General features: G+C 40.8%; 8 protein-coding genes across 8 annotated transcripts in view; 1 reads left to right on the top strand and 7 right to left on the bottom strand.

The window, feature by feature from the left end:
• The window catches only part of LOC308371126 (testis-expressed protein 264 homolog), a gene marked incomplete at its 5' end in the record, with an annotated part of 41715 nt that extends 27041 nt beyond the window's left edge, over nt 1-14674 (bottom strand). The window contains 2 exons of the mRNA XM_080845916.1: nt 3561-3782; nt 14417-14674. Coding sequence (XP_080702042.1) covers nt 3561-3782; nt 14417-14674 — 480 coding nt within the window. The remainder of the gene's footprint in view (nt 1-3560; nt 3783-14416) is intronic.
• Nucleotides 14675-18713: 4039 nt separating this feature from the next.
• bin2b (bridging integrator 2b) lies at nt 18714-27865 on the bottom strand. The gene is made up of 12 exons (XM_080846514.1): nt 27717-27865; nt 26653-26733; nt 25829-25883; nt 24371-24465; nt 23850-23945; nt 23161-23268; nt 22910-22995; nt 21873-21948; nt 21611-21693; nt 20447-21161; nt 19931-20026; nt 18714-19312 (listed from the first exon to the last, which is right to left on the bottom strand). The coding sequence occupies exons 1-12, from the start codon at nt 27819-27821 to the stop codon at nt 19199-19201; spliced, it is 1710 nt and encodes a 569-aa protein (XP_080702640.1). The 5' UTR covers nt 27822-27865; the 3' UTR covers nt 18714-19198.
• Nucleotides 27866-41087: 13222 nt separating this feature from the next.
• On the bottom strand, nt 41088-51036 carry LOC308370770 (serine/threonine-protein kinase PDIK1L-like; the record flags this gene model as incomplete). Its single annotated transcript, XM_080845478.1, has 3 exons — nt 41088-43416; nt 47650-48451; nt 50379-51036. 2 exons carry the CDS (start codon nt 51034-51036, stop codon nt 47688-47690), a joined length of 1422 nt encoding a protein of 473 aa, XP_080701604.1. The 3' UTR covers nt 41088-43416; nt 47650-47687.
• A 15306-nt stretch (nt 51037-66342) lies between these two features.
• LOC308370732 (3'-5' exoribonuclease HELZ2-like) lies at nt 66343-108690 on the top strand (the record flags this gene model as incomplete). Its single annotated transcript, XM_080845438.1, is given in 22 exon segments — nt 66343-66358; nt 66361-66438; nt 68974-69865; nt 69965-70058; nt 86688-86795; nt 94247-94746; nt 94963-95595; nt 95721-96525; nt 96707-96782; nt 96885-99364; nt 99482-100221; nt 100933-101018; nt 101214-101348; nt 101545-101691; nt 101811-101952; nt 102150-102287; nt 102460-102652; nt 104468-104620; nt 104925-105146; nt 107507-107663; nt 108113-108280; nt 108575-108690. Coding segments are annotated over 22 exon segments (8079 nt in total).
• Nucleotides 108691-111592: 2902 nt separating this feature from the next.
• helz2a (helicase with zinc finger 2a) lies at nt 111593-125858 on the bottom strand (the record flags this gene model as incomplete). Its single annotated transcript, XM_080846827.1, has 19 exons — nt 111593-111744; nt 112263-112430; nt 112599-112752; nt 114108-114326; nt 114496-114630; nt 115455-115644; nt 115955-116071; nt 116525-116669; nt 116892-117053; nt 117146-117289; nt 117446-117531; nt 117621-121197; nt 121287-121362; nt 121458-122253; nt 122410-123042; nt 123194-123729; nt 123892-123999; nt 124317-124500; nt 124813-125858. The coding sequence occupies 19 exons, from the start codon at nt 125856-125858 to the stop codon at nt 111593-111595; spliced, it is 8628 nt and encodes a 2875-aa protein (XP_080702953.1).
• Nucleotides 125859-130882: 5024 nt separating this feature from the next.
• Nucleotides 130883-132311, bottom strand: stmn3 (stathmin-like 3; the record flags this gene model as incomplete). Its single annotated transcript, XM_080846511.1, has 3 exons — nt 130883-130942; nt 131560-131751; nt 132135-132311. The coding sequence occupies 3 exons, from the start codon at nt 132309-132311 to the stop codon at nt 130883-130885; spliced, it is 429 nt and encodes a 142-aa protein (XP_080702637.1).
• A 5698-nt stretch (nt 132312-138009) lies between these two features.
• Nucleotides 138010-141721, bottom strand: arfrp1 (ADP-ribosylation factor related protein 1). The gene is made up of 7 exons (XM_080846499.1): nt 141346-141721; nt 140915-141002; nt 140714-140796; nt 139538-139619; nt 139146-139216; nt 138782-138882; nt 138010-138117 (listed from the first exon to the last, which is right to left on the bottom strand). The coding sequence occupies exons 1-7, from the start codon at nt 141436-141438 to the stop codon at nt 138030-138032; spliced, it is 606 nt and encodes a 201-aa protein (XP_080702625.1). The 5' UTR covers nt 141439-141721; the 3' UTR covers nt 138010-138029.
• Nucleotides 141722-143872: 2151 nt separating this feature from the next.
• LOC308371197 (neuronal acetylcholine receptor subunit alpha-4) overlaps nt 143873-144179 on the bottom strand; it is a gene marked incomplete at its 3' end in the record, with an annotated part of 5044 nt that continues 4737 nt past the window's right edge. The window contains exon 5 of the mRNA XM_080846043.1: nt 143873-143998. Within this exon, the coding sequence (XP_080702169.1) occupies nt 143873-143998 (126 nt within the window). The remainder of the gene's footprint in view (nt 143999-144179) is intronic.

The following is a 144179-nucleotide window of genomic DNA, read 5'->3' as shown; positions in this document are numbered from 1 at the left end:
CTTGATCAGCACTCAGCATTTGTTTATTTTTGTCGTTCATTTAAACCGCTATGCGCAGAGAGCGCGACGATGCGGGAGAGAGAGAGAAAGAAAGAAAGAGACCGAGAAAATGGAATATTCGAACGTCAATTTTGAACAATTTTGACAGCCCTACTGTACACCAAATCCTTCATAGAAATCGCGAGAGCTCCTCCATGCCGACCTTCTCCCAACCTTTCGCGCCATCCCCATGTGACCTTTGTGTGACCTTTCCGCCTCGTCCTGCTTGGTCTGCACTGCCACCAATGTAAATGAGCCCACGAGGACTGCCAGCTGTGCCTCTTTTTCCTATGGGTGCTGACTTGGCACTGCTGTCATGGCTTCTACATTAGTGGCCCCTAAAGTGGGGCTGGTAGCCAACTCAACAACCTGACTGAGTTGGCCACCCCGGTGGCATACAGTCTCCCTATTCCACAGTCACTCAGAGTGGCATACAGTCTAGGGCTGAACGATTTGGGAAAATAATCGAATTGCGATTTTTCCCCAAAATATTGCGATTGCGATTCGATATGCAATATTTTTAAATGTTATCCTCTTTTTTTCTCCAACAAAACGTACTGAATGATTTAAATATGACACAATATTAGATACATTTAGTGTGAAATATTCTTTCCCACATTTTACATTTGTATTTAACTGCTCATTACAGAAACAAATAGGTGGCTTTGCCACTGTGCATTTAAGCTATTTAAACAAAGTCAAGTATAAACACAAGGCATGCACTTTTTAAATTGGCCTTATGCAGTAATTGTACTTCAGGGTTAGGGTTAGCAGTTTTACCTTAAAGGCACCCAGTGCAACTTTCGAGGCTTAAAAATAAACATTCAATTTCTAGTCTTTTTTACACATAGTAAGTTTCAATAACTCCATACCATAACATATCGACATTCAAGGAGCAAAGATGAGACGTCGTTGTGTGGTGAGAACTGATAGAAAATCGATAACAACAACAATCGCCGCCATTTTCTTAATTTTTTGTTACCTACAATAAATAAAGCAGGATTCCAGTCAATGGAAAAATGGCCTCTCCCCACCGGCGATTGTTGTTGTTTACGATTTTCTATCAGTTCTCACCACACAACGACGTCTCAACTTTGCTGCTTGAATGTAGATATGTAATGGTATGGAGTTATTGAAACTTACTACGTGTAAAAAAGACTAGAAATTGAATGTTTATTTTTCATTGAATGTTTCTATAAAGTTGCACTTGGTGCCTTTAAAATAACAGCTTTGAAAATTGGGGCGCTACAATGACTTTTAATATGGAGAATCGCCTCTGTGCCATTGCCATACCAGGGTCCGTAGGCAAATGACTGCGTTATGTAGGTGTGCCTGAAGCCGCGTGGTTTTTACTGTCTGCCGAACTAGTAAGTAGCTTATTTGCCGTCTTGTGTTGCACTTGCTTGATGTTTGACTGTGTTAGGACAGTTGTTGACTAACTAGTTGGTCATAGTGTCAAATTAAGCACATTTCAAGAGATTTCGCTAGTTTGAACCATTAGCATATCGTTAGTGATTAGCAAGTGATCCATTATGCTGCTTTAATCACTGTGTGCAAAATTTTACATCTAAAAAAATTAATAAATCGCGTCTCATCATATCGCGATTAAACCGCAAATGCAATTAATCGTTCAGCCCTAATACAGTCTCACTATTCTGCAGTCACTCAGGGTGGCATACAGTCTCACTATTCCTCAGTCACTCAGGGTGGCATACAGTCTCACTATTCCTCAGTCACTCAGGGTGGCATACAGTCTCACTATTCCTCAGTCACTCAGGGTGGCATACAGTCTCACTATTCCGCAGTCACTCAGGGTGGCATACAGTCTCACTATTACACAGTCACTCAGGGTGGCATACAATCTTACTATTCCAGTCCCTCAGGGTGGCATATAGTAGCACACTAGCCCGCTCTCTGTAATGGGCTAGCAACCCACTGCTAGCCCACTACAGAGAGCCTCAGTGCCCAGGCAGTCAGTGACATTAGTATTCCTCAGAAAAGACCGGTCGAGTGTCTGAGATCGGTGAGATCCCAGGCGCTTTTCTCCACAGAAGCCAAAGCTGACTGTGCCAATTTAATTGTTCCACCCCAGCAGTCCAGGGGGCAAAGACGGGGAAAAAATCTGTATGTGAAACATAAATTACAGAAATGCTTCCGGACAACATCAAACATCAACACAAGAGCACAAGCACTCAGTCTTGCATCAACTCACCTCTACAGCTTGACATGTCTGTAGGGGATGCCTGTTATTCTCACTGTTTGTTTGTTCATTTGTTGCTTGGGCTGCATCAATCCTATAGAGCTAAATGTCTCGGTAAAGGTCACACTACAGGCCACAGAGCCTCTGATCGATAACGACACCTCAAATATATGCCGCGCAGCCATACATATTCAAAGGCAGATGATAGTTTGGAACCATTTTTTTACACAGAAAGAGGGGGATAATAAGAAAGATAGATAGATAGATAGACAGACAGAGAGAGAGAGAGAGAGAGAGAGAGAGAGAGGAAGAGAGGGGGGGAGAGAGAGAGAGAGAGTGATTTAAAAAGAAGACGGTAAGAAGAGTAAGAAACTTATGGGCAGAAGGAGCCTGAGAAGCCCAGGGAGAGGACAGGTGTTTCAGATCCAAGAGTGTCAGGTCACTGGAGCTGCAACAGGGCAGATGGCAGAGCAAGCCCCAGGGGACAGGGACGGCAAACAAACAAACAAACAAACACACACACACACACACTTATAGGGATGCGTTGGCACACATACAAGGACATGCCAACACACTTTCAACAGGCCCACGTGTTCCCACACCTACACAAACAAACAACTCTCCCCCCCGTGATGCGGCCACTTGCACCCGTTGGTCCACAAAATTAATTCTGAATCCTGGTCAGCAGCCTACCCACGCATCATCCCGAGGGACACGATACACCAGGGGCAGTTGGATGGCGGGACTGTCCAAGATCACCCCAACCATCGGACTCCAGTCCACCTTTCAGGCCTTGGTCTCTTCTTTCTCTCTCTAGCCTCTGTCCTGCCTCCCTCCCTCCCTCTCTCTCTCTCTCTCTCTCTCTCATTCTTCCAGCACTGTGGAGCTCTGCTGTTTCAAAAAAGCGTTTCATCACTTTCTACATCCAGACGTTGCATGCATGTATGTATGTAAGTCAGAAATAAGGTACATATTACATCATGCAAAACACCAGTTAGCAAATTCTTCATGACTGACTGCTTGATCTCGACGACATGGCTTGTGAGAAGGTGAATATTGAGCTTTCTAAACACTAAGTGCGATCCTAACTCAGATTCCCCCGTGTTGGATATGGTGACGGAGTCAGATGTGAGAACATGGTCTAGCTGATCTGTTGCCATCGGATGCTTGTCTGAATGTAATAGAGAGAGTGAATGCTGATGCACACAGCAAAGGAAAACATGACCTCGAGTTCTTTCAAAGATCCAGTGAGGTCACAGGTAAGGTCGAGACAAGTCTCATGAACAACACAAAGCCTCCGGGAAAAGCGAGAGTAACATACCTTAATGTAGGTGTCCAGCTGAGGGTAGACCCGCTGCACCCCCAGGAAGACTGAGAGTGGGGTGCGGTGAGGGAAGCTGGCACACACAGCGTGTGTGACCTCTGGGAAGGAGAAGAGACGGAAGCCTGCCTCCTGGTAGCGAAGCTGCGTCTCCGCACAGGGGGCGCTTCCCTCCTCAGTCAAGATGCTGCCCACCGCATAGCGGCACAATGGACCAGGCACCTACCACACACACACCACACACACACACACACACACACACACACACAAATAATGAAAGAACCACATGTTTCAGTTTTACATGTACTTTAGGATATACAGTATATACACAAAGTGTACATGAGTGTGTTTCTGCTGATTTGGCCTGGTTCCACCAATCCATTTTAGTCTTTACTGTTTCTTTGTGCAAATGAGAAGAAAAGGGACCACCAACCTCTTGTGTAAGCACCAACAGTAGTCTAATCAAAGTTTAAGGGCTAAAAAACGCTGAGTCGTAAAAGAGGAGAATGGTACCTTAAGGCCCATAACAAACACACTTTTACAGTCAAGATTAATAATCAAACTCCATCATTTGAATAGCTCTTGAATTATCAGTGGTAGTAGGGCAAAAAAAAAAAAAAACTCCATTTTACTGGATTGAGGCAGACAGGCCTTCCCTATTTATTATGGCTCAGCAGATCCCCACTTTCTATAGCTTTTCTTGGAGCGACTACAGTGCACATCACAGTCCAAATGTACTCATGGGAAATCTGAGAACCCTCCCAGTCAGCACGGTGCGAGTCCCTCGTGCCTTGCAAGAGGAGATCAGCCAGTCACTGAAGCGATTGTGATAAATGAAGCACTGAGTGGTGAGACGACTGGCCTTACCCTCACCATACCCAGCTATTCACACAGCCATGAGAAAGGAGCAGATTTATTCTTTTTATCTTTCTCTCTCTCCCTCTCTATCCGTCTTCCTCTCTCTCTCAGGCCTAGCGGAATTCCCTATTGTCTTCCCCAGCATATTTCAATTCTTTTGCTCATTTTCATGAAAAGTGTGGAAGAGTGAAAGCTCTGCCCTTTACACAAAGACGACACTACCTTGGTCAAGAGATTCAGCGTGGGAAACACAACTGTTTATGAGGTGAAATTATTACAATCTGGACTTCACCATTCCTTCCCCCATCAGGCTCGTATCACTAAACCCAAACCAGGCCCGTGGCCCTAAAGCCATGTCAACCTGCGAGTCTGAGTCTACGCTCTGTCTCACTTTTCTCCTCTCAGAATGTCAGTCGACATAAATTAACCGAAAGATGACTATTCATCACTAACACAGAAACTATACGGGAGCTCTGACACCGACATGGAGATACAACACTGCTTCTGGTCCAAGCGCTGAGCACATTCACACGTATTCCAGGCAAGGCAGGCAGACATGACAGCAGGCACTTTTGCTGTTTGATCAACAGTGTCAACACGCCTCAGTGTCTCACACTGCCTGATCATTATAAATGCAACTGCATCAGGATCAGATGAAACAGATGAAGCCCTGGGCCTGGGCCACTTCCCCAACAATGACCTCTCTCTCTCTCTCGCTCACTCACTCATTCTCTCTCTTACTCAGGCGCTCTCTCTCTCACTCACTCACACTCATTCTCTCTCACTCATTCTCACACTCTCACTCACTCACACACTCACTCACTCACTCACTCACTCATTCTCTCTCACTCATTCTCACACTCTCACTCACTCACACTCTCACTCACTCGCTCACTCACTCATTCTCTCTCTCTCTCTCTCTCACTCACTCATTCTCTCGCTCGCTCACTCATTCTCTCACTTACTCACGTGCTATCTCTCACGTGCTATCTCTCACTCGCTTGCTCACTCTCTCGCGCACTCTCTCGCTCATTTATTCTCTCCCTCACTGTCTTGCTAACTCTCTCTTATTCTATTTATCACACACACACAGTTCACAGAGAGCTTCTGTCCTTGCCTGGCTGTAAGATATTAGGAGTCAGTGAAGACCGCTTGATGGACTGGCAAAAATAAAAAACAGAAGCAAGGGGCACATCTGCATGCACCCCACCATGCGTGTCATTTCCTGCTGGTCTCCTGCTGCTTCCTTCTGTGAGGTCTGAACTCCCCTCTGGAGGGGACTGTAGGGAGCCTCTCTGTAGGTCACGGCGGACCAAAAAGCCATGACAGCACAGCTGCAATAAGACCTTCCGGGAACAGTTCCGAGGTAGCTCTGGGCAAAGCCTCCAGAGTTCTTCCAATGAGGAGCCTGCTCTCCTGCACTCGCCTTCCTTTCTTAGCTGCGTCTCTGACCTGCTCTGAGACCTTACTATCTAGAGCTATTACGGAGTAGGCTAATGAATCAGACCCCTATTAGGAGGCCTCCCTGGATTTACTACCTGGGATCTGATTCTCTGATTAGATGTGGGAGGTGGACAGCCCTGTGCTCATCTATTTTTCTCAAGGCAGAGTCTTCATGACTGATGCAATGGCCCACTTCAGCTGCAAACTGGATTCAACTCATATTCAACCATATGCGTCACCCCCCCAAACACTGAGACTACACAACATTAACAATACAATATTACAATATTTTCTGGAGTGAGTGGGGACTGAAATTAAGAGTTTCCAGACTTTCCTTCACCATCTGGTCCACACACCAGGACAATCACAAAAGATCTCAATCAAACTTTTGCAACATATCGCACCTACGACCTATACCATGCCAGGTTTTACCACCCTGCAAAGAGAAAAATCAAATCTCTAGTCACTGATCAATACAGACAATCAAACCACCTGTCAGGCCTCACCTGTGCCACACTTCAGCTCATTGTTTTGCTAGAGAAGGCAATTACATATCAAAAACCCAATACATGAATGCTGTGGCCTGAGATGTTGCTGAAGGGATATCTTCTCATGCCTAGTGCTTTTGTATTCCTGAGCGGATGAGAAAAACAGCCTCTGAAAACGACTGACCTTGGGCCTGGTAGTGACACCGTGGGCTCCTAATGAACTGAGATCATTATGCCAGTTACTTGCGTTGGGCGGCTGAACTTGGCCAGGGTTGTATGCTAAGCGGGGCTTGAGCCAGCTACTAATTGGAGGCCTGGGAATAAGAGGAGGGAAAAGATGAAGGAGGGGGGACACCAATGACAAAGACAGCTATGAACAACAGATACCGGACACGTTCGTCAAGTCAGCCATCATTTCAGCTGGTTGCCATGGAGAAATGGGCACAAATTGTGAAAATGACAGGAGACCACAATCAACCTGAGCCGAAGAATACACACACAGGCTCTGGATACTACAATCATGGAAATGGATCTACTGAAGATGAACAACTGTAGACAGACAGGTTAAAGTACAAACTACTACTGCATGATGCTGTGTGTCTTCCCATACAATGGTGTTATATAGTGAAGGCAATTAGACGGGTTAAACCAGCAATGATGAAGAATGTAAGATCACAAAAATAACAATTAGTTATTAGTTAACAATTAGCATCTGTGGTTGTTCAACCAGGCTTAAAGACGCTCCACTACCCTTCGGTGGCCCTTGCGGGTTTTCCTGGCATTTCTCCAGAAGACTGTACCGCCTCGGGAAGACAAGGTACTTGATTTGTCCCAAGGGTTTATAATCCCTATTACCCTACTGTAGTGTTCGGCTTAAATGTGCAGTCTGTGACTCCAATTCAATATCCATTTAGTCAATTTCAGATAATGGCTCCTCACGGTCCACCAGCTGTCCGTTATGTGCATGCACTCAAAACACTCCGGTGTTGGTACAGTCCTGGCTCTGTAAATGAAAACATTATGGCACAGACCGAGCTATTAACAATTCCAGCCAATTAGCACATTGCTGCAAGAGCATGGAAGGGGTGGGGTGTATTTGATTGGCTGTTGAGCTCAAATATCAACAACATTTTGCCCGTCACAGACTCCACCTTTAAATGCAGTCCCTGAGAAGTGTTTTGATATCTTTTCTCCTGTTCATAAACTATGGAAGATCCTAAGCGCTCTGGGTGTTGGTGAGTGACTTGTTGTGTACATCCTGGCCTGGACAGATGATTTCCTGACAGCATGAACCAGAGTCTGTTCTGGTCATACCCTGTGATCCTACCCATGTCAAAGACTTGATGAGGACCAAGGCTCCAATTATAGACCTCTTTATATTTCTTTTAAAACATCCAGTCTCAGAGGTCACCACATTCAATCACAAAATGTTTTCACACCTTCCATCTGAGGCAAGAAGCTAAATACGACCATCACTGCAGAAAATTCCTGAAAAGAACCCACAACTCACAGCATAAGCATTGCTCTATCACACTTTCTTTCCCACACACAGGTGCCTCTTTCTTGCTGGGTCAATAGCTTCATTTTACTCCTAGTCTCATTTGAAGGATGAAAAACTTTCCTTTAACTTGGCACTAACAGCACAGTTGTGTCTCCTTTCTTGTCGGATTGAATTCTTGTTTCCCCACAGGGCACAGGAGGATCCCTGTGACTCAGAGAAGATCAAGTATCTGCGTGATGGATGAAACCGGCAGGGAGGCTTGTCCTGCTGGTCACACCACAGCGCCTGGGGTCTGAGATCACAACCAAAGAGCAAAGTGCGCTGAGGAACAGACAACCACCATCTTTATTCAAGTTTGGATAAGTGAGTGGGCACCAATCAAATCAAATCACATCAAATATCAGTGCCTCGTGGTCTAGTCAGTCATGATCTCTTCTCAATACACAGCGCCACACCTCTCCTGTCAATTTCTTTCTTTTCTGTGACGGGAAAAAGTCTTAGCATCCCTTTTCAGTGTGGCGTATAGAGTTTAGTAAAACAGTCAGTGAGGAACTTCATCAAACACATACAGAATATAAACTCAACCGTAGACGGGGAACAGTTTATCCAAGATGCACCAAATAGACAATTAGAAGGCTAGTCATTAACGCCCGTTAACTAACATATTGTTAATTTACAAAACCAGTACCAACACTCTACCAATATCAACAGTCAAAAAAACGTTAGCCTTATAACAATAACGTGATCTTACAGCAATCAATAAGAACATTCAATTCATCATTTCATGTCAGCTTGCTCATGCAATGGTGTGAATGTTATTGACTACCCTTATCAATCCAAAATACAACCTCTTAAACACAACCCAAGTTTAGGCCTATGGCTTTCAGTGGTTCAGCACTGTATGGTAGAGAGAGAGGAGGAAATGGCAACATTCATTCAATGCCCCAGGACCAGCTTCCCAAGCAGCAAATTGTTTATTATGGATGACCTCTGAACTTTGCCCTCAAGTGTGAGTTGAATCCAGTGCCTTAGAAGAGTACAGCTGAGCTAACACTCCAAGGCTGACTAGTGTGGCTCCCAACAGAGTGCAGCCAGATACTAAGAGACAAGCCAAGACAGAAGCATACTATCAGGCTGAACAAGGGAAAACACCTTAAAGGGAATCCTGTTTTAACCTGGGCCCTATTTTCCCTTCTTTTTTGGTCCAACTTTTTTTTCCCAAAGTGTCTGATAACATGGAGAGGATCCCTACAGATATACAGTCCCGCTCAGCAGTATTGGCACCCCTAGTGAATATGAGCAAACAGGGTATGAAACAATTTGTTTGTGCTGTTTATCCTCTTGGTGTTTCACTCAAAATATTCACAAAAATCTTACCTTTACATTGAAGTTAAATTATTGTAAAAGAAAACAACGGTTGAGATTAAATAAATATTTTTTACAAAAACATGCGTACCAGTATTATTGGCACCCCTAGAAAAATCTTATAATTAAAATCTAACTGAAATATATTTCCAGTCATGTTTTACATTTTTAAGTTCACCTGTTTAATTATGAACTCTTAAGAGGTTAACCATGACTTCCTGTTCCACTGATGTACAAATATGAGATGACACAGGCCAAATTCCATTAGTCATTCATCACAATGGGAAAGACCCAAGAACACAGTGACGATGTGCAATAAAAAGTTGTTGAGCTGCACAAATCAAGAAATGGACACAAGAAAATCTTGTACCAGTTGAAAATACCCATTTCCACTATCATGGAAATAATAAAGAAGTTTAAAGCGTCAGGTGATGTTAAGAATCAGCCTGAAAGACGACGTGTGTGTACATTGACCCCACGCACCGTGAGGAGGATGGTTCAACTGGCAAAATAATCTCCAAGGATCACAGCTGGAGAATTGCAGACATTAGTTGAGTCTTGGGGTTAGAAAGTCTCCAAAACTACCATCAGATGCCACCTACATCACCACAGGTTGTTTTGAAGGGTTGCCAGAAAAAAGCCTCTGCTGTCAATCAACAACAAACTAGAGTGCCTACAGTTTGCCAAATGGAAGTCAGACTTTCAATGGGACTGAGTTAAATGGTCAGATGAGACCAAAATCAAGCTTTTTGGCAAAAACAACAAAGGTGGGTTTGGCGTAGACAGAAAGATAGCCATACAGAAAAGCACCCCATACCTACTGTGAAGTATGGTGGCCGATCTTTGATGTTGTGGGGCTGTTTTTCTTCCAAAGGCCCTGGACATCTTGTAAGGATACATGGTATTATGGATCAAATACCAGCAGATATTAAATGAAAACTTAACAGCCCCCTCTAGTAAGCTTAAAATGGGCCATGGTTGGACCATCCAGCAGGACAATGATCCGAAGCATACCTCAAAATCAACACAAAAATGGTTCACCGGCCGCAGAATAAAGGTTTTGCCATGGCCATCACAGTCCCCCGACCTAAACCCCAAAGAAAATCTGTGGGATGAGCTGAAGCCGAGTCTACAAGCGTTGACCTCAGAATCTGAAGGATCTGGAGAGATACTGTATATAAGAATGGTGTCAGATCCCGTGCCATGTGTTCACCAACCTTATCAGGCATTATAGGAGAAGACTCAGAGCTGTTATCTTGGCAAAGGGAGGCTGCAAAAAACATTTAATTAAGGGGTGCCAATACCTGTGCACGAATGTTTTGAAGAATAATATTCATTTAATGTAAAAAAAAAAAAAACCTTTTTCTCTCAATTATTTTACCTCAATGAAAAGGTAAGATTTTTATGAATATTTTGAGTGGAAGACCAAGAGGATAAACAGCAAAGACATATTTTTTCATAGCCTGTTTGCTCATATTCACTAGGGGTGCCAATTAGGGATGGGTATCGTTTGGGTTTTTTCCGATACCGGTACATAACCGATACTTTTAAAACGATACCGGTGCCTAAACGGTGCCAGAACCGATACTTTTTTTTTTTTTTAATTAAAGACATTAGGCTTATTTATTGCCAAGGCAAATAGTTTTCTTCAAATTTAACAATATATTAACTGTTTAAGGTATACTATAAATACAAATAAATACAAAACACTTGGCTTCAAACCTTTTAACTTCAAACTATGAACAATATATTAACTTATAACAACTGTTTACAGTATACTTAAATAAATATAAATAAATACATAACAAACTCTGTACACACACTTCACACTTCAGTAATACTTTTGCAGAAATATGAGCATGTTTGCCTTCAGAGTAAAACAAATATTAATTAGTTTGCATTTATTTAAACCCACTGGTTTCGTGAATGTGTACTGCCACTTTAAAAGTTTAGCTTCAGGGCCTCTTGAGTTCTCTCCTCCATTTACACGCAATTTTGTTGTATATGCTGCACGTCGCATTGTTTGAATCTTTTTGTGCGAAATACAGCCACACTTTTGATCGTTTACCTTTCGACATTTTCTCCGTTATATTGATGGCTTGCAATGTTATTGTAGCGTCCAAGTTAGTGCTCTCTTAAGAACTCACATTGAGAAGGAATATCTTTGGATGAGACGGTAGCTCTCCGTTTAATAAAGCGTATCCAACTTCTGCTTAGAACAACCACACTTATCTTGAAACCGAAACCACACGCAAGTCAACCCATTACCATGGCAACTCCTCAACACAAATCCCGTTTCCACTAGTCCCATACGGAATGCAGCGTGAGCGACACAGGCGAGAGTCTATATTGGGAGATGGAGCAGTTTTATATGTGCCCCACGAAATCTGTTATCAACACAAAAAAGTATACAGATCGTACTCAGAAAGATCTACGCCACTAACGTTACTTCTCGTTAGCTATCGCTAGTTTTGTTAAATTATAAAAATTTTAATAAAAAAAAAAAATAAAAAATTATCTGCTCAGGCACCGTAAGGAAGCACCGAAATCTGCGTTGCATTTCGGTCCGGGTAGGTATCGGTTGTATGGAACCGGTGCCGTATTGGTACCGGTTCTCGGTACCCAACCCTAGTGCCAATACTGCTGAGCGGGACTGTACACCTCTGTCTGCCTCTAGTCATTTTCTACAGGAACAGAAGCTTGAACTACAGGAACTGTAGAAACAGTAATTTATTTACAGTCATTGAGGTTAACAGACACAGGTATATCTCTGTAGGGATCCTTTCCATGTTGTCAAACACCTATAGTAACATTATGAGCCCGTCAGTGGCGAAAACAAGCAGTGTACTTTGACGCAGATGTTTGCCCCATGGGATTACATTGCATAGCTGCTTTGCGGTTGCTGGTTATAGCATTCTAACTCAATACTGGACTGATTTTGATTGTTAATTGTCCTAAGTATAGGTTTGGACCCAGAAATACCTCAAAATAGGGTTGAAAGGTTGAAATATCCAGAAGTTTCCCTTTAAAGCCATGTTATCCTACAAACAAGGTAGCCTACATTCCTGATTTGGCACTAAGCAGTAGATTTAAATGTGTCTGGCTTGCATTCCTTCTCTGCTTTGTGGGCGGGGTTCTTAGTTAGTGCAACTGTAACACTGAACTACAGACAAGAAAGAACAATTTCAATATTTTACAATAAAGCTCAATGATGGAAAATTTTGATTGGATCCTAGTAGATTTGCCAGGGAGAACACCACAAAAATATCAAGAAATAAAGGTCTAATTGAAACAACAGCAGGGATGACATCTATCATGATAACAAGGAACACTTTGCAAAAACGTGAAATGTAATTATATTTTTCACCTCTGTTAATAGGGGGAAATGTGCAACATAGTCCCCTCACATCATAACATATCATCAACACAATGATACACACATCAACACTGCCACTTAGTGGTAGAAAACAGAACTGCCCATCCAGCTTTCAGAACAGTTTCAACTGTCGAAAAAATGTATTTGGCATCAAATTAAAAGATCAATTACTGGAAAAAAGAAATGTTCTTACCCTGTTTCTTTCTGACAATAAGTGAATATTGATCTGAGGACTCAAACCTGGCAGTAATCTGCAGTAACCCACAACCGTAAGAACAACAAGGAAAGCCTCAACCTCTTCACCTCCCTAAAACATCACTGGCTTGTCTGACTGTTTCATAACCTTTTTTGTCTTCACCTTAGTACGACCACAACAGCACACATCTGATTCTCCCAAAACAAAGGACTAGATCCTTTACATCAGTGATCTCTAATCTAGTGCCTTACTGTAGAGCTCTGCTGGATATCCTCCTGCATCCAGGCACTACTGTATAGATTACCCTCAATTAACAAAATGTTCACCAAACAGCCGTTTCAACATGTCGCTATGATGTTTAGCTGTCAAATAGACACTATTTGCAAAAGGAATTATACTAAATTAAAAAACCTGGACTTGAATACAGGAATTGGTCAGTAGAAAAGGGCATAAAGATGTCATGCATGGATAAATCATAAATATGATAATTACTGGCTCTGCTCCTATACCTACTTAAATACTCTTGTGTAAATGTTACACCCAGGATAATGCGCTCTTCTAGTGAGCATCGTTTGGCACTGCCGTCTGTGCAAGTACGGCAGCCCAGACTATTTTCATTGGTAGTTCCACGTTGGTGGAATGAACTGCCTGTCACTACCAGAGCAGGGGCATCCCTCTCTACCTTTAAGCAGCTTTTGAAGACCCATCTCTTCAGAGAGCACCTCCTGTCCTAAAGGGCACTTCGACTAGTCCTTAACTTGCAATTACAGCAGTTACATTCCTGCACTTCTTTTTTCTTGTTTTATATATCTTATGTAAAGTAGTATTTATTGTTACACCAGGTTCTATTGCTCGTAGCTTGACTGTTCTCTCCCTTGTACGTTGCTTTGTACAAAAGTGTCTGCTAAAGGACTAAATGTAAATACTATTCACAGAGTTGTATGTTCTACAGAAGAAATTAAACACACTGTGAACTCCATCTACACCCTGCTATATGCCATTAATCATGGAGGACAAATAGCACACATGCACATTGGGATGTAAGATAAACGGATGTAATGCTTTTGGTCTTGACTAAAAGCATTATGAGTGGTCACACACATTCGATGTGTCTTAACAGTCGAAGCTGAACCACAGCCTACCAGACAGGATTTGACTCGCATTGTGCTCAACCGAGGACAGCTGTCCATGGTTTGTGTTGTGCCGGTAATACACACAATTAAAATTAATACAGCTTCCTGTGCTGCTGTTTTCCAATACCTCCCCATCTACTTCTGCTCTGTTTCACTGCAGAGCCTATACCTTCTGAGGTAACTGAGGAACCGCAGCTATGAGAAAACATTTGAACGAGTCAAATAGTGCAACATCCGGCCTGGAATAACCTAATTTAAATTCCTGTGTTCACACCTAATATTGTTTACAAATAATAACAACAACAACAACAACAAAAACAAATAACTTAAGGTGCATGGACTTTCCACAAATACGTTGACTCTGAAATTAAGACTACATGTTATAGTTGAACGTACAATTTTAATTTATGCCACAGCTATATGATTATGTTTTGGCAATGAATCAGTTTATAATTCAACCACCGAGGACATTTCATTCATCCTGAGTGACCCTCACCTTTTTTGGATCATCGTAGAAAACCCCAATGGTGGAGAGCTTCGGACCAAGTTTACTACTCTCTGTAAAGAGCGCTCCACAGTCTTTGTATGGTCCTTGCTTAAACTTGTAGGCAAATGTGATATTTCTCATTGGAGGCGACCCAGTCAGGATGATAATTTTGGCGAAGAGGCCCGAGTACACTACGTACCCAACGACCATCAACAGCACACTTAATACTAACACGGTGACAACTCCAAGGATCTGCCAACCAGACATGTCTAACAGTGGCAACTGCCTCTGGGGATAACATTAAGGAACAACTTCGGCCTGGTCTACACACCTCAAATCTGAGTAAGACCAGACGAATTAGCTAACGTTAACGTCAAATGTCGGTTAACGATAGCTAATTAAAATACCTATCTGCTAACTGCTAGGTGCTCGCAAAGTTGATGGCAAGCTAGTGTTTTTTAGCCACATGACTGACTTAATAACCTATAAGTTTCGTATAAAAACGTGATGACTTGAACTTGGAAGAGGGTGCAAAAACGTCAGCGATGTGTTTTTCTGTGGTCTGGTAGAAACATCTGCCCTCTTTAATATACCAAGTCGCTGCAGTTTAACTAAATGCATTCAAACAATACTTTTCTTCCAGCTGTAAGGAGCGTTCTTGAGTTCAGTGATTTTCACTTCCGGGTGATTACTTTCCATAATAAGAGCAATGGCAAAGATGGTCAATGTACTGATTCCCAGTAGTCTTATTTACTGTTAATAATTTGTATCTCACTGATCGAACACACAACCAACATAAAGTAAAGACCCAAGACCAAAAACAAATCTGAATGCCCTAGTTTATATATATTGTCCCAGTTAACATAATGACAACAGTTAGATCATCTGATTAACTTTTTACCTGTATTATCTTGTTCATTCTATGTGTAAATTATTATTAATTTTACTCATGTATCATGTTTAAGTATTTATTTAGTGTGTTTCAGTTATGAGTATGACATCGTCAGGCTAGTGTTTCAGTATTTCTTTAGTGTGTCCTAGAATGTATTTTGTCCTTCATTCTTTTTACTTCTATTCCTGTTATTTGTTTGTATGTTTTAACATTTATTTCCTTCAATTCATGTTTATTCTCATCGTCAATCTATTTACCACAACTAGAAAGCTCTTTGGTACAACTCCTGTTGTTTTTTAAATGGGCTATAGAAATAAACTAACCTGACTTAATGTGTTGGATTACTTGTACATTTTATACAGTAGTCACAATTTGCTGCTTTCGTTATGTTCCCAGTAGCTAATTAGTCAAGTAGGATAGCTACAGCTGGCTAGCTCATGTCCTGCATGCTTCAGAATGATATGGGCTGCATAACGTGAATGTTTTACATTTGGTTGACATGTTTTTTTTACCCCAATCATTTTCACACTTGTCTCAATACCATGTACACTTTTTCACATCAGCATACCAGTATATGAACTGAACTGTGAATTCTTTCCCATTGCTAAGATACAAAATGCATTCAGTAAACACTTCCTCCGGACTGCCTGGATACCTGTCTCAGTCAATGTTCACCACCAGCAATGTATTTTGACAGACACATTAAGGCAGATTCAGTTTTCTGTTTTGTTTGTTTTCAGCCTTGTTACTAACTATACTACACAACTTTACAAAAGTAGTGCACAGCATTTGCATTAGAAAATATAGATTGTCGCTGAAGACATTTTTCCATTATTACAATTACAGAGTCCTGAATTTCATGTACCCTCACCCAACTAATGTTGTTAGCCCTCTTATAGCCCTGTACGAACACACAATAGTAGTACAAAGTGGTAAAAAAAAAAAACAGAAATCATGGAATCAAGCTTGTAACTAAATGTTGTGTGCAATGTTGTATGTTTTGTCAAGCCCTGAACATCTATTCTTCTTATATAGACTGAGGTACACCTCTGCAATGCATAATAGTAAAGGTAAAGCTGCCTTAAGGGATGACAGCAAGAGCTGTTAACTTTTATGAACATACAAGTTTTTCATAGAGCATCAATTTTCATGACCGCTGTCAGTGCATAAAGAATATGCATTGACAAAAGCATTACTTTACAGCTCACAGCACCTGTACGTCTATGAAAAGAAGGCCCAAAACAAGGTAAGGCCGGAGTGGTACGAGTTACCCAGCGTGGCTTTTGGTGTATCTGGCCTTGGTCCTCCTGCCTCTGCTGGACTGAACTCTGCTGTGAGAGCTGGCCATGTTCAGGGCCTGGCAGGGGTTGGGTCAAGTGATGCCCTGTTGCAGCATTCTGTTGGCTGCCTTTATAGTGCCCACCAGATTATTCTTGCAATCAAAGAAGCTGCACTACAGCAATACAGAGTGATTTTCCAAACCTAGTAAGCTAACTAACCGAAAGGCATGCAAATACCTTGCAAACACCACCTAATAGTCCAGATGACACTGATAGAAGCTTGCCAACACTTGCTTACTTGTGTCTTTTGGTAGTTTAGCTGGCAATGTCATGTGTGAGAAAGCATTTCTTCCATTTTTGCAGGGTGTACCAGCCCATTACGCAGAACTACATATCCTGGAAGGCTAGTGGGGAAGACACAGGTGTTTATCTGTCCTTCACATGACCATATGCTATCAAAATGAATTTGAGGATGATACCCAAACAACTTGCCTATAAAACCTCAAAATCTCAAAAGTGTCAAATTGTTGTTTCCATATCTACTTATACTGCGATGTTGTGAAAAGTGTTGACAGACACAATAAGAATTGAGACAACAGGGCACACTGTGAGAGAAGTGACACAGATGGTCACAAGAGCGTGGTTAAGTGGGTGAGCATGTTCTGAGGCATTTTCTGCCAAGACGTCAGCTCTCTCCAGACTAGTCATGCTGACCTGAGCCTCTCGGAGCACAGTGCATTGTTGATGGCATTAGTTACCTCAGAACACGTACCATTAGGTCACTCTAGGTTGTTCTGAACGTCCACCATCAGGAGCAACATTGTGAGATGACAATAGAACTGAAACACCTACATCATGTCATCCAGGCAGCTGGAGATGTACTGAGAAGACTCCATGGACTGGGTACTGATCTCAGCCTCACATTCTATCTCTGAGTAAAGAAAGAAGAGTTGTGTGTGTGATTTCAGGGGATAGATACAGGCGTGAAGCACAAATAGAACACAGCATATCACAACTATAGGCAGGAACATGCTGCACATGCCTTAAGTCTCCAGAGAGGATAGCTAGAGCCAGGCCTTCTGTTGAAGAAGCGCCAATTGTGTACTCGTACTCAGCAGCTTCTTCCCCGGAAAGCCACGAGTCTGGGACAGGTAGCGAATCTGGGTCAAATCACTTTGTCCAGTGAAGGCTCAGACAACAAATATGATGAACTTGAAGAGAAGAAAACATATGGAAAACGCCACAAGGCCAGGGATGTACCAGTGTGGAAGCAACAACTAAAAATGTATTTTACTCAATATGATCCATCCACAGTATTGAGCTGCTCATATTCAGTAGCTCCAGCTCAGCAATAACACATCTCACAGAGGGGGGAAGCCGAAGAAAAATACACAAGGGCTGCAACCACAACTTATCAGGATGATGACAAAGGACCTGGAATTCCATATAGCCATATTCTTCCTCTCTTCCTTCCACGTTTTACTTCGAAGTTAGGGTTCTAAATGGGGGTATGTATACAGTCAGAATACAGATTGAGCTTGGTATGTTTACTTTGCACTCCGTGTCCTTTTGGACTCACCGATGGGAGTTTGAGATTGCAGGTAAATCGACATCATTTTGTGACTGTTATTTTGTGGCTATGAGATTGTCTCCAAATTGGAGAGCAGTGAACCTTGGGAGTAATTCAGTGCGCCTCACAGTAGACTATCCCATACTACAGTATGTCTACATTTGTCCAGCAGAGGGCGACAACCAAATATTAATGGATCACTTGGTGATAGTTTGTATTCTGTGCCATTTCTATGCTTGCGAAATCAGCTAAGAGTATCTTACAGTGCATAATAATAAATATACATCTCTTTTGGGTTATTCATAAACATCTTAGGAAGTAAACTATTCAGAGATCAATCTAAAGCAAAAAAGCCTGATAAAGGTTAGAGTCACTTTATTGTAAAGAAAACATTACAAAAGAGCATTAACATAACAGAAGTATACAATTACATTGTTTTATTTTTTTGTACATCACATTCAAACAAAACATACATACATACATACATACATTTTATTATTTTCACAGTTTAAAAAAAAAAGCAACCCACTTTAAAAATTGAAGGAATTGTCAATTTCACCTCATTTCGTAGCAGATTCTCTTCACTGAGCAAGAACTGTGATGAAACCATTATCTGGAGAGCAGTCATAAGCTGGGATGGACATGATCTTGTGGAGAATGTAGAGCCTACCATGAACTGACTCATTGTTTCATTGATAACAAGTTATTTGCAAAACACTGGCACTGGTCTTCTTTTTTTGCAACAGGAGTGACCTCTTTTGGTTATGGACATAAAAATTATAAAAACAAGGCAACAACATTGTACAAATTTCTAGGCGGGGGTCTGGAGAGTGGTAACGGCAGTGAATTCTAGGCAAAGTGTTTTATTTGTGTGAAGCAGAGAAAGAGCAGAATCTGACCAGAGCTCTGTCTTGTGACTGCTTGCAGCACTGCGTGTCATCAGGAGGGCCTCTGGTTGTTAGGGTGGGGCCGTGTTCCCACTGAGTCAGAGAGAACATGGGTGACAGCACGTTGGGACACGGAGGTGAGTATGGAGGGCGAGGCAGGTTTCAGTGAGCATCGAGGCGCTGGATCAGGTTCTCCATGACGGTCCCTGAGAGCAGCACCAGATCCCGGTGCTTGATCCAGTCCTCTTCCCTCACGCCCCACACCGAGCCCTCCGGCTGGGAGAGTCGACACAACGAGAGGAAAATATTATGTGGAGAAACAGCAACACTGCCAACAGTACACAAACTTCACAAGTTGATGAGAAGCTAAAGATATACATACAGGTAATTGGAAATACAAGCAAACATGATCAGTCTTCTACTTTATCATGTGATGGATACATTTTAATGAGGACTTTGTTATTGTATTTTAATCTGCTTGCTTATCCTATGTGCTGAGGCCTACAGGATGCATTTTCTCTTGCTGAGGCAAGCCACCTGTTTTTGTACTGATAGTCATGCACACTGCTCTCCTCTCAAGGACATATTCTGAGATCACTGCTGTAACTTCTGAAGCGATGGGACGGGAGAATACCGCCCTTTGTCTGTGATGAAACCTGTTTTTTCTACCCACATAAGGCTGGCTGCGCCCAGCTCATCTTTGAGTTTGTTCATGAAATTTGGTTGTGACACATCTCCCTCTTTTGCAAAAGATAAAGCGCTGAAATTCTGATTGCTGGTCTCTGTCTCATTAATATTAACGTCTTGATATTAATTTATCTAACATCATGCTTCAGGAACAGCACAATGTAAACATCTCATCCCAATAATATCAAAACAAACTAACAAACAAACCTTTTCCTCGAAGTCGGAAAACACAAGGATAATGTCATCTTTCCCAAACACCAGCAGAAGGTCATCTTCAGACTCCTGAGTCTCTAGGGCTCTGGCCTGGAATCAAGATCCAAAACTCATCATTCATACTGGGGCATTAGGACCACTGCGGCATTCATACTGGGGCATTAGAACCACTGCTGCATTCATACTGGGGCATTAGGACTACTGCTGCATTCATACTGGGGTATTAGGACTACTGCTGCATTCATACTGGGGCATTAGGACTACTGCTGCATTCATACTGGGGCATTAGGACTACTGCTGCATTCATACTGGGGCATTAGGACTACTGCTGCATTCATACTGGGGCATTAGGACTACTGCTGCATACTGGGGTATTAGGACTACTGCTGCATCATACTGGGGCATTAGGACTACTGCTGCATTCATGGGGCATTAGGACCACTGCATAACTTAATCTAGACTACAAACGAGACTCAACAGGGCGGTACCAGAATGATTTGAGGAGCTTACCCTATAGAGAAAGCCAGGGGGGTTTGTGTCGTCTGAGTCCCTGGCTGAGAGTGGAGTTGAGACCTCAGCTGTTTCACCTGTCCTCTCCTTTGCTCCACTGTCTTCAGCGGCTACTGCCGTTTCTGCCGCTTCTGCTGTAGGCTCCGTTACATCCAGGCCTGGCTCCTGCTGCTGCTGCTGCTCCTGCTGCTGCTGCTCCCCTCCCTCCTCCTCCTCCTCGTTTCCACTGTTGGCTGCTGGAGTCTCTGAGGGGGTCAAGGAGAGGCGTGGCGTGGGGAGAGGTGGTCGCTTGGGCTTCTCTGTTCCTGGGGACTTTGGCGCTTTGCTTTCTTCCTGATCTGCCTGCGTGTCAGACACATCCATTGACCATTGCACATCCTCTTGCTTCATGCTTGAACCAGCTTCCGATTGGGCCTCTGTGGTCTGATGTCCATTCTCATTTGCTGACGTCGGCATCCTGGGAACCTCCCCCTCCGATGACATGGACAGTCTGTGGGTTGACGGTGTGTCGCTGTCGGTCAAGCTGACGGACTCCAAATCTGAGGCGCTGTCCCTGTGGCCCGCCGTGTCGTCGGAAGCCACATCCATGGTAACATTAGGTTCAGGTGAAGAGCTCGACTTGTGCGGGGTGGACGGGGCAGAGCTGGAGGGGAAGGAGGTGTTGCAGGGGATGGGAGCAGAAATGACCACGGATTTCCTCTTCTTAGACTTGGTGCTGCGCAGGAAAAGAACCCATACCAAGAGGATGGTAGTTATATGCGCCATTGTGTATAGTGAAAAGAACAAAAACAAGAAATGGCCAGTAAAAAGAAGAAGGACATAAACAAAGAGAAACACGCAAACACATTTCTGGTATGTCAGACTGTCACCATTTGAGTGCCTGGACATATTTTGGTACTGTTTTTACAGGATATTAACTGGTGTCATTTAACTTGGTCTTGACATTACAGAGAAATACTAAGCCTTCAAAACATTGCAAAATGACATGCGGTCATCAACCAGATTATGTCATAACACAACCTTGACGGCAGAACATTGGTTGACATCAAGGTTAACAAATTCTGCCTGTATTGATTCTCATTTCAATCAGCTTTCATAAACTTTTCTGTATGTTTGTTATGTATGTAACTGAAACATTGCCAGACAGCAAGTTGTTTGACTTACCTGTTGAGTCCCTTAATAATGAAGGTACTGCCTGAGTGCTGAGTGTCCAGTTTCTTCATCACATTGTAGAGGTCATGATTCAGCTTAAACACGAACACACACACACACGTGCGCACACACACACACACACACACACACACACACACCATATTATTCTACCTCTATTAGAAGTTTTGAGAATTAGTTTTTCAAGTTTGTTTGTGTTTCAGCACTTCCATCAGATATAAGGATTTCCTAAAGGTACTACTAAACTGAGACCTACTGCACTCTGCTCCTTATAGAACACATCCCTGAGGTTGGAGAGGTTCTGAAAGACGGTCACATAGCATCCAATTCGGCTGCAGACAAAGAAGAGCACAAAGGAAACACATCAGTGGACACAGGGACATCAGTGGCTGAAACAGCACATGAAAAGTGGGTACAATGGGTATTAGGTATTTAATTTGAGTTTTTTTTTTATGTAAAGTCTTCAAGCTTTCCTTATTTCTGAATTATAAATGCCTAATAATCCAGTAAACAGTAAAAGGAGTCCGATTTGGACAGCAAATAGGATCTAGCTATTGGACAGCACTTTAGAAGTTTTGCAAAAGCCTGTCTAAATTTGATATTTTGCCACACAGCTGATTTAGATGACTTTATACAGCGCTTTGTCTGAATTTCTTGCAACACTCAATGCCCATACAAACATTTTTATGGTTCATTCAGGTTTAAAGGTTTGTAATTGGATTTCTAAAACAGACTTGTAATTTGAAATTCATCCTGTAGGAGTTGAAGTGTGTAGGACTGGTCTATGTCGTTGCAATTATGCTGCGTTCAACGGTCAAAGTGAACAAACACAGTGAACAAACTAACAATAAAGAGTGAGAATGGCATCAAATGTCTTTTTTTTGTACTACTGTACTTATACCTTATACTTCATTTTACTTCATTTCACTTATTACCACCACTATACACCTGCACTTTATATACTTATCATATCTGCTTCTACCTCAATTGCTGCTAGTCCCAATTCTGTTTATATTACAATCCTGTGTCGTATTCTACTTCTTACTGTACATATCATATTTATTCACTTATTCCACTTTACATATGCACATACTCTGCACTCCTGTTGCTATTTTGCACTTCTGGTTGATGCTAAACTGCATTTCGTTGTCTCAGTACTTGTACTCTGTGCAATGACAATACAGTTGAATCTAATCTAATCTAATCTTTTAATCAAAGCAGCAAGGATTCGCTATGAACTCCAAACGATCAAAACAGCCCCGCTTCACTGTGTTTTTGGAATGCTTAGTCTACCTTTGATGAAGCTGCGGTAGCTCTTCCCTCAACTCCTTGTTTATATCCTCAAAGATGGTCTGTGCGGAATTAAAGTCTTCCTCTGCCTGTTGAGAGAGGGAGGGATGACGAGAGGCAGGTCAAAGAAGAAAGAGGGAAAGGAACATGAGCGAGGAGTGATGAGTCACACAAATACGCACGTGCACACAGGCACACCCACACACAGACACACAGTGTAAACCTTAAGGGTTTGATAGCTTCTACTACCTCACCTTGGCTATCTTTGCGTCATCTCTCTTCTTGGCACTCTGAAGCGTCTCCAGCTGGTGACGGGCTGAATCGTAGTCCACCAGCTTTCTGCCTCGCTTGGCTACACGCTCCTGGGGAAAGGAAAGCACATTGCTCTCAACCAATGTGACAACCTAAAGAATTATGCTGAGTTGAATGTGAATGGATAAGTCCTTCTAATGTAAAAGTGTAATAGATTGTAACAAGAGTGAAGACTTTGGCTCTGACAATAAAATTACTATCAAGTGTGTTGTCTAGCCTATGCACGGAACCCACTAGTTCTATTCAATGTTTTACTTCCTAGCAGAGGCCTGAGGAGGCTGGCATGACACGCAGGGGAAAACCACTACTACGACAGTCCATTGAATATATAAAATTAGGCTTTGTGTGTAGTAAACCATGACCGACTTGATTACATTGGACTGGATAGAGGGAGTAAAAAAAAATGGGCTTCATTAGAAAGAACACTTGTGCAGTATTTACGCAATAGTCTGTTGAGTCTGTGCGCCAAGGAATGCAGTGTTTATGCATCGACTCCTACGGCTTAAACCCACAAGCCACAACTGAACCAAACTGAAGGTGCCCGTCTTCACGAAAGTGCCGAGTTTGTGCTTTTGTTTTTCTACTAGTGTGACAGGATGTGATACGGCAGAAGGGAGAGTGTTACACCCACTCTGACATCAGGGAACTGACTGGTGTAGTTCTCCATGGTACGCATGATCTGGTCGTTCAGCTTCTCCCCGTAGTCATTCCACAGCAGATCCTCACTCTAAAACAGAAAGACGGACGGAGTGACCAGAAGACAAAAAAAGAGAAAGAGATTGAATGAGCAGATTTACATGGAGACTTCAAATAATGACGGCAGTGGCAATATTTATTCAGTATTCTAGATTGATGTACACAAGAAATGACAAGCCATGTGTACAGAATCTGAACACAAACACATCACTTCCCACCAGCTATTGATAAAGCTGTGGATGGAACCAACAACAAAACACCCAAACACATTTTGGGACTGTACTAAATGACTAATCAAGAAAGGACAGATTGGGCTCTCCAAATCGAGACCGCACTGACCATTTGGAGGTACACCACCAGCTGTAATCACACACACACACACACACACACACACACACACACACACACACACACACACACACACACACACACACACACACACACACACAGTCTTACCTCCATAATGACAGGTATATCATCCTGTCCATGCCAGTCAGACTCATAGATACTCTGGAGTGTCTGGGAGAGCTTTTTAGATGTCTCATGCATTACTGAGGGAATTAACAAAGAGAGACATCACACATGGCTTACTGGCAATACTTCTACCTACATTATGTATGTAGTCAAAACAATGACAGAAAATGTGGGAGAATATTACAGTAAACACAACTCCTACTAAACCCTTGAACTATAGGGCTGTGGCATTTATGCAATAGCACTTACAAGACAGATAGATTGAAATATATAATACAATAGGAAATATACATGGGCTCAAAGAAATGGGGATCGGAAACTGCCAGGCCTTGGGTTGCCATACCCGTGGTCACGCACCTGATAAGTGCGGCTAAAACTGTGCACACCTGTGAAAGCTAAATTTGTCTTGCAATTGCGTACACTGAAACAGAAAGGGGGCAGGAGACAAATATAAACACTGAGGCTGCTTTTCCATGTTATGATAATAGCTTAACATTTACTGGAAAATTCCCACCCCAGAGCAAAATTGCTTAAGTGTGGTTAATCTGATTTCAGTTTGTGTGACATATTTCTACAGAAACTCTTCTCTGGTTCTCCAGTAAGTGTACAGTAAGCATTTGTATGGTCTGAAAAGCTGGCACTGCAAAGCCAAAGAGCATTTGTACTGCATTCTGTGCCTGAGTGTGGTATTTGGTCAGAGTCAGGCTACACTTCCGCCTAGAACAACAGCCTTGTGGTTTCCTACTAGGCTGCAAACATGCCGTGACAATGAATAGTTAAGTGAATGCAATAATTTCTCCTCTTAATCTTCCTATTCTACTGTACACTATGAGTAGAGTTGCCACACTGCTGACCAGTGCATAACATGGGTGGGCATCTTATAGCAGTGCAGACAGTATTGCCCAACTCACACACACACACACAGTCCTGTGCTCTAATTATAGATGACATTCACTTCTTGATTTGTTTTTCCACCAAACGAGATCAGAAAGTGGGCGCTTCCTGACAGTCATTACTTTGCCCTTTCTGATTCTAATCTTCACAATCATTGCGAGGCTCTTGGTGGACTGAACACAAATCTGTTACACACTGCAAGGACTGGGTAGAAACTGTATCATCACAAGACACCCAACTCAGACCTTCAAACCTGCTGAATGCATGCATCACTGGAACAAAGGCACTGCTGTAGTGTAACAATTTAGTAGCCCAGTAAAAGCAACTGTACTTTGAAATGAGTTGTTAGACAAACATCCAAGATATACAACACAGCACCAAAGCCCTGTACAAGTTGATTACAAGGAGACCAAACGGTTTTGAATGAGGAGTGTGCAAGTGTACATTCTAGTACTTTTAATTTGATTGTGAAAACTAAATCAGCAGCCATGCTCATACACTTGTGGGCTGCTTACGGATTTGCCGGAATTGAGAAACAGTGAGTACCTTTGACAGCGCTGTAGTAGGCCTTGACATCTTTGAAAAGCCTTGCTCCGTCGGTCTAACAACAGATTGGGGAGATGCAAACAACACTTGAGAGAGAGTCCTACAGTTCACTAATGAAGGCCGCCATAGACGGTCCTCTACCTACATACTAAGAAACCTACTGTCCACTTAAACCAGGAGGTCACTGGTATTAAGAATAACATAGGAATAAACTGTCACCCCATTGGCAACCAGCTACTGCAATGACTGATACCATCAACAAACACAGAGTGGTATATAGACGTACTGCAGCATGAGGCTTTGTCACAATGTTTGACCAAGCAGCTATTCATCCATTACACATACACGCTCAATGGGTGAAAAATGAGTCACTCCTTGTAACTTATTAGACTAATTGAATTGCAATTTTTCCTGTATTACTTCTGTATGACCATTTCTTTATAAAATATAATTTAAAAAGACTGCCATTATATTGTTCAGACAGTGTTAGAGTTTGAATATGTAATTTGGTTCAGAGATAGAACTTCAGAGAACAACTTGGCCTACTATTGAAAAACACACTTAGTATCTGTGTGGGGGGGAAACAAGTGAGGGTGGAGTAACTTCCTATCATAGAGCAAAGATACATGTGCACGTGTACACAGACAACCCGTACATCTAATATGCTGAAATATAAAACGAATAGAGCCAGAACAGTGTACAAAGGTCTGTCTACCTGAGCACTACAAATTTGCAGCGAATTTGCCTTTTGCCTTACATACACTACAAAGCCACGGTTCAGGTTCAGGGACTATGTGGGTGTTTTGCTGAGGCAAGTGTCGTACCTGCTGTTTGATAAGATTCTGAGAGCACTGTTCAAACTGTTCGTCTCTGGTCTCATTACTCTTCCCCAGCTTCTGCATAACCTGTCACAGACACAAGACAAGCATCAGGCAACAAATACATAATCCATACATCACAACAAGACCGGTCCTTATACACGTACACATACTTCAATCAACACAATCTTTCCCACTTCATCAGTGTGTTACAGTGAACATTTTATACAGGGACAAACTTTCAACAACCTTAAAGTTAGGCATAAACTGTTTAGCATAGCAAAGGCTGAAATGCACTTCTCCATTGGGCAGCTGTCATTGGCCGGTGCACTAGTTCAGTTCTCGTAGGTGTGCTGGAGAAAGACCACAGACTGCATTTGTGTGTCAGATCCCAAACCAGGCCAAAAACAGAAAGCCACCAAGTAACAGTAGCTCAGGGTGAGGGGAAGTGAGCTGAGAGGCAGGAAGTGACTGGCTTTGTGTCCACACAGCTGCGATATGAATATGCTAAGCATTCACACCACTGACTGATGAAAATCAACAAAGAATTCTTTATTCCTAACCAAAAAAAAGGTCTGAGAGCAAGAGTCCATTATCAAATTTAAACAAAGCCGTTAAACTTTTAACTATGTTTATGTGAGCCTCTCAATGTGATGGCATCGCGTGGGTGTTGTCCCTCTGACATTAAGAGTGATATGCTCATGTTAATCTTGTCTCAAGAATCATGGTTTCTCAGACCGCCTAGCTCAGACCTTGAAGTGCATTAAACCAACAATAACTTTGCTGTCAAAATTAAACTCAGGTAAATTGATGCATCAAAACTTACTGTTCAGGATCATAACAAGATTACTAATTGTCAGTCATGTTACATGTGGTTCCCAACTGGTTAATCAACTTTCTGTTCATGTTTAACACTCCTAGATCTTTGAATGCAGCCTAATACATAATTCAAGAACAGACAATCTTATCAAGGCTACCACAAACTGTTCTGATTCACGAATAAGCAAAAGTGTTTCGTCTAGAAGGCAGTATGTTAAACATGCGATAAACCAAAAATCCAGATACGTTACCTTCTCCTGCGCTCTGCTGAATGATCTCTGAACACGTTTGGCAAATATGCCAGCTCCAGCTCCTAAATTGCCACCAAGATTGCCAGCCGTCTTATTCTCTGCCATCTTGTCTTCTCTAATATCACTTTCAACTTTCTTTCCGAGTTTCCTGCTGCAGATAGTTGTCTTCAATCTTATGGCTTCCTTGAAATAAAAAAAAAGAGGGGCGGAGAAGAATCGGAGAAGGGTGTCTCTTAGCGGACTTGTAGGCTACTCCGTTTCATACACTCTATTGTAGGCTATTGTATATTGCTGTAACAAATCATTGGTCTGTTTAAAGTGCTTTTCCTCTACACACCATATCGCTGAGAGTGGTAATCAGAAGGCTACACCGCAAGTTGACTTGGTTCAGTTCCGTCCCCCTCTCGTTTCTTGTCTGAGCGTGCACAAGCTTACTCACATTAGGGATGTAAAGAGCGTGCACAAGCTTACTCACGTAGGGATGTGTTAGGACAGGTAAAAAAAACACTACTGCTTTTGCGTAAGTGAAAAGTCTAGCTGACGTGGTGATGGCTACATACAAATAGGCCTACTTTACTCGGCTAAAGTAGTTTGCTTACGAGAACATCCTAAATTAGACATATCGTGTCAAAGTAAGTTAGGTATCGATATCTATATTGGTAATATTGGTTAAGGTTGATAGCAAATGTTAGCTGGGTTGTGTAGCTTACGTTTCACACCTCAACCCTGCCTGAGGTTCATTTATCGTTTGAGGTCAGCACAGCTGATACCTGTTCAGTTAAGAGAAGTTGTGCAGGTTTTTTTTTTTTTAAGCTAAGTCTCGCAAATAGCTAATGTTAACTATCGCACGATAACATTTTTACGAACAATTTGATATTTACATTTTAATGCATTAAATTGAGACCAGCCACACATATTTTTGTCATTTCTGGGCATGTTGCGAGTTCATGATGAACACGTTGCTGCTTTCTGAGCAATGTTAGGCGTTCAGTGATAGCATGCTATATGACAGGGCTAGGTCACTAGCGATAGATTCCGTCAATTGTATAGCTATCGCAGCTTGGTTACAACTACTCTGCTGTAGTTCCAGTAAGACCCAAAGGATAACTGGACAGGTGTGAACAGCTGTTTTTGGTCAAGCATATGTCAAGAATCACTTTGGTAATTGCTCCCACCTAGCGGTAGTGAAGTAGGCTAGTACGTTTGAGTACTACACTAAAACGTGACATAGGGCTCGAGCTCAGGCAGATGTATAAAATTCTATTCTAATTTATGGTTGGACCACGGCTGACTAATGGTAAGTTAAGCGTAACAATCATGTATTTTATGATAGAAGCATAAACTTTGGAAAGGGAGATGCTTCAAATAAGCGCCATGTGAAATTGTATCCCATAACAGGATAGGCTAGTAACATAGAAACACATTCTAAATCAAAATTAAACAAATTATCGTGGCATACATTGATAATAAGTATCATCAACTCTGACCCGGAGTCTGTTGGTCCGATGGGCTTTCCCAAGACACCTACCACCACTTTCCAAAGCTCTGGAGAGGGGGAGGGGGCTTCTAAGGCCCAAGGTCATGTTCTGAGGCGTTCTGAAGGCCTTACAATGGCAGTCGCCTCCGAAAGCCTCAGGTCATGCCCAGTTTAATTTTGATGGCATATCGTCATGCGAAGGATAGATAAACGTCATTCCCACTAGTTGCCCAGGTTGTTAACTAGGCTATATAGCTTTGTCATCTTGCATCAGTAAGCAAGCTAGCTAGCTTTTATGAGTACTAACTGCGCTGTCATCTGTTGGCTTTTCTTAAGCTGGCTAGTTTTCTGCAAAACCTTCTTACTGCTGCTTTAGGAACCTTCTGTTAGGACATCACACATCCAAAACATTTGCAATGGATCAAAGAGGAGTGAATACCATTACCAGTTGTTGCAATAAAAGAAAGAGTCACCTGTAGTTCACATTAAATACCAGGGTAAGAAGTCGATATTTTTCAACTCTGAAATTATCATTGCGCCCTTTTGTATGCTATATAAAACAGTTTTTCCTTTATTTATGTGTTTCATTTTTACCTCTTCAGGGTCTTCTTTGACTCCCATTCCTTTTAAAGATCTTAATAGACAGATTTCAATTAAATAAAGGGTGGGTGCAATTTATCCTCACTGTGAGCCCAGATAACTTGTTTCTTTTGATTTAGAAAGTTTTTAAATATTTACTTATATTACTGTGTATTCTTATGAAGCCTAAACATATAACATGGGATGAAATCACATCTGGCAGCCATTTTGAAAAATGTGGCCCCTGGGGCCCTACAGTGCCCTCCAGAATTATTGGCATCCTTAGTGAATATGAGCAAAACAGGCTATGGAAAAAAAATGTCTTTGCTGTTTATCCTCTTGGTCTTTCACTCAAAATATTTACAAAAATCTTACCTTTTCATTGCAGTAAAATTATTGAAAGAATTTTTTCACAATTATTGGCATCCTTAGAAAATCTAACTGAAGAATATTTCCAGTCATGTTTTACATTTTTATTTTCACCTGTTTGATTAGGAACTCTTAAGTGGTCAACCATGACTTCCTGTTTCACTGGAGTATAAATATGAGGTGACACGCCAAATTCCCTTAGTCTTGCATCTCTATGGGAAAGACTCAAGAACACAGTGACGATGTGCAACGAAAAGTTGTTGAGCTGCACAAATCAGGAAAATATCCATTTCCACTATTATGGCAATAATTAAGAAGTGTAAAGTGACAGGAGAGGTTAAGAATCAGCCTGGCAGAGGATGTGTGTGTACATTGACCCTACGCAGGAGGAGGATGGTTCAACTGGCAAAAGAATCTCCAAGGATCACAGCTGGAGAATTGCAGAGGTTAGTTGAGTCTTGGGGTCAGAAAGTCTACAAAACTACCATCAGACGCCACCTACATCACCACAAGTTATTTGGGAGGGTTGCCAGAAAAAAGCCTCTGCTGTCCATTAACAACAAACTAAAGCGCCAACAGTTTGCCAAATATTACTGGTACTTTCAATGGGACCGGGTTATATGGTCAGATGAGACCTAATTAGAGCTTTTCGGCAACAAACTTCAAAGGTGGGTTTGGCATAGACAGAAAGATAGCCATTCGGCAACAAACTTCAAAGGTGGGTTTGATAGCCATAAAGAAAGGCACCTCATACCCACTGTGAAGTATGGTGGCGGCTCTTTGATGTTGTGGGGCTGTTTTCCTTCCAAAGGCCCTGGACATTTTGTCAGGATACATGGTATCATGGACTCCATCAAATACCTGCAGATATTAAATGAAAACCAGCCTCTGCAAGGAAGCTTAAATAGGCCGTGGTCTGAACTTCCAGCAGGGCAATGATCCAAAGCACACCTCAAAATCTACACAAAAACGGTTCACTGACCGCCGAATAAAGGTTTTACCATGGCCATCACAGTCCCCTGACCTTAACTCCATTGAAAATCTGTCGGATGAGATGAAGAGGAGAGTCCACAAGCGCTGAAGGATCTGGAGAGATACTGTATGAAGAAATGGACTCAGATCCCATGCCATGTGTTCACCAACCTCATCACGCATGGTAGGAGAAGACTCAGAGCTGTTATCTTGACAAAAGGAGGCTGCACAAAATATTAAATGAAGGGGTACCGATTATTGTGGCACACATACAGTACTGTGCAAAAGTTTTAGGCAGGTGTGAAAAAATGCTGTAAACTAAGAATGCTTTCAAAAATGGAAGTGTCAACAGTTTATTTTCATCAATTCTTCATAAATTAACAAAATGCAGTGAAGGAACAGAAGAAAATTCTAAATTAAATCAAAATTTGGTGTGACCACCCTTTGCCTTCAAAATAGCATCAATTTTCCAGATACACTTGCGCACAGTTATTGAAGGAACTCGGCTGGTAAATTGTTCCAAACATCTTGGAGAACTAAACACAGATCTTCTGTGGATGTAGACTTCTTAAAATTCTTCTGTCTCTTCATGTAAACCCAGACAGACTCGATGATGTAGAGATCAGGGCTCTGTGGGGGTCATACCATCACTTGCAGGACTTTCTGTTCTTCTTAAAGCTGAAGATAGTTGTTAATGGCATTGGCTGTATGTTTGGGGTTATGTTCCTGCTGCAGAATACATTTGGTGCCAATCATACGCCTCCCTGATGGTATTGCATGATGGATTAGTATCTGCCTGTATTTCTCAGCATTGAAGACTCCAATCATCCTGACCAAATTTCCAACTCCACTTGCAGAAATGCAGCCCCAAACTGGAAAGGAACCTCTACCATGCTTCACTGTTGCCTGCAGACTCTCATTATTGTACCTCTCTCCAGCCCTTCGGCGAACAAACTGTCTTCTTCTACAGCCAAATATTTCTAATTTTGACTCATCAGTCCAGAGCACCTTCTGCCATGTTTCTGCACCCCAGTTTCTATGTTTTCGTGCTTAGTTCAGTCACTTGGCCTTGTTTCCTTGTCGGGGTAGAGCTTTTTGGCTGCAACTCTTCCATGAAGACCACTTCTGGCCAGACTTCGCCGGACAGTAAATGTCTGTACCTGGGTACCACTGGTTTCTGCCAGTTCTGAGCTGATGCCACTGCTTGAAATCTTCCGATTTCGAAGGTAAGTAAGCTTGATGTGTTTTTCATCAGCTGCATTAAGTTTCCTTGGCTGACCACTGCGTCTACGATCCTCAACGTCTTCTTCAAAAGAGCTTGAACTGCACATTTTGAAACCCCTGTCTGCTTTGAAATCTTTGTCTGGGAGAGACCCTGCTGATGCAGTATAACTACGTTGTGTCTTGTTGCTGTGCTCAGTCTTACCATGTAAATGGATTCAAAATAAACATTTATCGTTTACATTTTTCAAAGCATTCTTAGTTCATAGCATTTTTTCACACCTGCCTAAAACTTTTGCACAGTACTGTATTTTTGAGAAAAATATTTGTTTTATGATAAGAATGTAATGTTTCTTTCAATTATGTTACTTCAACTAAGGGTTCGATTTTTGTGAATATTTTGAATGAAAGATCATGAGGATAACCAATAAAGATATTTTTTTGCATGTCGTTTTGCTCATTTTTACTTGAGGTGTGAAGTGCCTCCATTTGAAAATCTAATTAGAACCTTTTCTGCCAAATTTGATGCTTTCATCTTAAAATGCACAATGGTTATAAACTTTTAAATTGAACTATCCCACTTGAAGTCTGATATAGAAGAAGTAGGCCTTTACAGTAACACAAGTCGTTGAAATATTCCGACCCATTATACATTTATATCTATCTATTTAGCAAGCTGATTATTTTGATGTGAAATGTCGTAACTAGAAAGATCCAATTGTGTGTATTATGTTGCTTAGCCATTTCGTATTACACAGGCATACACAGGCATACTTCTGAAACACACACACACACACACACACACACACAAACACACCACACACACACACACAAACACACACACATACACACACACACACACACACACACACACACACACACACACACACACACACACACACACACACTCTCACACACAAAGGGCAGCAGAGGATGAAACATTCATATTTTGTTCAGGTAGTCAAGCCACCTGCTTTTATGTATAAAATAATAAATGCATTCATTTGAAAGTCAGTGTGGTTATAGCCCATTACATAAGTCGTATGTTAAACTTAAGCTCTAAGATGAAATAATGTGAGCGAACCCCTCCCTCTGTAGTATGTGCACACACTCACATACAGTACACACTAAATGTGTGTGCATTACACATTTAAATAATCTTATTTTCAATTTGTTTTCTGTTTGAACTGCTAAAGCAGTCAACTGTAATGCATAATATAAAAAATTATGTTAATTAAATGTAAACATGGTCTGCCATAATCGTATTTCTTTCTACAAGGACACTGCAACAATGATTCAAAGAGTAAAATATATCATTTAATAAACAATAATGACAAATCATTTGGGGGAAAAAAATCACTATATGTAACTATCTTTTATTTTATTATTTATTTATTTGGAAATGGTGCATTCTCAGCAGCAGGGATACATTTGGACTTGTGTTATATAAGAGCTGTATTATATAATGATCTTGTCATGCTCCTGTCCTGGTGATTTCATGTTGACAGGGACACATGTTGACTGATCCTTCAATTTAAGATGAGCCTATGACATATTATACATACATAGAAGTTTTAACCCCTATCATGCAGTTTTTACAAAATATTACACACAAGAACATCAATATATTATTTTCGTTAGTTTCCCTTCACTGGCCACTAGATGGAAGCATTTAAGTTATGTTTTCAGCTGATTGTAGTCTTCATATGGTTGTGATGGTTGATGTTACTTTATATTATTACTTTTGAAGTTTCCATCAGACTTACAACATATTCACCTTATCATCTGCTGTTTATCATGGTCTAAATTAATTTAGAATTTGTCTGTAGCATGCACATCTTATCATTGTACATTCATTCTGGTGGACCAAATTAGAAAGGCCTCAACTTAGTTACATGCTGCCCAGCTATACTTGTAAACAGAGAGAATGAGAGAGAGAGAGAGAGAGAGAGAGAGAGAGAGAGAGAGAGAGAGAGAGAGAGAGAGATGGTCATAACCCGTGATGTGTCACTCGTTAACCCTGTGTATCTGTGATAAAAGATAATTGACTGTGATCATTTCAGATTAAAACAGAAGTAACTACCTACTCAAAGATAATCATGGAAATGTATCCATTCTAATCATCAGGCGTTTGCAACAAAATGTTGACATCAATGAGTTTAAGCTCAGAATGAATCATGAATTATGACATGAAACAAACTAACTAGATTAAGAATTAATTTTGACTTGAATGTATAACCTAGATCTATGTCAGTAAGTATGGCTTTTATCTTTTTTTTTAATACGGTATATGACATTTTTTTGAAAGTGCATCTGATGTGTAATGCAACTCGTAGCAGAACACAACAGATTTGACCTAATAGATTGTCATCCTTAGGAGGTGTCCATGACATTAGCTAGTTTGTTAAAGCCCTTTAAGTCAGCCTTGACAAAGACCTAACCTTTCCTTTTTTTCTGTACTGACGCAGTGGCCATCCATTTAAAGTGACCTAATTCCACTCAGGAAACATTTGTGACGCAGCAAGACCAAGGTCATTTCAGAGTGTTCCTCAGCAGTGACCAACGTTAAGAGCAGCACTTCAAGCGAAGCAGAAGAGCACAAACATCCATATCTGGTAACTGACCCAGTCTATATGTTACTTTGGCAAAGCACTGTTAACAATATGTGTACTATGTATGCCAAATGAGGTAACTCAACCAAACCCCATATGGAGCTTATATCCCTTTGCTGGTTTTAAAGTTTAATGATGTCATGGTAATTATTTGACATAACTAAATTAAGTTACACCTTAAAGCTGTGAGATACTGTGAGATAAATGAGATACTGTCATGTATGTAGGAGTAGGAAAGTGTAACAATAAAGCATAACATTTCAGATGAGGCTAATTTCTGGCAAGCTCTTTCTTTGGTCTATTTTTAACTGCAGTAGAAAGTACATTTGCCAATTAACCCTCTGGTTAATCCACCCCAGGCCAAACGCTGCACTCCTAATGGAGATTAAACATGGATAGCCACAGCCTATAGGGGCAGTTAAATCGAGAGCAGGAGTCTGTAATGGGGCATTCCTGGTAAGACAATGGCGTGTGGTCATTGGGTCCATACACGGCAAGTTGTTTTCATTCACTGAAAGAGACAATAGCTGGTATGACATGATCCTAATGAGATACATAATACTGTCTCTTCATGGCATGTCATGGAGAGTGCTGCAGAGCTCAAGGCCATTTCAGCCTGGTTGAAATCCAGGTTAAACATCAGGAAGTAGTTTTATCTGTACGCTTCCTTATTCTGATTCCAGTTCAAATTTAACAACAGAGCCACCTAGGTTAACACACAGTTTATCTCCTGGGCTAATAGTCACACCATTATTCTAGTTTGAAGTGGAACTATGACTGAAGTCTCTTAATTCGTATTTTTGTCAAGATAACTAGACACTTTACATTTGTAATATGTCACATGTCAAAAGTGGTACAATTTTCTCCAAACAAATCAGGGAGGATAATGAGCAAGTTATGTCATCCATTTCTTTTGGAACAGCTGCTAACAAAACTACCTGACAAAACTACCTGACTGTCCTTGGCAGTCGTTGTGCCAAAGGTGACTGCTTTTGCTGTGGGTATTTTCAAATATTGCAATTTTGATAATAACATTTTGATAGTAAAAAGCATCTGCAAATAATGCAGAAATATTGTGGCAATAATAGATAATTGCAGTTGCAACTGTGGTAAACCCTTGTGTGAATAAGCAAAATCACAAGATCACAAAATCCTGGAGGGACAGCCTTGGTGTCCATTTCACATTGATTTCATTCTCTGCATGGCAGATCCTCTATCCAGCACTGCTAAAAATGAGCATAACGCACATCGGAACACTCTCATGTTGGGTTTTGGAATCAGATTGGTTGACTTAAGCAAGCACATACTAATATGGAGCAGAGTCAAGATTCTTTGAAACAGATCATTGTAATGTATACATTGTCCATTCTCCTCTCAAACCAGTCTGAGCCAAAAACCATTCCTCTCCATAACTGTTTGATGCGAGCTATATATCTGTAGCACCATTACAGGAAGTAGATCCCACATGAACACCCCAGCAAACCTGATTAGTTTGGTGAGATTAGGATCAAACTGGTTGTAGTGACCCTGACAGAACAGAGAAGCGGAAACAGTAGTTAAGCCAAACAATAGAACAAGGAGTAGGACGTAAATATCCCAGACTCAACATACAATAGCAGGCTTGTCAGGCATCTGTCAAAACATGACCTCAGACAAAGGAGTGTTATTGCCCCTAGTGGGGTCAGGCTTAATGGTCCCCTGTGTGGGGTCTCTGCACCAGAATGAGGTATTATGCCAACCGGGCCAACACACGTAAATATTTTTTGTTCTGGTATGTTTTTCTTTACTTGTGCTGATATTCATCCAGTTTACAGAATGAGTTTAGGTAAAGTTAGCTGATTCTGTCAATGATCTGCCTAAATGTGTCTGTCACATCAATAGGAAGCAAGAGTTAAAGTAACGGAGGAAGAGTCATCCACATTCACTCCCTGTTTAAACCCAGAACAAAATCTTAATGTCTCTACTGGGAGACACGAAAAGACTGCAGTACATGCAATTTAGCAAAGAAACTTATAATTATGTGTCAAACTAGGATTGTTAGGATGAACTAGCATTCATTTGTTCAGGTGTCTCAAATTAATTTTCTACAGGAACACTGGCTAAAATTTGGCTCTCAGTACTGTAACTGTGTGTTGAGGGGAAAAAACCTACTAAGTGAGTTTGCAGTCATATCCTGAGAGCAGAAAAAATGGTGCATTGACATAGATGCCTAATCTACCCGACTCATACATGTTTGCCTATGTGTGTGTCCTTTACCAGATGTTTACACGTGGCAAAACTCACTCCTTATCGGTGCCTTATTTTCACTAATTGTATAAGTGGGTCTCTATTCACAAAGGGACGTGTTTGCCCGGGCATGTAGAGCAAGAGGCCGTCATTTGGGAGTAGTTAACTGCAAAGCTCCTGGACGTATGCTGAAACCCAGGGGATAGGACGACGCTCTATTCTTCTCCAGAACCTTCTATTTTTTAAGATAAAATATTCTCCCCAACCACATAACTGCAGCTCAATACTCTTCAATCAATTACAAAACACCATGCTTGGTCATGTTTATGTTTTAATGTATGTAAGACATTAGCAGAGGCAATGTTACAAAAGCATTAAGAAAAAGGATAAAAACCTTGCATGCACACAAATCTAAAATCCTAGATTGTAAATCCATCTGTTTTTGAGCTACATATAGGTCTATACATTCATAATGAGTGGGGTCAACGGGTCCACACTTCCTCCCTTCCCCACACTACCGCTGATGACGTAACCAACCAGATGACTGACCTCCATTGCAGATCTGCGTTTTACATCGTTCCTCGGGGTCAGGGAGTACAAGGCTGACCCATCCCCCATCCTCACACTCACACTCACACACATGTATCGTATGCACACATCCCCTCCCCCTGCACCAAAACACATACCATTGCCATGCATTCAACTCAGTCTGGCCCTCAAGTCCCAGCGGGTTTCTACGAACGTTTGGTTGGCGTTTACTTTGCCTTGTTCCTTCCCCCAAGAAGGCCTCTATTAGTCACCCTGGAAGCAGAGCATTTGTTTGCATTGTAGGAGGACATTACAGTGTGTTTGGAGAGGAGAAGCCCATGCTAACAAAACAAATCTTGTTTGGTAACTGAAGGGTATGATCTTCATTTGCTATATAAGATTCGCAGGCAATCCAAGTGCTCTAATAAAGCTCAAAGTAAATACCTTGTTCCCAGGGATACACAAAGTGTCACATGCACATGACACCAGGGCTTTTCAAAGCCCTACCCAGCCCCAGGTTTTCACAGCTCAGTGTTGTGTCCACCTCCCTGCAAACACACAAACATACACACATACATTACACAAACCCGTCTGAAGAAGCTGTTACGTGACAACAGTACAGCATGGCTGAGGTGTTAAACTTTATATATGCAACACCGAACTGAACATTACATTAACTGAGGACACATACACTGACAGTGTAGTGCCAGAAGGGACACATTTCACAGGATTACACAGGAAGTGGTTGCCATTGTTTGTTAAGGAGGACTCCTGAGGGTAACAAGTGTGTAGGACACTGAAGTGGTTTCACTGGTGACCATTACTATGGTGACCTCTCCATGGCTGAGTGGGGTGGGGAACACTTGACCCTGAATTAACTACTTGCAAATCACAAGTATTTGTTTCCTGGTATTCTTGTATTTGAAACGTCATCAACTGCCACTCCCGCAAACCCTGACATGCAGGCTTTTGTTTTGTAACTTTTTTTAAAAACTTTTCTCATGAGTGAGGAACATATTGTTCCATTCTGGTATAGCTGGCTTTTGATTAAGCAAAACACAGGTTCCCTGCGGCTAGCTGTCTTGTTTTGAAAAGGGATGATCCTGTCCAAGCCAATTACTGTGACGTGCCAACTTACACTGGCGCAGTACCGGGCCAAACACAACAACCACAGACAGTCGCCAACGCCAACCCACACTGAGAAAAATGAAATTGGTCCCAGCAGGCTTATTCCAGTCCACAGAAACATCTTCCAACGGTATTGTTTGCCATTTCTCCCCCATTCTCATCACATTAGCTCACGTGAGAGATTCATTCATCTTTGCGGGTGCAGTACAAACACAGACGAGACAAGAGATAAAGATTTCGCAGGAGTTTATTGAAAGAAAAACAAAACAAAAAAAGTTATCCACTGCTTACAATAACAGCAACATAATTCACTGAAGGGTCTAGCAGCTCTGTGAGCTCTATGACAGAGAACTGTACATGTAGTTGAGGACAGGATATATTCACATTATACAGAGTCAGACCCTCCCTCCCTCTCTCTCCATGCCCTACCAGACACAATAAAGAAGAACAAGAAGACATGTTCTTAACAGTGAAATGCAAAACTTGAACATGGCTGCTTCGCCTGACATGCAGATTAGGTAGGGTTGCATAGAGAACAGGTTGGTTACAAGCGTTCAAGTGGAGTGCTAATTTGTAACAACCCAATGCCAAAATGGTGGAACTCTGCCCAGAATGAATGAATTCACAGATCAAATAAAATGACAATGGTTGTAATAAACTGATGACAGCATTAAGAGTATGACGGTATGAACACTGTCTACTTTTTAGTTATTGATAACTGAACTGCAGTAGCACATCCCCAAAATGATACCAAAAAACATTGACAATATACAACCTTGTCTCATACTTTATTAAAGTGTTTTGGCCAGATCCTGTTAGTGTTTCTTAACTCGTGAAAGATGGGGTACAATTCGTTATTTTGTGATGCATCATTATGGGGTAGTGAACCTATTGTGTTGTTAAGTGTGAAGGACTGATTACCAAAATATTCATAGGACTTTGGGTCAAAACTAAACCATATCAGAACTAAAAAAAGTCTTAAAATGTCACTAAGCCACTTCGACAGCAGTGTTTCTTAACAGGTAAGTCACAGAATCATTCTGAATGGGTCGCAGAATGTGTTCCTTCAGAACTTCCATGACTTTCATAGATAATATATTTAATGGATATTTTATTTATTTATTTTGAAATGGATAAAGCTCAGCCTTCATGGTTCTCATGCCCCAGTAACAGGGTAAAGGGAGCTCTCAGAAAGAGACAAAGTTGTGGTGAACCTACTACTGTACTGTATGAGTCTGAAGGCTCAGTAGTGCAGAGTAGTGCTGTAAACGTGAGTAGAGGATGCCACTGGTAGGGTAGCTGAATCTCTGTGTTAGAATTCTTAATTTAGGCAGATAGTAAAAACGTATTTTTCTTGTAATTTGAAGTTATCATGTGACTGAGATTAGCTATGTTAAATGCAACTGTGTGTATGGGAAAGAAATCAACATGTAGACTGTGTTTGTATAATGGGCTTATTTGATGAACACAAGAATATAAAGGAAGTTTGAATCATAAGGTCGGGCAACAGATCAATCAAATAGTCCCCAGATTTTTGCTGTAAAAAAAAAAATCAAAATCTTTCTAATCTTGCATTCCTTATGTTCATTTTATGGTTTGAAGTCTATAAAATTGTATTGCAGACCAGTTGAGATCCACTGCCTTACAGGATGACGCCTAATTTGGCTTTATAAGTTAATAGCAAAGATGAATTGGCTTTCACCTGGCAAGAACACAAAAAAGGGATATAAAAAATATTTCATACAAAACAAATGTTCCACATACATCATCCATGAAAAACCACAATCCATGAAACCACCATAGAGCAAATGTTTTTATGTCCATTCTTCACATTTCAAAAAGCTTAATCCCTAAATTACAAAAAAAGAGAAATAAAATGAAGCATATCATTTTCACACACAAGAACTAAAGTAATAGTCCCTTTAGTTCCCAGAAAAAAAATGGAATTGCAAGTTAAGGGAAACATGTTGCTTTTCAAAGGTTCACTGCAAACAACATGAAAACAGGTAGTGAAACATGAGGTACTTTAAGTGTATTTGCAGCTTACTCAATATTAACATGATCCAGGAAAAAAAGAAGAAACCATCACACGAATGTGAGCACTACATAATTATATTACATTTAAATAAAACACTTGAAGTGTGCTTCCACTGAAGAGTTATGGTTATATGTTCAACTAAACAGAATGCCACTTCTCTGTTTCTGTCTCTCTTGAGCTCAACCGAATCTTTAAAGTGGTGGTCATGAACAAAAACTCTGTTTTGAAAACACCAAGTTTTATTGTAAAACAAAAAACAAACGTTCAGCATTGGTCAACCTGGTTCACCGGTAAACATAACCCTAAATACAAATTTTAACCAAAGAAAATAACTGATTTAAAGCATAACAACATAGCCTGTTCCCAAAAAAGACAAATAAAAACGCTAAAAACTTGTGAAATTCCTTATGGAAACAGGTCATAGGAAGTATCACACACACACACACACGGAATACTGAAAAGGGAAATTAGCTTATTTCCTTTCCAAAGAAGTTGTTCTGCTCCGTCAAAAACCCAATTGCCACAAGTCCAAGCCAAACATCTACCCATACTCACGGAGCACTTGATCATCACCAGTTCACACATATTCACGCGCAAGCAGAACTTCAGTTTCTAGAGACAGCCAACAAAACCATTGAGGTAGAACTACACAGACAACTAAAAGTAACTCCAGACACTGGTTATGTTTCTTAATGACTTAAACTGATAAGAGACTGTACTGTGAAATTATGACAACTGCAAACACTTCACATTGATGTAACATGTACACATGTACACACATTTCTGTAGATTAAGTCAGTCTTTGTAGTTGTGACAGTTGTAAGATCAATATTAATTTGCATTGAGGTATCTATAAAGGAAGCTTGATGTTCTGGTGTAAGCCAAAGCCAAGACAGCAGTGAAGAGAAATACTACTGTTCTAAAGGGAAATTTGTCCACTCGTCAAGGGGAAATTAGGTGACAAATATGTGTTCAGTATCTTTGCAAGACATATGATCTGTGATGATGAGTGACGATCAGATCTGTGTTCACACTAAAAGAGTAGTATCTTTGCAACAGACATTTGATCTGTGATGATCGGTGACGATCAGATCTAGGATCTGAATTGAAATATTCCTATAACTATTTCTTAAAACAAAACAAAATCTGAATATGCCAGAATAGTTTATACATTAACATTGTGAGATAAAATTAAGAGGGTATTATTTTGAGACTAAGATCAGGTAGAGATCAATATCAATATTTTGGGCTGCTCTTTGGCACTATTGACTACTGGCAACTCCTATAAAAGACATGACAACTTGTCTGGGCATCTGCACAAAAAATTAAACACAAAGAGTTGAGTCACATGAAAATGACTTAACATTGATTTGTGTGCAGCTAATTGATTTGACTTCGCCCTAAAACCTTGAATACCAGAGCAATCTGATAAGATTAGATATTGGATTTCAATCTGAGACCATTGTACAGTATATCACTTGGGGTTGACCATCGATACTTTCAATCTCTTTCACAACCAAGCACAATGATTCAATCAGCGGGACTTAGAACGGGTGGTGGCCATACTTTCCAAAAACCATTAAAAAAATCCACTCACACACACTCCTTAAAAAAATCTCTTTGACATTTAAAAATAAGGTCAACTGGCATTATTCAAAAGGATATTTCTTTGGGTGATGAGGTCAACCATGAGGGTCTCTCATTTTAGGATAATCTCGTGATATTCGCAGCGGCAACCTTAGACTTGAACTGCACTCTAACAAGAGGATTTCCAGGAGTACCAAAAAAACGGGGATTTTACTGCAAAAATCGTCTGATTGGAGAAATGAATCAAAACATTAAATTCACTTCCAAAATAAATCAGAATTCAAGGCACAGAGGTTGTATGTTATACGTGATAATAGTGTTGGGCGCTGATTAGCAAACATTCTTACACAGCAATTTGTGCCTTTACTGAATTTATGGGCAGAAGTGAGAAGATTACAAACAAGTAATTATGCCAGTGTTGAAGGAACAGTTATCATGTATATATGCGCATGTGTGTATTGGGTGGAGGGAAGATGAGATTTGTGGGGCTGTTTTAAGCGTGCAGACTTCATTGGGCAACACCGGGCTTGAGTTCCAAGCAAGCAAAAAGGCTTGTCTGAACACACAACGCCCCCTTGCTTAGAAGCCCAACCTGGCATGCAGCTGGCACCTTCTTCTGTTCTCCATCACCAAGCACAGCAGCAGGTGACAAACAATCCAAATGAAATGGAGATGATCTACACAAACAGCCTCCGTGATCCATTCACTGACTGTCACCTCCTGGCATCACGAGAAAACAAAGTGTAACAAAAAGTCTAACATTCCTCAAGTCAACAAAAGTCAAAGTCCATCTGATGGCGTAATTAAGAAAAAAAAACGAAAAAGAAGATCTGTGGAATCTCTCGTTGCGGAGGATGCTGAGCCTCTTTTCTTCACATTATATAGATCGGGGGCGATTGGGCTTCACAGTTTCAAAACAAAAATGGCAGTCCCTTTGAAGAACAGGGCTCAGACAGGGAGAATCTGTGGAGAGAGAGATGGAGACAGACATGAGCATACAAGTCACTTCAAGCAAACAGTAAATGTACACAACTCAGAATATTGGGTTACACTAACTTACTCCAGAACAGAGACATTGAGAACAAAACGTGAGTGAGTTCGACAGAACAACTGTTGACATCTTTACTTATGGATATTGCTTATGTTCTGCAACGCTGCTTCACACACCATTATACCTATAATGCTGTGCATCTCAACTGTAATCCCACATTACTTTCTCAAAGATGTCTGCAATAGATCACGACGAAATGATTCATATATGTGAAGAAGCATGCCTCACTTTGCTCAACAACACTGATCAGTCTCTTAGACTTAAGCGGCTCATTCTGGGGCAAACTAGCAAACCCTTCTGTGAGCTGTGTGTGTTTGTGAGGGACAGTGAGAGAGAGAGAGAGAGAGAGAGCGAGCGAGCGCAGACTTAGAGAGCGAGAGAGAGAGAGAGCCTCTGCCACCTCCATTTTGTGTGCCTGGCCATGTGAGTTCCTCCTCATTTTCAGTGGCTGTGTTTTGGGAGGCGGGTGGGGCTAAGTAGAGTGCACTGATGCAGGCATGGCGTGCGAATCCTGCTCCCTGTTGCATAACCCGACCCGTGGCTTAGGCTCAAATGGGTCACTTTCTGATACGATGATGATGACCACAACACAGCAACAGAGGAGCTTGGGTAATGTAAACAGTGACCTGAGTGTGAGGACAAGGCAGGCAAGTAAACAAACAAATAAGCCTCCGCTGCAGAGCTGCATGACGTGATGCTCAGGCTGCAGCACTAAGTGGGAGGGCACCACCTCATCCTGATGCCTGCATCAGCCACAGGCATCTGCTGAACGCACAGGCCGGGAGGGCAACAAGGAAAAACACAGCGGACTGAACTCAGCCACATGATTTGTAAGAGACATACATGGCATGAGGGAGAGTGAAAGAGAGAGAGAGAAAATATTTCAAGTATGTGCTGAGTAAGATGCAGTTAAAAACACCACTGCAGTCCATTTAGAGTGAGCAGCTGCCTGCTCCACCCCTGACAGGGACACACACACACACATGCACACACACACACACACACACACACAACAGCACAAACTCCCTGCAGCGAAGGCAGTAACCCAGAGAGAATCCAAATACACACTAAAAACGCCTATTCTGTGAACCTTTCCCCTAATGACAGGCTCTCTCTTCGGACAGCATGATGAAGTTGAAGTCCTGCACAACTGGCGCTGATTCCTGCACAGCTACCCCAGCTGTTAAAGCACTGATCTGCTTGTGTTGAGGGGCACATAATACTGCGCCATAACGCAAACCCTGGAGGGGTCAGTGAGTTCAGACTGTTCCTACTGTGGTATTACCATAAAACGTATCCCCTTGACACACACACACACACACACACACACACACACATTTCAAGAATCCACACACATAGGTACCCACATAACAAACTTCACCCTAACCCTTTTCTGGGGAACGTCGATGGGAAGGCTCCTTTTTGCACATATTGACGAAGGCAATGCTTTTGGATTAAAAAAACACAAGCAGGTCAATGAGTTCAGCCGTCCACTAATCTGCTAGAGATCCTACATAGATTTTCCTTCCTCTTCCACACGCAATGGAGACATCACCCACACCTCGATCTGTGTTCCCTCAGGCCAACGACAAGAGCAAGCGCCCCAATGCGTATGCCATCCCGACACACGGCTCCTGCAGGACACGCCGTGCTGAACATTCCCACATTAACCTCGCTCATATGCTGACACTGTTCTGGGAACCTCCTTGTTGTGGTCCCCTGAGGTGGTGTTGGGTCTGTATCATTCGGCAGCCTACTTTCTCGCCTTGCTTCCTTTGTATCCGCTATAGGGAGCTGCACCTTCTCTGCCCTATATCTTCTTACAATCACCAAATCACAATTTGCCTTTTCAGGACTTAGGACATAGGTGCTAGAAACTAGTTTTATGTTGTGTTGCATGTTTGATCAGTGTGCAGGTCCCAGGTCCTGTTACCAATTGTTTACTTAATCAGATAAAGCAACTTATTCTTTGAGATGTTCACTGAACCTCACCAAGGTCTATGAAGAGAGTGTGGAGAAGACCTATATAGCTCTTTTTAAAGTGTACAAATATCAATCTGTATAAAAAATACATCAAATGATTGATCACATTTTCACTCAGACAGGCCTGTAACCCAATGATCCACAGGAACTTAAGGCACTTTGTCCTGCCGAAAGAACCTAAAATGCAACAGAGTCTTTGTGTGTGTCAGACAGTCAGACTATGCCAGACAAGTAGAGAGAAGTGTGGGGGGAAACAGACAGAAAGAGAGCGAGTGAGAGAGCTGGAGAAGGAAGGGGGGATGGTTGTGGAGTACAACGAAGGGGGATGGTAGTGAAGCACATGAATAGCGATTCTGAGGAGCAGGCTTCGGGACAGCTGTAATGTCCTCATTAGAAGAGAACTGCCCCCCCCCTCACCCCCAATCAGACAAAAGCATTCTTAAGAAAGGTGCCTTTGCCCCCCCTCTCTTCAGTTTTAGCCATGTGACACATGACTGGGACCTCACTGTGTAAACATATATGTGAACACACTGCATTGGGGCAACAGCATTTAAGGTCTCACCAAAATCTGGAAGTTCAACAAATATCCAGGCCAGTAAGGTCTGGAAATTTGAAGAAGAATTCAGCACACTGCTTTAAACACAAGCACGGCCTCTTGACCTCAAACGAATGCTGATTCATGGATTCCCGCTTAATCTCTACTCAACCACTCTGTCCAGGTGAATGACCAAACAATGAAGAATTCCGTCTCAGCCAGACACGCTTCATTGTGAAGGTTGGCTGCTGCCTGTGAATCACCTTGTCTTGATGCTGGTGTGTGGCAGATAATGGATTCTCCCTGAAGTTGGAGGGAACCAAGCGAGGGAAGAGGGTGGGGGGGGGGGGGGGGAGCGGGCGAGGGGGCAATGAGTGCAGTTGTGTAACAGCTATCCCAGCATGCCCCGGGGCAAACAAAAGGATCTCAGGCAGCCATGCAAGTAGACAAGAATCGAGGAACCCCACATTTCTGTGAAACTTTTATTATTTCTAAATATTGGTTTTATTGTCCAAATTGAAATAATAACCCCTCCAGCAAGTATATAATGACTGAAAAATAACAACACAATTTGTAGAGTATACCGTTTCTGTGTCTTAATAACCATGACAATAAACTGCTGCATCCTGATTCATCAATCTGAAGGTGACTTTCAATTTTGGTGTACTGTACTTGATAACAAAACCATTCCACTAGGTTTGAATTGTTAGGTTAAAGTGAAGTTCTCGTTTGGTGTAACAACCTCTCATTCTATTACATTAAGATCTCGCATCTGCTCCAGGAACAGATCCACTCAACAACATGCAGTTTTGTTGTAGTGTTTGTAGTTAGTATTAATATCTTGTCATTCATTTTGATGATGTATAGTCATGTAAATGAGACATAAACACACAAGCAGCCCAGGCTCTTCAAAATGGAGTTTTGTGCTTTGGGACAAAACACGGCACCCAAATGTAAAAAAAAAAAAAAAAGATTTTTGGATCAACAAATATATCGCTGGAATACATAAGCTAGCTATGTTAACTAGTTTTACCAAAGTCAGCGTTGCTGCTGTTGGTGTTTGCAAAACATCTACAGGATGTCATCTATCGGTTGTCAGCTAGTTAGCCCCCTAGACAAATAAACGTAACATAAACACAATGCCCCTTTGACAGAACAGTGCATGACAGATATCATCCCATGTGTTGTCAATGCAAGCGTGAGCTAGTCAACTCCTTTGGGTCCATTCAACCATGGAAAACCTTTGCAGGAATCCCTGCTACCATCTTGTAAGGCATTCCGATTGGTAAGCACAGCTCCTAAAACCCAATGTTTGACTGAAGGTGACAGTACAAGAAAGTGCCCTGCACACATCTGTCCCCTAGTGAGCTCTTGTGTAACGCATGTCTGAAGTCCACAAATATAGAGGGTGATGGAAGGGAAGTCAGGAAGAAAAGGTACAGTTTGTAGAAGGAAACCTAGCTCAAGTATATATACATATACGGCATTTCCCCAAGTCATGTGGTCATGAGTGAAGCACCACTGACATCTCTACCTGCAAACCGCGTAACAGCTAACGACGTCTAACAGCCAGGCAGTGTTGCAGCACAATTGGCTTATGGACACATCAACAAGGTAGAGTGATTACCTGAAAGTGTCTTCTGCACAGGCCGATTAGGTGTGGGGTCAGGCAGCACAGGTGACCTGTCCCACCCTGCTGTGCAGCTCAAGTGCGTCAGGCCGGTCCTGCGGGTTGACGGCGAGCATGTCGCGCAGCAACTGCCTCACGCCGTCAGACATGTGTGAGCGCCGGCGCTGAGGGATGCTCAGCACCATCTTTGGGTTCTCCAGCAGCGCCTCGCCCACCGGCATGATCTCGGTGCCCTGCCGCACGTACGTGCCCAGCAGCTCGCGCTTGGACTCGGCGTCGATGAAGGTGATGCGCTCGATCATGGCCCAGATGATGATGCCCAGAGCAAAGATGTCTGCCTTGGCCGTGTAGTGGCCCTCCCACACCTCGGGTGCCATGAAGAAGTCGGACCCGCAGGCTGACGACAGCCAGCACTTGTTGACGTTCACATTGTTCTTGTTGATGTACGCGGACGTACCGTCCTTGCGGTCGGCGCCAGTGTCCCTCTCGCGGCTGGCGGCCGAGCCCTTGCCTGTGCCCAGCCCTGCACACACCTTACTGAGGCCGAAGTCGGCCACCTTGAGCACGGGCGTTCCCGAGCGCTCGGAGATGAGGATGTTGTCTGGCTTGAGGTCACGGTGCACTATGCTGTTCTGGTGCAGGAAGGCCACGGCGCAGCTCAGCTGCCGCATGAAACTGGAGTTGGTGTGTGGGTCGGGCTGCCGTGACAGGATGAACTGGTTCAGGTCGCCACCCTCGCAGAACTCCATCACAAACCACAAGTAGCAAGGCTCCTCTGGGTAGCCCAAGACTCGCTCCCCTGTGGAAAAAAGAGGATATTTTTTAGACACTGATTCTCTATTTAACTATATTTTTTTGGTCACATTTAACATACATTTCCTTAGATAATCAACAGACAACCCCTTAGAACATATTTTACTGAAGTGATTCTACAAAGATGGCGGTCATAAGGCCAAATGCACATAGAGACCTTCACTCAGATAAGCAGTAGTCAATCAGCAATAATGAAGAACTAAATCCAAGGGCCTAACGGTCCAATGGTTGGTAACTGTAACAGAAGGTGAGTCTAGAGAACTACTTCATAGAAAACTCTCAGCATTCTTAGAATGAAAGTAAATGTCCACTCCTTGGCCATCAAGCAATCACCCCCCACCCCCATGATGAAAGGCATGCCCCCCACCCCCATGATGATAGGCATGCCTTCCTCAGAACAGCCCTGAGGGAGGTTTGGTGCAGAACCTGTTTGAGGCTGAGATCAACATGTTTTCAGTTGGTTCTCTCATTCCAAACAATAGTCCATGATGAATACCAACCCTGCAGGAACATACTTCCAACTCTGTTAACCATTCCAAATTCCTGTACTTACAGACATGAACACTGGCACGACACTCCCACAATGATTGTGCCTGGTTTGACCACTGGTAAAAAAGCTAGACTACCTACAACATGATACACAATACAATAACTAAGTTCACAGCACTAATAAAACCTGGGCACGTCAAAATAAACTTTTACCCCTTTGTAAACCCTTTCTTCACTTGTTTAACAATCATAAAAAGTGGAAGTCCATACATCAAGGTCAATGAGGCAAACATTGATCCAGGAATGCATCAAGGATGATCAGATTATCTTGACTGCTTATCAAACAATGGTATTTTAGCTCGCAGTAAATAATTACAGCAATCCAAGTGAGCCATACTGGGCAAGTCTGAAGATTGCACATTTGAGACTGATTAGTTACATGTTGCAATTTAACTTCATTACGGTGCATGTTCATTATGTCAAGTTTTCAACTGATTAGTGGTGTCTGGAAAACAGAACAGAGACAATACATATTCATCATACTTCAAGCTCTAGCATGAATAAAACATTATCATATATTTGAAGACATTTTTTCATGTTAACACATAGCCTTCCGTCACGTGAAAAGTGCTGAGTTCAGCACATTATCACTGAATGCTTACACCCCTTGGGTCAAATGCAACAATTCAGCAACTCTAACTCTGGGTTGTTTTGACAAATTTGAGATAACGGAGTCTAAAAACTAAATACAACTAGAAGGTCCTCAATGGCTGAGTGTTTAAACGACTTGAACAACAACTCTTACGTAAAGACGCGTAAAAGAGTGCCAGCCAGCCATTTTAGGCGGAGAAACACCGCACATTTCACATACCGCTGGCTATGCGTCCATGTTAATGCGTTCAAATTACACCTACAGAAAACGGACCGACAAACCCCCACCCCCAACTTCTATAGTTGTATAACATGCAGACCAAGGGGAGGGTGGAGTTCCGAACATTTGACCGATTTGTTGACGATACGCATGATTACATTATAGCATACTCAGTGTCTAACTATCAATGAAAACGAAATAACCGCTTCAACAAAGACGTCTTCAGACAACAAAGTAGCCATTCGACCATAACAGTATGCGCACTGATATTAACTTGACTGTGTATCCGAGCCAGACATACAGATATCTCCTCATGCGTGGCATACAATAAGTAATCGATTGAGAAAAAACAGAAGCCTAGTTATCACATATATTTAGACGAAATCCTGACGAATGTTGTAATAAGGACACTGTTCCCTTAGCCTGACGTCAGATATAGCTAGGAGAGGCCATTCTCTGATTCTGAATCGGGTATTAACCTGCAGAACTCTGACAATACGTAGTAAATAACACAGATTTTATGCACTATAAAATAGGTAAAATAGGCCCTTGCCTTTCAATGATGTCTCCACAAGCCGCAAATACTGCTTGGAATGTGTATTCCCATGACTCATCTTTTGGGCCATGCCATTCCTCTGAAGTACACATTCTTCCAACTGGACCACATTCTCATGTCGTTTTTCCAAACTTGTCAGCGCCCAAAACTCGGCCAAGGCAAGCTCAACATTTTCGGGGGCATCGCAGCGAAGTTTCTTGATGGCCACTCTTGTACCAGACCTTCTGGCTACGGCCTCATACACAACGCCATAACTTCCTCGTCCAACCTCACGGAGTAAGCTATAGCGCGGGGACATAACTCTTCCCTCCAACTTTCCATTTTTCAGATGTTCAAAATCTTCACCCATGACATCGTTGGCATTTACATTCCCAACGCTCAACGAGCGAAGTACGCTAGTGCTATCCCTTTTTGTCGTTGCATCTTGGGAACCAGTTCTTTTACAGGCTCTCCGTGTTCGCCGAGGCGCGTTGTCAAACGTATCCATGACTGTCTTTACGTTATGAAAGACGGCTTTGAAAAACCGTCTCGCTCTGCTTTCATAACTCTTCGGTGGTGTGCAGCTTTGCAAACTTGTGCCTTTCCCACACTCAAGATATTTCTTTGAGTTCAATGAATAAACGTACGCCCTGTTCGTCTTGGGCCTGAAGCGCATGAGGACTGTTCTGAATAAACACTGACTGGAGAAGAGCCAGGTTAGGACGAATCCATTTTTTTAAATACAGGGGGGTGTACTTGTAGCATTACACGGTTTATGGCAAGGCCATAAACAAAACACCGAGCTCTCTTCATACAACAACCAACTCACGAATCACCTTTACATAACAAAACTACTGTATTACATCTTAAATTCGTATCTTAAGCAGGACACAAACCTATTTAAAAGAACACCAGCACTCAGAATATCAGGGTACTGCCTAGGGCTTACATTGCCATTCTGTTATACTGCGCTCTCACAAATTAGGAATAGTGCCAGTAGTGCACATATGTCATTTTTTTTTGTTCATGCAATATGTGAAAAGACCGATATTTATGTTGTCCTTAAATAAACCAAAACAAGGGTAGCAACAAAACTTAAGATGAGATAAAAAAAAAATCTGAGCTAAAACTGAGATAAAAGAGACCCCTTCGAAATAACTTCGAATGGGTTGTCCAGTCCTGTTAAGCATGGGTATTCACGTGCATGCGTTTCGCGTCGGGGGCACGTGGAAAAGCACGCATGAACACAGTGTACATTCAGTTGAGAGGAGAACGTACGATGCTGTCGGCCTACAGCCAGAGAAACGAATTAAAATAGTGATTGGCCACTATTACAAGATAGGCCAATTGCTTTCATCATTGTTGTCCTGAAGAAAATTGCAAACCCATTGTCAGGCAATTATATATAGGAAATAATAATATAAAACTAGAAAAATGCATTTCCTGAAGGAAATACCAGTGCATGAAATGCAAAAGTTAGGAAAGGAAGAAGAAAAGAAAGAAGAGTGAAAGAAGGAAAGAAGAAAGGAAAGAAGAGTGGAAGAAGGAAAGAAGAAAGGATAGAAGAGTGAAGAGAGGATGAAGGAAAGAAGAGTGAAAGAAGGAAAGAAGAAAAGAAAGAAGAGTGAAGAAAGGTAAGAAGAATGGAAGAAGAAAAGAAAGAAGAGTGAAGAAAGGAAAGAAGAGTGACAGAAGGAAATAATAGTTGAAGAAGGAAAGAAGAGTGAAAGAAAGAAAGAAGAAAGGAGAGTGAAGAAAGGAAAGAAAAGTGAAAGAAGGAAAGAAGAGTGGAAGAAGGAAAGATGAGTGGAAGAAGGAAAGAAGAGTGAAAGAGAAAAAGAGAGTGCAAATATTGAAAAAAGGAGATAAAAATGGAGTGAAGAAGAGAGATTGAGTGTGAGAGAAAGTAGACTGAGAGGGATAGAGAGAAAGATGGAGAGATGGAGAGAAAAAAAGTAGAGAATGGAAGGTGTCTTAATGTTCCTAGTTACAGTTAAATTGAGAGGGACAGAGGAGAGGTTCCTTTGATTTGGCGCAGCTGTCAGTGAAGCACAGGTGCAAGCCAGTTTAAAGACCCTATTATGATGTCATAATGGCCCAATGTAAGTCAATGGGAAAATTTCGATTCGTTTTTATTTAATATCTTAAAAAGTATAACGTTTAGAAAAGTGAAAAATACATAGCATAAGTGTCCTTTACAAGACCTACGCGACAAAGTTTGAATGAAGTTTCTACGTTAAGCGGTTCGGGCTGAATTAATCGCAGAAAAAGGTAACAAGAATAAGAACTAGAAAATGCATTTCCTGAAGGAAATACCAGTGCATGAAATGCAAAGGTTAAGAAAGGAAGAAGAAAAGAAAGAAGAGTGAAAGAAGGAAAGAAGAAAGGAAAGAAGAGTGTAAGAAGGAAAGAAGAGTGAAGAAAGGAAAGAAAAGTGGAAGAAGGAAAGAAGAGTGGATGAAGGAAAAAAGAAAGGCAAGAAGAGTGGAAGAAGGAAAGACAAAAGGAAAGAAGAGTGAAGAAAGGAGAGAAGAGTGGAAGAGGGAAAGAAGAAAGGAAAGAAGAGTGAAAGAAGGAAAGAAGAAAAGAAAGAAGAGTGAAGAAAGGAAAGAAGAGTGGAAGAAGGAAAGAAGAAAAGAAAGAAGAGTGAAATAATGAAAGAAGAAAGGAAAGAAGAGTGAAGGAAGGAAAGAAGAGTGGAAGAAGGAAATAAGGAAAGAAAGAAGAGTGAAAGCAGGAAAGAAGAGTGTAAGAAGGAAAGAAGAGTGAAGAAAGGAAAGAAAAGTGGAAGAAGGAAAGAAGAGTGGATGAAGGAAAAAAGAAAGGCAAGAAGAGTGGAAGAAGGAAAGAAAAATGGAAGAAGAAAATAAGAAAGGAAAGAAGAGTGGAAGAAGGAAAGAAGAGTGAACAAGAGTGGCTCTGGATGAAGAGATAAAGAGAGAGTGAAAATATTGAAAAAAGGAGATAAAAATGGAGTGAAGAAGAGAGATTGAGTGTGAGAGAAAGTTGACAGAGAGAAAGATGGAGAGATGGAGAGAAAAAAATAGAGAATGGATGGTGTCTTAATGTTCCTAGTTACAGTTAAATTGAGAGGGACAGAGAGAGAAGAGGTTCTTTGGATTTGGCACAGGTGTCAGTGAAGCATACTAAGGCAGAAGGCAGTAACTTCTATGTTAAAGCTCAGTGGTATGATAACAATGGAATAATGACCCTATTAATTAATCAGTAGTAATACTATTTAATTTATCACAATTACCAATACAATGATTATCTCACACACACACACACACACACACACACACACACACACACACACACACCATTGAATTATCACATTAAGCACATAAAACAATGAACTTGAATTGTCACATGAAACACATAAAACATCTATGCCAGTCCATTGGGGTGTGTGTGTGTGTGTGTGTGTGTGTGTGTGTGTGTGTGTGTGTGTGTGTGTGTGTGTGTGTGTGTGTGTGTGTGAGAGAGAGAGAGAGAGAGAGAGAGAACGATAGAGAATGAGGCCCATTTTCCCCCTCCACATCCCCCCGCTCGCCAAGCGAAGTTACCCGATTTAGATGCACCTTTTTCGGACTAGCCACAGGCACTGGGTGGGGGAATAGCCCGATAGCTTAGCATATCTGCCATGCAATTCTAATGGTAATGCTACCTAGCTTGGTATGCTAACTGTCGGTAGCCTATACATCGTGAAATCAACCAAAATACTGATGTCACTGGCTTTAATTTGATAATGGCATGTTAGTAGTACATTTAATATCAGTACAATTGTTTAATTACTGCTGATATTTTACAAATACGTCAAAAACTCATTTTTGACCAAACTTGAAGTTACGGTCTTTTGCCTTAGCACGGCAGAGTAAAGCACAGGTGCAAGCAGTTAAAGACCCTATTATGATGTCATAATGGCCCAATGTAAGTCAATGGGAGAAATTTATATTCGTTTTTCTTTAATATTTTAAAAAGTATAAAGTTTAGAAAAGTGAAAAATACATAGCATAAGTGTCGTTTACAAGACCTACGCGACAAAGTTTGAATGAAGTTTCTACGTTAAGTGGTTCGGGCTGAATTAATCGCAGAAAAAGGTAACAAGAATAAGAAGAAGAAGAAGCCTAGGAATAACAATACAGGGCATTTCATGCACTGTAATTATAGCTACAGATCCAGCAACAGTCTCAAGACTGGAATCACAATTCTGATTTCAGCAGAACTGCCATTGTTCTAGGAACAGTCTCAACAGCCTCAAGGCTGGAATCACAATCCTAATTTCAGCAGGACTGCCACTGTTCTAGGAACAGTCTCAACAGTCTCAAGGCTGGAATGACAATCAACAACTAGAAAATGCATTTCCTGAAGGAAATACCAGTGCATGAAATGCAAAGGTTAAGAAAGGAAGAAGAAAAGAAAGAAGAGTGAAAGAAGGAAAGAAGAAAGGAAAGAAGAGTGGAAGAAGGAAAGACAAAAGGAAAGAAGAGTGAAGAAAGGAGAGAAGAGTGGAAGAAGGAAAGAAGAGTGAAAGAAGGAAAGAAGAAAAGAAAGAAGAGTGAAGAAAGGAAAGAAGAGTGGAAGAAGGAAAGAAGAAAAGAAAGAAGAGGGAAATAATGAAAGAAGAAAGGAAAGAAGAGTGAAGGAAGGAAAGAAGAGTGGAAGAAGGAAATAAGAAAAGAAAGAAGAGTGAAAGAAGGAAAGAAGAAAGGAAAGAAGAGTGTAAGAAGGAAAGAAGAGTGAAGAAAGGAAAGAAAAGTGGAAGAAGGAAAGAAGAGTGGATGAAGGAAAAAAGAAAGGCAAGAAGAGTGGAAGAAGGAAAGAAAAATGGAAGAAGAAAATAAGAAAGGAAAGAAGAGTAGAAGAAGGAAAGAAGAGTGAACAAGAGTGGCTCTGGATGAAGAGATAAAGAGAGAGTGAAAATATTGAAAAAAGGAGATAAAAATGGAGTGAAGAAGAGAGACTGAGTGTGAGAGAAAGTTGACTGAGAGAGAAAGATGGAGAGTTGTAGAGAAAAAAAAATAGAGAATGGATGGTGTCTTAATGTTCCTAGTTACAGTTAACTTGAGAGGGACAGAGAGAGAAGACGTTCTTTGGATTTGGCACAGGTGTCAGTAAAGCACAGGTGCGTGCCAGTTTAAAGACCCTATTATGATGTCATAATGGCCCAATGTAAGTCAATGGGAGAAATTTATATTCGTTTTTCTTTAATATCTTAAAAAGTATAAAGTTTAGAAAAGTGAAAAATACATAGCATAAGTGTCGTTTACAAGACCTACGCGACAAAGTTTGAATGAAGTTTCTACGTTAAGCGGTTCGGGCTGAATTAATCGCAGAAAAAGGTAACAAGAATAAGAAGAAGAAGAAGAAGCCTAGGAATAACAATACAGGGCATTTCATGCACTGTAACTAGAAAATGCATTTCCTGAAGGAAATACCAGTGCATGAAATGCAAAGGTTAAGAAAGGAAGAAGAAAAGAAAGAAGAGTGAAAGAAGGAAAGAAGAAAGGAAAGAAGAGTGGAAGAAGGAAAGACAAAAGGAAAGAAGAGTGAAGAAAGGAGAGAAGAGCGGAAGAAGGAAAGAAGAAAGGAAAGAAGAGTGAAAGAAGGAAAGAAGAAAAGAAAGAAGAGTGAAGAAAGGAAAGAAGAGTGGAAGGAGGAAAGAAGAAAAGAAAGAAGAGTGAAATAATGAAAGAAGAAAGGAAAGAAGAGTGAAGGAAGGAAAGAAGAGTGGAAGAAGGAAATAAGAAAAGAAAGAAGAGTGAAAGAAGGAAAGAACAAAGGAAAGAAGAGTGAAAGAAGAAAATAAGAAAGGAAAGAAGAGTGGAAGAAGGAAAGAATAGTGAACAAGAGTGGCTCTGGATGAAGAGATAAAGAGAGAGTGAAAATATTGAAAAAAGGAGATAAAAATGGATTGAAGAAGAGAGATTGAGTGTGAGAGAAAGTTGACTGAGAGAGAAAGATGGAGAGATGGAGAGAAAAAAAATAGAGAATGGATGGTGTTTTAATGTTCCTAGTTACAGTTAAATTGAGAGGGACAGAGAGAGTAGAGGTTCCTTTGATTTGGTGCAGCTGTCAGTGAAGCACAGGTGCAAGCCAGTTTAAAGACCCTATTATGATGTCATAATGGCCCAATGTAAGTCAATGGGAGAAATTTATATTCGTTTTTCTTTAATATCTTAAAAAGTATAAAGTTTAGAAAAGTGAAAAATACATAGCATAAGTGTCGTTTACAAGACCTACGCGACAAAGTTTGAATGAAGTTTCTACGTTAAGCGGTTCGGGCTGAATTAATCGCAGAAAAAGGTAACAAGAATAAGAAGAAGAAGAAGAAGAAGAAGAAGAAGAAGAAGAAGAAGAAGAAGCCTAGGAATAACAATACAGGGCATTTCATGCACTGTAATAATAATAAGAAGAAGAAGAAGAAGAAGAAGAAGAAGAAGAAGAAGAAGAAGAAGAAGAAGAAGAAGAAGAAGAAGAAGAAGCCTAGGAATAACAATACAGGGCATTTCATGCACTGTAATAATACAGCCTACTGACATTATTTTAATTAGTTATATTTCTGGAGACTACATCTACAACATACACCCAGAATATCACCCAGGCACAGCTTTATTCTTTTGAAAAGGACGTTTTTATACCAACTCAAATTTAGTATGGGTGACATCTATCCCAGCATTACGCTCGTTCTTGGTCAAATACATTTTTAAGATCAGCAATATAATTCAGTGATGTATAGACTAATGAAAAAGAGCTGTCCGTTAACAACATCAGTATGTCTAATACTCATAACAACTGTTATTTATAGCAAAGATTGAAATGTATTAGAATGGTAAACATCTGCTGTAATTATTATAGATTTTAAACAAAATCTATAGCCAAATGCTGCACCTTAAGTGAAGACAGAGTATTTATCATTCACAGGAACTTACCACCTCAAAACCACAGTTAAACACATTTCAACATTTCCCCTCTTCCACTCTTTCAACCAATAAGATCCAGGAACATTCACACCCTATAACAGAGTTTAGAGTCAAAACAATACTGACACTTGGTTGGATGTAAACATTTGAACCATGTCTTGTTCTTTACCATGCCTTCCTTGAATGCTAATGTTATAGTATTATCAAGGGACATCAACACATTTCACCCAAAAATGGAGAATAAATAAAAAATCCACTATATCCACAAGAACCTTATGCTGACAGACAGAACAATAAACAGGGTCAAACCTTTATTTTCATTTTATTTTCTTACAAAATGTAGATGGCCCAGGCCACAGAAACTGTTTTCAGTTTCATCACACAGAGAGAGGAGAAGAGAGAGAGAGAGAAATAGTGAATATGAGCTGAGCTTACAGTGGCCAATACATTAATGTACTATTTGTATTTAGAAGCATATAACACACAAAGGCAGTAGCACACAGACCTCTATATAACATGTGTAAGATGCCAGCCTTTCTACATACCTTTAGCTTGGCATGCTTAAAACTCTGCTGATTTCACTGGCACAACCTCTGGACTCTCATAGTCACCCATCCCTGAGTCTCAGCTAAATAATCAGTATCAAACTCATCTTATCAGTCACACCAAAATACATTTTCACTCAACTTTCAGGACAGTTGCATGAAGTAAAACATGGGCAAAATCTGCTCCTGCTCCCTCTGGTGGTAATTTTACAGAATACATTTTTCCACACTCTGAGTTGCGTGCTGGTAGTGATGTTTGTGTGTTTGTGTAACATGGGTCGGTTCTTCTAAGAAGACAACCGTGAGTGTTGTGTCTTCTGGCTGCATGCCTTTTACTTTGAAGCAAACATTCAGACATTGGAAAATGAGAGACAGGTCTAAATTTGACATAATGGAGACACAGACGTTGACCGATCATGCTAAACAAACAAAGTGGAACTAAAAATGCATCAAACAGCATTAAAGACAGACAAAATAGTAACAGCCATACATGCTGACATTAGACACAGAAATAACCATGAAAAACATCCTACAACAGAAAATGTGCACAATAATCAGAACACTACAAACCATCTCTCACTCATGGCATGCTGGGAACACTTGGGTCCTGTCCACACTTAAGCCCAATTTATGGCTGTTCGTTTACGCAGACACGCAGAGCCCTTTCCGTTCTTGCGAACCCTCTCCGAGCACCTCTCTGTTGCCTGACGGGCACCCAACTATCTGTCATAATGACGGAGACCCCAGGGCTGTGATTGGTCCAACCCAAATCCAAATCCAGAAGAAGGAAGGCGTTTCTCTGGCGCAAGTGGTATTTTGCAGTTTCAAAACAACGCCGTGCGCCGTGCGCCGTGCGCCATTGACCACAAAAAAGCTGGTCTAATGTCAGAGGCGCAATGTCTAAAGTCTGTAACACGTATTCAGAGCGCTATTTTAAGGGCGCATGTGCTTGCCCGCACAGTATAGGACCTATAGGCTACACTTTACTTCTGTCGTCTTCACGAGAGATTTACACCAACTTTTTGGCAAGCCATATATAATTACAAGGAAAATAAAGTATTTACCACAAGAGGAAATCATATTGATATCCATATCCAAGATATTTTAAAAAGAGGCATACATCTAGCGTACACATTGACCCAAATGATTCAGGTTAATTGTAATGGCAGTGTTGTACCCGATTCAGCAACCTCCGCGGCAGATGCACCCCCTCGATATTTAGTCTTGTGAAACGCCGTGTCAAATACATTCAACTTGCTCAAAGGAAAATTAAGTTAATTCATTTTGTAGTCATGGCTGGGGTAGGCTATATATTTCCACAGAACAAAAAGGTGTTCTTTTGCGTTTGCTATTATCCGAGGTTTGGAAGAAAAACATCGGTTGTTTGTACTCTTTAGAACAGTTCTAAAGACTGTAATCACTTGTGTTCTTCTCTTCCATCTCTTTCACAAATAATGAAATCGTAGTATAGTATTTTTCCCTGCGTTTGTTTAGGCGAACTGCTTTCCTTTCCGATCAAGCGAGTGGTGCGCGCCCTCGAGGGTGCTGAATCGGGTACAGAAGTATGGGTTCCCTGGCGTCCTTGGCGCTATAGACTGCACCCATATTCACATACGTGCCCCCAGTGTTTTACACAACATTGCCATGAATCATGGATGTGTCAATGACATAAATGAGGATAGATTAGAGGACTTTAGAAGACGTGAGGTTGAACTGCATGTGCCGAAGGGGGCAATATTATTACCATGCATACATAACCTAGTGATTCAGTGAGGGTGAACCCAAAACATCGGAAAGTATGTTTTTGTGACTTTTATTTCAAATATGTTGCAACCAAAAAACGAATGCTAGTAACTGAAAAAATACAAACGAGAAATGAAAAGAAGAACCATTTCTCCAAACAAGCATGGGAAAATATTGCCGTGATTGTTTCTGGTAACACACGTTCTGGTGGCCTCACGGTCTTCCTCCCGGTAATTCCGCAATTACGATAACAAGCCGCTTTGCAATATGAGCTCCTCGCTCTTAAAGGGAATGTGAGATGACGCTCTGATTGGTTTATTGCATATTATCCAAACCACACCTATGGCTGAGTAACCTCCTTTGGACCAACCCTTTTGACACTTGCGCTGGACGCAAGTGTGTTTTTTCCGCCGTTAAAATAGCAACTGCGCCATAGAGCCGCCCACACAGCTACTTGCGTTTGGCGCCGTCCTACTTGCGTTTCTGATCGCAAGATAGGGCCCTAAATGTTCACGAGTCCGTTAAAACAACTGCATGACCAGACAGTAACGCAGTCGTAGAAGCTTAACGTTACCTTAAAGCAGCTGATATGCTTGACGGATTGGTCATTGCGTGCCAACGATGACGTCAACATAGCACCAAAACCTTTAATGATCGCGCTTGGTGAGCATGTGAATCAGTCTTCTTCTAATCTAAATGATAGGTGTCACTGTCTAGAAAAATACCATCTACACCACCGGAAAGTAAAATATGACCAGTTACTGGAATATACAGTACATGAAGGTTAACTATATCACCATGTGAAAAGGTGAATTCCCTCCTTTTCACTCTTGCTATGATTGGGTCTGAATTGCATTGCACAGCGAGACCACAAGAGAGAGACTTTGAACACTCAAGCACACACACACATGTACATCAATAGACACCGGGTTATTCAAGTCCACATATTAAGTTAGCCTCCATACTGCTATCTATGTGGCATAAGTGAGGGTTGTCACGAGGCGCTAACGCCAATACAGTAGATGGTTGTAACTGTGGTATCACAGAAAATACTAAAAACTAAATTGTCACTTGCTCACCATCCATGGCATGTAGTGCTTTACCCACTACATCATGTCCCATTTGCTCCCTGTTCCTAAAAACCTCTGGCTTCTTCATACATACTGTTACTCACACTTCCTCAGTCATCAGTCCTGTCCTGCTGCTCCCATGCAGAGGCATGCACCACCAAGGAGGAAAAGACAACAAATGTTCTTCATAAGTGCTCAAGTTTTTCCTTTAATTTCGATAAGGTGCATTGCACACAATGAATGGAGACCATCAACTAATTTTGAAAAATGACTGATTCATATTTTAATAGCTGTGTGTTTTAATAATGTATATAGAGTGTGTGTTGTCTGCCTGACAATGTGGTTCAATGTCAGCGAGTCATTGCTGTTAGTGATTCGCCGCCCTGTGCCTGCCTTGTTAGGTGATTTTTTAATGCTCACCCAACAGGTGGTAGGAGAGTCAAACCTTTATTTTGTAAGGCGAAGTGTTTGCATTCACCTAATTACCTCCGCCAAGGAGGTTATGTTTTCACCCCTGTATGTTTGTTTGTTTGTTTGTCTGTTTGTTTGTTTGTTTGTCAGCAGGATTACGCAGAAACGCATGGACTGTCAAGGTCAAAGTCAAGGTCACAAGGCGGAGGTTTGCATTCTCTGAATGCTCCCTTTCTTGTTGCTTCTGCAGCACAACCGCATTTGCGTTTCCTTGCGGAAATGCATCTGTAGGACAATAAGATAAACAGCAATTGTTACTTTGTTGATAAGGCTCTTGTAATATAATACAGACCACTCAGTAATGTTCTGAAAAGGCTTAATCATATTTATGTTCTTAATGTTCTTTTTACCGTTTGTTCAGCTTCCTCAATGTTTGTGATTTCATTTTTTATTGCTTTCTGTTGACACCACCAGACCCACTTCCTTCCCTTCAACATGTCCAAATAAGATAGGGGTTGGATGCTCTGAGGCGGTCATGAGTACACTTGGCCTTGCATGAGGGCGTGGACCAGTCTTTAGGTGGCCATTGTAGAACTGCTGTGAAGGGTCTCACAGATGTCTTCATGCTGAAACAAAATACAAAGATGCTATTAATGTAGAGTCAAATACAAAGAATTAAGAATCTAACATTAATCTGATACCTCCTTTGCTGGCAAGTGTCATATGAATAGCCAATCATGTTCATATCAATTAGGCTTGTTTAGACTAGAAGAACTAATATCCATTATTGTAAATGCCTTTGAAAGAACTGTACAGCTGGCCACTTCAGTAATACACTAAGAATGCAAACATATAATATACAATAGTAAATCACTTATTCAAAGTAATTAAAAAAGCATTTGCAATATTAGGTCATAACGGAGGATGCCATGATTGTACTCTTTGTGATGTTGTCGTGGAAAATTATAAGAGTTCTTAAGAAACTCAAGGCAAACAGGTATGAATATACTGAATGTTTTAATTCAGAGAAAATCAACTGATGAGCTGGACTGGTCCATGGAGCACCTCAAAAGACTCTAAGCAAACAGCAAGAGCGAGAAAAAGGTAACGATGACCAAGTCCCTGTGCCCTTTTATATATTTCTAAAGCCCGTTCGTATTTCCCTATTCTTTGCCTCGCCCTGTGTACCCCTTCATCAGACTTGATCACATCTCTTATTTTACATATTGCAGTTCCCTGTGCTGTCAGGTGTCTCAGTGATTTTATGTATGGTGTCTGGAAAACTACCTGTCTTGTGATATTTGCAGAAGTGTCTACTTTCCACGACCTATTAGAGCCGCTCATCCAAAGGCCATGAATTTGGCATGGCCCTTCAGAAGCGCTGTCTGAAAGCCCGCAATGAGTCTATCCTGTGTTTTTTAAGGAAATGGCATGTCTACCATGTGATTTATCAGAAAAGGTGTCTTTACAACTGGGCTCACAAGAAATTACATGCCTACCATGTGATTTATCAGAAAAAGGCCTCTACAACTGGGCTTACAAGAAATGGCATGTCTACGACGTATGTATGTATGGCAGCCTTCCCGTCTAACTACTACCTCTATCTGTTGAGATGTCCATGTTCCAGTACCAGCAATACACATTATTCAACAATACAGTCATAAGTAGATACAAAACACAACAATGTCAAGTCCGGTATCTCTGGGCTTTGAATTTCGAGCTTACATTTTCCCAATTTCCAACAGGTCATGAACGCAGCACAAATCCAATGATCAAAAGGCAGGTTGATGTCTTGTATATCTCATACAGTATGCACTGACATTTAAACACACATTCACCAGCCCCATTGATGTTTTCCTTGTTTGTCATTCATCAGTGTGTTTTGGCTGTAACAAACTGTATTACAGCATGTTCGCTGATCAGTCCCTTGTTGTCATCCAGCACTACCTGCTCAGGGGGTTGAAAACCCAAGGCCCTGTTGCCATGGCGCACTTGTCTGTGAGGATCTGCTGGGGGTTGAGTTTGGGATTGATGCAGCGGTGCAAGTGCACAGAATGACTTCATGCCTCAACAGCTTGTGCTTGCAGGCTTTCTGCAGGAGACGTTTGTACCTGTAATAAAGAAATTGAGGAAAGTGATGTCACCAAATAGATAAAACAAATGGTGTAAGAAGTGTCAAATCAAGTTGAAGAGTGAAGTCACACTGATGGTGGAGCAGTATTCCAGCACAAAACATAAAGGCACTAAAACGTCAACTGGCCCCAGACTTTCAAAATACAACAACTGGAGGCTAAACCACGAGAAAAGCAATCGAGAGGAAAAAAGAGCCAAAGACAAATACCAAAGTCTGACAGAATAAGACAGTACAAAAGAGACTGCACACATTAATCTGGGAGACAACTGAACAGGGCCCTGGCAGTGTACATACCAAGTTCAAGTTCAAGTATTTTATTTGTAAGATGAACAGAACTACACAGAGTCAGACTTGGCACTGAAATTCTTAATAATAATTATAATAATAGTTAAGACCTTTGTCAGGTTTTTAATGGCACACAGGACACCCTGGAACACACACGTGCATATATGGAGGCGACACAGGACACACACACACACCGGCAGGCCTGAGGTCGTGGTACATTTATTTTCTGCTTTTTCCCATCCTGGGCCGTCCTTCCTCAAGGACCCCCCAGGAGCAGTGGGCAGCTTGTAGCAACCGGGGACCAGGTGAAGTGAACTGTCCATCTTTGGTCAGGGATGGACATGCGTTCTGTTATTTTGCATTATTTGCTTTCTGTTATTTTTCTGTTGGGGTTCTTAATGGAGGAAACCCCTTTGTGAACACGGGGCGAACATGCAAACTCCACACAGAAAGGCCCTGGAGATAGCCCACCTGAGCACTGAAGGTCTGGGGATCAAACCTATGCCCTTCTTGTTGTTGCAAGCACCTGAGCCAATGTGCCACTGACAGCGCACAACAACCTACGATAGCATAACATAAAATAGCATAACATAACATATAAGTACACATATAATAATCATAAAATAAATCTACTAAATATACAAAATAAATATACAATACAATCTGCTAAACATATAATACACATATAATAACCTAAACTAACCTTATATACCTATACTAACCTATAGACCAATCAAGTGTGCCTGGTCAGGTTTATTACTGATAGTGCAAACAGTAGAAAACTGTTACATGTAAAGTGGCCTTTTCCACTAGGGATCTGTTGATGGGTAGGGGTGCATGCTGTTGGGTTTTTCTTATAACTGCGTGTTGGTTCAAGAGAGGAGTCACCGGATGAAGCTTTTTTGTAGCAAGATAAGTTTAAATCTTGGTAAATGATGACACAATACAACCATCAATGCAATGCAGTCAAGAATGCAACATCAACATCAATAGTCGGAGAAGGCCTTCTGATGAAATGTTCAAGCTTTTAACGCCTAGTTCTGTGCTGTCACTCTGGGCCTCACAGGAGCCCCCTCCCATCATCATGCGATGGTTTCATATCATAGTCTGGTCCACTCTAGACACAGTAAATCACAAGATGTTTTTGGTACTTTTACATATCAGCACTTCTGTCTTTTATCTGATGATCTGCACATTGCATATCGACAAGTGCTTTCTCCGGTCTGTCTTAGTTTTGACATTCAGACAGAGTTATGGCCTGCTGTATCTCTGGTCTTACATTTTTCCCATGTGAACCACTCACCTTAACATTTTACCTTATCATTGAAATGCTTCATCCTCCCTGTCACAGAGTTTTTTAAGGATTTTACAGAGGCGGGTATATCAGAAATAATATGTCACTTTATTATACATTATACAAAAGACATGATTAAAATATTGAGGGCCAGCCAGTCATAAATGACCCCAAGGGCACACTAGTAAAGCCAATAGCTAGTGCAACAACCCTACAAATATCTTACTGGTGGCACAGCATACCCATTAAGGAAGACAGCTACAGCAACTTACAAGTGAGGAACACTGGTAAAAACCACAGCAAATTAGAGCTAGGGGCTCATTGAGCTTAAGATGAGGTGCAAAAGACTAGCAACTGGCCCTTCAATAAACCAATACACAAAAACAAAGGGAAAAAGAAACAAACGTAATGTTACAGTACTACTTGGAGGTGAAGTAGGCTACAAATATTTACTAATACCGGATGAAAGCGGCAATTATAGGCAGCATTCACTGTCTGTATCAACCAAAGAAAACAATTAAAAACACAACACATATCACCACACATTAAGGTAGCCATCATCCACAGGCCTTTGTACACATTGCATTTCTTTCATTGCATTAACCAATACATGAGTGCTTAAAACAGGTTGTGCTTGACAGGTTGAACATAACTCTGCAATGTCTGGCTGAATTTAAGTCTTAAATCGTGTTCCAGACACAGTCTGCCAGTATTTAGTTTTCATGCTCGTCAGAGTTAAGAACCCACTCTCACATTAGTACGTTGTGGCAAAGGGCATCAACGTCTTGTAACTGAGGTGTGTTGTTATGACGCATTTGACAATGCCTGTCAGGCTAGCAACAACTTTACTGCCGCTACCATCCTGCTCCGAGGTAGACTAGGAAGAGCAACCTGGGTTGCTGTCGTCGGCAGGTGCATTCTCGATAGTAGGGCTTCTACTAGAAGTAGTGGTCTTTTTAACCATTTACCCATTTTCGTGAAGCAACCGGAATGAGCTCCCGCTTCTCTAGACAGGGTATCAGCAATGGAGCTCACCGTTGTGCCTATGTTTTTGACTAACCTGCTATTTTTGGCAGTGTAGGCCTACTTATTTTTGCTAAAAGCTACAGTGTATGGGTGTATTTTTGGCATTGCGACTTGGCTATTCAGACTATTTAAGATGTCATGAGTATTTAAAGGGCAGTTTAAGAATGTAATGGGCTGTTTCACTTTGAAAATGCCAAGTTCCCCCCGTGTACCCCCTACACCCCTTTGCGTACCCCAGTTGGGAAACACATGACTAGACAAATTATAGACTGCGTTTTAACGAATAATTTTAATACAGAACACATTTCACATTACATTTCTTACTTGGATTACTTTTTGCGTTTGGCATTCACACTCTGCAAACTAACTAGTATAATGTGACATCTCCGTCTTCCCCCATAGGACTTTTTGTTGTATCAATTCTATATTTATCTATAAACTGGTGATTGAGCACATTGGGTCAAAAGTGGTCGGGACGCAATTTGATGATAGCAAAAAGAGGTGTCTACATGTCCCCAGCGTAAATTATGCCCATGGGCGGGGCACATAGTATGTTTATGTGGCGTTACCGTGTGCCAGGGTAGTCGTTCATCTAGTGAAGAGGAAGCGATGCGAGGTGCATGAGATATATCGCTTCTTTATTGAAGGTAAGAAGAAGTATCGATACATTACTAAACTTGCTACCTTATGTCACAGTTAACAGTTGTAAACCATGTGTATATTTGTGGCCATTCATTGTGTCTATAAACGAATGACAGTATTTTTAAGCCAGTTGTTTCTGCTTATTATGACAAGACCTCACGATTTTGAGAAATTCAAATATGAGATTCAAATCTCCAAAATTCCGTTATTTTCTTATGTTTCGCGGTTCACCATGGTCTGAAGACCCTATTGTTACTGTTTCATAGACACAATAATGAGTATGGAAGGAGTATCATACGACTGTTAACTAAATATCTGTTGAATTAAAAAAATATTTTGAAATGAGGCTAACTTTTGGGTAAATATATTGATAGTAAACAAAAGTTTCAACTTAGTTGATGCAAACCTCAGGCAGGTAGCCCTGGGTAACAAGTAATCCTGACAACACATACAGTATATCAACCTTATAGTAAAACAGGAAAAACAGGGGGAAGCCAGGCAGGTCTGTGACTATGCAAATTGCCCCTTCCAAAAATGTCATCTCCTTATCTTGATTGCATCTATGCCGGAACAAGTCTCTTCATAAACAAGATATAAAGACTGTCGATAAGCACTGACTACTCAACAAAAGCGGCAATGTAATGTGAATATAGCCTATTTTAATATTAAAACGAGAAAACCATGAGGACACTACATTTCTTGTAATGAACAGGGGCGTTTTTTTATTATTCAACATCATTTATATATTGTTTAACATGCATATTCTTGAAAAAGCTGTAGAAAAATATAATGTGTATGATGTCGTGGTGTGGTGAACATGGAGCAACTTTGCAGAAACGAGTGTAAAGTAAGGTCAGGCAGAGAGGGCCTATGTGCAGATCCTATCTGCAGGTGCAGGCTGACAAAGACAGTCGAGTACACATTGAAGGGTCTTAGGGGATGCGGATAGTCAAGGTCAGGTGAAATCTTCCGAAGAGTCGTAAACAGGGTCAGTCGCACACACACACGGACTCACACACAGCCACCATTGTCTTGAAATGTTTTCCGGCAACAAGTGAGCAGACTATTCTGATTGGCTTAACTTTGTGTTTGGTTTTTCAATTGGAAAGCATTATGTTAATACAACAGGAGTCATACAACATAAAAAAGTCAGTGCACTGACAGTTCATCAGAGATGCTTAGTGGGCAAACCTCTTCGGACGACTGGAAGTCTGGAAGACCGAAATAAACTTCAGCTCATCGCACTCGGTCGACTGCCTCTCATTGAAAATAGCAGCTTTAAGATTTGAAGAAATGAATTTGCTGCAAAATAGCAGACAAGGCTAGATTATTTTTTTTTTGTATCAGGATGTGTTCGTCTACCATGTGAGCACTGTGTAGCACTTGATTACTCCCCCCCCCTCATAAAAAAATCTAAAGTCCAAATGTCCAAGGTCCAAGCTGTTACATAGTCTGTTGTTTGATATAAACACACCTCCATTGCCAGGGAGAAAATACTCGGTGATAGGTGTCGTGGAAAATTCTAAGAGTTCTCAAGAAACTTCTCAAAGCAAACAAGTGTGAATATACTGAACGGTTTAATTGAGAGGAGATAACTACACTGCTGAGCTGGTCCATGGAGCATCTCAAAGACTCTAAGCATATGGCAAGAGTGATCAACTAGAAAACCTTACCATCAAGTCCCCGTGCCCCATTTTATAGATCTAACCCCCCTTTGTTCTGCCCTGTTCTTGGTTTCTATTTACGTCATTAGGCTTAACCACATCGAGATGGGGAACAATATAATAATTGGTACATCTATCTTAACAGTGTGCATATTGCACAGTTTGTTTTGTTGACTTAACCATATCGAGATGCATGGTGCACAGTTTCCTGTGATAACAGGTGCCTTGTTTTTTTCAAATATGGTGTCTGGACATTGTCTGCCTTGGGGCTTTTGAAGAGGCATCTAGAGGAGTCCGTCACCTCGCCACGACCCCCCAGAGACACCCACCTGGAGGTCATGTCTAAGCATGTTCCTCCAGAAGCGCCGTGACGCAGTCAAAAACCCAGAGACGGCCCAATGCGCCTAGGTGTGCATGCTATGTGTTTTTTTAGGGAAGGCATGTTTGCCACGTGATTTATCATAAAAGGTACCTTTGCAATGGGGTTTATAAGAAAAGGCATGTCTGCCTCATGATTTCTCTGAAAAGTTATCTGTGCACCGGGGTTCATAAGAAAAGGCCTGTCCGCCATATGATTTCTCCGAAAAGGGCCCTTCTGCCTTACGGCAGCCTTCTCATCTAACTGCTACCTCTATTTGTTGAGATGTCCATGTTCCAGTACCAGAAAATACACACACTATTCAATAATACAGTCATTAGTAGATACAAATACGACATCGGTTTAATCCTGAGTGATCGGATCCAACGAGTAAACTTAATTTCTTGAATCAACCTGAAAAACTCACTCCTGAACTGTTGGTTGTGCTGTTTCTATTCATGAATAATTGAACCAAATGAGTTCTTTAACCCAACTTATTTCCTCCTTCCATATTTCAGGGACTAAGGCATGTGTTGTGACCAGAGCATGTCTTATAATGGCAGACAAAGGGTGTCACATATCCATTCTTAATGAGGTATTCCAAGCATCTGAACTTCACGTAGGCTGTTGTATTTGTACTACCAAGGAAGAGCAAATCACTTATTCAATAAAGACCTTACCGCACAAGTGTCAAGGAAATTTGCTCTTAGCTAAACTCAAGAATGAAGGAACATGCTGGAGGCCAATTTCAAGTCGACCAAAATATCCACACCCGCAACGGTATGACGTGTGTTGTTTCTTTGTGGAGGGAATTGGATGCACAGTACATGGGAGGAGATGTACCTTTGCAAGCAGTTCTGAAGAAGCTTTCATTTGGAATTTCCAGAAGAAACATGTTATAGATCACAAGTCTTTTATCAATCTGATTAAAGAGTCAAAACAAAATGTCCCCAGCCTGGAAGGGTTATCAGAAAAGATACTTGCAGACTGGGGTGGAGAATTTCAGGAGCTGTGCAAAGAATGCTTTCACGTTACTCCACGTAGGATAACACAGAGAGAGTCCAGCCATGTTTGTGACATGGTTTTGGGGCATCACTGGAGACCAATGATGGTACACTGTTCGGCCCAAAGTCAGGGCAACTGTGTGTTCAGTGAGATTAGGTCACTTCCACCCAAAGCCTTACTGGAACTGTGCTGCTATCCCAAAGATAAATTAAAAACGCACAGCCCACTTGAGTGCCAGTGTGCCCACAGCATGGTGGAGTTAGCTGTTTGGAAGCAGGAAGTCTACAGTGAGTGGAATCGTAGAGAGCTTCTGTGGCTATCTCAAAAGAGAAGGCAACAACGCTTGGATGAAGTCCAGTCACTACGTCACAGCAGCACTACTAAACAGATGACATCAAATGACAGGTAATACAATACGTTCTGTAGTGCTTTTAATGTCATCTTCATGGCCTTAGAATTTACATGATTTTTTTTGCATCCCAAATCCTAAAATGCTGTCTCAAGCCATGACACAGGAGTCCAAGAAGACGTGGAGGAGTCTTCCTACAAGGTTCATCTTCTCAAGGAGTATAGAGACAGTGACCCAGCAGTTGTGATTGTGAGTGAGACTCTAACTTGCTTACATTAGTGTATTTGTGAGAATGAGTAAACAACACACACACACACACACACACACACACACACAAGGCCAGTTATGGTTCATAATCTGAAAGATGAGCTAAAAAACAAAGCATATTTGGCAAGGTTTCTAAAAGGTGACCTGAAATGCTTCGCAGGGTATCATGTTAAAAAGCTTAACAGCTAAACACCCCCATGAAGCCACTACTGGGATAGAAAACAAGAGCTGATAAAAGAGTGTGTGTGTTCGAGGTGGAATGAGCATGAGTGCCGTAGGGCAAATGCCATTGTGGAATCCCATTGTGGAATTCATAGTACATAAGATTAATTAAAGATCATGTGCAGTCAAGCCAGTTTCTCTCCTCTCTGAAACATTCCTATTTCAATCTCATTAATAGTAGAGTTAAGACTCACAGAACTGAAGAGAAAAGAGCATTCAAAGACACACTCCTTAATAATTCAATTCAAATTCAATTGTATTCATTTATGTAAAGGCATTAACAATATACATGATCTTAAAGCACTTTACAGTGACCAAGGCCTGAACCCTAGAGCACAAACAAAACTCCCTTTCAACAGGAGGAAACCTTGAGTAGAACACAGTTCAGAGGCAGGACCCATCTCCTTGAGGTCGACCTGGTAGAGTGTCCGGGAGTGAGAAAGACCATTAACAAATTAAATGGTCTTTAAACTGATGGAGATTTTTTCCAAACACTGCTAATGACTTAAGAATATAATAATCAAGTGCCTTGTATTATTAATTACCTTATATGACTCATGTGCTTATGTTAGCAGGAACATGGCTTTTATGTATTTCTGTCTTATGTGTAGCTTCGAATATTAGGTGCCACTTAGTCTGCATATGAACAAGAGCATGCTTAGACCAGTGGTGATAAGAAGGGAACTGTGCTTCTTCCGACCTTGTGCAAAACTGCCATCCTTACAAGACAGAAAGCCACGGACATTAGAAATCCACCACGTGGTTTAAGGCTAAACTTCTGACTTTATAAACCTTGTGCGATAGGTTTATCATTGCTTCACTTTCAGCCGTGTGTTGGGAGGGGAGCCCGATTGCAATTGTTGTTGTTGTTTGTCTAATAAATATACTTACATGCAGCTCAGGAGTCCTGAGGTAACTAGGGTGAATTTTCACCTATCAAAAACATATTGGGGAACTTAATATACTCTATGCACTGGAATGTACCTCAATAATGGAACAACAGCTGTGTTGTAACGTACGTAACTATGATGTAAGAAAAAGGAAGTTCCTTTTATGGTTGATGCTGCAATCTGTCTCTGGCTAGGCTTGTAATGCAAACGGGTCTTGCAACCTTTTGCTGTTCTGTATGATAATTAGGTTTCTCTGACCTGCTGACTGAGATGGTTCTCAATTGCCTAACCCATTCCCATCATCATCATCATCATCGCCTACTACCCCTTCTGGGGCTTAGGCCGCAAACAAGAGTTCTTCGTGCATCTCGGTCCTGAACCAACATCTCAAGCTGTCCCCAAGTGTAGCCCATTTTCCTGGTGTCTGTTTCCAATCTCTACACCAGGTGTTTCGCAGCCGACCTCTCTTTTCCCTTGGGGATTCCACTTGAGGGACTGTCTTGTGGTGTTTCTGGCTGGTTAACGGAGAGTATGGCCTATCCATCTCCAATGTCGTTGGAGGATCTCTTGGTCCGCTGGCTTTTGGTTGGTACGTTCCACAGTTCTTTGTTACTGATGGTGTTATGCCAGTGGATCTGGAGGATTCGTCGCAGACAGGTATTGATGAATGACTGGATTTTGTTTGTTTGTCAACCCATTCCCATACTATGATTAATTGCAGTCACACCTCAAGGGTGAAATATGCTTCTACAACTGGGTTACTGCATGGTCAAGCAGTAACATCGTAAGACTCGTTTTCATTTATGGTTCTCAGACGGTTGTGGGTGTATTTAAAAACATCTGAGGGGATTTGCAAGGTGTCTGAGCCAGCTATCCAATGTTAGCATGCAACAACCCACATGGTAAACAACGAAGAAAACTTTTTAACCTTTTAACCTTTTTTTCTTTGATTTTTTAAAAAGTTACCGAGAAATAGACACAGATTGTTACCGAGAAATACGTCTGAGTGGATTTGCGAGGTGTCTGAGCCAGCTTTGTAATGTTAGCATGCTACTGCCCACAAGGTAAACAGTGATGGGTTTATACCAATCTCAGCCTTGCAGCTTGTGTAGCTTTGTCGGCTAGTTACAAAAACTGGGAGACACATGCGATACGGGGTGCATAACTACGCAAGGGGCTCTTGCGTGCCTAGGTAGAATCCAATCATAGATTATGCTTTAGTTTGCTTCCTGACCGCAGGTGTCTGAGCAAATGCAGTGTGGGGACCTTTCCATTGTTACCATTATTGGAGAGAATTAAACTATACTTGTTACTTAATCTTCGAATCAGGAATCAAGAGTCAAGGCTTGAAGAACACTGGAAGCTGGGTTTATTATTGCCAAGGCAACAAGAGAAGGATTCCGGTCATCGTTCTAACAAATACAGACTACAAGTTGTTCTTATACCCATCAGAAATCCCAGAATAGTATGTGACTTTGCCTACTCCTCATATGACATTTCCCCAAGTTACCTCCAAATAAGAGAGAGATTCTTCAAATAGGTGCAGCCGGTTTGTCTAAAGGGATGTCACAGCTGGCGTCCTGCTGAGTTTACTTTTAAATTACAGTAAGTAAAAAACTCTCTGTCTAGCCGGTAGGCCTAAAATACAGTGAACTCTGAACTCTGCTTTACCATTTAAGGTACACTGGAGCACCCAAGAGCCACACTTATTAATAAAGAAAGAGGACTGATAATTCAGGCCTACATACTCGCCCCCTTTGTGAATTAATTCACACCTTATCCTAACACATGTCATAATCTAAACATTTACTCCTACATTACACAGCAACCGAGCACAGTTTTACTTCTACAGCAAAGTCTATAACTAACCTTATGCTAAACATCACATTACTCCAAACATCCAATACAGCTATGCCACCAACTTCCAGTAGTTTACATCACAGAACAATAATGCCTCCCTAGGGTACGCCTAGGAGAGTTTCACAACCCACAGACCATGGAACATTCCCATATGGCCTGTCATATGAAAAATAAAAAATACACAAGTATGGAAATATAGCTTTGTCTAAAAAGCTACAAGCACATTTGTCTATTTTTACTAAGGCACTCTCTGTTTATATAAACTGATACGCAAACAATTTTAATATAGAAGTTAAGGGATATGGATATCCAATTTCTTTTTACCCATTATACTTTAACATTACGCTTACATCCAGGCCCGGTCCGGCGCTATTCTGGGCCCGGGTGCAACATCGCACAGCCAGACCCCCCCCCCCTGCAAAAAAAAAAACCTAGTCTAAATCCGATCAATTAAACAACATCAACACAACTGAACTGAAAGCATGCAGCCGCAGCGGACTGTCTTGATTCCCCATTGCCCTACCTTAAAACTGTATGCGTCGTGTCTTGGCCGCAGCAAATCTTGCGATTATGTCACTGTAATCCACTTGTCTTGCCGTGCGGTTTTCGATGGACAACACAGCCAACGCAGACAGTCTAGTAGTGGATGCGCCAACATCTGTCTCAGGGCCCGTATCCTCTGCCGTTTGTCTACTAGGCCTACTCAGCCAAGATGTATAAATTCGCATTTTCTGCCTCCTTTTTTGTACCTTCGCTCCTCCGTTTACTTTCCTTTCTCTTTAGCGAACCGGATTTGTGTCCCGACATTTTAGCCTACTAAAGGCGGCTGCTTGCTTCAGGTTGGGGTTAATTGTTGCGCAAAAACTCAGTGCAGTTCATGCTCCCAAAGGTTGCGCGTGTTGTCATTTGCTTGGCAGATAGAAAGCTGTTTCCCTAACAGAAAGTCTGAAGCTTGAAGTTCTTTTCAAACCTTTGCTTGGGTAGCACTGTTAAACTGAGCAGACATGCAGACTACATTTTAGTAATCTCATCACGTAACATTCGTTTTCTAAAAACAATCACATAGTATTGCATGTTTTACTGTGGTAGAAAATACGTTAGCTTAATGCAAACGTATATGGGAAATCCTATAGACACCGTGCTAGGTATAAGCATCAATTAATTCACGTTAATGTTTTTGTATGAGCCTGACATTTGCTCTGCAGATAGATAACAGCTTCCCTAACAGAAAGTCTGAAGCTTGAAGTTCTTTTCAAACCTTTACTTGGAAAGCACTTCTTAAACTGAGTAGACATGCAGAATATTTTAGTAACCTCATCTCGTAACATTCGTTGATAGAATGCAGGCTGCGAGGCTCGGGTCTAACTAACCAGCCTGCGTCGCGATTTTCCCACGGGGGGAGGGGGGTGTGATACATGTGTTTTGATACATTTAAAAAAAAAAAAATCGCTAACAGCCAATAGGGAGATTGCGTTGCACAGGCCACAGGGTCAACTTGTGCTGTTAGAGACACACTCGGTATATCAGAAAGGATCAAAGAGAACGGGCCCCCCTCTACACGGGCCCGGGTGCAATTGCTCCCGTTGCTACCCCTTCAGAACCGGGCCTGCTTACATCCATCTCTAGGAAGTATAGTTCCTTGAGAGGCCTTTCTGTATATGAGGGAAAATCCTCTAAAGAATAATAATACGCCCCTTTGTTCACATCATACACTGTAAAAAAAAAAATCTGTAAAAAAACAGTAAATTACTGGCAGCTACGGCTGCCAAACAAAAACCGCAAAATTAAAGTAAAACATCCTAATTCAAATAAAGTGCAAAAACCCTATATTTACAGATATTTCCATTGAAGGATTTGCAGAGAAAAACTGTTTTTTTTTTATAGATTTTTCCTCAATTAATACAATCAAACACCATTAATAAAGTTACAGCCCTAACAGTTTAGCAGAGAAAAACTGTTATTGTACAGATTCTTCCTAATTTATTACGAGCAAACACCTTTTATTAAGTTAGGGTACTAAAAGTATAGCAGAGAAACACTGTTATTTTACAATGTTTTCCTCGATATTTAAGATTAAAAACCTTCAATAAAGTGGCAGCCCTAACAGTTCAGCAGAGAAAAACTGTTATTTTACAGATTTTTGTATCTATTATTAATATCGAACACTTTCAATAAGGTGACAGTACTACAAGTTTAGCAAAAAAATGCTGTTATTTTACAGATTCTTCCTAATTTATTACGAACAAACACCATTCATTAAGTCAGGCTTCTTTAATTAAGATTAAAAATCTTCAATAAAGTGGCAGCCCTAACAGTTCAGCAGAGAAAAACTGTTATTTTACAGATTTTTTTATTATTTATATCGAACACTTTCAATAAAGTGACAGTACTACAAGTTCAGCAAAAAATACTGTTATTTTACAGATTCTTCCTAATTTATAACGAGCAAACACCATTCATTAAGTCAGGCTTCTTTAATTGAGATTAAACACCTTCAATAAAGTGGCAGCCCTAACAGTTTTGCAGAGAAACACTGGTATTTTACAGATTTTCCCTCATTTATTACAATGAAACACCTTCAATTAAGTGACGGCAATTCACATTTAGCAGAGAAACTGTCGTTTTCCAGATTGCTCCTACATTTTTATGATCAAACACATTCAATAAAGTGCTGACACATGCTCAAGATTGTAAAATGATGGTTTTATTTTGGAAGACAATTATTTCAAACATTGACTTGCAGGGTTTGTGATTGAAGAGTTTCAGGTGATGCAGAGTTTATTGATGGAGTACAGACGGGGAACAGGACACAAACAGAGTATACAAATCCACGAAAGGGTTAACAGACAGAGTTCTAACACAAAGATCTAGGAACATGAACTAAAGATCGCACAGAGTCTCACTCTGGCTACTGTGCGCAAGGGCAAAGAACAGAGGTACACGGCTACAGGCCGGACAAGACAGTCACATTACTCCCGGTGCCGTATGCACGGCACTCTGGATAATGCAATCCTGAAAGTCTGCCGGCACCGAACTGGCTGACTCGGAAGCCAGCAGACAGGGAGCTTGCGGGGCTGGACGCCCACGGACAGAGAGCTTGCTGGGCTGGAAGCCAGCTGACAATGGGGTTGTAGTTGCCGGTGGCCGGAATCCAAGGGATGTAGAGTGGGCCACAGATCTAGAAGACTTGGGCAAAGGTTTCACCCTTGTAGCGACGAGACCAAACACGGAGTGAGTGGAGTGCAGGTTATATATAGGAGTGAATCAGGTGTGTGTGATCATGTGATTGGGGACCTGAATGCAGTGCAGCTGGGATGGTGAATGATACTGATGACATGCAGCTGAGAGCATGAGTGAGAGTGAAACAGGTGTATGTGCTTGTGTGATTGAAGGGGGCGTGGCCGGAGCGGAGCTCAGCAGGAACATCACAATAGCCTCTACCCACAAAAGTTAAAACATTTGACTTCAGACTCATATTAAACTACATGGAGTGAGTCAGTCCATTGCAAAGTAATTTCCCCCTTGTCTCGTCTTTATTGTTCTGCATTGCTCTGGGCTAGCCAGATCCAAGGTTAGGTCAGGTCAAAAGTATTGGGACACCTGATCATCACACATATATGAGTTTCACGCACATCTCATTCCAAAACTACTCTATAACAGCTGCCTCTCTTATAGGAAGTCTTTCCACAAGATTTTGGAGTGGGTCTGTTGGATTTAGTGCCCATTCAGCATTGGGGAATTTGGACAATGCTCTTGTGTGACTAGACCAGGCTTGCCGATGCCGTTAGAATGGGTCCCAAATATGTATAGTGGTGTTTAGTTCAGGGGTGGCTTGATTTTAACCGAATGAACAAAGTGAGTCTGTGACGGGGCACCTGTGTGACCCACCACTGCAGCCTGTAGGCTGCTGCTTTTGTGGACTGGGTGAAGGTGTTTTGGTGTGTGTGTGTGTTACATGTTTGATGTTCATGTCTTTGTTCAGTTAAAATCAGCACACATTCAATGTCTTGTCTCTGAAATGTTCTGTTTATTTTGTTTAACAATCATACATCATATTGTCATATTTCATACCGTTTGTCAACCGGTGTTTAGTGTCTAAGTTTGTGTTGTGAAGATGGCGCGATATATGGAGTTTATGTTTAATGAGATTTGGCTGCTTTATTATGTGTCGGCTATGCCGGCACCAAGCCTAATTGCTACCATGTGTAGTCTGTGTTTCCTAGTTGATTGGGAGTTTGATTGTTTAGGTATGGCTGCTGTGAGCCACAGGTGTTGGTGCCTTGCTGATTGACACACCTGAAATCAATGATTGGTATGAGCCAATTCAAGGTGCTTGTCAAGGCTACTTAAACTTACCTTTTTTCTTTGTTCAGGAAAGTTGCCAGTTTAATAGGACGTAAGTCCTTGGAGCTCTCACGATGGGCTAGTTACCTTGGTCCTTTTATTTGCTTTTGTTTTGTTTCGTAGTGAGAGTGATCGTGTTTAATAAGGCGCAAGCCTTACGAACTCTCACTGTCCAGTTAATGGTCCTTTTTATACATGTGGTCTGTGAATTGCTTATTTGTTGGTGGCTTTAATGCCATGCATTTGTCCTTAGTGAAAACTGTATTTTTTATATTGATTTAGTATTGTCAGTGTTTTTACTGCCTTTGTGCCTTATTTGGGTTAATAAAAATACCCATCTTTCTAACATCTTCAACCTCCTGAGTCCTCTTATGAGTAACATCTTGCTCTAAGCGTGAAGGCTATCCCGACCTTTTACAGAGTCTTATCTTATCAGGATAACCCAATCAGCCAGCAAGATTCGGGAACCTGTAACTAATATCATAGGTTGACTGACCTGACACAAGTCTGACACAATGCGCGCACCCAAGACTATTTTGTTGCTATCATATGTCCATGGTTGCTATGGTAAACTCTGCTAAGTCTGTGCGTGAAAAACATAAACTAATAGTTTCCTTGACTGGTCCACACATGTGTCAATCATGACTGTAGACCAATGAGATGCAAAGATATCCTAGTGCACAACAGAGAAGGTGGGATGAAATCAGTAATTCACGTGCATTTGTTTTGCCGTTTAGCCACGCAAGTTTTAGACAGTTCTATAACGAAATGCAGTTGTACAACGAAACACATTTATTCTACATCATCATGGCTTCTAAAAATAAAACAGTGAATCAGCCCCCAAAAAGATTGTTTTTATGGGGTAACAGCAGCATTGAAAGAGCTTCAACCGTTGGATGACGAGAAGATTGAAATAGAGTCTGGTAGAATCAGAAAGCAGCAAAAGTCACGGAAGAGTATATGGAGAGATCACCGATTATTTATCTTCTAACTTTTGATTGGGATGAGATATCAGTTCCATTTGTTCAGGTGATGGCATACCCTTGGGGGCACACAATTTTATGACATAACTGGCCATTTCAATTCATTTTCCCACTTAAATCCACAGTAATCTAGATGCAAAAGGAAAAAGAATTAGGGGGCGCCTATATTTTGGGAAGGTTATCAACATCTTTCTAAAATTTGAGATAACATATATGGTACTCTAAAGGTATTTTATCATAGCTTGAGGGGTACTCTGTAACATCAAATTGAAATCATACTATACTTAAGACTCAAAAGTAGGCCTTTACATTTGGGCATGGAATTTTAGGTAGAATTTGCCAAAAAACATCAAGGTTCTAACAGGTTAATGAAAATGGGTTTGCTGAATTTTTGAGGAATTCACTGTAAATTTACATAGAAACATGATAAATTGTTAGTATGTACATAAACCTTAATATAATGAGCTACATATTTAATTTCAGATTATCCGTGTAATTTTATTTACATTTGCATGTATTTTAGAAAAATGGAAAAATTATGTATAAATAATACAGTTATTTTCTGTAAAAAAAATAGAAATCCATGTAATTTGTCATTATTGGCATTATCCTTAAAATAGCAGTCGTGTTTTTAATTTATAGTTAACCTCCATTATTATACATAGTTTTGTATACAATTTCACAAAACAGAAAACCACTGTAAAAATGTAGAGTTATTAACTCTAAAATTAGGTTGTTTTTTTACAGTGTATATTATTACATTTTCCCTGAGTTATTACATTATACTCATCAGTAAATTAACTACTGCATTATACTTTGATACATAACACATGAATGCTGGTGTTGTGATTCTTCAACTTCCTTTGAGTCTGCCGTAGAATCAGAGGTTGCGATAGTGGTAAACCACTTATCGCTCTGCCTGGCGAGGGCAGACTAGCACTTGATTTTGGCCTGCTACTTTGTTTGTTTCTTTTTTTCCATGGCTAATGTGGTCTAGTCACCTAGTTCCCACACGCCACCGTTGTAGTCAGGACTGCCTCCCTGACCCATAATGTCTTAGTTGCTCATAACCTGTAACATTTCAAGCGCTTCATCGTTACCATAAGACATTGTTAACCCCACTCGGCTTTCACTTTTATCAACCAACACTGTCATCTGGGTAAATTGAGAAGCTATTGCTCTGACTGCAAGTGACCTGCAACAAGGAATAACACAACATACAATTAGACTGAACACCAATACGATTAGTGCAATGATACCAAGTACTGAAGCAAAACCAGGTCCCCCCTCCCCCGAAGATGCTCTTGAACCAGTTTGCTAATACAGAACCCATCTCAGGGGGCCTGCATTCTGCTTCAGCTCTGTCCGTAAATGAAACAGTTTATTCATTGCTATTGTGAAATTCCCACCAGGTGCTGTGTCCGTTAATAACTTTTGTTCGTTGCATTATGGCTACTCTAGCACATTTCCCTGTCCAATCATGAGGTAGAGTGTTTCTTAATCCATATTCTTTTCCACAAGCCCACCATATATCAGCTAATGGAGCATCCTGCGGAGAATGGGGGAAATGATATGCATACATACATGTTCTTTGACCGTCTAGGAATCTATCCATTTTAGTACAGTTAGTCATGCCTGGTTTACATCTGATAGGAACAAGTCCTCGCAATTCCCATGCTTGCCTGTATAACTTGGATTTCTTATTTGAAGTGTTAAAAGGGCCACTGGTAACCAGTGTCCAAGTTCTATTACAATTTCCTTCAAAAATACCCACATGCTCCCCATTATGCACTTTATCAGTCATGTCAAAACATTTGTAATTGAAATAATCTTCTACAGTGTACTCACGGATTTCCGCTAAATCAGTTTCTGGCCAATTGTGCACATCTAATTTACAATGGTCTCGTAATGTGTATGCAACACCCTTTTCCACATGAAATGTCCTATTTTTATGTGAATGCCTTCCCATGTATATCATACAACAGTTCTTTCCTGTAATGACAAGAAACATTCATTCACTGCAGCATTTCCATGACCTTCACAGCCTCTCGTCCAGGTCGCGCTGCTGCAACAGAATGCTTCCCATTCTAACCCTGATACAATAAATTGTAGTAGTCCCATCACCTTGTGGTCCTGAAATTCCACAAAAAGTTAGTACAATATTAGATACTAGAACCTTGACATCACCATAGGCTGGAAGCTCTTTTTGTTCAAAATCTTCCCCTATCCCCAGTCTCCTGACTGGATCAGTCCATATGCGTCCACCTGTGTGTATATAATCTCCAAAAATTAGAAATGACAGGTACACATAATTTCCACATGCCCTCTAGACATGCTCTAAAAGTGTAATATGATTGATGATTTGCAGTACTTGTATTCCATGCTTCCCATACATTCTTATTGTTATACTAAAAGCATTGCTGTAATGCTAAAAACAAAATAATATCACATATTTAAGAAGTATACTTATCCTCTCTTAATTTTGGTCCTGTCCTTAGACATTCCTCAATCAATCATATAAATCACTCCATATCTCCAATACCTTTTCATATCTATGTAGTACGTAACTACCTATACGATTACACCTTTTAGTGTAAAGTATTATGCAAAAGTTTTATCCGCACTCCTTTTCTTTGATTAAAGATGCTACAAACATAGCATTATACAAATTGCAATCCCAAACCTCCCATAATAGGGTGACCATATCCCCAAATTCAAAATTATTCTCATATACCCCCCTTACGCACTTAAAATCAAAGTGCGTACAAAACAACAGGGCTAATAACATGTATGAAGTTACCATGTGGCCATCATAGTACATTCATATTTTATCATGCCCGCAGTTAATCCCCTTTTTTATCCAATGGTCTTATTCCATCAAGCTTCATCACATATTTCTCAGTATATTTTCTAGTACTAAGTTTACTGCAAAGTAATTATTGAATCCTATGTGGCAAACAACCAAAGCCCACATGGCTTATCAACTACATAATGGCTAACCCCCGTTGGTAACATAATAATAACCAAAAGGCTTACATTGATGTTCACAATCTGCATACTACATCAACCCTACTCAATACCAAGATATATCACTAGTAAACTAATACTTCACAGGGCATGGCATTCCTTCCTCATGCCCCTCACCCACTGAAAGTACAATTACCCGTGGCATACCTTCCCTCGTTGCAGTTTCTGTTCCTCAACAAAAACCCCTTAGTGTAGATATTACAGCCAAGCCTGTAAGAGACACTTAAAACCACATATATTCAAATATACCTTCATGTGTTAACATAAAACTAACACAATTCCTCACTCACATCTTTACTGTTTGGAAGATTCTCATTTTTCCTCACGGACTCACAGACACGCCCCTTCCTATCACTCAGAAGAACAGCAACTTCAATACTGCTACATGTCTTATCCAGTGTGCGATATCTGAACAAAAAACCACACATACCTATCTTCATCACACAAACACACAAGCATACCCACAAATCTTTGAATTACACACATCCATACAGTCCCACTCATATTACCGAAACTCCCCATATATACCCTAAACTGTGATTCCTTATTGGAATATGTGTTCTCACCTGACACCCCCTTAATCTCAAGCCAACCATTCCAAAACTCCTTCAAACCTCCTTTTCATTCACATAAGACATATAACTCCATACCCATAATGGCCTAGTTCTAAGTTTCACTGACGCCTGCACATTGTATAAATAAGAATACTGATAAGAGAAACTTTCAATACTCTACTCCTCTTTTCTTCATGTCTCTATTTTCTCTGTATTTTTCTCCTGTTTACCATGTCTAATTTTCAAATTCTAAATGCATATCTAGTTGAATCTATCTTAAGTGTTTGTGTTGAGCATCATCTCATCTTTTAAACCCCTTATTAACCCTATCTTTATATGACATATAATGGCTATACTCACTATCAATAAGGATCATTTACTCTAAACCTGTGTTTTTGTAGGTGTAACAAAAGTCTGAAGGACCATCATGTTACCTGCAGTGAAGTTCTCTTTCAGCTCGGTTTGATTACATTTGCGGCGTAAGAAGTGCTTGGAGAACCATTGTGAGGCATGGTGTCTGATTAGTCAAAGAAAGTCCATCCAGGGCACACTCAATTGAATTCTCATACGGCAAAACACATATTTCTCTAATAAATTAATATGAGTATGATTTTAAATTAAAATGGGCATCCTTACTTCCTTTCCACTTTATTTTAATTGATACTGGAACTGTAGAATTCCCTAGGCCTTTTATTAATACTACACACCCCAGTACAGGGAAACTAGACCCCCTGGTTTCACCAATTCATGGCTGAGCACATCCTCGTCTCACCACATAGTGCATATACTTGAGAAAAGTCCTTGCTGTGTGGGTGGTCATGTCGGAGGCCTATTCACCTGCCACCTCCCTTCACCCCCTTCTCCCTCTTTCCTCTGAGGGCTGCTGCCACTGTCGAGATGGCTGTGTCCAGTTGGATTGTTCATAAGCTGGTCGTGAGCTGCCATGAAACTTTTTTGGGAGGGAATTGCTGTGCAGACGCCAAGCAGACGCCGACACAGGCATGAATTGAAGTCTCAGACCAGATGCAAGGGCCTGAGCTATCTTTGTCCTTCTCACATAGTCCAGTTAGTTTTGAATTCAGATCTTAGGCATAGATCCAAGCAAGATGTTTTCTTTCCACCTCTCTTTCCAGACGAGTTATATTGGAGCACTTTCTTGCACATATGGGTAGTAGAGGTCAGCCCAGCCACAACCTGATGTCCCCACAGTCAATAGTTTATATGTGTTGGCCTTTCTTTTTTCCTTTCTATCTACACTCCCCTCAGAATGTATTTCTACTCAGCTCTGTTATAAAGCATTTTCCTGCTATTTCTGATTCTTAATTACTGCCTTCTCTGTTTTCTCTATTCTTGAATTATCTCAACACTTTCCCTAATGGACTATGTGCTGTCTCTTTTACTCCTGTTTAAACCTTAATGGGAGCACTAGTGTTAACAAATCTGGCTGTGGAAATTTGTCCTCTTCCACCTCACCACTAAAGTTACCTAGAAGTTACATTTACAGATCCCCATCAATTACTGTTTACTTTAAGTTATAATGCTTTTTATCTTGTTCCCTTTTCTGGACTGTCTCCAACACTCAGACATCCCCACCCCACACCTCAGCCTGCATTCTCCACAAACTTCTTAATTGCCTTATCATTTTATCAAATAACTTTTTTCCTAATCCTATTTTCCTGAACTCAAAGCATTAAAAATCAATGTCTCTTCTTTCGCAATTTTCTTTATCAAGTGCTCCATGTCTGCCTTTGAGCAATCCTGTTTTATTGTTTCCATCACAAATCCATTAATGAGAACAATTATTTCATCTATCTTACCCCAAAACTTCTCATAGTATTTGTTAATGACGCCGTATTCTTAGATATGTAACCCTCTCTCTCCAGTTATTCAACGGCCCACTGAAACGCTACGTTGTTTTCTAGTAATCTATGTTAACGGGTGGTTGGGCGTTCAAAGTATTTAACACAGGCGATGAGGAGGCGGTTTCGTAATGGTGGCAAGATTTATTGTATTCCAAACAGCATCTATGCCCTTCATCTAACACACACTCACCGATTCATTCAACGCATCTCTGACATCAGAGCTCCTCAAACTGTACGAATCACCCCGGGGTACAAACACACCAGCGCAAACAAAATACAAACACGGCTGCCAGCCTGCCTAAACGCGTAGCACATAAACTACCTTACAGGACAATCAGATTCTGTCCATTTCTCCAAATTTATCTCTAGTCTTATCTGGTAGTGCGCTGATCTTTATCTCAATTTTGTCAGATCTTCCTTTGTAATATGACTATAATCCTCTCCCGTTATCATTGTGTCATCAGCCAGAGACCAAAATGCAGCGCTAACATAGTTTCTCACTTGCTTCCGACAAATACATTTTACTTATTTCTTCCAACGCCATCCTTTGAATTCAAATTTTACCACAGCTCTATGTATTATAATTATTCCTCTCTCTCTTTTCTGACTACAACCGTATACTTTAAACCATACTAGCCTACTGAACTTCAAAAAAGAATTCTTTGCTTAAAACTTACTCAAGGATTTTTCCTCTTCCTCTGTGTGACAAGGAGCAGTACGGGAGGGGCTAACCCCTCCTTTCTCTGCTTCTCCTACGCGCTGTCCCTCTGTCTCTCTCCCTTTATGACAGAAAATAACCCGTATGGCAGGATGATATGGCCCCAACCTTTTTCCCCTACTCACAATTCTGTCAAATAACATTAATTACAATGTCTTTTCCACATATAATTTTCTCAACAAACAATTTAGCCTACTACGTATCATCATACAAGTCTTCCAAATTAAACCCTCAATTCAATTTCCTAATGTATTCTTTTTATCTTATGTTTCATTCCAATGACTTAAAAACAACTCTAACCATTCTATTTCAAACTATGTAACGACAATAATATCAACTTTTCTCAAATTCACTACAACCACAATGCAGTCTCTTATCTGCTTTCTCCACCAGTCACGAAATTACCTTTAAAGGAATATTCAATGACAATTTCTCATTTATGATTCATTGACAATTCATAACTGAACAACTGCGTGTGGTGTTTATACCGGTATGTCTGTTGCTTAAGGAAATGTGTCAATCTTGTTCTCCCAGCACCCTTGTGTTTTGTACCTTATGTGTTGGATGTATTTAACTTATTTTCAGTTTAAATGCTTAATACTTCAACTCACAATATTTCACAGAATCGTCATTCTTTGAAACTACACATAACATAAATACCACACTCTTTACCGAAGAGAGCATTACTCATCACGCTACACTTTATATAATCTGCATATATTTCCACTGGCTGTACATCCACTCGTCCCAGACCCACACACATTTATACGTTGCAAGGAGTTCCTCTCCTAATTTGCACACTTTCTTACTCGCAGAGAAGTCCTGTTACCTTCACTCTGCACACCCAAGCCTTATCACAATGTTGAGATCCTCTCAATAATCACACGGCATGAAATCATCTCATCCGTAATTTAAAAAATGCAAGATCCTCTTGCAGCCATCCGGTATGAAATCTTCTCATCCGTATTTAAAAAAAATGCAAGATCCTCTTGCCGCCACCCGGTATGAAATCTTTCATCCGTAACCTTTACAAAAAATGTGATGGCCGCTCACCGCAATCTTCTCATCCGTAACCTTCACTAGACGCGATACATTCCTCCAAATCAGTACCTATCTTAATATACGGAGAGTTCCATATATCTATACATTACACACGGTTAATCCTCTAAATCTATTCATTAGGCTATACCTAAAAACAGAGAGTTCCATTAATTCCGTAAACACCGAAAACATAGACGCTGATACAAACAAAAAACATATATTCCCAAGCTATTCCAATGCTCTTCAACCTTAAGTCTCTTAAATTTAGAATTCTTGACTGAGGACTTTTACCTCAGAAAGACATGACCTTCAACCTGGCTCTTGTTATCCGCAATAATTTTAGCAAAATAAATGCATTCTTACCCAATTTTAACGCGTTTTTCTAGCGGCTTAACCAAGAGCCAGGCGATGAACAGCCCTCCTGAGGCTTTCTCAAAGTCCTTTCAGTCCCTTCGTGGTCGCCAAATATATTGGAGAGAATTAAACTATACTTGTTACTTAATCTTCGAATCAGGAATCAAGAGTCAAGGCTTGAAGAACACTGGAAGCTGGGTTTATTATTGCCAAGGCAACAAGAGAAGGATTCCGGTCATCGTTCTAACAAATACAGACTACAAGTTGTTCTTATACCCATCAGAAATCCCAGAATAGTATGTGACTTTGCCTACTCCTCATATGACATTTCCCCAAGTTACCTCCAAATAAGAGAGAGATTCTTCAAATAGGTGCAGCCGGTTTGTCTAAAGGGATGTCACAGCTGGCGTCCTGCTGAGTTTACTTTTAAATTACAGTAAGTAAAAAACTCTCTGTCTAGCCGGTAGGCCTAAAATACAGTGAACTCTGAACTCTGCTTTACCATTTAAGGTACACTGGAGCACCCAAGAGCCACACTTATTAATAAAGAAAGAGGACTGATAATTCAGGCCTACACCATGAAAAGATTACCATTTTTGGATAGCAGCTGCTGATCATGAATCTCATGTTCACTCACAGGATATACTGTAATTTCTTACAGTGTGCATTGTTCTTGATGTTTGATTGTGTCTTATTCAGAGTTCAATTGTTTCTCCCTATGTCTCCATAACGCTAACAAAAGATTATGTTTTCTAGATGGCAGAGCATGTTGATGATGTTGACGTCACACATGATGAAGACCTTTACTTGGAGTGCCTGCAAGTTGGCACTGAGATGAAATGGAGTTTTCAGATTAAAACAGAGGTTGGTAATATGTTACAAGTCTCATTATTGTAACAAAAACTACTAAAATACATTTCATGATAATTGTATTATAGTTCAACAGATGTCTACACGTTAACAATATCACAAAATATCCGGGATTATAATTAAGATACACTGCCCTGCCTGTTTCGTGCATTAAAACACTCTACTCATTGCTATGTGTTGAACATTTCACAGATATCCCTCTTGGTAGTAGTTCTATGTGTAGTCACAAACCTAACCTAGTGGTTATTTTGAACATTAATTAATTATTTTAGAGGCGCTAGCATCCCAAGTCAATTCATATTTATTTATATATATAGCACATTTAAAAACAGCTCACACTGCAAAAGTGCTTTACAAGTAAATCACAATAAAATTAAATATCAAAATCAATTAGAAAACAGAAGCAACACACTCAACTAAGCATCTATATACACATCAAAAGAACAGAAACACCTCTAACAGAAAGCAAATATACAAATGATCAACGAAATTCAGGGCGATCCAAATGCTAAGGAATAAAAGTAGGTTTTGAGCCTGGACTTGAAGGTGTCAATAGAGGAGGCGGATCTTAAAGACAGGGGAATGCTGTTCCACAGTCTAGGGGCTGCAACAGCAAAAGTGCGGTCACCCCTGGATTTAAGTTTAGATCGGGGGACTCCCAGGAGCCCTAAATTGGACGACCTGAGGGGCCTGGTGGACCTGAGCTCAGAGCACAAGAAGAAGAGGGGGTGAATCCGAAAGTCTACAGCAGGGGTTTTCAACAGGGGGTCCGTAGCCTCTTGTTGGTCCGCGACGGCAATGCAGGGGGTCCGCAACATGAGCCTTTGTTCAGGGATTAAAATTAACGTCGTCCCGTCGTCCCGGGGCCGTATTAAATTGTCATTGGGACGATCAACAATTTAATTTGGGACGACGTCGGGAGGACAAGAATTTCAGCCCGTTTTTTATTGCACTTGCAACTCATTTAAACGGAAAAGAAACGCAATTTCAATGTCCTTGAATCAAGACATTAGACACTGACAATAAATCTGACTTGACTTGAAATGGACTCGCGCCTCACGTTTGTGTTCTATTAGTGACAACAGTGGCGGTCCGTGCATTTCACGACTAGGCCTTCAGCGATGTCCTACACGACGTTAAACTGAGTGAATCCACCTCTTAATACCATCATTATGACACCATGGCCCTCGAACCATATATTTATACAGAAAGGCAGTATAAGTGAGCATTGCATCACCTTAACATAGTCGAGTACAACAGACTTAATTCATATTTCCGGAGCATTTAAAATCAATACACCCGTATTAACAATACATTAAGAATAGTAAACTCTCAGTTATATGATCGCTTGGATATTACTGTCACAACTTAAAAATAAAAGGCGATTTTCAGGGATTAGTCTACAAAGTTTTATTCAGTCCACCGAAAGTAACCTATGTGAGCTTTAACAAGTGTGTCCACTAAACATCGCATTGTCCCACCTGCAAAGCAGTTTCATTAAACTTCCTATCCTCACAATATCCAGTTTTTCTTGAAAGTTCCGTCTTGAAAATGGCGTTGTAATTGTATCAAAAACTGGAATTATCAAGTTGGTGTAAACTAGTTTATTTGAGTTGGTTAATGTAATTATATTTAGTCTTACCAATTGAAACAACTAGCATACTAAGCATTGCAACCGATGTACGTCGTTTTCACATTAGCCAACTAAACTGAGCACTGAAGCACTGCACCAGTCTGCCTCAGTATCCAATCAAAGGACGTTTACGTGTCACGTTCAACGTGAGGAAAGAAATCTTCCGGGGCCTTCTAGAAGGCCCACAGTCGCCAACTCGAAATCTGATTGGTTATCACAACTGTCTGTTTCAGTTCATTCCACTTAAATGAACTGAAACAGCCAGTTGTCGGGGAAGATTTCTTGGAGCCTGGCAACACATGATAGCTGAAATATGATTGGATGAAAGCTCTAACATAAATAAACAACGCTGAAAGCTATGAAATCAAGAGAATGGACTATGGGGAATAATTTAATACATATTTATGAAAAGAAAATATTAAAATTAAATTAAAAAGGAAGTTCCTTCCTGAGTGGAAAAAGACATATTCTTGTATTAAATGGGATGCAGGAATAGGAATGTCATCTCAGTTTTAAGAAATGACCCAAACCAATTGACCCAAACCAATTGAGAGAGTTTTAATAATCTATTGCCAGCAGCAGTTTTTATTCTTGTATAATCTTAATGGAATTCATTGTTTGAATTAATTTGCACCGAATTTAGTTTTTTTTTTTTCTCCATAAAATTCGGGACGGTTCCGGGACGTTTCGGGACGGTTGAAAATGATTTTCGGGACGGTTCCGGGACGGTGGTGAAAAAAGTTAATTTTAATCCCTGCTTTGTTGACCATTGAATTTTTTTATTTTTATAAATTTGCTTTGATAGTTCAACACATTTCCAGATTACTGTTGAATATAGTGAAAATATTGTGTTATAGGCAGAATATCTGTGCAGGGGTTGTAGCCGTGGCAGCGGCGGTTACAAAGACCACGCGCGTGCAGGCACATCAGTGGGCCACAAATTACTTTCTAGTCAGAATGGTGGTACCCGGGACAAAACCAGTTGAAAACCCTTGGGTACTGGCGACGCTCGCTAAGCAGTTTAGCAAGCTAGATTCCAAGCTAAAAAAAGAGGACGCCCCTTTAACGAGTTCGCCGAAGCAACTTCTGAATCAATAACCATGGTAATTAATCGCTTAGCACTAACCTGCTCCAGGGCAGGCTAACCAAAGTTTAGCTGGCTAAACTTGCCACACCCACGCCAAAAGGAGGGATCCCATTGACAAGGAGTCATATAGTTTGATTAGCGTAGGAAGAGTTCTTTGCGATCGCCAAGAAGATCCATTTTTCCATCATGATGAGTTCTTGTATGAGCGCTACCGATCCACCCGACAAGGAATAATTAATTTAAAAGACCTTCTCGAGTCATTTATTGCATACAACCACTGTCGAACATTGAATGTCTTCACTTTCTTGCGAGTGCCTTCATTTTTGTAATGTCGGCGATGCGGAGAACAAAGCACTCATAATTATATGACATTGGTACAGTTGATAAACCAGAAATAACTTTCATTCGCAGCCTGAGACGTGATTTTTAGTTTGCACATGAATAGCCTACTAACGTTTTCTTCGATCCCAGGAAATTTGAGCACATAACCCATCTCCATTACGGAGATATTGGCTAAAGTTGTTTTACCTACTTTAACTTACATCATTGCAAACGTGTCTAGTTTTTGTGCAGTAGTGAATGGTGGAGGTGGATGGTAAGGTGGATGCATGATAAGAGAGAAATAAACACAATTTATTTGCATTGCTTCAATTTATTGAATTTCTTATTAATATTCACATTGTCATTTAGCAGATGGTTTTATTCAAAGCGATTTAAAACTACAATTCTTACGAAGGTGAGGGGAGTCGAATTGGTGATCTGCTGCATGCAAGTCAAACGCTCTACCCGCTGCACCAATGTTCGGCACGGGAAAAGATATCACTTCTTAGACAGCCTATAGACAGTTTATTTAACGCAGTCGCAACAGTGTTGAATTTTGATATGATTATGGTCTTAAATTCTTCATAACGCGTTCATGGTCATATCCAGCCTTAGCCTTTATCCAAAAGTAGCCTTTTTCTTTGAGTTTAGACTATGGTGCCGTTATAAATATCATTGTTTTGGTGATCGACCTCTCCTGCCTTTTGAAGAGGGACGTGCATGCGCAATTTAGTTGACGAGTTTGGCCTGGGATAAAATAACTTGACGTATAAATAATTTAGCGCACGTCGCCGGACCGGCTTGGCCTGTTCTCATTTAGCGAGCTATATTATCTCCAGTCGCGAGCTAAATTAATTATCTTAGCTTCAGTTGTACGCCGAACAGGGCCCTGGTCTAGAGGACTGTGAGGAAATCATGCTTGAATATACCACCATCAGCAGACCACAGATGGGCATGATTGGACGAAGACCTAAGCACCATCCTGGACAGGAGATGCAAAAAGGAAGGTAAAGACCATGGTGCAAGTTGTGTATCAAGCATGCCAAGATGCCTTTGGTGTCAAGGAAGGAAAAAAAAAAAAACATCAAGCTACCATCAGGTCCCAGCAGGAGACAGCGTCAGATCACAGAATTGTGGGAAAAACTAAGGACACTTAAGAAGAGGTGGCAGAAAGCAGGCGAAGAGGAGAAAGCAGCCCTGAATGAGCTAAGTGCAGAGGTTTGAAAAAACCTGATCAACCTTCGCAGAGCAGAGACTATCGGGAGAAAGCAGAAGGAGGAGAGCTGACAGAGGAAAGCCTACTTTAACCAAACCTTCCAGTTCCCAGCAGGCCTCCTCGGAAAGCCCAAAAGCAGGAGACTGATGTGTTCTAAGTGGAAGGAGCTCTGGAGCAGGGACGTCATTTTGAAAAGTAAAAAAAAAATATATAAAAAAAAAAAAAAAATTGTATAATAATCATATATATTTATGTATTATAAAATAAATATTCATATTTCTCTAGTTATCTGTGTTACGAGTGTCATTTCTGCATGATTCCGATCATTTCGAGCATTTTTATTATCAAAATCGCTGAATTTGAGCATTTCCTGTTCCCAGTGATCAGCCAATGAACATTGGACGTGCGGTCAAGGGAGGCAGATGCATTGCAGTCTATGGGCAGGGTAGGCAGTGCCTCCCCTAGGATTGCGAAATCACTCCAAACTGGGTTTTACGCATGCGTGCGCAAGCGTAGAACCTTTTGAGTTGAGCTGAAAACGCATTGAAAAATATTGCAAGGGAGGCACGCACTACCACGGATTCAAGAAGGGTGGCGAGCGAGAGGGCACTTGTTGGGTATATAATCTGACGTTGGATTTTCTTCTTCACTTCTCTACTTGAGTTTGACAGCGAAAATGGAAGATTGCATTGCTAACCTGAGGCATGTTGAATTAACTAAGAACGTTTAAGTATTTTAAGTTAACACAGTAGTATTACACATTTGCATTGGAGTATTTCACGTTTCCCAACGGGACTACATATTCATGCGCAACACGAACCTAAAGAAGCTAAAGGCTGTTGATGCAGGAAAGTTGCCTTGAAGTTGTGAGCAGACTAGGTAGGTGCTAATCCTGAGCTAAACTAGCCACTGACTGCATTCACTCAAGAAGAGGACAACGGATTTCCACTGATCTATACTGATAATCGTGAGTGGATTAATTTTGTTTCACCTCAAACTGACGGTTATGAGCTCCAACGAAAGTGCACCAACTTTAAATTATACTGGCCAGTAGAACATTTTGGTATTGTGTGCTATGTATGCGGTGTTTAACTGTTTACCTGTTAATATGTTGTGTAAATAAATATGGAATTGTTTTTTCGAAGCTGTCCGAGTTGGTTAAATGGTCATTTAAATTAGCATCCCACCACCGTAGTTATATTTTCTCCAGACAAAATGAAATGAGCCATATCATTGGTGGGAGGGCTACATACACTAGCTTGCAACTATTAATATCTTATTAATAACTCATCATAATACAATAAAAAAACAATCGTTTGAAAATAATGGTATTAGACAATAAAACAACGTTTTTTCAGTTCTGATCAGATGACAATTTTAAAACCATAGACATATATACATGTATATATACATTATATATATAGTTTAAACTAGAGCTCAAAATGACGTAATCACTTCCGGTTTCTGTGCCTCACCAGCTCCGAACCTCACTGCACGTCCCTGCTCTGGAGCACTAACCAGGGCAAACTGAGCTTCCTCCTGCACGCTGCAGCCGACCTCTTGCCTACTCCAACCAACTTAAAGATCTGGGGCATGGAGCAAGATGAATCCTGAAAGCGGTGTGGTGCAAACTTTTCCACACTGAATAAAATCTTGACTGGGTGTCCCAAATCACTTAGAGAAGGTCTATAAAAGGTGGAGGCACGACAAGGTTCGTTTGGAAATCTCCAACTGGGTGGATCAACAGAGGCTCAAAGCAAACAAACATCAGCTAACACCATCCCAGTCTGTCCATTTCCAAAGAGAAGGGGATACGATTCCCAGGGCAAGAAAACTGCCAAGAACCTACCCTCCCTGACTGGGAGATGCAAGTGGATCTGAAGAGAAGACTTTTCTTTCCGGAGCAGGTGGCGGTAACCTCACTTCAACCAGACATGATTCTATCCAGGAGCACAAACACCATCATAGTAGGTCAGGCTAGCCATCTATCACCAACTGAAGAGTCCCAAGATCTGATCGACGAGGCTCTCCTTAAAGGATGGCACGCAACTTTATTTACAATTGAAGTTGGCTGCCGTGGTATCCCAGCAACATCAGTGAGTTTTTTCTTACAGAGGGCTGGCTTGGAACCCAAGCAGCTGAAGAAAGCCACTCAGGAGATAGCCATGGCAGCTGAAACCAGCTCAAGATGGCTGTGGTTGACCAGAGATCACCTCCCCACTCAGGCGAGGCGTACAGGCTAAGGGGTGAAATGATAGTGACCCTGAGATACCTGCTGAGGATGCAGAAGGGTTTTCCAACCATGCAAAAGCTCTGTGTTACGTTCCGCAGGAAAAGAGACTCAATAGCAGACCAAAAAATGCGGGCAAAAAACTAGTATTTATTTGTACAAAAGGTAATCAAAAGTTCAAAAAGTCAACACAAAAAGATCCCAAAAATTTAAAGTCAAAAAGGTAACACAGAGAAGATCCAAAAATTCAGAGCAGGCAGAGCAGAATTGAAGAAACACAAAAACAAGAACTTATCCCACACCGGTAGATAATCAGGAGAGTGGTAGCAGAAGAGTTTAACTCCAGTTTTCAGGTCTTTCACACAGACTTTTGGTGACGAACAGACAGGGAACAAAGGGCAGACTGAACTTAAATACTGGAGGGGAGACACGTAATTGGTGGGAAGCAAACAGGTGGCAGGAGAAACTAATCAGGGCAATGAGTAGACTGATAACAGGACAGGTGTGGTAGATGGTGACAGGGAAATCCAGGAAATGACAGAGGGCAGGTGGGGGCGGAGTCATGGCATAACAAAAACACATGAGCACATGTCAAATAGACACAATAAGGCCAGAGTCCCTTGAGCAGCAGGGAGGATACTAACACTCTGACCACACTTCCACCAAGAAAAATGCCGTAAGGAGGAACCTGTAACACCATTTCGTAGCTCCTGTAGTTTTCTGCTTGTAGCAAAGCATCTCTGATGTTTACTTCACCTTTTAGTCTTGCATGTTTTCTCAAATAACATAGCTGAAAGCTATCAAGCCTATGCAGAATGTCTGAATACAGCAATTTTGTTGAGTTTGTGAATGTTACATTAGCCATATATTTTGACCCATTTCAATCCTGAGAACAAATACTGCATACTCTTTCTACCTAAATAACTACACAATCCCTAAATCTCCTTTTCTCTTCCAGAGAGACCTATCCCATGTAGCCTTGCTGAAGAACGAGCCAGGAGGCACATTCAGCCTTGGTCAAAGCACTCATACTTGCACATACTCCGTAGGAAGCACTTTTGTGAAGTCTGGCCTATGCTATGAGGTCACTGTCACCTTCACATCCTCCATCCCTGGTCTATACGAGCAGTGGCTGGTGTTCGACTTCGACATGAGACCAGTGCTGTTGCAGAAGCTCAAGGTGCGAGTAGGAGGGCAGTCTCTTTCGAAACCTGAGGGGGCGCAAGATACTGTAGCACCCGTTTTGGAGCGCTGGAACAAAGAAAACCGAGTTATTATCACCAACTTCAAATCCAAAACTAAAGAGGACCTCCTGAAGACATATGAGCTTCCCAAGATGAAGCTCGGTGCCAGCAAAACAGCTGAAAGCACTAACACAATCTGTCGTCAGAATTACAAGAAGAGAATGCACGATTTTCTATACAAAGAGGAGCGTGTAGAAGCAGATGTGATCAGCAGGTAATGGAAGCAGTCATAACTTTCATAGCTACTAATTGTTTTGAGGAATGTCAAACATCATATTAAATGTATGTACTGACACACCTGGACCAAACTGTGAGATAGACTATTCTTGCAACAACTTTCTGAAAAAGTTGAAACCTTTAAAAAAAAGTCATACTGGAGTGTTACAAATAGACCAATTATCTTGGTTTAATGAACTTCTTTGCATCACAGGCTGAACCTTCGAGGAACCATCACATTATCAGACAGCTTGGCAGACCCTTACAAAGGGCATGATTTGTGTACATATCCCGGAGGGCTTCTTGGCACCCTGGCTTTCTCTTATACTATAACTCAAGGCACTCCAGAGGGTGTCCTGCTCAAACGAGAGGTGGAGTCCGTTCTTGTGGGTGAGGTCACTAGAAGCCAAAAGGTCTACGAGGCTAAGATCCTTAGAGACACAGCCAGTGAGAAGGAGATACACCTGCAGCTCTCCAGAGAGTGCTGTTCAGACTTGGGTCTTCAAAAGGGTCAGACACGTAAAATGGAGGTCCAGTTCCAGCTTAACCGTCTCTGGTTCTGTGGGATGCACAAGGCAGTTGACCTCCTCTCAGACCTTGATAATGTGGTCCCAGACTTCACAAACAGCTGTGTTCCTTCACATTCGACAAAATATCCCAACCTCAATGCAAATCAACAAGCTGCCATGGACTTCATCCTTGGTGACTCTGGTGGAAAAAATGCTGTGGCACCACTACTGATATATGGGCCCTTTGGAACTGGAAAAACATTCACTCTTGCCTCTGCAGCTAAAGAGGTTGTCTGTCAGTCTGGTGGTCGTGTACTTATCTGCACATACACAAACAGGTAACTTCAACAAAGACAGATTTGATTTATTCATTTCAGTTAACTCAGGTAAATACCACATCAAGCAGTCTTTGAAATCATGTCATTATGAAATGCTAACCAATCTTTACCTTCCTACATTCCAGCTCTGCAGACATATATGTCAGTCATCACTTTCATCATTACTTCACCCAGCTTGAGTGTCGTGAAGTCAAACCACTTAGAATTAAGGGCAACAAGAGAGGGGCTGCTGTTAATGCCACAGATGCGATAACAAAGAAGTACTCCCTTCTGTCTCCAGATGGCCAATCATTCATTTCCCCATCAAGACGTGACTTAGACTCACACCGTATCGTGATAATAACGACTTCATGGGCAAAGAACCTGTATGACCTGCACCTTCCAAAAGACTACTTCAGCCACATAATGATTGACGAAGCCTCTCAGATGCTGGAGTGTGAAGCCCTGATGGCTCTTGGTCTGGCGGGCCGTGAGACTCGAATAGTTTTGGCTGGAGATCACATGCAGATGGGGCCCAAGCTATTCTCTGTGGAGGACGAGAAGCGCTCAGACCACACCCTGCTCAACCGCCTCTTCTACTACTACCAGTCCGAAAGGAAAAACGTAGCCTTGGAGAGCAGAATCATCTTCAATGAAAACTACCGCTCCAATAAAGAGATTGTGAATTTTGTTTCCACCCACTTTTATACTGGCAAGAGAAATACCATCAGGGCCTGTGGAAATGTACCCGCTCATCCAAAACACTATCCACTCAGGTTCCATCATGTCAGGGGGGAATGCCATTTACACCCAAAGAGCCTGTCTTGGTACAATTCTGAGGAGTCTTTCAGTGTTGTAAAAATTGTCAGAGAACTTATTGATCAATGGCCGACAAAGGAGTGGGGTGCACGAAAAGCAAAAGACATCTGTGTTCTGTCTGAGGGTCACCAGGTAAGGACTTGTTCCATAAAGTCACTTTTTAGTTACTTTTAGTCACTGGTTAAGGTTATCATATAACACTCATGATAATAATCATGAATCTTTAAGGACATAATAATTATCATATTACACACATGGTAATAATCCAGTCTTGAAGGACATCATGGTTATCCTGTTACTTGTGCATTAACAGGTTCAAGTGGTGAGAGATGAACTTAGGAGAAAACAGCTTGGTGGAGTATTAGTGCAAAACTTAGCCAATGTTCAAGGTGAGTCATCAAAGTTTAAATGAAAGTTTATTATACAAGTTTATATATTAGTTTCCTACAAGTTTCCTGCACATCTTAATTTCCTCTCTCTTCTCGTTACAGGTAGAGAGTTCAGGGTGATAGTGATGACAGCAGTTCAGACACGAGATCAACTACTCCTGTCAAACACCAGTTGCCTAGAGTTCTTCAATGATGCCCGTGTCCTGAACACAGCCATGACCAGAGCACAGTCTCAGGTCATAGTAGTAGGAGACGCTGCTGCTCTCTGCTACTTTGGGAAATGCTCCAAAACATGGAAAAGCTACGCGGAGCACTGCATCATAAAAGGAAGTGCCCAACCTGAGCATTTTACAGAAGAATTTCTGAGAAAGGAGGTGGAAGAAATTTCAAGATTCCAAAGAACAGAACTTAGTATTGACACAGAAGACATTCCATCAGTTCCAGACAATAAGATGGATCAGATATTACAACAAATGATCAATGACTACGCTGCAGAAAACAGTGAACAATCAGATACAGAGAGTGAGACACAGAGTAACTGTCCATCTCAACAAAGCACCAGGAGACCACCAGCTAGGGAAGCCCTGCAAACACTGGAGTCTGGAAAGGGCAAAGGTATTGTGGGCGAGTCGTTTGTGTGCGTTCTTGATGAGTTCCAGCACAGAGCACAAAATAAGGGGAGTGGGTTCATTCAGAAATCAATGGTACCCATCAGTGAACATGCACTAACAATCCGAGTGCTGCTGCAGAAGCAACGTTGCAATTTCTTGCCCATTTGGAAGCATGAGAGTGGGGTCTGGCGGATCACAGAGTATGAGCACATTGATGAACCGATGAGGCAAAATCATGTGTTTATTGTGCAGGTGATTTGCTGGAAAGATCACTGCCTATTTCCACTAGGGAATGTGATTGATTTTCTCCCTGTTGGGACAACTATAGGCGAGGGGCTGAGGGTTTTGGATGCAGTGTTTAAAGTGGACCAGTTGCCTCCTAATGTGCCCGCTGATGATAAGGTGGATGACGTAAAAAGAGAGGACTTTACGAAATTGTTCACTTTCACCATCGACCCGCCTGAGGCTACAAACCTGGATGACGCAATAAGTGTCAAAGAGTTTGAAAATCATTACGAGGTTGGAGTTCACATTACTGATGTTGCAAGTTATTTGCGAAAAGATAATGATCTTGATATAAGTGCTAAAGAGAGGGGAGCCACATACTATCACAGAGGAAGAGAGCCAGTTTTCATGTTCCCAGAATCACACAGCACAGGTCGATGGAGTCTTGTACCAGATCCAGATCAAAATCGTAGAGTCATTTCATTGATCAGTAAAGTGGATAAAAAAACTGGCTTAATCACGGAGGAGCCTCGCTTCTCGCCCTCCCTGATATGTTCAGACTGGAAGCTGTCTTATGAATACGTTGAAGACATTCTCAATGAGACGGCAGGGAATGATCTAAATTTTGAGACAAAGGAAGACTGCATTGCGGTGGCATACCATTTTTCTCAAGCTCGCAGGAAGGACAGACTTCAGGGGGACAGGAAATATGACCAGCCATGCAATCATCAGACTCCAGGGAGAAGGAGATCCCATCTCATGGTAGAAGAGCTGAACATAATGTTTAACCACGAAATGTCCAGATATTTGCTTGACAATGATGAAACCAAATTTTGCTCTCCCCTGAGATGCCAGAAACCCCCAAGCAAGGAAGTGCTAAGACAACTCAGAGAGAGACATATGGACCTGATACCGATGTCTGCACACTTGAAACACCACCTTGGTTGTGATGAGTACGATCTGGGAGACAGACCGTTCACAGTGTTATCATCTGTCTGGCGTGGCATAGAGACAGCTGCCCAACGTGGGCAGTATGATATAATGGCTGACCTTATTGGAACAGATGACCTTTATCCTCAACTTCTGCCTGTAATTTCAAAAATCAGGAATGTTCAGAATAAAGCGTACGTCATTCGCTCCAACTCTTGTGACAAGGCTACTGTTGGCCATCATTCTCTGGCGGTTGATTCATACACGAGGGCATCTTCGCCTCTGAGGCGCTATATGGATGTGGTCTTGCAGAGGCTCTTCCATTCAGTTAACAGTGGCAACCCTGTCCAGTATTCCCCAGTGGAGATTGACAAACTGTGTCAGCAGTTTGAGAAAAACAACCAAGATGTTGAGAAGTATGAAAAACATACTGAGAAAATAAATCTGTCCATCAGCCTCAGTAAGCAAAGCGCTTCCAAACTGGCATGTGTAGTATCTGTGAAGCAAGAGAAAGATTGTTTTACTGTGTCTTTCCCATTTAACAAGGGATCCCTGCCTGAAAAGCTACCATTGCTGTATAGAGACATGCTATTGGAAGACCAACCTACGTTTGATAAGCGTCAGCGATCCACAGAGCTGAAGTGGACTAGACGAGTGTACACGTTCAGCACGCCAAGGGTGCGAGCCCAACTGAAGAAACTGGAAGGCAACCCATGCATTCAGGTCCCACAGAAGACATGGCATGACATTGTTGTGGCAGTTCAAAGTGAGGACTGGAGTAAAGCAACCACACTCATCAGGGCATGTAAACAGTGGAGAGAGGAGGAGCCCAAGGGAGTGACTGGAGAATCTGGAGAGGAAATTCAACAGCAAGATGAAGATGAAGCAGATGAAGTAGATAAAGATGAATCAGATGAAGATGAAGCAAGACAGAGGAAGGAGGAGCCCAAGGGAGTGACTGGAGAATCTGGAGAGGAAATTCAACAGTGTCAAGATGAAGTCAAGCACTACACTAAGTACTGCCTTTGTTTGAAGCATGGAGATGTACTGCTGGTACAGCTATCAGCAGAGAGCCAACGCGGTTTTTGGGTCCCCAGGGTTCAGCTCCTGCATGTTGACCCTAGTTTTGTGGTTTGTCTGGAGCATGTACATCGGCCCACAGATTGTTTCACTGGAAATGCAGAGAATAACACAAAGGATAAGTTTAAAGACATCATGGAGTATGTGCGAGTCTGGAAGCCACTCTGTCAGATGGTGTCTGCTAGCTCGGCTGTGGGGGAGGGAGACAGCATAACCATTGAGGATATTCAGATAGCATGGAAGCCAACGAGAAAAGGCAATCTAACAGGGAGCTTCTCTCTGCCCATTGAGTGCATCAAAAACTGGAGCATCGAGTGCAACCTGGCTCAGTGTTACCTCTGCATTAAGAAAAAGAATTTGAAGTTTGAGCCGAGTGACAAACAGGTAGATGATATGGATGATCCTTGCACCTTCACCTGGGTGGCCCACGGAGTGGTGACCAGTTGTGAAGAAACTGGGAAGAAATCCAAGAATCCATCTAAAACAGTGAATTTCAACATCAACGACAGACTGATGGACCAAGTTCCAGGTGCAGTCCTCAGCATGGATTCAGACTTCTCAGTTGAAATCATACCAAGGCTTCTTCCAGATATGTAAGTATTGATGAGATGAAGCTAATCAATAGTGAAAAGAAAGGGAAAGGGATGTTTGAGTAGTCATAGTCCCCATGTCTTTGTTTTGATTTACTTAACAGTGGTGTCTGATGTCTAAGACCTCACCAAAATGGGTTAATGACACCAGGTAGTCTGGGAATGCCTAACCACAACAACTGGCTAGCCTTTGCAGCAGCCTCTCGCAACTCTTTTAATGCAACTTTAAGTGACTAACATACTAGATAGTAAATAGATTTGGCAATACAACCTAATTCAGCTCAGGCTTCTTTAGCTATTGCTTAAGCCACGTACATTTAGGCTCTAAGCCATGTCAAATTCAGCAGAATCATGACGACAAAATACTTGACAAAAAAATGACAAAAAATGACACCAGGAACAGAATTAAAAATAACATTGAATACAAATTATAAAACATTGATGACAAAAACAGACAAAAAAATAACTAAATAAAAAAATTATCTCAGTTTACTTAGGGTTACAATATGAACGTTCAGACCTATTGTGATGACAATGGATGGAAATATAGATATAGAGTTATAGATCATCATAAACAGGGGTTGCCATTTAAAATAATAAAATGATGTAATGGTGCAAAACTAATACAACTAATGGGTAAAACAAGCATATAACGCAGTTTGGCAGCCATGCTTTAAATAATGTAACTCCCTATTTTGCATTTTGATAATCTAGACGGACAGAAGATGCCATTAACAACACTGTGAATGCAAACGATCTTGTCCAAAAAATTGTGCTTGGATGGCATATCAAGAGAGATGGTGAGATAATCATTGTTTATGACAATTATGTTTTTTGGTTATACGTACGTAGCTGTTTGACAATTTTATGTTTCATAGGTTATGGGTTATTGTCAACCGCACCAATTAAAATTGATTTGTTAATTCATGTTTTTCTGAGTTAGTATGACTCATTCTTAGCAAACCAATTTGCTTGTCTTCCCTGTGAATCTGTAGCCTCTGCAACTGTGCCAAAGTGGCTTATGATGAAGGAAAAGAAACCATCTGGACTTCCTGAGCTGAATGAGAGTCAGTTCAATGCTGTACATTATGCTGTCAACAACAGCTTCACCCTAATACAAGGTCCACCAGGTAAAGAAAAATGTAATATATTTGATGAGGACTTCGTATTATTGCCATATCATTTTGTATACACCACTAAGGAAAATTAAGCTGTGAAATGGTTCATCACCAGTAGTAATTTACAGTAGGATATTTCATGTTTCAGATTCAATTCAATGACATTAATATAAGTTCTAGGCTATCTATGTAAACATTTCATATGCAGGTACTGGGAAGACTATTGTTGGGGCCTACATTGCATATTGGTTCTGCAAAGACCTCGAGAAAGATCTTGTAAACAAAGAAGATGAAAAGAAGAAAGAAGTTGTTCTATACTGTGGTCCATCCAACAAGTCGGTTGATGTTGTCGCCGGTAGGCAAACATTTTTTTTCTCTAGGAACTGAACATATTAGTAAACTTTAAAGGACCACTTGATTTGTATCCAGCTGAGATATTTGTGACTGATGCACCATATTTTCTTGGATCTGTAGAGTACCTTCTGGCATTTAAAGACAGTCTGAAGCCTTTAAGGGTGTACAGCCGACAGACAGAGATAGAGGAATTCCCCTATCCGGGCAGCACCCTGCAATTATCCCGGAAATCATACCAAGAAAAATCAAGCCCACAGCTCAGGTGATTTGTTTGACATTAAAGCTTTTGTCAAGATTATGATAAGGAACATAGTTGCAATGGAGATATAAGTCGGCATCCACCAAATGCCACTTTTAACACTTTTACACAACATATTGACTACAACCTATTGTTTATTGAACAAAGATCATCACATAATGTTTAAGTTTTTAGTAAACTTAAACATACTGTTTTTCTAGGAGCATTACTTTACATCATCGCATTCGGGACAATGAAAAAAATACATTCTCACAAGATATAAAGGCTTTTGATGAGAGAATGCAAAAACGTGACAAATCTAAGCCATTAACAGAAGAAGAGGAAAAGGAAATAGAAGAGTAAGAATGCATTACACTCTGTCTATGTTGAGACATCTAACACCATTTGAAGTGTGTTTTCACATTTCACTTTTGAAAAGTGTTTTCACATCTGTTGCTGAGAAAGTCAACAAGAATGCAAAGAGAAAGATTTCATGAAGTTTGAGTTGGTCACAATGTCTCTCATTTACAGCTACAAAGAAAAGCTAAATAAAGCTCGGGAGTATGAACTGAAGTTACATGATGTCATCCTCTGTACGTGCACAGCAGCGTCATCTGGAAACCTCAGAAAGACCATCAGTACCAAACTGATTCTGATTGATGAATGTGCCATGGCAACAGAACCACAAGCTCTAATCCCACTGGTCAGCTATAAACCTGAGAAGGTAATCAAAGTAAAAATGATTTGAAAGAGTTTGAAAGTTTACTGAGTGTAGAACCTTATTTCCTTATTTAAACATTACACATGCATAATCCAAGGAACTCTTTTGCAATCACTATGAATATCATTGTTAAATTGGTAATAGAAGAACACATTGATCATTGTATTAAAAAAAAAAACACTGATCCATTCATATTAAGTAACATCTTGGTCTAAAAATTACACCACTACTATTTGAATTCTGAGTAGTAGTCATACTTCCCTTAGATATATATTTCTATAACTTCTGGATGTAAATTATATTAAAGGTGCAATGTGTAGTTTTTGCTGTAAATAAAAGCTAAAATAAAACACACATATACAACCAAACAACAAAAATACAATAGCCTACATAAAACAGTTAATGTCATTCTAGATTAGAAGCATTACAACAATACAGTTCTCGGGATAATCTTGTGGAATCTCAAAATATGTTGATAAATCCATATAAAATACATGTAAGACAGAATCACAATGAATAGATATTCAAAATAGAAATATGTTGTGATACTGTGTACCTGTAGCCTTCTTGCAGAATTACATCATTATGGTGATTCTATAAACATTTTTATTATGACTTTGGGATGGCCCATTCATTGAAAAAGAGGCATTCCATGAGGAAGAATTTCCTGGAACAATCTCACTAGGACTCTTCACTGCTAGTATTCACTCCGCCTTTGACATAGCCTACTTTAACCGTTGAATTGTACAACGTCCATTAATTCAAAGTGAAAGAGCTGAATGGCAGGCAGCGATTTTATAACATTACATGTAAAAGTTTTATGAAAGGTAGCAAATGGAGGGAGGGAAAGTACAAATTAACCTGTGACGTGAAGACAGGTGAGTGTACAAATAAACCTGTAATGTGAAGACAGGTGAGTGTACAAATGAACCTGCAATGTGAAGACAGGTGAGTGTACAAATGAATGTGCACAAATAGTCTCATTCCTTGCTTGGCAACGCTTGATGCCGAAAACTCACGTTGGAACAAATAAAATGGAAATAAATGAAAGAAAACCTTTAGTAGAACTTGTTTATAAAAGCAATATGGCACTCATGTCTGGGGGATGGTAAAGGATATCTTAACGGGCCACGGTTGTGATTGCTCGGCCTACAGCCTTGTGCCTACAGCTGTATCTGTGAGGAGATGTTTTACCAACCCCACGGACACGAGTGCCATATTGATTATAGAATATGCCTAGTACAGAATATTATTTGGCTACGGTGGCAATTTACAACATTTAAAAGTCTTCCCATAGTGGTTTTGATTCAAACGATCTAGGGTCACACCACAAGATGAAGGTGATTATGCAATGTAGTAGGCTATGCGTTGAGGAATCCACATTGTGTATTTAACTGTAACTGGATGTTGAAGTTTAATAAGGACATGTAACTCAGCAGCCCCTGTCTCTCCCTCACAGAACTCTTCTCTAGCCATGCAGTAAGTTATCTTTGGTGTCATTATTGTGCTAGCTGCATGTCAAGAGGAGTCACTCATTTGTTGCCATCTGAGATTTGATGTGATGTGATGTGATGTTTATTTATTTTTTTTACAAATACAGACTACTAACATAGACAGAAATGGCGCTGTAATTATGTTAAACCATAACAGCCTTTAAATGAGTAAAAGTAAAACATTTTAACTGTTTAATTTGGATACTGAATTTAAAATGTATATACTAATGCATGATTGTGTGTTTGTTTATATGTAATGTGTTTGAGTGTTTTATAAGTGTCTTCAGATAAATTGATGTAACATTAACAAGTCCTCCTTTTACAGATTGTGTTACTGGGTGACCACAAACAGTTGCGACCCATCGTGAAGAATGAGAGAGCCAAGAGGATGGGAATGTCAAGGTCTCTCTTTGAGCGCTGCATGTCCTCACAAGCATATGAAAAGGCAGCCCATACGCTCAACACCCAGTACAGAATGGTAACACATTGAAACAGCTTCAAGCACAGGATGCAATAAGTTAAAGTGCACCTTTTCAAGCTACAAAGCAATGATGGCAAAATAATAAAATAATTGGAATAAAATGTTTGACTGATGTAGATTATTCTGCTATCAAGAGCTAACCAAACGTGAAACTAATAGTCATTAGGATGACCTACTGGGTTTACTTGTATATAGGTATTGATGTACAAGATTGATTATATTGATAAAAAATGTTACGTCATTATATTGATATATTTTTAATATATTATATTGATATGTGGTTAATATGATTTTCTTTCAGCATGAAGATATTTGTGAGTTCCCATCAAATGCGTATTATGGAGGGAAACTGAAAACAATTGTCAAATGCAGGAATAGTGCCCTACAAATAAAAAGATACGGCATAGCACAGTCAACTCGGATGGTCTTTGTGGACATAGAGGGAAAAGAGGTCAGTCAGATTGTTTCCACACGAAAGGGAAATGAAAAATCTGTGGCCAACCATAAAGAGAGCATAAAAGCAGTAAGTAATACATATTGATCCATACAATATTTGCTCCCCATTGTTGTAGATTGACATTAGGGGTGGGAATCTCTTGGCACCTCACGATTCGATTCTGTTTCAGAGGTCAACGATTCGATTTTAAATCGATTATCGATTTTACATCGATTTTGTAATAAAAAAAACAAAACATCTATTTTATGTTGAAATGCAAGCTGCATCGATTATTGCATTGCTCATAGAAAGTCAAAATTGTGACAAGAAAAAGCTTTTTCTGTAATAAAGCAAATAGAGAAGGTAACTCGTCTGTTGATTTTATCTAATTATCAAACACAAAGTAGGAAGTGATTTTAGACTCTTGAGTTGCAAACTCAAATGATTTGGTACCACTTTACAATAAGACTGACTCCATTATGAATGGTTTATAAATAGAATATTAATTAGGTTGTAACCCTTTGTAAGTTATTAATAAGCCCTTATAAATGAGTTATCATGGCTCACAACATGCCCCCCCCCCCCCCCCCCCCCCGAAAAAACCTTTACAATAAGGCTCCATTTTGCCAGTTATAAATGTTTGTAACTGATTACTAGATGATGATGTGTTTCACACTTTACAATAAGGCTCCGTTTTGCCAGTTATAAATGTCAGTAACTGATTATTAAAGGATGATTTGTGTAAGGCGTAGTATGCAGTAACTTGATCTTGGATGGATGGATACTTTATTAATCCAGAGGGAAATTTAGGACATCCAGGAGCATCCAGACACAACATCCACAAATCACATCCACATAGGGAGAACACGTTCAAAAGGAGTGGGAATGAAACAGAAACACAAGAAGCCCCCTCCCCCCCTTATAGGCAAGATATAAAACTCAAGCTCCCTATTTGCCGTGGGTGCGCTGGTCTGTGACCTTCTGACTTATGTCGTCACGTCAGTAGCTAACAAAGAAAGCACATTAAAATATATGTTTTTTTGTTCTATATCAGCTCTGGAAAACCAGATAAGACCATAGTGTGCATCCCATGTAATTCAAATTCAAATTGAAAAAAAAGGAAATTTCCCTCTGGATTAATAAAGTATCCATCCATCCAAGATCAAGTTACTGCTTACTACTCATTACACAACAAATCACCCTTTATTAATCAGTTATTAACATTTATAACTGGCAAAATGGAGCCTTATTGTAAAGTGTGAAACACATCATCATCTAGTAATCAGATACAAACATTTATAACTGGCAAAATGTTTTTTTTGGGGGGGGGGGGGGGTTAGTAACAGATACAAGAATGGTAGGGAGTGTGCAATTAGGCTAGTAGAGCAAGTTAAGGGATAGACAGTGGGTTGCCAAGATGGGGATCTTCCCAAATAGTGAGCCCACATCGACGTATGAAAACGGTGTTTATAACTCATTTATAAGGGCGTATTAATGACTTACAGATGGTTTACAACCTAATTAATAACCTTTTTATAAACCATTTATAAACCATTTATAATGGAGTCTTATTGTAAAGTGGTACCAATGAGGTAATAGTCGAAATGCATCGATAATCGTTTGATCGGTTTCGAATTGATAATCGATAATCAATCGATAATTGCATTTTAACATAAAATGGATGTGTAAAAAAAACGATTATCGATTATCATTCCTAAACCGATAAAACGATTATCAATCCATTTCGACTTTTAAAACATTCGAGTTTGCTACTCAGAGTCCTTGCTACACTTCCTACTTTGTGTTTGATAATTAAAGAAAATCAACAGATGAATAACCTTCTCTATTTTTTATTAGAGAAAAAGCTTTTCCTTGTCACAATTTTGACTTTCTATGAACAATCCAATAATCGATGCAGCTTGCATTTCAACATAAAATGGATGTGTAAAAATTCGATTCGATTACAAAATCGATTATAAACTTTTCTGAATCGAGAGAGAATCGTTTTAGAGAGAATCGAGAAAAATCGATTTTTTTTCCCCCACCCTAATTGACATAATGAAAAAGTTCTATATTTCTTTACCCTGAGCTTTGAATTTGATATTTTCTTATCTGTTATAGATATAGTCCACAATACTAATCCCATACACTTTTTAACAAACTCAGGGAATTGCTCCTAACGGTCCTCTTGCTGTCTGTTTAGTGTTTGCGCTTAATCAAACTGTGGTGTTTGTACACAGCCCTGGCTCTGTAAATGGGAAACAAACATAGTGTCTCAGCCTTCAGGAGCACAAAAGGGAAGGTTGTAATTTGACTGGCTGTGAGCTAAAAAAATCATCAACCTTTCACAAAACTGATTCGCAGACTGCATCTTTAATTGGATAGGCTGATACAATATTGAAAGAATATTAACTGTTCATAATTACATTTTCCTTTACTTGTACCAGACAGAAATTGCTGCAGCACTGGTTAAAAAGGGTGGCATAAATCAAGAACACATAGTTATTGTGTCCCCTTACAATGCACAAGTGGCAGATATAAAACAACGGCTAATGGAACTGATGCTTCCTCAAATCACAGTCTGCACCATCACAAAAAGTCAAGGTAAGAGCCTCCAATCCTTTCCTTTTGTACCTTTCCCTCTTTATCATATTTTTTTTAATCAGTTTCAGCTTTATATTGCAAGTGATTACACCACTGAGGTAATAATTACCCATTATTATTATTATCTTTACTGCTTTTACTGACTTTAGTTTCTTGTATAACACCTTTTTTAAAAGGTCAATATCAGAGTAAAATTAAATCTATATTTTAGTAAACCTTCACACAGGTTCAGAATTGTGGTAATAAGCAAAAAAACGTATCTTTTCCCAGATATAGTCGGTAAAAATTCACATGTAAACTGTCATGACTTGCGTATGTTTTACCGGTTGTCTCTGAGGTGATTAGAAATATAAACAGTTATCACTTGCAACCTGACTAATATAACGACGTAAGGATGGAGCGACACCTCACATAATCGCTATGTAATTATTTCATATTCTGTCATCCAGGCAGTGAGTGGCGCTATGTGATCCTATCTGTGGTCCGCTCGTGCCCCAGTGAGGGTATTAGAGCAGAGCCTACCAGGGAGTGGCTCTCTAAGCATATAGGCTTTGTGGGCGATGCCAACCAGATCAATGTGGGCATCACCAGGGCCCAAGATGGCCTTTGCATTTTGGGTGAGAAAACAGAACAGTACATTTGTGTTCAGTGACCTTATACCATCAAAATGGTACAATGATGAGGATGCTCTTGTTGAAGCAGTTGATATCTTAAATAGTTCAAACATAACTCCTGTCTTTGACTGAGACGTTTGATGGAATATGACTATTTGGCTATTTTTTAGCAATACATTGTTTGTTTTCCTTAACCATAATATATCAAATGTGAGGATGGAGGATTTGTGCAGCATCTGTTTATCTGAGCATGAAGGGGAAGCTAGCTTTAAACCCATACTTAATCCTCTTCTTTAGGTAACCAAAAATTGTTGAACTGCAGCAGAGCTTGGAAAAAACTTCTGGAATTTTACACAGGGAAGAACTGTGTTGTTACAGCTGATGGAGTCAGCGTGCGTAAAGTGACAGCGTGATGGAACTGATTTCTAATTCTGCCCTGAATGAGTTGATTAATATTAGGTTAATGCCGTTTGCATCAAAAAGATTTTATAAAGCCTTTGCTATAGTCTTATACTTTTGTTATGTCAAATAGAGCTTATTGAGACATAATATTTTATAGATACAGAAAGCAACTGATAATGTTTGTGTGGGATCATTTTGGGGGTTTACAAATGAATGTGCTTAGTTGAGATAAGTTTTCTTTTTACTGTGTGGACGTTTCAAAATTGTCCCCTTTTGTCCCAGAGCTTTATGAAATGCAACATACATTTGGGTGCACAGTTGCAAGTGCAATTTCTAATGCTGCCCTGAATGAGTTGAATTATATTAGGTTAATGCCATTTGCATCAAAAAGATTTTATAAAACCTTTGTGATAGTCTCATACTTTTGTTATGTCAAATAGAGCTAATTACGGTGCATGAAATGCCCTGTATTGTTATTACTAGGCTTCTTATACTTCTTCTTTTTATTATTCTTTGTACCGACTTCTGCGACTAATTCAGCTCGAACCGCTTAACGTAGAATCTTCAAACTTCACGTCACGTAGGTCTGCTAAACGACACTTATGCTATGTATTTTTCATTTTTCTGAACTTTATACTTTTTAAGATATTAAAGAAAAACTAATACACATTTTCCCATTGACTTACATTGGGCCATTATGACATCATGATAGGGTCATTAAACTGGCTTGCACCTGTGCTTCACTGACACCTGTGCCAGGGCTCCAAGGCTCCTCTTCTCTCTGTGCCTCTCCATTCATTTGTATTACTAGGAATATTAAGAGACACCTTCCATACTCTCACACTCCATCTATCTGCTTCACTCCATTTTTCTCTCCATCTTTCAATATTTCCCTCTTCACTCTCTCTTTACTGTCTTTAACCAGAGCTACTCTTGTTCACTCTTCTTTCCTTTCTTCCACTCTTCTTTTCTTTCTTCTTTCCTTCTTCTACTCTTCTTTCCTTTCTTCACTATTCTTCCCTTCTTCCACTCTTCTTCCCTTCTTTCACTCTTCTTTCCTTCTTCCACTTTTCTCTCCTTCTTCCCTTCTTCTTTCTTTTATTCTTCCTTATATTTTACAGTGTGTGTTCATTCTAAAATCAAACATTTAATATACTATGCATTGTTAATGCCCATTCACTCTGATATTTTGAAACAAAGACATTTCCTACAGTGCTTTATCGATATATTTTAATTATTGTACTTTAATCTCGTTGAGTGAGGTGTTTGCAATACTAAAGTCAAAGATTAGGATGTCTGGTGATGAAATATATTAATGGTCATGGGAGAGGATGAATTCAGGGGAAAGGGGAAACAAGAAGATATTGTGCTTTTACATTATGTGTTTGGGTGTATATGTCAAATGGTGTGAAGAAAAACCAAATAATTAACAAATGTGATGAATTAAACTAGTAATGTTAAATTATGTAAATATTTCAATAGTGCTTCAAAAAATATGAAAGAATATATTGGGATCCATTACAGTAAGTCAGTAGGTTTTAAAAACTCAATCAAGCCTTTTGTAAGCCCACTGAAGTTTGCTTGGGTTTAAGAAGCCCAAAGAACAGGAAAAGATACAGAAAGCAACTTAATGTTTGTGTGGGATCATTTTTGGGGTTTACAAATGAATGTGCTGAGTTGAGATAAGTTTTCTTTTTAATGTGTGGAAGTTTGGAAATTGTCCCTTTTTGTCCCAGAGCTTTGATAAATGCAACATACATTTGGGTGCACAGTTGCCAGCGCAGCCCAATGCAAAACTTTCCATGGAATATATTGTCTCTGCTTATTAAAGGTATGTTAGACTGTGTGTATGACTCACACGGGTTTAGTGTAGCTACCAGAATGTGAATTATTGTCTATAAAGGATGAGTTTGAGCTCACTATACTGGTCTAATGATGACTTGAGAATGCCACCCTCGGCCGTGAATAAAGGTGGCGCCTCTGATCACTGTGTGTTTGAATGGTCTTTTTTTACCACATGCCTGAAACCATAAAACATAAAATTACATTTTCTATACGATCTGTGGCTCATCAAATGTTTGTCCCATGTTTGCTAGCTGACAATTTGCACATGACAATTTGCACACCCAATGAGCATTGTGAGGATCATGTCTCACATCTACAGGAAAAATGTTTAGTGAGAGTTTCGACCTACAGGTGAATTTTCAACTTGGGTTAAACTATTTCTTGAAGTTAGATAAGATGAGCAGCAAGAGCAGCGAACAGTCAACAACAATCAGAAATAAAGATGGGAACATTTATTGCGATGTCATCAATCACACTACACATCAGTATTGGTATGGGTGTATAGGTACAAGAAAACTATTTCATATGCTGACATTTCATGCCGAAATGTCCATTTCTTCAAATCCAGCTAAGCTGGACTGCATAGCTTATTATTCACATACAGTAAACTGTATGTCTAGACAACCAGACATGGAATGTTGACTAAACGCTGGTGACAAAAATTACAGCTTATTCCCCAAAATGTCCCAGAATAAGGAGGATTAGATATATTTGTGTAAAAGTACAGTGAAAGTACAGTGATATTGACATTGACAGTGACAAGCATAGGTAAAGTGCAATAGTAAAATATAGTAAAATTAAATATTTGCAACAATTATTTATAACATAGTCAAAGTAAATTACCCTTTAGAAACAACGAATACATTACATACACAACATAAATAAACACAATACAATACATCATATAAAGTAAGAAATATCAAAATATCTGTACATCAAAAGTTCATTCGTCTATAAAATCTGTACATAATTATTTAGACACAAAAGTACTAATTTTTACTTAATACTCAGATGGTCCAGATGATCATCCCTTTATACTAATAAAGACGGAACTTAGCGCATCAGTTTTTAAGTAGGAGGGTCCTGACGCCTTTGGTCTGGGTTCCTCCTTTGTTTCTGAACCTGGATGTTTTCAGCAGGATCTACCACACACCACTTTCCACGGTAGTGTTTCAGTAGCCTCTTCCAGAGGAAACTGCACTGCAGCAGAGTCTGATTTCCTACAAACCAACAAATTCATTTCAAGTGAACACTGTTTAAAGCAGCGTTTTGATTTAAAACTAGTGGGGTTACTCCCCAAAAGACAAGCAGAAATCTTGTAAATACCAATAACAGGACAGTTGGCACTGATAAAAGTTTGCAAGCATGCTATATGTAGTCTTTTAGCAATAAAGTTGGCAATATTGTGCTGTACATTTTTTTCATCACATTTTGGGAGGTGGCCTGTCCTAGACAGTGTGCATAGCCTTAGCAGCTGGGGATAATGATAAGTGGTTTTATCTGTCCTTCACAAGATCATACCATCAAAATTAATTTAAAGATCATTCCTATAACATTGTCATTGTAATTATTAATCAATATAAAATCCCACGTATTGCTTCAATGCTTCAACGAATTAAGACTATTGGGCTACTAAAAATCAAGACACATGTCATGTATCTAGTGTAATTAGCATAGAAAGTGAAAGGGTACATCAATAGCATAGCAGCATAATTATATTTCAATTAAAGGTACATACCAATGATGCACAGGCCCTCTTGTGCCCTTGTGATTCCCACATTAACCTGGTTGGGATCCATGACAAATCCCAGCTTTTTCATGAGCCAGGATTTAGTTGGTGCACTGTCAATTTCCGATTTGGGACAGGAACGCACAGTGGACAAGATAACATACCGCCATTCACTTCCTGTCAATTAAATGTGGGATGCACACAAAATGAATTTAGAATGAAATTCAGTGAAATAGTATGGTGTGAAATAACATTTTTGGAAGATTGGCAAGAGCAGTGAAATATGAATGTGTAACTTCAGACAGAAGACAGCAAGTGTGAATATAAGATAGCTTGAATGTGTACCTTGACTCTTCATGATGGTGCTAACTGTGACTTTGGAGATGCCTTTCAATAACAGAGTCTCATTGATCTTGGCCACTTGTGCATTGTAGGGTGTGAGGATGGCAATCTGTTCTGCATCTATTCCTGACTTTATCAGCAGTGATGCAAGCCGGACCTGAGATAAAAATGAAATAACAGGTTCAAATGAATTACCAATCTAATATCATTACTACCCATTAATGTTTTTAATACCAATGCATTATACACCCACATAGATAGAGTTTAAAGTTGAGAATACATTTAATTACCGGTATTAACTTTTAAAGTAAATGATGTGTATGATGAAGCCCACAAATAGGCTTCATAGTTTGATATCTTATCAGCTCTGCAATTCAAACACTCCTTACACAAACATTTTGACACACACATACAGTATATATATATATATACCGTGAATCCTCAAATAAAGACCGGGATTCAATTAGAGGCCGGGCTTCAGACAGTAGCTGGGGCCGTGGTTGATACCGACAAATAAAGGCCGGGCCCCGAATACAGGCCGGGGGTAAAATGAGGTACCGGTAGCCTATTTTACTGTAGCCTACCAGCTTCAGATCATCAGCACAAAGCAGACATCTCAATTTTATTGAATGCATGTCCATGTTCTACTCCTGTTTAATGTTGTTGGCTAATTTCATGGGCTGTTTGAAAAAATAATTCTTTGCATATGTGTCTCCTGTGAATTGTAGGCCTAATTCAAACTGACTTGTTCGAGAATTACACTTGCTAATGTAATCTAAAGCTGTCCCCTTACATCCATTTGATGTGCTTTTCAGGGTTTGCATTTTAACTCAATCTGTCAACACGTTCCGTATGAGCAAACAAAAATGTGTAGTTGAAGTCTATGAAGAACATTTTGCAGAGTTCTGTATGTTTGTTTGTGAGTATGGCTGTGCTTGTTTGTGTCTTTTACTTTTACCCCCCCCCCCCCCCCCCCCAAAAAAAAAATCTTAATTATAGATAAACAACACACACACACACAATTTAAAAAATAAATGTTTCAGCCTACTAGGCAAATTTGTTATTATACAGTAACTTGCCAAAACGTTAGAAGACATTCCTCCAAAATACCTCTTTTTAATGATTTTATTGCCGTTTCGTGAATTGTTCTTCAGGCTAATAGAACTTTAAAGTTCCAGGTGTTGCATAGCATCCCATCACTTGCTGACTTCAAGTTACAATGACTTCCCGCTACGTTAAATGACCGAACTACTTGCGGAATGATATGAAAGATGTGAATTAGAAGCACAAAACCCGTTGCCAGCGGTCATTAACTTTTCGCAGGGGAGAATATAAAGAAATGACAGACCTGCGAACATTGGGATGGCCCATTCAAATCAACAGAACTTTTTGGAACATTCTGAAGAGCCGTATAATAAGTGAGAAAAAAAGGCCTGCCCCTAATACAAGCCTGCCCCAAATAAAGGCTGTGCGCTGAGCAGCCTTAGTAAATAAAAGCCCCAGCCTCCTTACCGTTTGTTCAGCTTCCTCAAGGTTTGCCATTGAATTTTCATTCCCCCTTTCTGTTGACACCACCAGACCCACTTCCTTCCCTTCAACATGTCCAAATAAGATAGGGGTTGGATGCTGTGAGGCGGTCATGAGTACACTTGGCCTTGCATGAGGGCGTGGACCAGTCTTTAGGTGGCCATTGTAGAACTGCTGTGAAGGGAACTCACAGATGTCTTCATGCTGAAACAAAATACAAAGTGAAGATGCTGTTAATGTGGAGTCTCATATAAAAACATTAGTCTGGCATTAAGCCTTTCCTGATGGCCTCAATTGTACAATCACATTAAATCAACCAACGCTCATGATCAGTGGGGATCTTATGTAGCTCTTCTGATTATAATGTCCTCACCATTCTGTACTGGATATCAAGCATCAAGGCTTTCTTCATATACCGCTCGAAGAGAGACTTGCTCATACCCAGTCTTTCCACCACATCAGAATGGACGACAGGCTTCAACTGCTTATGGTCACCAATAAGGACAATCTAGGGATATACAACTTTCTTTAGAAACCATTATCATTGAATTTCCTGTTTAGTTGAAATCTAGTCAACAATAAACTCAGGTTATTTATAGGAATTATTTGTTTCATACATTTAACATTTAAAGTATTGATGAGAATTATAAAGAAAGGAAACCTCTATATTTTGAAGGCTAATGCTGCGTTCAAGACAACGGTAAACTCAGTAAACCCAACTTGATAACTTTCAACCTCTGAAAGATACGTATGCTTGATCAGCTCGGAAAACATTTTAGGATCCTATAGCCTCTGAAGTATGTTAATTTTAAATTAGTATATTTGTTAGTTTGAATCATATGAATACCCAATCATGTTCATATCAACCAAGACTAGTAAACTCTATTATTGCAAATGTCTTTGAAAAAACTGTACTGCTGACAACTTCCCTAATACATAAGTAAATGACTTAAATCAAAATGAAAGTAATCAAAATAGTGTTTGTTATATTAGGTCATGATGGAGGATGTCATGATTGTAGTTGTTCTAAGTCGGGTAAATCGGGGGACTGAATTTCTGCACAAATTCCCGAGGATAAACTCTGACCAGTTAAAATAATTTTGTTCGAGGCTGAGCTTGTATTTTCCTAGTTTCCGTTGTGTCTTGAATGCAGCATAAATCTAAATGATCAAAACGCAGGTTGATGTCCTGTATATGTAATACAGTATACACTGACATTTACACACACATTAACCATCCCCATTGAGTTTTTCCTTGTTTGTCATTCAACAGTTTGTTTTGGCATGTTAAAACATGTTCCCTCATCAGTCCCTTGTTGTCATCCTGCTCTACCTGCTCAGGCTGATGGTTGACTAATGGGATGAAAGCCTCAGGCTCTGTTGCCATGGCACACTCGTCTATGATGATCTGCCGGGGGTTGAGATTGGCAAAGTTTGGGTGTGAGGCAGCGGTGCAAGTGCACAGAATGACGTCATGCCTCGACAGTTCGTGCTTGCGGGCACTCTGCAGGAGACGTTTGTACCTGTAATAAAGAAATAGAGGAAAGTGATGTCACCAAATAGATAAAACAAATGGTGTAAGAAGTGTCAAATCAAGTTGAAGACTGAAGTCACACTGATGGTGGAGCAGTATTCCAGCACAAAACATAAAGGCACTAAAACAACAACTGGCCCCAGAACTTCAGAATACAACAACTGGAGGCTAAACCACACCATGAGAAAAGCAATCGAGACAGTATAAGACAGTACAAAAGAGACTGCACAAAAAACTGGGAGACAACTGAAAAGGGCTCTGGCAGCGTAGATACCAGTGACAAGAGCATAATAGCATACCTCTTAATTTCACTCTCCTCAAGGTTTTCTCCTCTTTTAATTCGTTCATCAAAGAGACGTATCTTTGATGAGAATGGATTACCTGGCTCCCGCATCACATGATGCAAGGTTATGGATCTGCAGAAGACAGTGAGCACAGTGTAAGTTACAAATGATACATACTACTACATGTAACTGGAAGTAAAGCTGCAAATTATACATACTATATATAACTAGAAGTAAAGCAACCACTCACTGACCCATGCTTGTACAGTCCTGTTACAAGCAGAAATATTAATTAAAGATGACCTATTACGCATTGCTCATAATTTTATCAATGTTCCTTTCACCCTCAGTCTGGAATGAGGCACTGAGAGAGAGAGAGAAAGTAACTCCCTCTGATGTGTATTTTGGGCTTTGTAACTTTGCAGAGCGTTTACATATAACACTAATATATATAACACTTAACGAAAGAGATTAAAAAAAAAAGAAAAGCATAATAGGTCCTCTTTAATGGTACTTGTATGCTGAAACACCCAGACTGAATTGATTATTCTCCCCAGTGGATATCACAGTATCATAGTCCCTTACCTCAGCTCTTTGTTGGGTTTCCCCTCCCTGAGGGACTGGCGGCTGAGTTTCAGGCTGCTGCCTGGGTAGGGATACTCCCGCACCTCCATCTGCTGGCTGTAAACCCTTAGCGGCCGCAGCACGGCACTCAGTTTCAGGAGCTGACCTGAACAAAGACATGTGCAGTGTAGAAGGTTTACCAGCCATTAGTATTGCAGTAATATCTATCGCACGCAAGCTCATTAGGGATGACAAACGTGGTGCATATGATAGAGATGCAACATTTACATCAAGCAATCATCAAAATGACACAGTGTTAAAAACTCAAAGAATGGTCTCTTGTGCACCAAAATAGGTCTTAGATTTTAAACAAGAATGACATGTTTACCTGCAACAACATCAACAGATTTATTAGATGGGCCACAATACAGAATGCATCTCTTGTTTGGTGTCTCATCACTGTTTGTTTTAGGGCTTATTGGCACTTGCATTTGACTCTGTTTAAAGAACCAATAAACAATGTGGACTCCAACAACAGTTTTCCCAGTTCCTGGGGAAAACCAAAAAAGTTTATGGTCAGTTTAAGTTGGATTTACAATCAAACACTGTAGTGTGCTGTAGTGCTGGAATGTGTATTGTTACCTGGGGGTCCTTGTATGAGGGTGAAGCGGTTCTGAAGGGTCTCTCTTATGGCTTTATTCTGACTTTCGTTCAAGGATGGAAAACCAAAGGCACGATGATTCTCCATGTCAAATGTCCCACTTTGTTTCCCAAGGATTTTTATGCCTGAATAAAAGTACAGCTTAACGTGAGCGGTACTTATACATGCAATAAATTATCTAAACTTCAGATTGGCTTTTATTCTTGTTGGTTTACCATATTTAAGAACTTATAACAAAAATTTGGAACAAATCAACCAACTGTGAAGAGTTAGAGACTCACTCTCAGAATGGATCCGTTTGCCAAGTGCAATGTCCTTCACGAGTTGATTTGCCTTGGTGAGGCGCTTTATTGCGTCCTCTTTCCTCCTTCAAACAAAACATACATTTATTAACAGCTGTGGAACTTTAATATTTTACTTGATTCTATCATTGATGTTGTAACGTGTCAAACTTACACATCTGGGAGGAGTTTAGGAATCAACTCTACAGTGAATCTTTCATTCGGCAAAAAGATTCTCTGTGGAATATTGGTCATGGGTAAGTGGTTAATGCAGAAGTCTATCTTGATGTCTTTGGTCTCCTCGTCCTCTGTGACTTCAGTGGTTACACCATGAGCAATCCAGATGACGTTGGTCATATCTGTGAGGTCTAAGTATTTACATTCTGTGAGTGTATGGGCATGCTTTTTCTCTGGTTGGAAATCGTTGTCAATTCGCCTCATACGAATACATAGGAAACAATTCTTGAAGTCGCATTCAATAGACCACTGCTCCTTCTTTTCAAAGGGAAGTTCAAAGAATCCTTGCATAATTTGATCTTTTTGAACATGTGTCCACGTAAGCTCCACATCTTCTAAGACAATTGTTTCATTTTCTGAAACAGCATTGCATGCCGATTCCATTTCGCACAGGGGCGTCCATATTTTTTGGTAGTCACTGTACGTGGGATATGCATCCTTGGAAGCACGAAGGGCGTATTTGGAGAAACACTCAATTGGGTTCTTGATGTGTTCCAAGCAAATCTCAAAATTAGGGTTCACAACCAGGAGCTGTACAGCTGGAACCAACAGTCCCCTTGCAGTGTCTGTTCCAAGCTGTACCTCAATGGTGCCACCCTGCTTCAGCTGCAGTGAAAACTCAACAAAATGCCCCTCCATTGCATCTGCTTTCCTGGACTTTTTCATTGTGCCGTCATGTGGCTCTGTGTAACTGAAAGTACCCCCATGCCTGACTTCTGAGGTGACTTCCTGGAGATGTTCAAGCATGTCCCCCCATTTTTCTTCCCTAATGGTAGACAACAAACGTACCCATGCCTCTCTTGACACCTGTGTAATTAGAGAATTTGGAACTTGTTTTCCCAGCTCAGAGTGGATGTCATCTCGTATAAATGAGTACACCCTTCTAATCCATTTAAGAGTGAAACAGTTTCTGTGTGCATCATACGCTGGTTGGTCTGCTAACTGAAGGTCCCTGTACATGATGACCACGTCGTCGCATATTGAGTGTCGTAGCAGTGGAAACGACAGCTGAAAATGGTTGCCATTTGGCGGGATACCAGTGATGAAAGCAATTTTCCTTGCATTTTGTGTCCTTAACTCAGTGGCAAAGTATAGGCTGCGGGATGTCCTTTCATACTTGGACTGCTTGTCATTCTGCAGAGAAAAGCTGACACATGCCTGATCAATTTCAATGGGTGAATACCTAATATCTTTGTCTTCTAGAATAGAATGGAGAATCCTTTGAGCAATGATATCCACATAGCGGCGAATTGGTGAGGAGGCCCAACTATAGCAGTCCAGGTCAAGATCGAAGTGCCCAACTCTAGAGGTGAGAGTCGAGTTGGAGCGGAGAACATGGGCTCTGTGAATGAGCTTCCGGAATGCAAGGACAATGGGCAGCAACTGTGGATGCACATCATCTGTTGTGATGAGGTCAAGAATTCTGTGGATATCTCTTTCGTTGGCTGCAGTTTGAAGATTCTCAAGAAGTGATGTAAGTATTGAAAAAGTGTCAGGTTCCCGGCCGTTATTCCTAAAAAAAACTGTGTTGTCCAAATTACTCGGTTGACCTACACTTGCAGTGCTGCACACAGCTCGGTTAGCTTCTGGTAGACTCATGAGACCTCCCTCATCCTCCATAAGGCGAGATAGATGAATAGACAGAGGGAGCCATGGGCTGCATCGCTCCCGTAGCTGTCCAAGGCCTGCCATATCTGGCCTTTCTTGACACCTCAGTGGCGTACAGCTCTTGGTCTTCTCATTCTTGAGTAGTTCCTGAGCAATACTGTAATTAAAGAGGATCATGAGTTCCTCCACCACACTGTGAGATTGTCGGCTACCAATGACTGAATCTTCAGATGGTGACTTGTAGCACCAGTCGTCCTGTTTTCTGTCCTTTCTGTGAACTTCTGAGAAGTGGGATGCAATCACCAGGCAGCCCTCCACTGTGTCAAAGCATGGGTCACTGCTGATTGTTGAATTTTGAAGGATCTCCTCTGCTTCATCATAGGACATTTTTCGGTCTGAGCAAATCACAGAGAGGTGAAATTTAGCTGATTTCATACGATCCGTTGCCTTGTCAATGACCACCATAAGTGAAACTGTGTGTCGATCGCGACCCGGAAGTAGACTGAAAAAGTCTTCACTTAGCTCTCTTGGGAACATGTGCACAGGTGTAGTTCCAAGTCCAGGTGGGTAGAAAGTAGTTCCTTGCTGTTTAGCATATTCATCCAATCTACTTCCCTTGGACACAAAGTGTGCAACATCAGCTATGTGAATCCCTATTTCATAATCTTGGCCAAGATCTCTCACACTGATTGCATCATCAAGGTCTTGAGAGTGTGAGGGATCTATTGTGAAAGTTATGATGCTGCGGAAATCATCCCGTCCATCTAAATCTTTGGAGCATTCCTGAAGCTTGACAATTTCTTGTTTTTTAAGTGGAGGAATCTTTGAGAGCTGATACTCTAAGTTTAACATCTCCAGACCGGCCTCCAAAGACGTCACTTTTGGCAAGACTTTCACAACAATGCCTAGCGGGTAGCGGAAATTCTTTCTCCACTTCAATACTTGGACAACAAAAAGAAGATTTCTCTTAGATTCCTCATTAACCTTAACAAATCTCTCGATCCCCCAGTCCTCTGGGCTACTACGCACAGCAATATGCTGTGGTTTATCCCTCCAAAATGGAGTGTATATCTTGGATATGCACCTATTAATCGGGGTCATCACTTGGTAGTCAGTTTTTTCAATGGTGCATACATACTGTTTGCTGGATGGAGGGGCTCTTCCTTCTCCGTGCACTCTTCCTGTAGGTGGTGTATTTTCTTCACTCAACACTTCTACAAGGACCTCATCACCAGGAAAACAACCGCAAATATTTTGCCTTCCACTGATTTTAATCCTTGAAGTTGGATCATCAAGTGGTATAGCATAGCCCGAGTCATATCTCTCCATCACAATCCTGCAACGTTTGAGCACACTTTTGCTTGTAAACTCATTTTCTTCACCATTCCATTGGTGGAATGCAGGATCACTTTGGTTCCCATGGTACTTCTCTTCATGGTCATCAGATGCCTTGTCAAGATGGTCATTTTTGAAGATATCTAACACGCCCTCCTCTGTTACGTTCACTTTCCAATTATTTCTTTCATCAAGGAGCTCCTGAAGAATTGGGTCCATGTCAGGCATTTCTGATGTTGACGAATCAGTATCACTGGTATCCTCTTCCTGTGCTGGGACAAATCTGGAGATCTCCATGACCTCTTGGTTTAGAAAAGACTCGGTCAGATGCTCAGGTTTAACACTGTTGTTTGCAATGCAGTGCTCTATGTAGCATCTCCATGTTTTGGAGCATTTCCCAAAGTAGCAGAGAGCAGCAGCGTCTCCTACTACTATCACCTGAGACTGTGCTCTGGTCATGGCTGTATTCAGGACACGGGCATCATTGAAGAACTCCAGGCAGTTGGAAGCAGACGGCTTTAATGTATCTCTTGTGTGCACTGTGACAATTATTATCACTCGAAATTGTTTGCCTATGAAAGACACAGAATCTTTGATCACTTTTTATGCTTAAAAAACCTTGTAAGGCATTATATACACATATATACTATATATACTTTACCTTGAACATTCTCTGCATTCTCCACTGTGACACTGTGCAACTGTACTTCTTTAAGTTTTGTCCTGAGCTGGTAAACCTGTTGAATGTTGAAAACAATTAGGGTATGTTGAAAATAAAACCGAAAATTATTTTTGTATCTTAAATATGAATAATTATGATGAGGTGAAATACCTGGGTGCCTTGTGAGAGAATGCAGATGGCAGAGGGATCTCGTTGATTCCATTCCTTAACAGGCCAGTGGTTGAGAAGCTCTAGAACAATCTGAACAACATTTGTCACCTGTTCAGGGTTGTACCAAGACATGGTAGTTGTGTCTAGATGGCATTCCCCACGGACATGGTTGAACATCAAGCCATACTGTGTAGGGTGAGCAGCAACATTTCCGCTGGCCTTGATGACATCTTTTTTGCCAACGTAGAAGCAAGTAGACACAAAGTCCACAATCTCTTTTGTGGAGCGGTAGTTCTCATTAAAAATGATCTTGCTCTGTGAGGCAGTGATGTCCTTTTCACTTTTATAAGAATGAAAGAGGCGATTGAGCAGGGTGTGGTCAGAGCGTTTCTCGTCCTCCACAGAGAATAGCTTGGGCCCCATCTGCATGTGATCTCCAGCCAAAACGATTCGAGTCTCAAGGCCCGCCAGACCAAGAGCCATCAGGGCTTCACACTCCAGCATCTGAGAGGCTTCGTCAATCATTATGTGGCTGAAGTAGTCTTTGGGAAGGTGCAGGTCACAGAGAAGGCGAGCCACTCCAGTGGTTGTTATGACAACTCTTGTCAAGTCCACTGTGTCTTTGTTGGGGAATTTGAAAAACTGGCCATCTTCAGACAGAAGACAGTAGTTCTTCGTGATCTGATCAGTGCTTTTTGGAGATACTTCCTTTGCTTTTATTCTCAGAGGTTTGGTTTTTAGGTTTCCTGACTCAACGTGTTTATGGAAATGATCCTTCACATACAGGTCGGCAGAACTGGAAAAGAGGAAATGCATTAATACAAAATTGTTTATAAAGGTTATTTTGCCCATATCAAACCACCCATATTTCTTCAGTAATCTCTGAGTATGGATTTATGTATTATTTCGTTTATACTTTGTGAACAGAAAACCAATGTAGAGCAAGCTTTACCTGTTTGTGTGTGTGCATATTAAGACTCTGTTACTGTCCTCTTTCATTAGTTCGACTGTAGCTGCTGCAAGAGTGAATGTTTTTCCAGTTCCAAAGGGCCCATATATCAGCAGTGGCGCCACGCTGCCATCGGGGTTCCCAAGAATGAAGCCCATTGCTGCCTGTTGCTTTTCATTGACCATGGGGTGTTTTGTTGAATGGACAGGAACACAAGTCTTACTCAAGTCTGGCAGCACGCACTGAAGATCTGGAAGGAGGTCAACGGCCTTGTGCATCTCACAGAACCAGAGGCGGTTAAGCTGGAACTGGACCTCCATCGTACGTGTCTGACCCTTTTGAAGACCCAAGTCTGAACAGCACTCTCTGGAGAGCTGCAGGTGTATCTCCTTCTCACTGGCTGTGTCTCTAAGGATCTTAGCCTCGTAGACTTTTTGTTTTCGATCATCTTTAGTGACCTCACCCACAAGAACGGACTCCACGCATCGTTTCAACATGAACCCCTCTGGGGTGTCTGGGGTGAGTGCATGGAAGACCAGAAGGGCCCCAAAGAGCTCTCCATCGTAAGCCATTTTCAGTCCAAAACGAATGTCACACAAGTTATCTGACAATGTAATGTTCCCATGAAGATTGAGCCTGAAAACAATCAAACAATTAAAACACAAGTTAAGAGTGAAACAATTAAAACGCAAGTTTAGAAAGCTTAAGCTTCTGAAAGTACTTTAAGAAAAGGGAGTTATCCATTTAATTCATTTCATTTCATCCATTCAAAAATCTGCATCTATACCTGCAAACTATTTGCTCCTCAGCCAGCTCCTCTTGGTATAAGAAGTTGTGCATTTTCTCCCGGTAGTTGTGATGACTAATGGGACCACAGTCATTGGTCAGCTGGTAATACTGGGAGTTCATGGCCGGTGGCTTAAACTCTTTAAGAAGTTTTATCTCTGCTTCAGCCCGGTTAACGTATGGGACGATGACCCTGTTTCCTCTGTTCCAAAGCTTCAGATGTGGAGACGAAATGCCTGTGGGGACTGAGGATTTCTCCCAAATCTCTGGATGGGGAGAGGGTGGCACACCAACCCTGACCTGGAGTTTGTGTAGAAGAACTGGCCGTGTGTCAAAGTCAAAGACTAGCCACTGTTCATACAGTCCAGGGTGGGTGGACACAAAGGACACTGTCACTTCATATCTACACTCCATACGTGTGCTAGATGTGCGATACCAGTCACCTGTGGAGTGTGTTAGGTGTTCATTGCTGTTTTCACCTAATGTGAATGAAGCCCCTGGCTCCTGTTTGAGTAAGGCAATCTCAGCCAGAGGTCTCTGAAAGGAGAAATGGGATTATTTACAAACTACAAAATGAAAAGTAATTCTTCCAATAAATATCAGTTAATCTTAAATCAGCATTAATATGATGAAAGCAAATTCATCATATTACACAAAATTCTTATTATAAAATATATAAAAAAATATTTTACAACTTACTTTAGAAACAATAGTAAACTTCCATCTCACTGGAACTTTCTCCTTTTGGACAGATGTGGACAGGTCCATATCACAGTTGCTTGTAACTCCTGAAACGGTTTCAGATATCTACCAAACAGACCAGAGGTTACTTAATATTAAGTCAACATTAAGTTCATATAATGAATACCATAATGTGTAATTAATACCACTTGGCCATGTAAAATAATACAATACATTTCTACAGAATGAAACTGATATGGAAAGATGGAAAATGATCCATAAAAAAATAATGTAGAGGGGCTACTGGATCCCTGTACATATTTATTTAATTAGATCACAATTATAACGGCAAGAAACGCACATCTTGCCAAACATTTCCCTCCCTATAATAATTCTTCCTTTCCCCTTTGAGAAAAAGTTAATATATATTTAGATCTCCTCACAATGTGGTCTGGGTTGGTAGTGCTCCGGTACTCCTCTAGTAAGTGGTCCTGGTAAGACAGTAAACCCTGTTCCTCTGCCGCTCTGGCCTTCTTTCTGGAAGCCCTCGCTCTGGAGTGCCACTCCTGCAGTTCTTCTGCAGAATGTGCCTCCAAACATCTGTCTCCATATTCACATGTGTGAGGCCTGCAGAGAAATGTCATGAAATTAAATCCCAAGTTCATGTTGCTTTATAGTCATAAAGGCACCAAACTCTTATTTTAGTTTAGATTAATTGTTATATTGAATTTTTTTTTGTATGTTTTCAGAATGATTTAATACAAAAGATTAAATGTTAGCGAGTCTCCTTGATTTCCATTCATTCAGTGTTAGAGGTGGTCTTGAAATACAGTGAATGCCTTGACATGCAAGAACCACTATAAAACAGCTACTTGATAATACATTTACCACATGTATAAGTAGACATCTGCTTTTTAAAATCAGTTTGCTTGTATTTACCTTTGACACATTTTGAAGGAATGGTAAGTTTGGGGTGGGTCTCTGTATTTTCCCTTTTCGGATCCATCTTCAAAGATACGTTGCCTATGTTCACTTGTGAAGCAGTGGTTCATAAAGTCTTCCTGAGAGCGGAACTTGCATCGGCAGAGCTTGCAGTAGTGCTCCTCCATACATTTCAACTGCTTCTGCCGCTTCTCTGGTGGTGTTGAACTAGCCTGCGTTCCCTGTGACCTCTGCACATCTTTTCCCAGCAGTTTGGAGCGATCAAGTGGCCCCTGGCTTTCCTCTGTCCATACTGCCATCTCCACCTCACTGTGAGCAAACCAGCAGCGATGAGCACCGTGCCAGCATGGTTGTCCACGCTCTACAAACCAACAGTATCGCCACTGAGAGTATGCTACGTTGGGCACTGGTCTTATTATATGGTATTCCACATTCTTTTGCTGATTCTCCTCAGAGAAAACCAGAATAGGTTTCCAGCGATGATTGGAGGTGCAACATGTTGGATGTCCAGCGCTTTGCTTTCTGGATATCCGCTGTGGACTGCTATGGAAACAGGTCTCACACAGTTCCAAGAACCTCCCTGGAAACTGGCTTAGAATCCTGTCTGTGCCTCCAGAGTGATCTTCCAATTGGGATGGAGGATTTGTTCCAGATTCTAACATGGTGATAAGAGCCCTGTGGTCCAGTCTGGAGTTTTTTAAGAAATTCCACACTGTTGCTTCCTCTGAGCTACTAGCAAATGGACAACTTTTCCCATGGGACCTGCAACCAAATCCTTCCTTAAAATTCCAGCACACTACGTATTTGGCTGGTGTGACACATGAAGGCAGTGACTTCACTGGCCTCCATTGGTCTGCACCTCTCTCCCTTGCCAGTAAAATATTTCCCTGGCATCGGTGCTTCGGTCTGGCATCGGTATGCTGAACTAGACAGAATGTGATTTCAGTTTTCTGTTTGCAGCACGAGCGGCAGGCAGCATGCAGCTCGTGTGTCCTGAGTAGTGGGCATAGGTCTATGCGCCTGGTGGTTTTGGAGACTGCCATTATAGGATATCATTGGACCTATAATGAACAAAGTAAACAAAACAAAAAAGCAAAAAACTGTAAGATAATGATTTACAGAGTCTTCTTTTGCACATTTCTTCTTCTGACATAATTTTATATTTCTGGTTAAAAAAAATAAATGACATATGTGGTGAGCGTGTCAAGAACAGTGGGCACCTATGGAGGGTGCCCCTGCCAGAAAAAAAACACTTTGGCTTTAAATAATAACAGCATGATCAATGCAATGTAAATTCATCACTGACATTCAAATGTGGTTAAAATGAGAGGCTTAAAAAGATGACAATCATTTAGTCTTATGACTAAATTCATGAATGTGAGTTTGCTTAAAGATGGATTGGTGACAGTCTGAGTGTCATGGTCGACAAAGAGGAAAGAAGGGAGATCATAAACGCTTGTGCAAATGTTACTAATTAACAACTAACGAGAAAATCATGTAAGAGGCCAAGCAACAGAAGTCTAACCAACTAAACACTCATCAGCAACAAGCCACCCTAAACAACCAAATCAGCACACACACGAAAAAGTAGGACTAAAAAGAAGGCTAACATAGTCAATTCTGAAATAAAAGTATCCTGTTTTCTAGCCAACAACATTACAAAAAGCTATTAATTTGCATTCTACAATGTTCTCTCGTAAGACTTTTTTACTAAAGCTCGCAACTGTATGCATACCGAAACTTTTCAGATTAGTAGTTTGATTGACTGTTGTTGCATTGAATGATTAATTGATTGCATTGTATTGTCTTTTGTTTAATATAGGAAGACCTATGATTCAAATAATACATACTGTTATGTTGTGATGTTTCGCACTGTGTTTGGTAAAAATACTGCATCCCTCTCAGAGTTCAGCTAAAGTTTTCTTTTACACTTCTGATAGTACTCTGATAATTTGAGCTAAAGGTGTAGCATCAGACAGACATGATGACAAAGACATGACACATGGTGGCACTGGGGAGCTATATATTTTAAAACCCCACCGGACAGATTGGTTTTGCAGATACAACACAGCTCCTGTTGAAAGACTCCAGTGGTTACTTTGATGGTTGCCTAGACACATCTCTTTTTGTCAATTATTTATTCACATTACCATGATTGCCAGCTAATTCGGCTTTTAGATAAACAAATGTAGTGATGTACATATCACGATTTTTAAATGTAGTGATGTACATATCACGATTTTTGGTAGGGCACTGCTCCACCTGTCCATATGGATGAGCCATGGCTGGTAGAATTACTGCCTTGTATTATCTCTCTGTTTGATGACATTCACAGGTTTGGTGGGTAACTAGTTACATGTAACGGAGTTATGTAATTAAATTACAAATTCAATTCAATGTTATACATTTACTGAGAAAATATGCAATTAAATCACAGTTAAACAAAATGATGATGATTACAAAGGGGTTACAACTGTATATTATTTTCAGTAAAAAGCTTTAAAGCTTATATGTAGAATATAACATTCACTATGTTTTGCATCTTTTCGCCGTCTATAGCCTACAGGCTCCATTCATTTTTGAACATTGTTTTTGCTGGGCCTCTCATCAATCAAAAAGTAGACTAATCAAAAGTTATCAAATGTTATAAATTACATTACTTTGATGAACTAATTAAAATAGCACATTAGCAAACGTAGACTTTTACATTTGAACCGGGTAACTAGTAGGCAGGTAAACGTAAACGTCCGATATTTAGCAGATGATTTCATCCAAATCGTTTTACAACTGTAGAGGGCAGTAACATGCTTGCTAAGGGCGTGTGTCCATAAATCGTTTTTTTTTTTTTCTGAGCGCCAGCGTCTTTTTTCAATTGTTCCCAATGAGGAGAGAGCGCACCCACTCGGCGTCTCTTCCTACACAGCGCTCAGTATTTGTATTGTTTTGTCTGGCCGCTCAGAGCGCTTCCAGTTGAAAATCTCTGAACTTTTCAGAAAGGCGCTGGTGTGGTCATAAAGGCGCGATGCTAGTCGCAGTGATATGCTGTGAATTGAACAAGAAACAAAACAAAGCAGCGTGGGAGCGCATTTGTGATGAAACGCTGGGATGAAGTGCCGCCCCCCGGCGCCCTTTCAACACACTACTGCCAGAAAAAAAACACTATGCACGCCCTAATATGACAATAACACTAACAATGATGATAGATAATGTACATAATGACACAAGTTTATGCATTACATTATACACAAATCCACAATTATAGGCTACACATATCGTATTCTAGGCTAATATACTAGTGAACATCACTCAAAAGAATGACACTGCTTGAACCACCTCTAAGATTATAAGAGCTGTAAAAGCATTTGACTGCATATTTGAACTGGCATTTTTCATACCCACAGATAAAACATATAGCCTAGAAAAAATATAAAGAGTAGGCTATATGATAAGGAGATTAGACTTATATTTTAATTAGAAATGTTAAACACCCACCTCATCTCTGAGAGAACGTATTTACCTTTAAAGAAAAGTAATACGGGGAAAATAATAGCCTACAGGAGCCGAATATGTTTAACGCCGATATTCCTAAAGTGTATTGTAGGCTACTCTTCAGCAGGTTTACCTTATATAGCGTCAGATCAGGTGACTTACTTAGCAACGCTGTGTTATTTCTCCGAAAACGAAACTTAACTTCGACGGCTGAATAGCACGAAGACTGTCTTTCCTAATATGTCAATTAACTGGTTGATAAACAAACCCTTTGGCCTATCTTTAAAAACTGAGTAACTAGTAGACTAACTTAGTACATGCGATATAGTGTAATTTACGCTGAACCCATCAGACTTTTTTTTCAAGAGAGAGAAAGATGCAAAAGATGCAAGCATTGGTGACGCATTTCCTGTTACTTCAAATAATATCTGGTCCAGACCAACTCGGCGTTTTGGTGGGCTTTTAGCCTGGCTACAATAAATGATGGGCACTTGTTATCCGATCGCTCAGAAGTGGGCAGGGTCCTATAGGGTTAATGTCCACAAATTGTGATGACTCGCCTTTCCAATGCATGCAAAAATAATTATGATGTGGTTGGCAAAGGTGCCCCTAACAACCCCTAACAACAAAGTTATAGTTAAAAATTAATTGAAAGTAGATGGTGTTTAAAGCCTGCCCCACCCTTCAGAACAGATTCCTGTGAAATGTCATGAGTCATAAAGAGATAATCAGAGCAATTGTGGTACCTGTGGCCTTTTTGTAGATTCTCCTCAAGTAACAGCTGACATTCCAAACAGGTGATTGGCTGTCTTAGAAGAACACGTCTCAGAGTTCATAAGTCTGATTTTGTCTGAGAAATAGCAGCCTCCAATAACATGTCACTGACGTTATTCAGATCACTTTTATTAGTTATTATTATTATTACTCATTTACATATTTGTGTTATTTCATGATAGTGTGACTAGTTGTTATGCCTTGTTTTTGCTCAAATATAGTTCTGATGCCACACAGTAACGTCACTAGACCCTATGAAAAGTGTCTTTGTATTCAAAGCTGTGAACCACGCAAGCAAGGACAGATCCAATTGAGGTCAGCTGAGCAGAATGCACAATACTCAGGAAATGAAAACCAATTGGTGGACTCTCCTTTCGGTTTTGTTTTCCTGTAAGTTTTGATTATAGTCATAGTCTTTCGGAGGAATCTAGTAGGCCTATTGGTAAAGCAGTGCAGTCTGAAGTTTCTCATAACTAATCAAAGTTTGCACAACCCCAAAAGTAAGGGCTTAAATATAACATGATAGTATATTACTGTACTTCTGAAAAATTACATACAAATGACCTAAAATGTTTGTCAGTCTATGTTAAACCATAATCGACCGCTTGAACCTTACCTATTTGGTCTGTGAAAGCATACACTCAGGTGATCTATTTTGATGTGTCATTTAGGATTAGGGTTAGGGTTGGGTCATTTAGGGTTGAAACCTGTTGTGTTTATACTGGCATATGAATGCAACAACAAATGTGTACGTTTCAATAGAACACACATAGTTTAAGAACAGACAGACATTAGAAGAATGACTTGTGGGCATTATCTTTCAATTTACTGAAAAGTGCAATCCAATGACAGTCGATACGGTACATTGCAACCATATTTATTATCATTCATCAACCCATATTTGAGATCAGCAATCTGTGGACACACCAACATGGACACTGTGTTCAAAGTGAGAAGTTGTAAAACGTGTTCAAACATTCATGTCTCACGTGTTACATTCTGATTGCTTGTCCAGTAACAGTCACAGTCAACAGATTGATGTTATTGTGTACTGGCACAACTGGATTATGTTACTGTGATAGATTTAATTATTTTTTGGGGGGGGGGGATAAACCAGCCCCGGGTAACACAAGTGTGAAGCACCAATCAAGATCTGTAAAGGCTGAATATGACTGTTAATGTGCACTTCTCTTTGAGGTGCAAAATGTCACAATTTCTGTCACAAGTAAAGCCTTTTTGATTTCAGACTAAATCTCAGTGGGATTACTGTCATTAATATAAACAGGTATGAGACATGTCAGACTTGACGGTAATTCAGGCAAAAAAATAAAATCAATTCCAACGCAATCCACTGCAAATGAAACTTATCATTATCCTATGCTACGGACAATAGGCTATTGTGAATCACTGTGCAAGTGTTTTATGTGGGAACATTCTGTGATATATCCATGTCATACAGTTGTTACAGTAAACAAAATAATTAAAAACATGGTGTCATTATCTTGAAAGGTTGTGAGATGGATTGAATTTGAGTGGGGACACTGTTACACAGCTGTGTCCTTATTCTTTTACTTTCCTACCATATCGCTGTAGCAGAAGGCATAGTTTGAGTGTGAGTACAGACTTTAGTGAAAGATATGGTATCATTTCTGACGTGATGTGCAGAATAACAACCGCCGATTTGGATCACAGATGAGCTTTTTTTTTAAGACAGAATGGCTTTGGAAGCAGCATATCCCCCAACAAAAACTCAGTTTGACAGATGAGACAGAACGAGAATAGTAGAGGACTGCGCAGAGCGCTTTCAGCCAGAGAGGTCTGCCTGCAGCTCCTTGTTCCTGCGGACTTCAGCGGCATGGATCTCCTGAGAGAGGGAGACAGGCAGAGGGATTATTTATTATTTATGTTCTACTGGCTGAGTCATGGTAGGCTGGCTGGCTCTGCCAAACCCACATTTGCCGCAGTCATTGTGTGCTGGAGCTACTCCATGGATTCAAAGTTGGCTAGGGCCATAGGTACTGAGGATCAATCCAGAATATTGATGATATCATGTTAAGAAAAGATGAGTTCATGGCAGCACCAAGGTACGTAGCTATAGAGAGAGATAGACTAGCACTTAAATTGACTAGCCCCAATTTACAATCATTCATCTCAAGCGCCTCTCAAGAACCTCCAAAAAAAGATCCAAATCTATGTTTAACCCCTCACCACATTGGCATGGTTCTTTGCCTGCTGATTTGTCAGAGCTGAATCCCCTGCCTTGTTCATTTTGAGATTATAATCTGGTCTAAGTAGAGAAAGATTGGCTGTAGGCAGGCTACAGCCATAGCCTGCCTGATGTGCTGTTGCAAATGAATGGTTCACATCCTGACATATAATTTATCATAGAAGTAAATCTACAATTGTCAATATGTATTCATTCAAATATGAAAAACAAAAATGGCCAGGATTTGAGTTTTGAGGCCAATGACTAAGACTTGCCTTCTCACGTAGACGCTGCTTCAGGGCGCTGAGACGCGCGTTGCGGTTCTCTTTGATATTCTCCATCTTCTGTTGGAGCTTCTCCTCCGTCATCTTGCTGAAGTTGTTGTTTCCTTCCACGGCCTTGTTGATCACCTGTTTCTGATGCTCCCTCTTCCCTGCTAGCTGCTTCAGCACGTTGGCCTCCTGAGACTGCGGAGTGGACAGCACCGACACACATCTCAAAACATGGCAACTTTTTTTGTAAATGGGATTTGAGAAGACAGTTTTTGTTTTGAGGGACATTTGAGGGTTTTGTTTAATTTATGTGCCTATCAAATTTATTTGGTGGTTATGTGTATGCTTACTAAACGATTCATCATAGGACATATAAATGCATAGACAGATGTTCCTTTATATGTGCTGTACACTTATACACTTATATCACTTGGCACTATAACACTTTGTAACATATACATTGTAACATTTATCACTTGCCAAGTTCATCATGGGCTGAAATAAAAAAAAAGCTTAGAACAATACCCCACTGTCAATCTCCTTGTTATTAGATGTGAGCAGAACTATTTGGTTGGTACCTTCCTCCTCTCCTCAGCAGCCTCCTGTCTTTTCTTCAGCTCGGTCAGAGAGACGTCCTTCTTTATCTGGGGCAGAACCAGACTCTGAGGCCGGTCCGGGGACAAATCAGTCGGGCTCTTCAGAATGACCTCGAAGGCCTGGCCCGAGGCCCGCTTATTCAGTGACTTCACCTCCATATCTGTCCACACAGATAGACCAATGGGGAGACAGATCAAATAAAAACAACAAGCTCTCAAACATGAAATGTTTCCCTTGGCAGTTTCCTTTTTTGGGGAACTGCAGCTTTGGTTTGGGTTCAGCCTTTTCAGTAATTAAATTCAGCCCATTTTAAAAAATGCGTGCAATGAGCAAATTCCCATTAGCTTGCTGGCAGACCGAGTGAGGCCTGTTGCTTGCGTTTAGCACTCACCTTCATAATGAGCAAGGGTGTTTGGGTGAGGCTGTGTGTGAAAGCAGGAACAGATGAGAGACACCAGAGACATCTCCCTGATCTTGTCTGAGTATGCTGTAGAGGAACAGAGGAAGAAAGAGAAAGTCCTTGATCGTAAACACAGGCATACTCAAGGAGAAAGACGGACACAGACAATACAACATGCAACATTGCATGAACATAGCCAGGTATGCATAGTAACTAGAACACACAGGGCCTGTCCTGCATGGGTGTGCTTTTCACAGGGATATGGTTAATTTGAAACACTGGTCATTTGAAGTGAGGAAAATGATGACATAATAAAGCATTTCCTGTTGCCAGGCTGTGGCTGCTGACTTCCTCCTTCATTGCGTCACATAAAGAGCAACCAATCCGTGGCCATCGTCCTCATATAACCTGAATCATCTATTATTGAGCTACAAGTCTCAGGGACAGAGTGCACCTCAGCAGTAACATGGTGGGGGTGAAGGCAGAGGGAGGGGCATGCAAATGTGAAATATTTTTAGAATGCCACGTCAAGAAAGATGCTGTAAAATTGTGCGTCTGGCATTAAAGGCAGAACTAGAGAGAGAGAAAGAGAGAGAGAGAGGAGAAGGGAGAGAGAGGGAGAGTCACAAAAATATAACAGGCAATTTGTTTTAACAAGAGATAAGCCTTCTGTTGCTGGGCGCATGTTTGCATATTTAAGTGAATGTTACTGTGGCATGGTGCGTGTTTGGTCCTCCTCTAGAACTCCTCTAATGGGTTTAATGAAATTATCCCAATGGGGCTTCTCTGCTGACTCTGCTGGATACAGACTACCATATGAAGAACTCAGTTGGAACTCCATCAGGAAAAAAGAGTAGCAAATAGAACACTGGCAGTGATGGTCTGAAGATCAGGACATATGTTTTGATACAGTGTTATGAAATGGGGGAGCATCCCTCTTAAATACTTAAATACTTTTTAGATTTAGAACACTTTTCTTCCCCCCATCCTGTGAAAAGGCAGGTGCAGATTTCTGCATGATTATACTAAATGTTTTTTCACATCCCATGCCCTGGAGAGCCACGCCATGTCGCACGAGTCAATTTGATGGACATTGTTGAGAAGCTTTAAGACCGCTGTTAAAGAACACAGAGCATCCACTAAATAATTCAGAGGCCTAAATGATTTCCTGCCTGGCCTAACTCTTTTATAAAATCCCTTCCCTAGCACTGGAGGAAATGGCAGTTTCATGGTATTTGTTGTTTCCAGTTATCATCATTTAGAGATCCATCCCATGATGCAGCAGACAGCATCAGTTCAGGGGTCAGTAAATCAATACAGAGGTGGATGCTGGTAGCACAGTCAGATCTTCACGACAAAAGCAGGTTAAAAGAATGAAATACTTAAAGTAAATACTTATTGACAGTCAGACAGTTTTGTACCTAGTACCACACACATCTTCCAAACGAAATAGGCTCCCTGTTGGTTCGATAAAAAAAACTAATAAACAAATGTTAATAATAATTTCTGGGCTCAAACCGGTCTCCTTGAGAACAGATGTGTGAGTGGGAGGTGCGGAGCTCTCTGTTTCACATGTGCTGAATTTGCTGCAGGGGAAGTTCAGAATGATTAATGGAACTGCAGATGCACAGGACTCACTCCTCCGTCAAAAAGCCCTTCCACACAAGCACACACGCAGCACCTGCCCACAGGCGATGAGGAGTTGTGGCTGAATTGATGCGACCCAAACAGGCGTTTTGCCGCACTGCTGGCCTCCCAATGAACCTGCCTGCTTTCTTTTTTTAATGACTGCTTCACCTCTGCAGTGGGGAGCAGGCCATGCCATACTGCCTATTTGATCACACTTGGCCACTGAAGCATACAACATCAGCTCTGCATCAGAAAAAAAGAGAAAGAGAGAGACAGAAGTTCCTCTCCCAGCAAGCGCACGCGACGAATAGGACATTGGTGCAGACACACGCACCAGTTATACAACACTGTGCACGCTCTAGATTACTCAGTGACCTCTATCTACCATTAACCATTAACATGTTCCATCAACATGATGTCACCCACAATCAAAGCCACATGAAGTACTGTCAGCTATGAAGTCAGAGATGTAAATCTATCAGTGGGTAATAAATCACTGTGACAGTGGGTGTCATCTGTACAAAACTGAGCCATCCGCCGAATAAAGCCAGTAACCTTTTGTGGCAGTGTTTTACCCAGATAAGAAAGAAGACAGAGGCCTTACCTGAGACTGTGGATGCCATGATGGAGCTGCAGGAGGGCGGATGAGGAGAGGCTGAAGAATGTTCAGGAGAGGAACAGTGAGCCGTGGAGACGGAGCGAGAAGGAATGAGAGTGGGAGGACAGACAGGCAGAATGAGAGAGGGGAGGGGAGGGGAAGACGAGGGACTTGCAGCCCAGCGCCGCAGAGATGATGCTCTCTATTGGAGGATGCAAACGGGAGGGAGGGAGGGAGAGAGGGAGAGAGAACAGGATGGAGGGGGGATGTAGAGAGAGAGCAAGAGATGGGAGTTTGGGGTGGGATGGGGTGGGATGGGGTGGGAGGGGTGGGCGGATGGTTCAGGGGCTGCACTGATGCATATAAACACACTAACACACATGCAGGCTGGGAAATACACACCGTTTGAGTGTTACTCAGTAACACACACACTCTCCTCCCACAGACACACTCAGTCACACCAGTAACTTCAGCAAAGACATTTCCATTCCCCTGAGTGATTCCTGAGTCATGGTATTCATATTTTAGAGGAGCCATGCTGCATCTCACCGCCTGGAAAGAGGGAGTCTGTTTCAACAACCCTAAGTAGCATGAAGAATTCACAGCCACAAAGTAAATTACACACGTGAAAAGAGCATTTGTACAGCACGACTTATACAAGAGCCCACCATATTTGACATCACCATGAGCAGCCTGTTACTCCAAATCACATTTCATGTGTGTCCAGATATACAATAAGTGGGACAGGAAACAGGAAAGTGAATTTGATGAGAACAAGACAACCATATTGATTGGTTCTTTCTCAAGGGGAGGCAGGAGGTACTTTGATTGTGTGCAACCTTAAAAAGGACAGCTTATCATCTAAATCAGCGGTTGATTGAGACGAACAGGCTGAAAACAAAGAGGGGGAACTTTTATTCCTCAATGGTATTAACTTGTGTACTTGCAGGACATTTTTAATGGCTATAAAATTAGGGTCTCTACTTGTGAAATTTGGTCAAACAAATATTTATCTTAATAAATAAGCATGCCTTTAAACTTAAATTAGCCTGAAACTAATTACAATGTATTGACCTTTCAGGATTTTCAGACTGACTGCAATTTTATAGGGGCTCTTACACAATTCATTGCAGAGCCTTAATACGATGAAGTGTTGCGTGCTAGTCCCTCATCCAACTTTTATGACTGTACCTTCATATGCCACGTTACATAATGATGACTGGTTGCACATGCCCCAGCCTGGTGGAGCTGCACCAGCAGATGTCCGTGGGATCCCAGAGGAGTACAGGCTTTTAGAGAGAGCTTTTTTTTCTGACAGGAGAGTTCGTAAATGCAGAACCCGTCCCACGAGACCCGGTCCACTGACCAGGCAGAAAACTGCACTCACTTACAGATGGTGGATGGGGGAGAGAGATAGGGAGGGAGAGAGAGAGAGAGAGAGAGAGAGAGAGAGAGAGAGAGAGAGAGAGAGAGAGAGAGACGTACCGAAAACCACGTGCACGTGTACATGCGCAAATCCAGTCGCAGGGCAGATTCTGAGGTGCCACTCTGTGTTGTTTACTTGTTCACATGCTCTTTGCCTGGGTAAGGCATGGAAGTTAAACTGTACTCCCTGTCCTCAACAGACGCCAGCAACTGCATAAACATAGTGGCATTAGAGGGATCCACTCTCACAAGGATCGTCTTATCTGCTGGAACTTGATTTTCTGGAGGATTTGTGTTAACTATTGATCATCTGGAATGCAAATCACCCTAGATCAATATAACTAGATGCTATGAGATAGCCCTGCCAGGATCTTCAATCCCAATGGATTCCCTGCACGGGAAACACATCCAAAGGGTTACCCCCCCCCAAAACACAGAAGTAAAACCAATGATTTCACAGGTTTGCAAATGGATGTTTATTACATAATTTCTTGAATATCATTAAAAATCTATTAACATTTTTCGGGGGTAAAGTATACACAGATAGAGAAAAGGCTAACATAGAAAAACAGAATCCCATATACTCATGTGGCCAACACATTGTAGTTTTCACTATTTACTTAAATTCTGGGACAGTTCCTCATTTATGCTGACATGGGAATGAGTAGGCAAGACTTATTTTTTTGGTATATTTGGGACTGGTAACCGCAGTTTTGTTTTGGCTTGTAAGATATAAGTAGGTGTGATGGAGGTTGCAGTTTTCCACAAGCCCTCACAGCAAATGTTTTCATTCAAATTCAAATATAGGGCTTAAGGAATCTTCAAGTGTAATATAATGTCAGCAAGTCAAGGTTTAAAAGGGTCATGTCCATCTCACGGTCACGGTATACAGAACTGACAAAGGAGTGTGCTATTGGATATCTATCAATAGGTCATATACAGATCTGTACAGATATATCAGATCTGTACCTGATGTGTCCCAGAATACAAGGGGCAGGGTGAAGCAAAAACAATATTTAATGTTCAATACCACTTGTATCATCATGACCTGTTATGTTTCAACTTCATTCAATCTTGGGGAAGAGAGACAGCAATCGTTCTGCAGTCAAAACCACCTGAAGGTGGGTGCTGTTGTTTTTACTTTCTTTACTTGACGCTGTCTTGACAACTCAGTAAAACAGGCTGAACTTTTTCTCTGCCTTAGGTGAATGTCAAGCCACAGTTTCTAATAAAGACAAAAAAAACAACTACTAATGCGATTCATTTAGACCATCACAAATTTTGATTGACGAGATTGAATTGCGATCCCACTGCAAAGTACAGAGGCAAAGTGCAAATTCAGATTTATGAAGATATCAACAAAGCGTCACTGCAGCCACCTCAAAAATCGCCAAACAGGATCCTTATCTTCCCATAAAGGAGGAAATGACAGAAATATGGCGATGGTTTTGCAGTTTCTCTTGTGCACTGCTCACATTAAGAAAGCCTTGGAGAGCATCAGTTCTTTTTTCTCTCTCTCTTTTTTTTTTTTTTTTTTTTTAAACCTTACCTCCACAAAAATATTCTGCTGAAGAATTTCACAGTTTAAAAAAAAAAGCCATAGTCAGTAGGTGAAGGAGGAGGTCTAAAATCCTGGAGCACTGGCCTGGTATAAGACCGCAGACCAGCTGACACCACACACAACCAGTCAAACCTGCAATGTCACAGTTCTGCAATATTGTTCTTTGCACTGACTCACTAATACACACACACACACAGACACACACACACACACACACACACACACACAAGTACAAACAATCTGTATGATTACAAGAGGGGTGTTTATGTAATGTCCTTTTGTCTCGGAGGCCGATGAATGTTCCGGATCACACACTTAACCATCCATTCAATGCCTTCGTTCACCCCCTGCCTGTGAGAAACAAAAGTGTTAATTTGTGATGGCTTGACAGGCTGTTTAATAGACTAGAAATTGCTTATTTCCTCAGCCTCAAAGATATTGACTGACCTAGAATGTGTATGCTTAAATCAATAAACCCACCTTTCAATATCTGGGGGTTTATGCTAGACTGAAATATTGGTCACACTTCCTAGCAAGCATGAATGAATGAATGAAGGAATGAAGATAATTGTGTAAAAGTATGAAACAATACCCATGGTGAGAATGTTTCTCGGTTCCAAATGGGTCTTTGCAGACAGTAAGTTGGAAAGGATATAAGGAGTGATACCTCTATGATTAAGATAAAGCAGCCACCACACCGTTACTGCAATATGCTCTACTACAGTGACACAACAAGCAGCTGCTTCTTACCTAATTTTTTCCAAAATTTGATTACAAAATTCAATGACTCAACATATACCCTTGGGAACTGAATTGGGAAATTGAAGGTACAATGTTTACTCTAAAGCGTGTGATGTGCCAAAGCTGTGAGCAGGAAAGAGGAAGTGCGTGTGCGTCTGTGGTTACTTATTGAAGAAGTATTTCTATCTGACGGGAGCACATGACGTTTGAGTTGAAGGGGTATAGCAACTGGCTCGAGCTAAGTGGAAATATCACCATCAACCTGTGTTCTTACCCTGTTAAAGCAGTGCAGGGCTGCACTAGACAATCCCGTTTCCCAATCTTTGGGGCACAGTCACTGAAAGAGGTTTTAATGTCAGGGACGGACAGGCAGTTCTGAAGAGAAATGAACAATAAATACAGTTACTGGCTACCAACGAAAAATTTGCATAATATTTTGTAACACTGGCCAACATCCAATATACTTCCGACTCATAAACCCAAGGGTTTATCAGGGGAAAGAGCTCCCTCTACAGACTTAACTAAAGTATTACATGGTTATTTAACTCAATCAAATAGACTGAGTTTGTGCTGTGGCCTTCATACACTAACTGCAATCTCCTTTGTTTTAAGGTATTAGTGTGTAAGTATGTGCTTACCTCTACGTCTTGTTTGTTGGCTAGCACAAGGAGCGGGACTCCTTCCAAAACCTCACTGCTTATCATTTTTTCTGAGAAAAAGAGTGACAAATGAACAATCCAGTGGTGCAAAATAGGTCAATTCTTACTTTTTACGAGCCATCCTTTATAGCTTGGGCTGTGTGTCATCAGATATGGATTGCTAGAGTCTGTATCTAGTACCTACATCTGTTATGTCTAAAAAGGCAGTAATAATAAAGAGTATAGTGGCCTGACTGGCCTCTTCATCTCAGAACCCAGAACAGCTGTATATAATATGGAGCCAGGTGCAACCAGCCAAGGAGATGCAAGAGCTGTAGTAAGTCCTGCAGATAACTACATTGACCTCCTTCTTCAGGTAAATGGAAACTCACCAAACGCATCCTTTGACTCAGTCAGTCGTTCTTCATCAGTTGAGTCAATGACATAGATCACGCCATGAGACTCTGCATAATACTACATTTCAACAGAAAAACAAAACATATCTTCACACATGGGAGTACTTTTAAACAATAGCATCATTTTTCCCATTACAGATGGTACACATCAAGCCACAACTATTTTTGCTAATGAGACTCCTCTTTTCTTTCTTCTACTTCCTACTTCTTCTACTGTAGTTTCACTTATGTCATATAAGACCAATCATCAAAAGCCAATCATGACCATTAATCCTTACTAATGCTATTTCCTTTTGTTACCTATTTTTCACTTACTGAAATTAACCATCTTACGATTTAGCATGGTTTTATTTTGTTTTGTTTTTTGGTGCTGATCTCTACAAGTGTCAGGTTATCTCCAGGGGGTAATAATAACACTGGTGTATCAGGTGGTAGATCATTTCAAATAGTGGTGTAGCCTAATCATAAAATATGAAATGTAACAGGTTAGAAATTCCCATTGTGTCATGTTAAAAGTCAGACAGCTAAATTCTATGTGTGCAAGTGTAACACAATACAATCATAATCTAATATCAGGTTTGTATCTCGTGGTGACCTTGTTGAGAACATAATGTAATGCCTTATACAGGGTTTTCTGCCAAAATCCAACAGATTTCACCAGGGGAGACAGGAGAAAAGAGAGTTAGGGAGAAGAGAGGGAGAAGGGGAAAGGCCTTCCAAAGAGGGAAGAAAAAGAGGAAAAGTGGTGCTTCCCAAGTGAGAGATAGTGATAGAGGCGAGGCAACAGGTCCTGATAAATGTTCTGCAGCCAACCCTGAAATTGCATTTATCATTTCACCATATTTCCTTTATGCTACCTTAAGTTATAACACCCACTCCCACCTAAATACACAAGCTGAACTCAAATGTTGGCAGCCCTGCTTACTGTACGTCGCTTTGGACAAAAGCGTCTGCTAAATGACTAAACGTAAATGTAAATATACATAGGCAACACCTATGTTACTATTCACTTCATCCTATCATAGAAATGTCTCTCTGTCAACCACGCGTCCTACGAAACAGCTGGTCTACCTGATTTACATGCAAGGATATCCAAGATATATAGGATAAGAAATGAAAACAAAAAAGAAAATAAGTGATTACTCGACATACTTTATCCCACAATGACTGCAACTCATCTTGGCCGCCAAGATCCCAAAACATCAGACGAGCTTTCCCGACGTCAATGGTGCCGACTGTATGGTCAGGAAATAAGACATATTGCATTTGGAAGAGTAAACATTTAAGGAGTGTATGAGCAGCAAGGTATGAAATTGACACATTACTATACAAACACAGCATATGTGTACTTACTATTAAGACCAACTGTTGTTGTGATCTTCGAGAGACTCATTCCTTTGTAATTTCTACTAAACTTAGTCTTGGTTTGCTCCAAGAAGGTCTGGGGGGAAAAAACATTAATGTAAGGTCTGAGTGACAGGTGAATTATGGTTGACAAACCAGCTGACTATCTGGTCAGGCACACGTTTAGCTAACGTTAGCCCTTTTCATGGCTAATTTTAAATGACTTCAACGAAACGATGATGTTAATATGTGTATTTAAACAAATCAAAATCGAAATGCTGATAAAGAAACATATTTAATGACGCAGTAGCCCTCATTTACAGGAAGTTATCTACTAATGACAAACTGCATTTCTGTGACTAGCAACTCCAGAAACACTTTTTCAAGCTATCCTTTTCTCATGTTGTGGTATATGTCGGGTTGGATAGGAAGAATCTCACCGTTTTCCCTGCATTGTCCAGTCCGAGGATTAAAATGCAGTACTCGTCCTTCTGAAACATGTATTTATACAGACCCGACAATAGCGTATACATTCTGGCTTCTTGGACAAATAGTTGTTAACCTTAACATGGAACATTAGCTTGCTGGCTGCAACTCGACAGTTAGCTAACGTTAGCTAGGGATAGTAACTTACATTCTGAAAAAGACATGAGCTATTCAGATTACGACGCCATTAAAGGTAACGATTTGGATCTGGCAGTACTGTTACCACGGCCTTTAATACCGAATTAAACTTTGATCAAGTCGATATAGCTCGTAGTTAAAAACAGTGGGAACGCTCTGTTTATCTGTGTTCTGCTGCTACATGTTTTTGAGCTGTTCCAACGGAAGTAGTTGGCACATTGCAGTGCATTGTGGGAGTAGTAGTTCAGTAGTTTTCTTGACTCAGAAAAACGTCATACTTGGCTTGAGTAGAGTAAAATCATAGAGTATACTGTATTAGTTGGAGGCTCTGTATTTACTTGTTGCTAGATCCAGACTGAAGAGCATTGCAGTAGTATATTCGCTACGTAACAAACGCGTGGATTTAGTTTTAAGGAGCAGGGAGTTGTTGTCTTCCAGGTAAGCTTTGAGTTTGTACAATTTCATCAGGTTTAATGGATAGGTGAAGTTGGGTGTCATCAGCATATCAATAGAAGTAAATGCCATGTTTCCTTACAACAGGAAAGGTTGTATTCGTCTGCATCGTAACTTAGCGTCAGTACTTTTTTGTTTTGTTTAAATGAAACAAGGAGTATCAATGCTAATGAAACATCAGAACAGCTGAAAATCCCCATACCATAGGCCCATTTTCTGTATGACACACACACACACACACACACACACACACACACACACACACACACACACACACACACACACACACACTGAATGCTTTTATTTGGATCGACAGGTGAAATGATGCATCTCCTCCGTAAACAGGCTGATTGGTGGCTGACACAGAACAGGCCTCTTGCTAGTTGTATGGCTTTTGTTTTTCCCTAGTTCACCAATCTGCAGACACCTTGCACACATTTTATGGATAGACCCCAGGCTACCAAATACCAAGGATAATAATATAATATAATTCCTAATATTTTTATTAGGAAAAAGAGAAGTTTCCCAAGAAACTTCTCAAGGCAAATAGGTACGAATATACTGAACGGTTTAATTCAGAGGAGATAACTACTGCTGAGCTGGTCCATGGAGCATCTCATAGACTCTAAGCATATGGCAAAAGCAATCAAGTAGAAAACCAAACCATCAAGTCCCCGTGCCCCATTTTATAGATCTAACCCCCTTTGTTCTGCCCTGTTCTTGGTTTCTATTTACGTCATTAGGCTTACCCACATCGAGATGCATAGTGCACAGTTTCCTGTGATAAAAGGTGCCTCGTTTTTTCAGAAATGGTGTCTGGATATTGTCTGCCTTGTGGCTTTTGCAGAGGCGTCTAGAGGAGTCTGTCACCTTGCCATGACCCCTCAGAGGCACCCGCCTGCAGGCCATGAGTAAGCATGTTCTTGCAGAAGCGCCCAACTGAAGGCCCATGTCGCAGCCAAAAAGCCCCCAGATGCCCCAATGCGCCTAGGTGTGCATATGTGTTTTTTCAGAGAAGGCATGTTTGCCACGTGATTTATCATAAAAGCTATTTTTGCAACAGGGTTTATAAGAAAAGGCATGTCTGCCTCATGATTTCTCTGAAAAGTTATCTGTGCACCGGGGTTCATAAGAAAACGCCTGTCCAAGGCCATATGATTTCTCCGAAAAGGGCCCTTCTGCCTTATGGCAGCCTTCTCATCTAACTGCTACCTCTATTTGTTGAGATGTCCAAGTTCCAGTACCAGCAATACACACATTATTCAATAATACAGTCATAAGTAGATAAAAATAAGACCGAGCCTCAGCTAAAATTTTATATTCGGAACGTTTTGAGGTGAAATGAACACAGATCCATGTACATTTCAAAACAGCAACCAGTTTATATGACTGTTAGAGTTTTAGCGATTTCGTCAGTCATTACAATGTTAGGTGCGTTAGGATAATTACCAATAGCATTCTGTAACTTACTGTTGTCTGGGGTGCGTCAGGGTTAAAAATCAGTCAGTTTGAACTGATACATGTGTGGTCATTTTCACAGAGGACTGAAAGGGTTTGGCATAGTTCATTTGTAGTAAGTTTCACTATGTGGTCATACCAAACAGTGTAAAGTCCTATTGTAAAGGCAGGGCATCTGGTCAAGATGTACGCAAGGGATTCTGCTTCTTTACTTTCATGGAGCAAACAGTAAGGGTCAAGTCAAGATGGGTACGTTGTAGTTTGTATTAAGAAAATGCTGAACAAATATCTACTATGTTCTATGACAGGAATTAAGTGGTTAGACTAACATTATGCAAAAGTCTTCATTAGGTTCATCTGAACCAAAAAGAATCACAATAAATAAACAAACTGAAGAAAAATGTTCACATTATTGATTAAAACGATCTTGAATTATATCATTCCAGACCACCAGGGAGGGAGGAAAAGTCCTGCGGTACCCGTGATGCACACGAATATGAACATCAACAGGAAGATCCGGTCGATGACCATGGCCACATACTTCCATTCTTCTTTCACCTGAAATGTAGAACAAGTAAGCATGGCGACAGCATGGAGTCACTTTGAAAATCATTGTGGTATTGCTAAATGTAAAACATTAGAAAGATTTGAGTGGTATTCACTGAAGCATAGGCCTTTGCTAGGTGAATCACTGGCTAATCACTGATAAGTGTGTTGGACAGTTGTATCTACCATATAA

The sequence above is a fragment of the Sprattus sprattus genome, assembly GCF_963457725.1.
Source record: "Sprattus sprattus genome assembly, chromosome: 10".
Lineage (NCBI taxonomy): Eukaryota > Metazoa > Chordata > Actinopteri > Clupeiformes > Clupeidae > Sprattus > Sprattus sprattus.
This window is presented reverse-complemented; position numbering and strand designations above follow the sequence as displayed.

What these genes read in the sequence shown, in the direction of transcription:
- bin2b (XM_080846514.1), bottom strand. Translation starts at nt 27,821, where the DNA reads ATGGCAGAGAATAAGACGGCTGGCAATCTTGGTGGCAATTTAGGAGCT. An exon ending in AGAATCTTATCAAACAGCAG is followed by an intron (nt 25,884 to 26,652) that starts GTACGACACTTG and finishes ATCTGTTGTTAG; the next exon opens with ACCGACGGAGCAAGGCTTTT. An exon ending in TCTATAAGGAGCAGAGTGCA is followed by an intron (nt 21,694 to 21,872) that starts GTAGGTCTCAGT and finishes TTCGTGTTTAAG; the next exon opens with CTGAATCATGACCTCTACAA.
- arfrp1 (XM_080846499.1), bottom strand. Translation starts at nt 141,438, where the DNA reads ATGTATACGCTATTGTCGGGTCTGTATAAATACATGTTTCAGAAGGAC. An exon ending in TGGACAATGCAGGGAAAACG is followed by an intron (nt 141,003 to 141,345) that starts GTGAGATTCTTC and finishes TTTTCCCCCCAG; the next exon opens with ACCTTCTTGGAGCAAACCAA. An exon ending in CCCTGCACTGCTTTAACAGG is followed by an intron (nt 138,118 to 138,781) that starts GTAAGAACACAG and finishes TGTTTCTCACAG; the next exon opens with GCAGGGGGTGAACGAAGGCA.